This window comes from Canis lupus, chromosome 5, assembly GCF_003254725.2.
Source record: "Canis lupus dingo isolate Sandy chromosome 5, ASM325472v2, whole genome shotgun sequence".
In the NCBI taxonomy this organism is placed as follows: domain Eukaryota; kingdom Metazoa; phylum Chordata; class Mammalia; order Carnivora; family Canidae; genus Canis; species Canis lupus.
The window spans coordinates 84970299-85114477 of NC_064247.1; positions in this window are offsets into that span (position 1 = coordinate 84970299).

Here is a 144179-nt window from a genome sequence, read left to right on the forward strand (position 1 = left end):
GGAGAGGGGAGGAGATATTAGTCAAATAATATAATAAACTTATGCACAATCTCACTGGCAACAGAAACCACCACCACCATCCTGCCCCCCATCTATCTATATCTCTGTCTATTGATTAATTGATCTGTATGGCAAGTGCCCGGTAGTAGAAGAGTCTAACGTCTACAGCAGCTGGATGCAACTTGCCCAGGGTGGTGAGGGGAAATTTCTCCGAGGGTATGATATTTAAGACCAAGCGAGCTCTATGAAAGTAAAACGCATCAGTAGATGGCATTGTTCAGGCACCGTGTGAAGTTTACAAGACACGTGTTTCTAGAATAGAAAATGGAAGAGGGAGTTGGCATGGTTGAATTAGAAAATAGCGGGAAGGTTTAGCCCTTCTAGGGTCTTGGTCCTTTTGCTGTGTATCCTCTTGAATTTGAACTCTATCTACACTGTTTTTTTTTTTAGCTTTTTTTTTTTGGTGTTATTTTAATATCTGTTTGTTTTTTGGAATTTTTCTCCTTTTAGATCCTGTCATCTACCACTCTCTGCTGTTAGGCTGTTGCCCATTTTTGCATCTCCTTTTAAGTTCTATTATCAAAGACTTGATATTCTCTATAGTTTGTCAAAGTGTCAACAAGTGTTTTCTGAAATTTTCATTTCTGTACCGGTTTACTGTTTGAAATGTAAAGAATCCTGTCTCAATGATGGCATACGTTAGGTGTGAGGTACTTGTTGGAAGCCCAGGTGGGGATGGCTGAGAGGCAGTCTGAAGTAAAATTTGGGACTTGGAATTTGGTCAAGACTAAAGAACGTGGGTTTTAGGATCTACTGCATGCAAACCATAATGTAAACAGCAAAAATGAATAAATTTATGAGAGGTGTAATATTTATACTAATACAAAAAGAAAATAAGAGACAGTGAGGAAGCATCTAAATATAAATAATGAAAAGAAAAATAACACTATAGAATAAATGCATTTGGCTGCAGATTTGGAAATCACCTCAGAATGCACAAATTTAGGGTGGTAAAAAAGAATACTACAAAAAATGTAACTCGATGTAAAAATTATGGATAGGAGAATTGAGAGAATATGATTAAGAAAAAAATACTTACGTTCTCCTTAACATTTGAGTAAATGACCTCTATTTTAATGTGAGATGAGTTGATTGAGGTGTGAGAATTTGAAGGCAGCAGGTGTACTTGCAACAGATGTGATTTGATTTTTAAAAGTAACATTTCAGCACCCCAGTATGATCCCTTAACTACAAGATTAGAGAAAATTTCATTTTTTTTTGTTTTTTATATTTTCATGTAAATTCCTGTTAGTTAACAGACAGTGTAATGTTAGGTTCAGATGTGCAGTACACTGATTCCACGTGTCCATACAACACCTGGTGCTCATCACAATAAGTGCACTCCTTAGTCCCCATCATCTGTTCAATCCATCCACCCACCCACCTCCCCTCCGTGACCATTGGTTTGTTCTCTAGAGCTAAGGGCCCATTTCTTGGTCTCTCTCTCTTCTTTTTCCCCTTCCTCACTTGTGTCCTAAAGTCCACATGGGGTGAAATCATATGGTATTCATATTTCCCTGACTTATTTCCCTTAGCCTAATACTCTCTGACTCCATCCCTGTCATTTCAAATGGCAAGATTTCATTCTTTTTTATGACTAAATGCTACTTTGTTTTATTACATCACATCTTCTTTGTCCATTCATCAGCCAATGAACAGTTGCGCTATTTCCATAATTTGGCTATTGTGGATACTGCTGCTCTAAACATCAGGGTGCATGTATCCCTTTGAATTAGTATTTTTATTATCTTTTGGGTAAATAGCCAGAAGTGTTATTGCTGGATCATAGGGTACTTTGATTCTGAACCTTTTGAGGAACCTCAAAAGGTGGCTGCACCAATTTGCATTCCTAACAACAGTGCAAGAGGGTACCCTTTACTCTGCAATCTCACCAGTACCTGTTGGTTCTTGAGTTGTTGATTTTAGCCATTCAGACAAGTGTTAGGTAATATCTCATTGCTGGTTTTCTTTTTTAATAATAAATTTATTTTTATTGGTGTTCAATTTGCCAACATACAGAATAACACCCAGTGCTCATCCCGTCAAGTGCCCACCTCAGTGCCCGTCACCCTTTCACCCCCACCCCCCGCCCTCCTCCCCTTCCATCACCCCTTGTTCGTTTGCCAGAGTTAGGAGTCTTTATGTTCTGTCTCCATTTCTGATATTTCCCACACATTTCCTCTCCCTTCCCTTATATTCCCTTTCATTATTATTTATATTCCCCAAATGAATGAGAACATACACTGTCCTTCTCAGATTGACTTACTTCACTCAGCATAATACCCTCCAGTTCCATCCACATTGAAGCAAATGGTGGGTATTTGTCGTTTCTAATGGCTGAGGAACATTCCACTGTATACATAAACCACATCTTCTTTATCCATCATCTGTCGATGGACACCGAAGCTCCTTCCACAGTTTGGCTATTGTGGCCATTGCTGCTAGAAACATCGGGGTGCAGGTGTCCCAGCGTTTCATTGCATCTGAATCTTTGGGGTAAATCCCCAGCAGTGCAATTGCTGGGTCGTAGGGCAGGTCTATTTTTAACTCTTTGAGGAACCTCCACACAGTTTTCCAGAGTGGCTGCACCAGTTCACATTCCCACCAACAGTGTAAGAGGGTTCCCCTTTCTCCACATCCTCTCCAACATTTGTGGTTTCCTCCCTTGTTAATTTTCCCTATTCTCACTGGTGTGAGGTGGGATCTCATTGTGGTTTTGATTTGTATTTCCCTGATGGCAAGTGATGCAGAGCATTTTCTCATGTGCATGTTGGCCATGTCTATGTCTTCCTCTGTGAGATTTCTGTTCATGTCTTTTGCCCATTTCATGATGGGATTGTTTGTTTCTTTGGTGTTGAGTTTAATAAGTTCTTTATAGATCTTGGAAACTAGCCCTTGATCTGATAGGTCATTTGCAAATATCTTCTCCCATCCTGTAGATTGTCTTTGAGTTTTGTTGACTGTATCCTTTGCTGTGCAGAAGCTTCTTATCTTGATGAAGTCCCAATAGTTCATTTTTGCTTTTGTTTCTTTTGCCTTCGTGGATGTATCTTGCAAGAAGTTACTGTGGCCGAGTTCAAAAAGGGTGTTGCCTGTGTTTTCCTCTAGGATTTTGATGGAATCTTGTCTCACATTTGGATCTTTCATCTAATTTCTGTTGATCTTTGTATCTGGTGCAAGAGAGTGGTCCAGTTTCATTCTTCTGCATGTGGATGTCCAATTTTCCCAGCACCATTTATTGAACAGACTGTCTTTCTTCCAATATATAGTCTTTCCTCCTTTATCGAGTATTAGTTGACCATAAAGTTCAGGGTCCACTTCTGGGTTCTCTATTCTGTTCCATTGATCTATGTGTCTGTTTTTGTGCCAGGACCACACTGTCTTGATGACCACAGCTTTGTAGTACAACCTGAAATCCAGCATTGTGATGCTCCCAGATATGGTTTTCTTTTTTAAAATTCCCCTGGCTATTCGGGGTCTTTTCTGATTCCACACAAATCTTAAAATAATTTGTTCTAACTCTCTGAAGAAAGTCCATGGTATTTTGATAGGGATTGCATTAAACGTGTAAACTGCCCTGGGTAACTTTGACATTTTCACAATATTAATTCTTCCAATCCATGAGCATGGAATATTTTTCCATCTCTTTGTGTCTTCCTCAATTTCTTTCAGAAGTGTTCTATAGTTTTTAGGGTATAGGGATCCCTGGGTGGCGCAGTGGTTTGGCGCCTGCCTTTGGCCCAGGGCGCGATCCTGGAGACCCGGGATCGAATCCCACGTCGGGCTCCCGGTGCATGGAGCCTGCTTCTCCCTCTGCCTATGTCTCTGCCTCTCTCTCTCTCTCTCTCTGTGTGACTATCATAAATAAATAAAAAAAATTTAAAAAAAAATAAATAATATAGTTTTTAGGGTATAGATCCTTTACCTCCTTGGTTAGGTTTATTCCTAGGTATCTTATGCTTTTGGGTGCAACTGTAAATGGGATTGACTCCTTAATTTCTCTTTCTTCAGTCTCATTGTTAGTGTACAGAAATGCCACTGACTTCTGGGCATTGATTTTGTATCCTGCCACGCTGCCAAATTGCTGTATGAGTTCTAGCAATCTTGGGGTGGAGGCTTTTGGGTTTTCTATGTAGAGTATCATGTCATCGAGAGGGAGAGTTTGACTTCTTCTTTGCCAATTTGAATGCCTTTAATGTCTTTTTGTTGTCTGATTGCTGAGGCTAGGACTTCCAATACTATGTTGAATAGCAGTGGTGAGAGTGGACATCCCTGTCTTGTTCCTGATCTTAGGGGAAAGGCTCCCAGTGCTTCCCCATTGAGAATGATATTTGCTGTGGGCTTTTCGTAGATGGCTTTTAAGATGTTGAGGAATGTTCCCTCTATCCCTACACTCTGAAGAGTTTTGATCAGGAATGGATGCTCTATTTTGTCAAATGCTTTCTCTGCATCTAATGAGACGATCCTATGGTTCTTGGTTTTTCTCTTGCTGATATGATGAATCACATTGATTGTTTTACGAGTGTTGAACCAACCTTGTGTCCCGGGGATAAATCCTACTTAGTCATGGTGAATAATTTTCTTAATGTACTGTTGGATCCTATTGGCTCGTATCTTGTTGAGAATTTTTGCATTCATGTTCATCGGGGATATTGGTCTGTAATTCTCCTTTTTGGTGGGGTCTTTGTCTGGTTTTGGAATTAAGGTGATGCTGGCCTCATAGAACGAATTTGGAAGTACTCCATCTCTTTGTATCCTTCAAAACAGCTTTAGTAGGATAGGTATTGTTTCTTCTTTAAACCTTTGATAGAATTCCCCTGGGAAGCCATCTGACCCTGGACTTTTGTGCCTTGGGAGGTTTTTGATGACTGCTTCAATTTCCTCCCTGGTTATTGGCCTGTTCAGGTTTTCTGTTTCTTCCTGTTCCAGTTTTGGTAGTTTGTGGCTTTCCAGAAATGCGTCCATTTCTTCAAGATTGCCTAATTTATTGGCGTATGGCTGTTCATAATATGTTTTTAAAATCGTTTGTATTTCCTTGGTGTTGGTAGAGATCACTACCACTCATTCATGATTTTATTAATTTGAGTCTTCTCTCTCTTCCTTTTAATAAGGCTGGCTGGCTAATGGTTTATCTATCTTATTAATTCTTTCAAAGAACCAACTCCTGGTTCTGTTGATCTGTTCCACAGTTTTTCTGGTCTCGATTTCGTTGAATTCTGCTCGAATCTTTATTAACTCTCTTCTTCTGCTGGGTGTAGGATCTATTTGCTGTTTTTTCTCTAGCTCCTTTGGGTGTAAGGTTAGCTTTTGTATATGAGTTCTTTCCAGTTTTTGAATGGATGCTTGTATTGCGATGTATTTCCCCCTCAGGACTGCTTTTGCTGCATCCCAAAGATTTTGAATGGTTGTAGCTTCATTCTCATTAGTTTCCATGAGTCTTTTTAATTCTTCCTTAATTTCCTGGTTGACCCTTTCATCTTTTAGCAGGATGGTCCTTAACCTCCACATGTTTGAAGTCCCTCCAAACTTCTTGTTGTGATTTAGTTCTAATTTCAAGGCATTATAGTCTGAGAATATGCAGGGGACGATCCCAATCTTTTGGTATTGGTTCAGACCCGATTTGTGACCCAGTATGTGGTCTATTCTGGAGAAAGTTCCATGTGCACTTGAGAAGAATGTGTATTCAGTTGAGTTTGGATGTAAAGTTCTGTAGATATCTGTGAAATCCATCTGGTCCAGTGTATCATTTAAAGCTCTCGTTTCTGTGGAGATTTTGTGTTTAGAAGACCTATCGAGTATAGAAAGAGCTAGATTGAAGTCACCAAGTATTAGTGTATTATTATCTAAATATATCTTAACTTTGGTTATTAATTGATTGATATATTTGGCAGCTCCCACATTCGGGGCATATATATTGAGGATTGTTAAGTCCTCTTGTTGGATAGATCTTTTAAGTATGATATAGTGTCCCTCTTCATCTCTCACTACAGTCTTCAGGGTAAATTTTAGTTTATCTGATGTAAGGATGGCTACCCCTGCTTTCTTTTGAGGACCATTCGAATGGTAAATGGTTCTCCAACCTTTTATTTTCAGGCTGTAGGTGTCCTTCTGTCTAAAATGAGTCTTGGTAGAGATTGTATGAAATGTGTAGATTGCTTTGGGTAGTACAGGCATTTTAACAATAATTGTTCTCCCAACCCATGAGAATGGAATATTTTTCCATTTCTTTGTGTCATCTTCAGTTTCTCTCTTGAATGTTTAATAGTTTTCAGAGTATAGGTCTTTCATCTCTTCGGTTAGGTTTATTCCTAGGTATCTTATTGTTTTTGGTGCAATTGTAAATGGGACCTTAATTTCTTTCTTTTTTTTTTTTTAGCTGCTTCATTATTGGTGTATAGAAAAGCCTTGTATATCTCTTAGATATCTGTGCATTGACTTTATATCCTGTGACTTTACTGAATTTACTTCTCAGTTTAACAGTTTTCTGATGGAGTCTTTCAGGTTTTGTATATAGAGTCTCATGCCATCTGTAAATAGTGAAAGTCTGAATTCTTCCTTGCTAATTGGGTTGCCTTTTATTTCTTTTTGTTGTCGGATTTGTCCTGCGGCCAGGACTTCCAACCAGTAGTAAGAGTGGACATCCCTGTCTTGTTTCTGACCATAGAGGAAAAGCTCTCAGTTTTTCCCTATGGAGGATGATATTTTCTGGGATTTTTTTCATAGATGGACTTTATTAGGTTGAGTTATTTTCCCTCTAGCACTACTTTGCATAGGGTTTTTATCATGAATGGCTGTTGTGCTTTGTTAAATGCTTTTTCTGCATCTGTTGAAATGATCATATGGTTCTTATTCTTTCTTTTTATTAATGTGGTGTATCATAATGATTGATTTGTGAATATTGAACCACCCTTGCAACCCAGAGTTAAATCCCACTTGATTATCATGAATGATTGTTTTAATATATTGTTGGATTTGGTTTGTTAGTATTTTATTGGGAATTTATGCATCTGTGTTCATCAGGGATATTGGCCTGTAGTTTTCTTTCTTAATAGAGTCTTTATCTGGCTTTGGTATCAGGGTAATGCTGGCCTCGTAGAATACATTTGGAAGTTTTCCTTCTTTTTCTTTCCTTTCCTTTCCTTTCCTTTCCTTTCCTTTCCTTTCCTTTCCTTTCCTTTCCTTTCTTTCCTTTCCTTTCCTTTCCCTTCCCTTTCCTTTCCCTTTCCCTTTCCCTTTCCCTTTCTCCTTTCCTTTCCTTTCCTTTCCTTTCCTTTCCTTTCTTTCTTTCTTTCTTTCTTTCTTTCTTTCTTTCTTTCTTTCAATAGTTTGAGAAGAGATATTAACTCTTCTTAAATGTTCAGTAGAGTTTGCCTGTGAAGCCAGATGCCTTCCTTGCTCTTTTTTGGAAGCTTTTTGATTACTGATTCTTTTTTTTTTTCTAGTTATTGGTGTGTCAAGTTTTCTATTTCTTCCTGTTAGGTTTTGGTAATTTATATGTTTCTAGGAATTTCTCCATTTCTTCTAGGCTGTCCAATTTGTTGGCATATGGTTTTTCATAATATACTCTTAAAATTGTTTGTATTTCTGTGGTGTTGGTTGTTATTTCTCTTCTTTCATTGTGATTTTGTTTATTTGGGTCCTTTCTCTTTTCTTTTTGATAAGTCTGGCTAGAGGTTCAATTTTACTAATTTTTTCAAAGACTTAGCTCCTGGTTTCATAACAATGGTCAGGATGGATTACCTCATATCATTACAATTTATAGGATGTATCATTAGCTGCATACCATGTATCATAATGATTTCAGTATTTTTCCACTATGCTTTTAAAGTGAACTTATTTAATTTATAAAAAAAAAAAAAAAATTAGGGCAGCCCCTATGGCCCAGCGGTTTGGTGCCGCCTTCAGCCCAGGACATGATCCTGGAGACCCAGGATCGAGTCCCACGTCAAGCTCCCTGCCTGGAGCCTGCTTCTCCCTCTGCCTGTGTCTCTGCCTGTCTCTCTGTGTCTCTCATGAATAAATAAATAAAATCTTTAAAAAATAAATAAAGATAAAAATTAGGTTTATTGAAAAATTGCCAAGGCAGTACAGAGAGTTTTTACAACCCCACACCCAATGTCTCTTATTATTAGCACCTTACATAACTATGGCAAAATTAATGAGCCAATGTTGATCTTTTAAGCTAAAGTTTGTACTTCATTCAGATATTTTTATTTGTGTGTGTGTGTGTGTGTGTGTGTGTGTGTGTGTGTGTGCTGGGATCCTATCAGAATATCATACTGCATTTGCTCATAATGTCCTGAGGCTCCTCTTGGCTGTGACAATTTCTCAGACTTCCGTTGATTTTCATGATCTTGAGTTTTAGAGAGTACTGGTCAAGTATTTTATAGAATGTCCTTCAATTGAGAGTTGTCTGATGTTTTCTTCATGATTAGGCCTAGGACTGACCTCAGGTTTGTGGGATAAATATCACAAAGGTAAATACTATTTAATCACATATCAAGGGCACATGTAAACATGATTTATCACCATTGATGTTAATCATGATCACCTGGCCAAGCTAGTATGTCAGACTTGTCCACTGTAGTTTGTCTTTTTCTTGTTTTTTCATACTGTACTATTTGGAGAGAAGGAACTATGCATAGCCAACATTTAAAGTAGTGGGGAGTTATCTTCCACAACCTTGAGGGCAGAGTATCTATAAATTATTTAATATTCTTCTGTGTAGGATATTTGTCAGCTCTCTCCCAGTCATTGATTCATTCAGTAATTTATTTATATCAGTATGGATTCCTTGATTTTTATTTTATACTTTGGGTTATAATCTAGTCCTATTTTATTTATTTTATTTCTTAAATTATTCTGGCTTTGGCCATTAGAAACTCTTTCACTTGACTCCTGTTTCCCTTTGAAATACTATCATCGTTGAGGGCTTTTTTTTTTTTCCCCTCAGCACTTTCTCACTTTTTCTTACTAAAAGTTGTTTTAAGCCTGCCTTACATGACTCTTTTCATGTCTCAGAATCAGCAATTCCTCCAAGGAGCCCTTGGTTTCTTATATTGGGGAAAATAAGATTATGCCTTTGCTGTGGTGCACAAACTATTTGAAACCTAGTTCTGGGTGGTAGGACTGATCATTACTACCACAGTATTAATAATGCTACACACTCTCAGCCGATTAAGCTTGGAAATATATCTGTGTATAGTAGACTGGTACCAAAGCTAAATATGACTTCATACTGGTATTTCCAACCCAAATCCATTACCACAAGGAATATTCTATCCTCTTCTTGTCATTAATCTCCCTGTCCCACAGTGGGAAATCTGTCTCCCAACATTGGCCATTTATTTACATACTTGTTCTTTTTCAGTATATATTAAGGCAATATCATGATTATTAACCTATATCCTCATAGAAACTGTGAGGAAACATAGTGCCTTAGAAACATACTGCCTATGTGCAGTTTCTTTTGCCTTTAGACTGAAAACTTCACTCATTTCCAATGTTACTTAGGTCAGCATCCTTTTACTTCAAATTCTTCATTGAGGTTATTTCATGTATTTGTAATATAGTTAGTCTATTTTGCCGTATTCTCTATTTTTTTTCCAAGGATGCCATGATATTCTAAATTATTTTTTAAAAAATTTTTGTATACATAAAGATTAATTCTTTGTCCTAAATTCTATTGTCTTTAACAAAAGCATAGTGGCATGAATCAGCCATTAAGGTGTCATATAGAAGAGTTGTATATAAAAATTCTTTGTGCTTCAACTGTATTATCCCACCACCCTTCCAAAAACTATAGGAACCACTGATTGATGATGATGATGAAGATGATGATGATTATCATTATTATTATTACCTTTCGTATAGTTTTCTTTTTCCAGAATGGGATGCAATTGAGAGCGTAATGATGTAGTCTTTTTTAGACTGGCTTCATTCACATTGTTGTGCAGGATTTTGTTTGTACATAAGTTTTGAATAAATTGGATGAACTCCTAGGGTCATGACTGCTGGTTCATAAGTTAAGACTTGATTTTACTTTGTAAGAAAATAAACTATTTTTCAGATAGTTTTACTATTTTACAGTCTCACCAGCAAAGAATGCAAGTTACTGTTGCTCCTCATCCTCTGCAATAGTAGATATTATTAGTTTGGTGGAGGGATTTTAGACATTCTGATAGATGTGAGGTGATGTCTTGTTTGAATTGGCAGTTTCCTAATGAAAATTGATGCTTATTTTCAATCTGCTACTCTTCTTTTGTGAGGTATCTGTTCTGATCTTTTGTGCATTTTCTTTCCTTACTGTTAATTGTTATTTATATATTGTGGATATATGTCCTTTCTCAGATATGATTTTGCAAATAATTTGTTCCTCTCCATTGCTTTTCATTGTCTTAGCAGTGTCTTTCACTTTAATAAAGTCCATTTTACTGATTTCTGCTCTCATAGATTATGCCTTTGCTGTGGTGCACAAATACTCATCACAATCCTGAGATCCTCAAAATTCATCTCTATGTTTTCCTCCAAATGTTTTCTAGTTCTCCATTTTTTCACTTAGATCTCTGGTCCATTTTTATTTCACTTTTTTGTGAAAGGTGTGCAGTCTGTGCCTAAATTCTATTTTTTGCATATGAATATTTCCATCAGCATTTTTGGAAGTGACTATAATTTTCCTATTGAATGGACTTTGCTCCTTAGTCAGACATTAGTTGATTATCTACGTGTGGGTCTGTTTCTGAGGTCTCTATTCTGTGCCACTGAAATATGTGCCTATTGTCTCCCCAATGCTACAATTGTCTAGATTATTGTATTTTTATAGTAAATCTGGAAAGGGGGATAGTTTGAATTCTCTAGTTTTCTTACCCTCCTCCTCTTGATCCTACTTATTCTGTATTTTGTCAGTTATTCTACGTTTTTTGCCTTTTCTTATAATTGCTATAATTATTTTATAAATGTTTATAATACCATGATTAAATCTCAGTCTTTAGTGGACCTGTATCCCTCAGCTGTGACTTTCACAAGTAGTTCTATTTTCCAGCATTGTTTTTTTTTTTTTTTAATTTTTTTTTTATTTATTTATGATAGTCACAGAGAGAGAGAGAGAGGGGCAGAGACACAGGCAGAGGGAGAAGCAGGCTCCATGCACCGGGAGCCCGACGTGGGACTCGATCCCGGGTCTCCAAGATCGCGCCCTGGGCCAAAGACAGGCGCTAAACCGCTGCGCCACCCAGGGATCCCTCCAGCATTGTTAAGACAGGAAAGCTCCTATAGACTTTAATGGTAGACCTGCCTCTCCTAATCAGGATAAGGCTCTGGTGAACTCTTCTCCCCGGCGGGTAGCCCTTTCTTATAGAGTATGCTCCAGGGATATTTAACCATGTTTACTCTCCCTTCTCCTTGCCAGAAATCTTTCTTGATTCCTTGCCATGAGAACCTCATGGGGTCCCTGGGGTAAATCCCAGAAAATTTTGGGGGACTCCCTAAGTTTGTTTTGCCTAGAAGTTTCTCATTGTCACTCACATCTACAGTCAGCCTCTAACAATTAGTCAAAATTACCATTTAGATGTTCTTATAAGTTTATGGCCCCAGGGGCATTTGCTCTAAGTAGGCTGATCTCTATTGTAATTCCTTGAATTCACCTGTCTCTCAAGAATTCAGGATGTTCCTAACTCATTTCTATGGTCAGTCTAAAAAAGGGTCCTTGATTTCCAGTTTGTTCAGTGTTCTCTGGTTTTAAGGATGAGAGTGACGACTGTCAAGCTCTTTGCATGTTGAAGCTAAAACTGGAAGTATAAAGGTTACTGACTTTAAAACAATGATACTATTAGTCCACCACAGGTTTAATGAAGATGAACAAAACTTGGTTTGAAGGTAAAGGGACTCTGTTGTGTTCTCTTTATTGTATGCCTCAGGAATCTCTTAGCCACTTCCATACAATTTTTGGAACCTTAATTGATAACCTTGCTCCAAAGAACTAAAAACGATCTGACCCCAGGACGTCACAGTTGTAATTCAACTACTCAAAATAGAATTAGTGGAACAGAATCAAACTCCCTAATAGCCAAACATCTTATAGAGATGTGTTTAATAGGAATTATTTCTCAACAAGAATGGCATGTGGTAGGCATATTTTTGTTTTGTTTACTTTTGAATTGATAGCTTAGCATCCTTTTCTACTTCTTTGGTTATATAATGTTTCTTACATGTAGGCAAAGTATGAGTTCCTTTTTTTTCGTGTTAGAGCCTAATATGTTCTGACTGTGGCTCAAGGATGAAAAGATGGTCTAGGCCTGGCCAATGATAGTCTACCTCAGAACTTTCAATTATGCCCTTTGTAAAGTGTGTTCTTCTATTCAGCAATAGTAGATACGAAAAATAAAAACCTCTTCCTAGGAGACAGGAGATATTCTTGCTTCTTCAGAGAAAAACATTCCTTGTGAGTCAAGCAATAGCAGAGGAAAACAGAGCCAAGGGACGTAGCAAGACAAATCCTGATGCCTCAATGAGTAGGATCTGGCTTTGCTGAAGCTCCTAAAGATTTTAGTTATGTCAATTCAGTAAGTCTCTCTAGGGTTTAAGTAAACTTTAGTTAGATTTTGTGACTAATATATGGTCTTGATTTACACCAGTCTCTGGATTTGGAGACAGTGTTCTAAAATTAATTTTGTTTACAAAATTATCCTTGTAATAATAAAAACAAACAAACTTGTATACTGCATGGACTGAAGTTCTTTATATAGGTGAGCATTGTAAGACCTTCGCCTTCCAAAACTTTCTTAAAATAACAAAATGAGAACACAAACTCATAAAGGTATGTGCACCCCCATGTTCATTGCAGCCTTATTTATAATAGCCAAGACATAGAAACAATTTAAGTGCCCGTTGATGAGTAAATGGATAAATATGTAGTACACACACACATACATACAAACACACAATAGGATGGTGTATATAACATTCAGCCATAAAAAAAAAAAAAGTAAAATCTTGAATTCACATCAGCATGGATGGACCTTGAGGGCATTATGCTAAGTGAAATAAGTCAGACAGAAAAACACAACTACTATATGACCTCTCTTATATGTGGAACCTAACAATACAGAGCAAAATCACACTCATAGATATAGGGGACTGATGAGTGGTGCTAGAGACAGGGGATTAGGGTTGGAAGAAATGTATAAACTGTTATGGTGGTGGTTTAGATAAATTGAATTAAACAGCAATATATAAGAACTGAACTCTATACTGAAATTTTAGCTTAGGCCACTTAGACTTTATAATATTGCTCTAATGTGAAATGAATTGAGTATTGGTTATTGTGAAATTTGAAATAAGTTTGCTGGTAGAAAGTGGCAAATGAAAAATGCGTACCTACTATATGATTCTATTTATATAAAAATTTAGAAAATACGGAATAATTCATAGTGACAGAGAACAAATAAGTGAATGGTTGGGGATGGGGGGAGGGAGGGGTTACAAAGTGATTTAAGGAAAATCTTAGAGGTGATGAATATGTTCATAGTCTTGGTTGTGGTGACAGTTTCACAGGCATATCCATGTCTCAGAATTTACCAGATTATACATTCTAAATATGTACAGTGTATTGTAGGTCAATTATACTTCAATAAGCCTGCCAAAATAAAATAAAAATAAGGTAATAGTAAGGGCCATGTTGATAGAGGAGTAAGAACAATGTTCAATAAGAAATAATAATAAATATTTTTGTAAGGTCTTTGTCTACAAACAGAGAAATTAATGATCAAAGGAAGGAGAATATAATTATGTGCATTGGCACAATTGTTTATGTATATATATATAATTTTATATAATTATATATAAAATTGACTAAAACATTTTCTTTTTTTTTTTTCTATTTGGAACATGAAGGTATGCATATTAAATGAGGATGCACCATGTGCTAAGTATTATGATTTATTTGCATTGTGTCATATAATCCTTAAACCAATCCTACAAAATATGTTTTAATATCCCCCTTTGAAGATGATACCCTGAGACTCAGAGGAGCTAAGAAACTTACTAAAGGTGCTGAAAAGTGAGCAGAGACAATATTCAAAGTTTGTCTGTCTGACTCCTTGTTAGGGTAACATTTTTATTTTAATATTAAATATAGGGAATCAGTGGCCCAGAGCTATTTGAATAATTTTGACACTGATATTTTTGTAATATATGTATACACACACACACACGAACACTAAATGATGTTGCCCATTTACTGTGGGTTCCAGGTAACCAACAACTCCTTCCACTAATTCCACCCTCACAACCTACATCACTCAGGGTGGCAACAGGAAACAGACCACTCAAATTAGTATAAATGGAGGAATATTTAATAAAAGAATGACTTTTGGTTGAGGGACACAGCCTGGATAATCTGTACGTTCCCCCATCTTCCCCCCTCCACTCCTACCAGTGCTTTTGTTCATCCAAACCCAAATCAAAGCAACATATCAAGGGAGATTGTAAGTACATTCTATTTTCCAGCTTCCCATGGCAGAGAACAGTGAAGAAAAGGGAAGAAGTGAATATGGAAGAACAAATGGGAAGTACCTCTTTTTTTTTTTTAACCATACTCAAAGCAATGATATGTTGTTCAATCTATCATTTTGAAATGTAGAGCACACACATATACACGTTGGTGCACTCCAAAGTGACACCAACATTCCATGTTTAAAGCTGAACATTAGTATAAAGGATAAGTATATTCCCCAGAGAGAATGCACTTTTCACTTTTATTGAAATCATATTTAGTGTTAATTCATGTGTTTAAGAACTCATATAAAAACAAAACAAAACATTGTCAAAGATTTACATTGAGGAATGCATATATAAATATATACATATATAAATATATACACCTGTGTACAGATATATTCATATTATATATAGGTTGATATATACATATGTATGTGTGTGCATATGTATGTATATATTATATAGACATAATATAGATCTGAACAAATCTTTATAGTCTTCCTTTCACCTTTTTTTTTAAGTATCTATTGTCTTAAATGCATTATAAACATCAAACAATAGTTTAACAACCTGACCATTAAATTTTATTTGACATAGACAAGGTAATTTTCAGGTACAATTTAACATTTTGATTCACTCAAAAAACATGCATTAAAAGTCCAGTATGTTTCAGACATTATGCCAGGTATTAATTTATTTCATATAAAAAAAAAATTAGTTGGATATTCTGGAGTTTTTTCCTAAGTTTTGTAGCTAGCGATTGGAAGACAGTATTGGTTTAGAGCCCATAAAGGGGGATTTGGTTGCCAAACTTAGTGGTAATGTCAATTTGCGTAGGTGTCAGAAAATAATAATTTCTTCAAAATTTAAAATTAACAACTTTAGCTCACTTATGAATTGTCTATAGACTTTTTCTACAGCAACTCAATAGTTCTACTCCATATGTAATGTGCATCTCTTTAAGGGAACTATTTTTTGTCTGTAAATGAAAGAAGATATTGAAGTTAATGAGCTAACATTATATAAAATCATCATATATTTTTCCCTGAGTCAAGAAAACATGGAGTAGAAAATATATGCACAAGGATTTTAGTCTCTGGTAGTGGTAGTGATCGTGGCAGATTAAGTTGAGTCAGAACAACACTGTCCCTGGAAACAACAGCTATTAAGTACCGAGTTAAACAGATGCCCAAGGATCTGAAAAAGTATTGTAGAATTTCTAGGCTGATTTTGGAAGAAACTCAGTAATTAGAAAGTTATACAGAATATAAGAGCACCAAAGCCACATATAACCTAAAATATACATCACAAATAATTTGTTGTTGTTGCTGTTGTTTTGTTTGCTTTGTTTGGTTTGATTCTAATGCCCCTCTGAGTCAGAGTCAGAGGTTAGGATCCTCTGATCCTAGGGTTGGGGGTTCTGGGTGGCTCATTGGTTTTTCATCCGCCTTTGAGGGTTCTGGGGTTGACCCACATCAGGCTCCTTCCTGAGTGGAAAGTCTACTTCCCCTTCTCCCTTTGCTGCTCCCCCTGCTTGTACTCTGTCTCTCTATCATGCTCTGTCAAATAAATAAATAAAATCTTAAAAAAAAATGAAAGCAAAGAAACAAACAAAAAGATTCAGGGTTGGCACAAGGGTAAGGCGTATGGAAGACCCATTCCATAAGGATCTGGGGTCTTTGAGGCTATTTTCACAGTGAGAGGAAACCAGATCTATCATTGCCACCTCGCCTGCTTTGGACATAGTATTTTCCTCTATCCTGAGAATTCATGGCCTATATGATCTTGGGGCCTTCAAATTTGGAACACGATTGGAGGCAGTACCAAGTAGAAGGGACCCGAGGTTTCCCAAGTTGCTCATCAGAAGCAAATGGAACACCTCTGTAAAAAAAAGATATCAAAGTTTCAGCGAGAATGGGGCAAATTAACAAGGCAGGAAACCACAAATGTTGGAGAGGATGCAGAGAAAAGGGAACCCTCTTACACTGTTGGTGGGAATGGGAACTGGTGCAGCCACTCTGGAAAACTGTGTGGAGGTTCCTCAAACAGTTAAAAATATACCTGCCCTACGACCCAGCAATTGCACTGCTGGGGATTTACCCCAAAGATACAGATGCAATGAAACGCCGGGACACCTGCACCCCGATGTTTCTAGCAGCAATGGCCACGATAGCCAAACTGTGGAAGGAGCCTCGGTGTCCAACGAAAGATGATGGATAAAGAAGATGTGGTTTATGTATACAATGGAATATTCCTCAGCTATTAGAAATGACAAATACCCACCATTTGCTTCAACGTGGATGGAACTGGAGGGTATTATGCTGAGTGAAGTAAGTCAGTCGGAGAAGGACAAACATTATATGTTCTCATTCATTTGGGGAATATAAATAATAGTGAAAGGGAATAGAGGGGAAGGGAGAAGAAATGGGTAGAAAATATCAGAAAGGGAGACAGAACATAAAGACTCCTAACTCTGGGAAACGAACTAGGGGTGGTAGAAGGGGAGAAAGGCGGGGGGTGGGAGTGAATGGGTGACGGGCACTGGGGGTTATTCTGTATGTTAGTAAATTGAACACCAATAAAAGAAAAAAAAAGTTTCTAGTGGTTATATTAAACAGAATATTTGAAAAGTCAATAGAAAAACTTGACAAAATATTACAAATAATATAAAAAATCAAATAGCATGGTTTCAACATTTATTAAGATCTGCAAAACATTGCATTCAATACCAAAATCAATACTCTTTTAAAACATTCACAGAACTGCTTCAAAAAATTGACCATGTATTTGGTCATAAAGCAATTTCCAAAAGCTCAAAGTTTGTCTCCTGCCAATAGTGGAAGTCAGTGAAAATTCAGTTATAAAAATAAAGCTCACATTGCTTTGTATTGGTAATTTAGAAATTTCATTGCTTAATAGTCCATGGGTGAAAATAGCAAATGAGCAAAAATAGTTTATATTTTGACCTAAAAAAAGAGACTAAAAGATCACATAAACAAGTTTCACTGGAACCAGTAATTATTGGAAAATTTAAAGCTTTCCTTATTTGTTACAAAAGAAAAGAAAAAAATAAAACTATGAATGCAGAATCTGAAAAAAACAGGTGAAAGAATAGCAAAATAATTTCAAAGTATATATAAGAAAAAAATTCTAAAGGTGAGAGCAAAATTAAATGGAATAGAAAGCAAAATATAGAGAGGATATCTAACATTCAAAGTTGGTTAGTTGTTAGTTTTTGGGAAGACTAATAATATTGATTACTACTACTACTAAAACTTACCAAGATTTTTAAAATGGGAGAAGACCATGAATAGAACTCACCGCCCCATATTTGCAGTTAATGAATAGTGAGTTATTCAATAACGTTAATGATTTTATGTTTTTAAATTTGAAAATATAGACAAAATGGACATATTCTTATATAATCCTTGATAATTCATTGATATACATTTTGACTATGTTTTTTCTCAATAAATGGTTTTAGAGCAAGTATGCATATAACAATTCCATATGTACCTACTGTCTAAAAATTCACATATAGGTATATATATATCCATTATGTACATAAACATATAGCCTTTTTAATATATATATATTCTCATGTATATATAAGAAAAAATGAATCATGACTTTTACAATATATGAAACACAAGAACAATTCCAGATAAATTGTTAATATAAATTTGAAATGTTAGAAAAGAATAAATAAAGCTAAACAAAATGTAAGAGAGATCTTTGTATCTTGGGGTAAGAAAGGTAGACTTAAGTAAGAAGCTTTAACCAAAGGAAAAAATATTAATGCATTCAATTACGTTAGACCTCCGAATAATATGGGTTTAAACTGCATGGATCCACTTATATGCAGGTTTTGTGGTGGTTTGTTTTGTTTTTAGGATTGATATATTACAGACAAAGAGATAGCAGGAGGAAGGGCAGAGGGAGAGAGAGAGAGAAGCAGACTCCTTGCTGAGCATGGAGCCCAACACAGGGCTCGACCTCTCACACCCTGAAATCATGTCTGAGTCAAGACCAAGAGTCACACTCAACCCACTGAGCCACACAGGTGTTCCTATGTGCAGGGCTTTTTTTTTTTTTTTTTTTAATAAATATAGTACTTTAAATGTGATTTTCTTAATAATGTTTTATTCTCTTTACCTTATGTTAAGAATATAGTATATAATGCATATGACATATGAAATATGTTTTAAGGAACTATTATACCAATACCAGTTAAGGCTCTATTCAAAACGAGACTACTAGTAGTTAAGTTCTGGAGAAGTCAATAACCAGGCCATTTTCTTTTTTTCTTTTGTAATGAAGACAATAACAAGACAATTGGAAAAATTTGAATAAGGAATGTAAATTGGATGATATTGCTATATCACTATTAATTTTCTGAGTTTGATAATCCTGAGATCATATAACAGAATATCCTTATTATTAAGAAATGCATCCTAAGGGTGCCTAAGTGGTTCAGTTGGTTAAGTGTCCAACTCTTTCTTTGGGTCAGGTCATGATCTCAGGGTCATGAAATTGAGCCCCAGGTGAGGGGCTCTGTGCTGAATGTGAGCCTGCTTGAGATTCTCTCTCTTTCCCTCTCCAACTGTCCCACTGCCCCTACTCCCTGTGTTCTCTCTCTTAAAAAAAAAAAAAAAAAAAAGGAGAGAGAGAGATTCTAAATTTCTTAAGGATGAAGGGGAGCCATATATGTAATATATTTTTCAAGTGATTTGAAAAAAAATTGTGTATGCATATTGGCAGGGGTACAGTGAGAGGAAGAAGGAGAGAACAGGGGATGGAGGAGGGGAAGAGAGATGGGAAAAGTATACTCCAGGGCTTTGTAGTATTTTTGCAACATTTCTCTAAGTGTGAAATTATTTTAAAATATTTCCAAAAAATGTGAAAAATCAAGAAATACCAAAAGATACAATATTAACTTTTACTTTCAATCATGAGCAGAGCTAAGAACTATTTTATATGTTTCTAAAAAATATCTAGTATTACCTCATTAATTTTTATGTGTAGAAATAGAAAAATCTGCATTTGCAAAGAATTTTAGCCTTTGCTGCTTTTTAGAATATATTAGATAGATATCCATTTTAATCATAAACAGTGACAGTAATTAGGTCAAAAATAATTTGCATGCTGCATTTTGGCAATCAAAGAGTTTTTTGGAAATATTGTTTAAATGTTTAATAAATAGCCTTAGCTGGGAATTGTTTAACTGTAGTAATTATACTTGTCATAAATTCTTTGCTGTACAGTATACATATTCTTAACTATGTCTATCAGAATTCGGTAGTTTCTTGGTGGTTTTTTTGTTTTGATTTTGGCTTTGGTTTTATTTGAGGGGGGGTTGTTTGGTTTGGTTTTGCCTTACAGTTTGTAAACATGAATTCCTTGTCCACTGATAGCACAATAAAAACCTAAATTTCTGGCTTCTCTCAAAAAAGTGAACACCTGGCAACAGTGAACTCTCATTTCTCCATGGTAATAATTGGCTGGTACATGTATCCCCCAGTTAGCCAAGACCCCTGTCTCACTGGTTTGATGCATTTCACATGCCTTCCTGATCTTTGGAGGCATTTTAGTTTGTGATTTTGTCTTCAACCTTCCCATTGAGATTTCACTTATACAAGAAATCATTCCTCTAATTTGTTCCCCCATAGCTAGTGCAAAGAAAGAAAAGCCCCAAGCTAGCGCGTGAAATATCATCCCACCTTCTAAGTGAAGAGAATTTTGAGTCAGCCTGATGGGAGAGGAGGCAGCTTTGATTTTAAGTACTGACATATGTGAATTCTAGTTCCTAGGCTGAAGAACTATCATTTCTTTTTCTTATATCTCAGTTTTCTCATATCTAAAATGGAGGTAAAAAAACATGGTTATATTGAGGAATTTTTTAAAGATTTATTTATTTATTCATTTATTAAAGATTTATTTATTTATTCATGAGAGACACAGACTGAGAGAGAGGCAGAGATATAGGCAGAAGGAGAAGCAGGCCCCTCTCTGGGAGCCTGATGCAGGACTCAATCCCGGATCCTGGGACCTGAGCCGAAGGCAGGTGCTCAACCACTGAGCCACCCAGGCATCCCTATATTGAGGAGTTAAATAATAAGTTAATTGCCTGACATATGATAAGCACTCAAATAAAATTACTTTCCTTTCCCTTCTCCATACTATACTATTGCATTAAATTTCCTCATTTCCAGAGACATTTTTTTCTCATTCACATTTTTATATTTCAAGTAAAACAACTAAACAAAAAAAAAACATTTAATTTAGTTAATTCTAGATCTAATAAAAAGAAGTCCTAAAATATAAATATAAAGGATAATTAGAATTAGACAATCACTATTGCAGGTTTTTGTGAACTGAAAACAATATGCATTTACACGGTTTAAGAAATTTGACCCATCATAAAATGAGTACAGAATGTCCACCTTGTGATAACACAGTTCCGTGTCACATCTGGAGCCTCATCTTGCCCTATCACAATTGTTGTGATTTTCTATTCTCTGAGGAAATTTTGAGTGTAGTTATTGGTTGAACCATGGTCTTCTAGACAGTTGGAATAGAAAACATTCTCTTCCTGTACATCCTCATATCTGCTCTTGAACTAATCTTTTCTTGGGTTTAATAGTAGCAACTGTAAGTAACATTAGACTCAATTCTGCACTGGCCATGAGGGCAAGGACTTTGCATTTCTTGTCCTCATCTGAATTGCTAGACCCTAACCCTTGGGATATAGCTGAGAGTCAATCATTTTCTATTGGAAGGATGAATGAATGAAAGTACTGATTGTCTATTCTAGTGTGAAATACTGAAAAATACAAAACAAACTGTAACTTTTCATGTAAAGATGCAGAATATATTCCTTCTAAATACGATTTTGGAATATTTTATAAACCATTAAAATGGTTATTGACTCACATAATAATGACTCAAAAGTACATACGCCTGGCTCACAGGTGAGTTACATCAGATTGTCAAAAGCCCATGATTTTCTGTTCTCAATATCTGGACTTTCTTCTCTGGTTAGCTCTCTCTAGAAGAAATAAATGAAATTTTTTACTATAAACCCACACAAAGCCTTGTTTCTCATTGGCCAACAATGGGCCATATAATCAGTCTTACTACCAAAGAGAAGACAGTTTTCTACTTTTGGTTTAGAAGATTATAAATTCTAAAATAAGATGAGTTGATTCACCTTCTCTGGGAGAAGGGGAAGGTACAGGATGTCTGAATAATATTGAAATTTTATTGACAAGGAATAAAGGGAAATGGGTGTCATCACACTAAGAAATAAATTAATCAGAAAATAGATTAGTGTTTTCATAAAATATCATTTCTCAAAGAAGGCAATTATTTTGTTAACATATTTAAAAGTCGATTCCAAAGGCAGTGTTTTTAAAATACAATATAAGTTTCCCCCCCCTTTGCTGTTTTCCTAAGTTACAGTCTCTTCTACTAAGAACCAGAAAAAAAATGTTTTTGAGGAAAATGTACACGGTTAGCCTTACTCAATCACAAAAGTCACAGATATCTGTTGCATGTGTTTGCTAAAAACACAGGATTTACTCAAGGCCTCCTTACACTGCCATGTAAACAGAGTTTACTGGGAATATGCCATCGTAACTCCCTAATTTTTATAGATGAGGAAACTGAGTATTGAAAAGCTTAATTACCTTGGTCAAGGTTGTACAGCTGATAATGAAAGAGTTAGCCTCTAAGACCAGAATGGCTTGGCTCTGAAATCTAAGGTCAGCAGCCTCTAAAGGAAACATATGTATACAGAAGAATTCTTTGGGTCCACTGTGAAATGTTTTCAAAAGGAAATAGCAGTCAAAAAAATTGCAAATAAAGGACATTAACATTTCAACAATTCTCATGTATTCTATAAATGTTTTTTCAGCATCTATTCTGGTGTGAAATACTGAAAAATACAAAACTGTAACGTTTCTTTTCATGTAAAGATGCAGAATACATTCCTTTTAAAGCTAGAGAGATAATTTCCAGTATAGTAGATAAATCCGTGGGAAGTGTTGAAAGAAATATGTAGACGATCATGGGCAAAAGTTCAGCATAATGTCATGGAGTAAATTTTATCTGGTAAGCTTTATGAAAGTACAAAATTGAAATCTAAATTAAACTCTAGGACTCAATAGAATATCCATAGGATTTTAAAATTTAGACTTTTATTTTCTCTAGACTTTGTGCTTTGTTTATTCGTGTGTCATCCTAAAAAAAAAATCTCTATGAGAAAATAATATAAATTAGCTTCAATGATAGGTAACATACTAAATGGAGATATTAGCAGCCAATAACTATTTGCTTCCATAAAACGTAAGAACTATTTAAGAATTAGAATGGAGAAAAAAATAAATCAAAGGAAATTTGGATAAAGAAAGAAGTAATTAACAGAAGAGAAAAATTATGCTGGGAAAATCAGCATACGAACAAGTGCTTAATCAGGGGGAAGACAATGAAAGCAGTGATTTTGTTTGTGGAAAGCGAATTCTCTCATTCATTATCAGATGTATAACCTTGGCCAAGGTAATTAAGCTTTTCAATATACACAATATGCACCCATACACACACAGGCATGCATTTATGGGTGCACAGAAATATACAGACACCTACATACATACACACATCACATAGGTTTATGTACAGCTATTTATGCATATAACATAGTAACATATAATTGCATATGCCCTTAGATTGGCACCCAAAAAGACTAACAATATTAATTATTCGGACAAATATAAATTGAAATGAGCTTCCTCACAGTGCTGGAAGGAGTCTAAATATTGAATATTGGTTCTGACATGATGAATAGGAATTTGGCAGTTTCTAAGAATCTTAATATTTATATCCCCAATTTTGAGAAATTGTATCTCTGAGTATATATATGGGATATTTGCTGCAGCATTGCATATGGTAAAAAAAAATAAGATGGGCACAATATAAATACGTTTATATAGAATAGTAATTCGAGGAGATGTAGTATGTTGAAAAAAATAAAAATATCCATTGAAAAATGGACCTGATTAGCAGCTAGTTGCGGACAGCTAGGAGTTGATAGGTCAGCAGTATTCCCTACTGAACATTAAGAAATTTGATGGCATATGAACAATATCCATGATGGAACCAGAGAGAGGTAAGGTCACTCTGAAATACTCACTGAGAGAGAACGAGAATCCCATGCAACCACACAAGTAAGCAGTGGGACTTGTTTTTTGATCAACCAACTTGTTTCTTGAAATGAAACTCTATAAACTCGAGGAACATAATAAAAATGCTAGCTCCTCTTTAATTCTCCCACCTTCTGTATACAAAATAAAAGTTACCCAATCCCTGGACTCTTCTTGGTTTGTTTTGTGATGTTTTGTTCTGGACTGCTCTTGTTTTTTAAGCACACCCAACTCCAACTGGTCATTGTTTCCCTAATTTTTTTTTTCAATGACACTCTCAAAGAGACAAGCTGAATCCTTCCTCATCACCGTTATCGCCCCATGCATTTATGTTAGTCTGGCACCCCTCACACCATTTTTCTTGTGTTTTTGTATCGCAAGCCTGCTTCCTTGAAGACCATGAGCTCCTGGAAGAAATGGACCCTGCGTTGGTTTGATATTTTATCCCCAGCATAGTGACAAGCACATATATGCTCAAGTAACATTCTATTCACTAAGTAAACAAAAGAACAGACTCACCAATGCTCTAATAACCCAAACAAAATCACTTGGAAACAATTAGCATTTAATTCCATGCATAGAATATTGCATACAAAGATGGTAACATTAAAACTTAGTTAAAGGCTAAGGGGAAAGTAAACTTTTTTTTTTTTTCCTGACATTTCCTTACCATCATCTCCCATCTCACCCTTCTCTAATCCCACAAAAGGAAGTGAAAAAAATGAAAAGCGAAAGGAAGAAAAACACCTCAGTTTATTGATTTTCAAACATGCAACCTCTATTTTCAACTTCCAGAGTCCTATTTTAAAAGTTGTGTGCACGGTAGTGTATTAATTATGGGGATTGTGAAATCCTGAGGCTTGATGTATTGAAACAGAAGAGGGTTTTAATTCTAGGGAAACTGTCTCTAGATTTTGATGTGAAATAAAATTTCTTGCATCGACCCTGCGCTAATGAAGATCAGAATGTTCTCTTGGTGTGATCAGAGCTACTCCCACGTTGATTACCTCTTGGTGAGTTGAGAGGAAATAGAAAAGCAAAAGCATTGATTTTGGAGAAATTTCTTGTCTTGCAAACCACATATTACCCAAATAGATTTACTCTTAATCTTTTAATAAACTGAAAACTGTTAGAGAGTTCTGCAAATGGTACCTCGGTCTAATCTCACAGAAGACTCTGCAGTTCCGCAGTGGATTAGAAAAGTCTCCCATCTTTCAATATTTGTCTTTGCTCCTTTCAGTAGCTGAATTTAATTCTTATTATCCTCAACGACAAGGCAATTTCAGATCATGAAATTTCTCATATGAAACCTACACCTTTCAAATAATAATTCGCAGCTCCAGATTGGATCTGTTGTTTATGTGTGCGTGCTCACGTGTATGTGTGCACACACAGCTTACCTGAAGACAGTGTGATTTGTGAACGTAGAATTCATCTCATAGATTAAACTGTTTTTAGATATAAGAAATGAGGCATTATTGTTTGCAAGAAAAGATTAGATTCATGTTATCCTCAGGTTCGTCGTCAGGGATGAATAAATTGGCAAAAGTAGAAAACTAAAAATCGCTCAACAACAAAAACCAAACAAATGAAAAAAAAAATTATGTCACGTCCTAATCAATGCAATGAGTCGGTTGTGCCAGACAGGTTTGAAAACCCTCTCGCACCTCCCCGGGCTCAAATGTGCTTTATTTCTCACCGAGGTTATTATGTCACCTTCTTAATTCATTTCTCCCTGTGAAATGCACCAGCCCATCTATTCACTCCCCTCATTTGTTTCAGAGTGATTTTTCTAAAACAATATTTAAGATAAAACACAGCAAACATGTACTTTGCCTGCTTAAGTCTAAAGTGTTAAAGCTCTTCACTACATATCAGACACTGTGATGCGTGTTGCCATCCGTCTTACGTTTGATTGTCGTGACTCCCAGGTCGATATGACTCTCCTCTCTTAACAAACGAGAAATCTGAGATTCAGAAAAATTGATTTGATACATATAAGATTGACAACAAGTTATGTCCAACAAGGACGTGTTTTGAGACACTGTCCTGGGCACTGTAGTGTGTTTTGTACCTTCCTTGACCTCAGAAACACGCCCCTGACCCAGGGATACGGAAACCCAAGATGTAGCTAGACCTTGGGAAATGTTGCCTGGGAAAACTGACAAAATTGCCCCCAGTTGGGAACCATTTGCCTATACCGTGTCTCTTTCATGGTAACTTAATCCACATACTTTAGTTGCCTCACAGATGTGGGTTTTATCATTCCTAAATATTCAGTAATTAATTTATTCCTTAATTCCAGCTTTGGGGTATCTTTAAGAACTTCAACTCAGTGCCAGTCTGCTTATGTTTTTATCCTAGCTTTATGACTGATTTTATGACTTCAGGCAAATTTTCAACCCCTCTCTGCTTTACGTCCCTCATCTGTATTTGGGAACGATAATTATATTTAATGTATGTTATGAACACCAAGTAAGGTTTTCTAGGTAAAGATCTCAGAAACAGGGTTATTCTGGATTGATGGGTATGGTGACCGAAGTGAAACATTTCACAATTTTCCATCAAGACTCTTTTGTTTTGTTTTTTGCCCAATTCTAATACCTGGCTTACCATGTCAAAGGGCAGAGAACCCGTTCAGCAAAGCAATTCCATCGCAGACAGAGGATCAGGAAGCCCCTTGCTTTCCTATAGGCCCTTTACTAGAATTCTTCCTCTAAACATACCATCGCTACAATGCCTAAGTCACCGTATAATCTTCCGCAATTACTCTTTTTCTCTTACTGCTCATCACATTCTAATCAACAATAGGGTTGCCCAGTGTTGTCAAATCCCAAGAAACAGAGAACAAGAATCTGCTATCATGTTTTCTTTTCCCCCTCAGACTTCTCAATGAATGTCTTATTCTGTATTGCATTGTGAACCATTTTCTACAAGGTAATTTTTGTGTAAACACATGTGATTTCTTTATGCTCCTGGTAGGTTTTCTTCTTTTCCTGGAACTAATTATCTACTAATTATGCTTTCATCATCATCATCATCATCAAGAACACAGCATGAGATCTGTAAAACAAGGGATCCCTGGGTGGCGCAGCAGTTTAGCGCCTGCCTTTGGCCCAGGGCGCGATCCTGGAGACCCGGGATCGAATCCCACATCGGGCTCCCGGTGCATGGAGCCTGCTTCTCCCTCTGCCTGTGTCTCTGCCTCTCTCTCTCTCTCTCTCACTGTGTGCCTATCATTAATAAGTAAAATAAAATAAAAAAAATTAAAAAAAAGACATTAAAAAAAAAAAAAAAAAAAAAAAAAAACAAAAATGTTAAGTGTACAATACACTATTATTAACCATAGATATAATGTTGTAAAGTAGAGCTCCAGAACTTACTCATCTTGGTTAACTGAGACCTTATGCTCATTGATTAGTAACTCCACATTCTGCTTACCTTCAGACTCTGCCAACCAGCATTCCCCACTTTGATTCCACGATTATGGTTATTTTGGATATATCATATAAGTGGGATCGTGCAGCATTTGTCTTTCTGTGACTTGCTTATTTCACTTAGCTTGATGTCTTCAACACCTATCCCTGCTGTCTCATATTGTGGAATCTCCTTCTTCCTACAAGGCTGAATAATATTCCATTGCATATTTATATTATATTTTCTTTATCCGTTCATTTGTTGATAGACATGTAGGTTGTTTACACATGTTGGCAATTGTGAATAGTGCTGCAGTGAATGTGGGAATACGAATATTTCTTCCTTACATATTTGGAGTGCTGACACATATTTATCTATAGCTTAAATATGGGAATGAGGTCAATAGAAGAAAAAAAAGACTCGTATATCCTTATACTCAAGAGTCATAGAAATCTTCCAGAGTGCATGATATCTGAATTTATGCCTAAAAAATAGAGGTAGGTATTAGCCAAAAATAAAGGAGTGAGCAGGTAAGAAAATGTGTGAGCAAGAGAAAGCCAACAAAATACTACCTGCATGGTTCTAGAGGTAAGACAGTACGCATAATAAAGGAATTGAAGCAAATTCAATGCACATATGTTTGTGAAATACGTGAATGTTTTGTCATTTGACATATAAGAATTTCCTAATAAATAAATGTCTGCTTTAATATTGAACCCTCGGGAGTAGTTCACCCTCAGCCTCTCTACCTCCATTTTCTACTCTTGATATCGTCAGCTCTTATCTCATCTTTCGGTTGTTAGGTCAAAGCCCACCTTCCTGGGAAGTCGGCTCCAACTAGTCACCAATTTTGAATAAGTGTTACGGAGAAAAATTTATAAATAGAAAACCCAGGGCACCTGGCCGGCTCAGTTGGAAGAGCATGTAATTCTTGATTTTGGGATCGTGGGTTCAATCCTCACATTGAGTGTAGAGATTACCTGAATGAATGAATGAATGAATGAATAAATGAATGAAACCTAAGTTTAAAAGAACGGAAAGAAAATCTTCTGACATAGACTCTTAACTCTTCGCTGTTTATTTTCCAGACAGTAGATGCAAGTTTCCAGAGGACTTCTTTATTTGGTTCACCTTTGTACTAATCGGGCTTAGAATATTGCCTCACACAGAGTCGGCGCTCAAAAAAAATAGTTAATGAATGAATGGATAAAATCTGTCCTTATAATTAAATTTACCAATTGTATTCTAATACCCTGAGGCCTTACCAACAGCTCAGTACCCTGGATACTAAGTACTTGACCCTGCTCCGAAAGGGAATGAAGGAGAAGTCTTTCTTTCGTTAAGAGGTTTTGTTTTTATTTTTGTTTTTACTTACTTAGCCATTGATCTGGCTATATTCTATGCTTATCCAAGGCCAAGAATATGTGAGTATGAGGCCAAGACATTGTACAGAGGCTTACGTTGGAATTGTCTCCCTTCTCTGGTGGCTAAAATAGTAGAGCTAACCAGTTTCATAGCAGATTTCGGAACAAGAATAAATTTTTTTTTAACAAAAACAAAAATTGTTTATACACTTGATTTGCATTGAAATAAACACATGCCTGTTATAAATATCGGTTGCCTCATTTTTTGGCTGGAGGTGGGGGTTGTGTACTTTAATTTTTTAAGACAGCAGACATCAAGCAAAATATATCTGGAGAGAAGTGTTGGTTCTGTCTTAAGCATGGGTAGGAAGCAAGCTTTAATTTTTTACTATGAAGGACACTTTGGCTATACTAATTTGCTCAGTTTCATGGGTCTTGTTTCGTTCTAATTAGCATTAGGGGTGAGAAATAAGAGCATGTGGAGCACATCTCGCTATGCGTCCAGATTTCTAAGGGTCTAATATAGTAAAATACATCATTTAAAATGCTTTTTTCAGTTACAATAATTTGAAAGCTCCATGAATACTGTACAACAATGAATTTTTTTTCAGCTAAAAACCAGTTAAAGTCCAGTTCGTGCATTTACCATTTTAATTTCTGACCCTTTCTGCAGCTGTGGGTCCATGAAGTCGTGGTTTTGAATTCATTTTCTGTTATGCTTCCTAGTACAATGTTTTGACCACGTCTGATTATATAGCTCAATTGGAGTGGAGAAAATTACCCAGTAATTTAGAAAAGAATTCTCTTTCAAAGCCTGCAGGAATCTGCTCTTCAATTTAGAAAGAAATTTACAGAATCAGGTTGTTTGTATGAGTTGTAAGTATTGTTTAGTGTTTTGACCCGGGGTTGCTTGATACATCATTCAACCAACTATGATTTTATGTCTGTCTCTTTTTTCTTTCTGTGATACGAATTCAGATGAACTCAAAGTATCTTCCCTGCCATTGAGTCTCTTACATCCTCTTTCTCTAGTTTTGTTATACATTTCTAGGATGTATTTTCAAGCAATAACCGTAATGAATAAAGCTCTTACTATAACCCTGCTTAAAATAAGAGATGGGTGCATGTTCTTCTATTTTTTAAGACTGCTTTTTGGAAGCATTTCCACTTTTAGAAAAAAGAAATAAAAATTTAAAATGTATATGTTAATGACCTATGATGATTGGAAATGCCTAAAGGTGTTTGTGAAACTGAGGTTTCTGAGATCAATCTTTCTTCCTTTTATGTCTTAAACTTCATCTTTATTGCAAATTGCCTGACCCTTTACAGAAGATGCTGTTGGGCACATATGTGAAGAGGTTAATTACTACCTTAGACCCTATATATTACTTTATATAATAATATAAACCCTATATAGGGTCTCTATTTTAAAGCACCATTCTCCCCTCCTTTTTTTGGTTGTTTTTTGTTTTGTTTTGTTTGTTTTTGTGTTTTTTTTTTTTTTTTGTTCCTCGATGAGGAGGTCTTAGATTTCTTCCTTCAAATGCTGAGAATTTTTCATTAAATTAAATACTTATACTTAAATAAAAAGATACTTAAATAAAAGAACTTCTGCAAATCATATTCACATTTTGGGCTTTTGCCCTGCTTCCAAAGCCAAACTTTTAACATGAAATGCTAGGTACTATGTATTCACAGGTACCTAAAACATACCTTCTATTTAGTGAAGAGATAAGGTAGGTAGATAGACAAAATACAACATTAAAATCCTATAGTGTAGGGGACACCTGGGTGGCTCAGTGGTTGAGTATCTGCTTTTGGCTCAGGGCCTGATCCCGGGGTCCAGGGATCGAGTCCCACGTCGGGCTCCCTGCATGGAGCCTGCTTCTCCCTCTGCCTGTCTCTGTGTGTCTCTCATGAATAAATAAATAAAATCTTAACAAAAAATCCCAGATTTTTTACCTAGAAATAGGTATCTGGCACAGCAGACAGAGATAAATGGAGAAAGATAGTTATTAATTCTTCCTGAAGAACTCTTAAAGCCTATCGTCTAGAGAAAGATATCTTGAGATGGTACTAAATGATAGGCAAAGGGAGGAAGGACATTCTGGAGAAAGGACCTAACATATGTAAAATTATGAAAGCATGAAAGATAATAAGGTACATTTCTGGAACTACAAGTATTTTAGGATCTCAGGGCTTAAGGGGAAATGAGAGTATCCAAATGGAGAGCAAGGACCATATATATCATGGGTATGGGTCATACAATGTCCAGTTCTTATCAATCCATATCCAGAGTAGACCCCCCAAAAAATCATAATTTCTACTGCCTTGGTGTAATAAAAAGAACACAGGGCTTGGAATCAGATGTTTTGTGCTCCCACCTGCCTGCTGAATCACTTCGGACTCATTGTCATCTAAATTGAGCCTTCATTTCCTCAAATGAAATTAAGGATAATAAAGTATCAATCTCTTAAAGCTTTTTTTGATAATGTTGCATATGTTAAAAGAGCTTTGAAGTTTGAAAAAAATACCATGCAGATGAAGGACCTTCTTCACACAGTCATTAATCTATTTTTGAATAATTGAGGGCTTACAACATAGCAGGCACTGGGCTGGGCGAGCCACAGGGCAACTGATCAGGAAGCAAGACAAAGAAGACCTTTTGTGTTATGGAGCTCAGGGTTCCCTTTACTGTGACACCTAATCTGCGATCCATAAAGAGCACAGGGAGAATGGAATTCAGGCGGACGAAACAGCAAATCCAGCAATCCCAAAACATCATGATACGGGCTTAAAGCACACACATATGCACACTCCTTCACAGAGGGTGAGAGTTATTGGAATAAGCCTTTCACCTGTTGAATTCCTCGGGGAAGGGAAGAGGCAGTGGGATTTTACGCTCAGGATGGCCAGTTCTCATAGTTGTAGATACAGGGCACGTGGGCCAGGGGCAAGCAGCATGTATGCCGTGGCTTTAGCCTTTAACACTCTCTCACCCAAAAAAAAGAGAAATCCTTTTGTGTTGCTAGGATACCTCCGCAATTCTGATTCTGCAGTGCACTGGGCTATTGACCCTTGCCCTGTCATATCTTTTTTCATCTGTCAAGGTTCAAAGAAGAAAAAATGAGTGTCCTGAAACCATGCAGTGGTCTCTTGCCTTGCAAGCTACAGGTTGACTTTCTAACGGCTCCTACTACTTACACATTATGCTTTCCTGTCTTCTAAATCGTCCTAGATTGTTTATGGACCTGTCATATTGGGTCAAGAACCGCACGGGTGTGCTGACGTAAGCGCTGGCTCTGCTCCACTGATGGTAGCTGGCAATGAAGGAACATTCCAGTTGAGGCAGGGAGCTCAGCAGAGCAACACAACAAAATGGTCTACATCTTCCTTGGATTTGGTGAACAGCAAAGTGGCGGAATTGAGCTCCACTTTTCTTGAAGGCATTTCCCTTGTTATTCCTTTTAAGATTAAAGCCACAATTGGATAATTCTTTTCTTTAACAAATATTCATTTTCAATATCTTTTGCTAGGTGTCAGGTAAAAGAACATTTAGCATGGTTATCTGAAATAGCAAATATTAGTGCCGAGAGTGTGGCCTGAAAATTGTAGATAGTACCATCGGTGGCACTTTTATTCCCTCAGTAAGTCCACATACACCACCACTGATATTCTCAGCTGCTTGGTTTTTATAAAAATGACTTAACAGCCTGTTTTCTTATCTCTATGATGAGACTAATAGAAGAGCTTATTTCCTAGGATTGTTGTAAAAATTCAATGAGAAAATTCCTCTAACGTACTTTCACTTTGCCCAACACATAAAAATTACTTGATAATTCTTTAATAAGAATTAAATGATGGTGATGATGAAAAGCAAATCTCCTATTCTTGTGAAAACAACTGATTCTCAAATTCAACCCAGGAAGGGAAGGGAAGATCTAGGCATTTCTGAAGTCCAGTATCACACAATGAAATAATCCCATATCCTATTCACTTTGGTTATTTACTTTAAAGATACACTGAATGGCTCCATCTTGCTGTGTCATTGAAGACATGAACAAGATGTGTGTCACTTGTGCCACTCCTTGCCAATTTATATATATATATATATATATATATATATATATTTTTATATATATAACACACACACAAATTCAGCTTCCACTGCATCTCCTTCATATCTTTTAATGTCTTTTTTTCTCAGCTGTAACAGATGACACAAAGGGTTAAATAATCAGAATCAATATTTGAAAAAGGAAAAATAATAAAATAAAATATAATTTGCAATCTAGTAATATTAGTGCAAATACAGATAAATTCAATTGCAGTTGAAACTAATATTTATAGGGATGCCTGAGTGGCTTAGTGGTTGAACATCTGCCTTCAACTCAGGGCGTGGTCCGGGGGTCCTGGAATAGAGTCCTGCATCAAGCTCCTGGTAGCAAGCCTGCTTCTCCCTCTGCCTGTGTCTCTGCTTCTCTCTCTGTGTCTCTCATGAATAAATAAATCTTAAAAAAAGAAAATAATATTTATAAATGAACAATTTATTTAAATGTATAATTTGCCATTCTTAAAAAAAAGAAATGGATGGGACACCTGGGTGGCTCAGCAGTTGAGCGTCTACCTTCAACTCAAGGCCTGATCCCAGGGTCCCGGGATTGAGTCCCACATCAGGTTCCCTGCATGGAGCCTGCTTCTCCCTCTGCCTGTGCTTCTGTGTCTCTCTCTGTGTCTCTCATGAATAAATAACATCTTAAAAAAAACCCTTATATTTATAAATGAACAATTTATTTTAATGTATAATTTGCCAAATAATCATTTAGGAATGAATTGCCTTATTTCAGTCGGATGTTTTGATAGTGTCTACTTGAGGGCCAAGCAATAAAAATAATAATGCAAGATAAATATGTAATTTAAAAATTTTAGTAGTCACATTAAAGAAGTAGAAACAAATATAATGCAGTGAATTATAAGAAAATATTGCATTTAGCTTAATATATCTAATAATTATCATTTTAATATGCATTCAATGTGTGAAAGTATTAATGGAATACTTTATTTTTGTTTATATTCTTGAGTATGCAATATGTATTTTGTTTTATTTTTTAATTTTATTTTTTTTGCAGTATGTATTTTAAACTTGTGCAACTCTCAAGATGTTAAATTTTCTTCGAAAATACTTCATATATATTTAGATTTCATAAGATTTGCAGTTGACAAAGTAAATTCATACAATCCAGTGTTCCAATCATACTTAATAGTTTTCCAATATCTGAATATCGGAATTAATTTTATTTTAATACTCACATAAACATTGACAAAACTTGTTTACATTTTTAGAAGGATCAATTTGACTTCAAAGCAAAAGTATATTAATTTTAAGACTATAGCTGTCCAAGTTAATTAAATTGACTTAGCAGTTGAGTCAACTATTTTAAACATCAAATTCAACATGTTGTACAAAATGAAAACAATACTAAATTTATCAATATCAAAAAGGGTTTTTTTTTTTTGCATGTGTGTGTGTTTTGTGGCCAGTTTGCATAGTGCTATAGTTTATAATTAAAATTGTCTCCATATTGATCTCTTTTAGAAAATGTCGTAAATCATAATGAATGATGTTTTGTGAACAGTTACAATTTCCACATAGATTCCCTTTTCTGTCCAACTGTCACAAATTACTTTTTTTTTTCCTCTTGGAGCTTCAAATTCAGTTCTTCCATATTTAGTTAAATATTTATGACATATGCATAATCCACACTGCCATTTTTATATTTGATTATCGGGTATTTAGCAAACATTCTTTTATTTCAAGGAAATATTGAATTTGAATTAACAGCATAGTAAATCATTGTGAAACTCTTTAGCATTTGAACCAATGAGCATTGGTAAAGAACATGAGGCCATTAAATTCTTTGTTTTCTTTGGATATATATCCTGAAATAGTTTTGAACAACTATATCTGCAAAGCTTCTCAAAGTCTCTTTCAGGAAACTGGGCACATATATTTTCAACAAGTATCATGCAGTTGAATGAAACAATAAAGGGAACTTCAGGTTTCTAATTTAAATTAGAATAATTCTTGGCTATCTTTTCCAGATACAGCAGAAGTACAATTCATTTGCATAGGAACTTTTTTAAAAAGCTAAGATTTTAATTTTATTTTGCTCATTAGATTCTTAGTTTTCCTCATGTAGATGTTGTACATATATTGTTAGATTTATACCTCAGTATGTCTTATTTTGAGTGTTTATATCAATAGTGTTTTCTTTATAATTTCAAATTTTACTTGTCCATGGCTGATGTACAGGAAAATTATTGACATGTGTAATACTAACCTTGATATAATTGTTAGTTCCAGGAGTGTGTTTGTCAATTCTTTTTATTTTCCACATAAATTATTATGTGTTTTCTGTCCAATCTGTATGCATATTATTTCCTTTTCTTATTGCATTGGCCAGGATTTCAGATATAATATTGAAAAGCATTGACTAGAGAGGACCTTCTTACCTTGTATCTGATCTTCATGGGAAAGCTTCTAGTTTATCACCTTTAAGTGTAATGTTACTTTTAGATGTATTTGTAGATATTATTTATTAAGTGGAGAAAGCTCCCTCTATTTCCTTTATTTTTCTCTATTTCTATTACAGTGAAAGTTTTTATTGTGTGTAGATGTTGGATGTTGTCAAAACTTTTCTACTTCTATTGATAAGATCATGTGATTTTTCTTCTTTATCCTTTTGATGTAATGATTACATTAATTGATTTCTAAATGTTGACCCAGCCTTTCATACCTGGGATAAATTCCACTTGATCATGGTATATAATTATTTTTATACATTGTTAGAGTTAATTTGCTAATATTTTGTTGAGGCTTTTGTATTTATGTTCAATGAGTAATATTTATCTATAATTTTCTTGTAGTGTTTTCTGGTTTTGGTATTAGGATAATCTTGGCCTCATAAAATGTATCATGCTTCTATGATTCTGTCCTCTCAAAGAAATTATTGAGAATTGGTAAAATTTCTTCCTTAAAATTTTGTTGGAATTCGCCAGCGAATGCATCAGAGACTGGTGTTTCTGTTTTGGAAGATTATTCATAATTGATTTAATTTCTTTAATAGTTGTAGGCCTATCCAGATCATCTGTTTCTTATTGTGTGACTTTTGGAAAATTGCATCTTTTAAGAAATCGGTCCATTTCATCACCTAGGTTATCAAATTTGAGGGCATAGAGTTGTTCATGGTATTCCTTTGTTATCCTTTTCATTTCTATGGGATCTGTAGCGCTGACTTCTCATTTCTGATAGTAGTAATCTGTGTCTTCTCTCTTTTTTCTTAGCCTAGTTAAAGACTAATTAATTGTATTGATCTTTTTAGCACCAGCTTTTACTTTTGTTGATTATTGATTTCCTATTTTCCATTTCGTTAATGCCTGATCTAATTATTATAATTTCTTTTCTTGTGCTTATTTTTTTCTTCTTTTTCTAGATCTCTAAGGTGGAAACTTAGATAATTGTGTTTAGATCTTTCTTATATTCTACTGTATGTATTCAGTGCTATAAATTTCCTATAACCAATGCTTTTGCTGCCTCGCACAAATTTTGGTGTTTTTATTTTCATTTGGTCCGATTTTTTTTTAATATCTTGAGATTTCTTCTTTGAACCATGTGTTATTTAGAAGTGGATTGTTTAATCTCTATGTATTTTAGTACGTTTCAACTATCTCTTTGTTATCAACTTCTGGTTTATTTCCATTGGGGTCTAAGAGCAGTTATCATAGGACTTCTATTTTTAAACGTTTGCTAAGGTGTGATTTATAGCCCAGATTATATTCTATCTTGGTGGGTGTTTAATATAGTTTTATAAGAATGTATATTCTGCTGTTGGGTAAAGCAGTCTATAGATGTCTATTATATATCTGATTAATAGTGTTACTGAGTTCAACTCTATCTTACTGACTTTTTGCCTGCTTATCTGTCCATTTCTGATAAAGCAGTGTTGAAGTCTCCAAATATAATGATGGGCTAATCTCTTTCTGTTTGCCATTTTGTCAGTTTTTCCTTCATGAAATGTGACATTCTATTTTTAGCAATTTAAATATGAAGGATTCTTATGTTTTATTAGAAAATTGATCCCTTTGTCATGATGTAATACCCTTTTTAACCCTATTAAATTTCCTTGCTCTAAGTCTGCTAAGACTAATTTCTTTTGATTTATGTTAACATAGTATATTCTTAGCCCATTCATTTACTTTCAATTTATGTGTGTCTTTATATTTATATGTCTTTTAGACAATATATAATTGGGGCTTCTTTTTTGACCCAATTTGACAATCTCCATTTTTTAACATGTGTTTTATTTTATTGACATTCAAAGTACTCAGTATAGTTGGGTTGATCACTACTATATTTGTTACTGATTCTTTTTGTTGCCCTTTTTCTTTGTTATTCTCTATGTATTCAACTTTTTTTCTGCTTTGTGTGGTTTTAGTTGAGCATTTTCTATTTCATTTTTTATCTTTCCTTAGTGTATCAGTGATATTTATCTTTTATTTTTTAAATGGGTGCTGAAGAGTTTGCATTATATATTTTTTACTAATTTAAGTGCTTCATGGGTGGTATGAGTAATATACATGCATCTTTAAAAATATATATATAATCAAATACATTGTATCTCTTAGTATTTTGAACAAACTTTTATGTGCTGGAACAATTGATGATGATAAAAATAAAGTTTTTATTTTACCTTCACTTATTTCTTCTTTGAGTGTCTTTATGTAGATAGAAACTTCTGACATATATGAGTTTTCTTCTCCCTTAAGAAATTCTTTAGTATTTCTTGCAAGGTAGATCTTTTTTTTTTTTTTTTCTTAAAGTTTTATTTATTTATTCATGAGAGACACAGAGAGAGAGGCAGAGACACAGGCAGAGAGAGAAGCAGGCTCCTGAAGGGGAGCCTGCTGTGGGACTCGATCCCATGACCGTGGGATCAGGCCCTGAGCCAAAGGAGACACAACCACTGAGCCACCCTGGCATCCCAAGGCTGATCTACTCACAACAAATTCTTCAATTTTTATTTGTCTGAGAAAGTACTTTTTTTCCTACACTTCTGAAGTATAATTTTTCAGAGTACAGAATTTTAGGCTCATCATTTATTTTCTGTCAACACTTTGAATATCTCACTCCACATTCCTCTTTTTTGCATGGTGTGTGAGAAGTTATATGCAATTCTTATTTTTGTTCAACTGTAGATAAGTTTTTTTCCCCTCTCTCTTGCTTTCTTTAGGATTTTTTATTTATCGTTCATTTTCTGGATTTTGAAAATGATATGCCTAGGCATAGTTTTTTTTGGCATTTATCATGCTGGGTTTTCTCTGAAATTTCTGGATCTGTGGTTCAGTGTCTGACATTAATTTGGGAGAAATTCTCTGTCATTTTTGTTCCAAATATTTTTACTGTCCCTTTCTCTTTTTCTTCTCCTTCTGTATTGCCATAGTATGTATGCTATACTTTTTTTTTTTTTTAATGCTATACCTTTTGTAGTTTTTCACAGTCTTTGAATTCTCTGTTGCATTTTTTTTTCAATTTTTATTTTCTGTGCTTTTCAACTTTGGGAATTTCTGTTGTGGTTTTTCTGAAGCTCGGAGATTCATTCTTCTGCCACTTCCAGTCTACTAATAAGCCTATCAAACGCCTTATTTGTTTTTATTGCATTTTTACCCCCCTAGTATTTATTTTTGCTTCTTTCTTAAGATTTCCAACTCTACTTACATTGTTCAATCCGTTCTTATACTGTCTACTTTATCCATTAGAGCCCTTAGCATATTAATCATAGTTGTTTTAAATCCCTGTTTTGATAATTTCAACATCTTTTGCATGCTTGCCCTGTCCTTTCAAATTGTATTTTTTTACCTTTTGGTATGCCTTGTAACTATTTCTTCATATCTGTATATGAGGTAAAAGGAACTGACATTAATATGCCTTTAATACTGTAGTAGTCAGTTGTGGGGGAAGAGGAAGCATTCTGTAGTCTTAATGCTTAGGTCTTAGTTATTTTTTGTGCCACTGACTCGACTACCAAGTTTTCAAGCATTGCTTGTTTTTTTTTGTTTTGTTTTGTTTTGTTTTGGTTTGGTTTGGTTTTTGTTTTTCTTCCACAAGTGTGTCAGGATGGATAGCATGGGCTGGAGTGGGCTGGAGTTAGGTATTTCCCTTCTATGTGGGAGGCTAGAGGTGAGTGGAGTTGGCTATTTATCTTTGTCCACACAGTTAGGCTCTAATAGAACCCAACATGCTAGGCTCTGGTTAACTGGCTCCTGAGTGCAGCCTTTGTTAAGAAGAACAGAGTGTTCTGGCATATTTAAAAATTTCTTTTTTGCTTATCCTGCTGGAAGCCTGAGGAATTTTTTTCACTGATGCTTATTTGTGAGAACCTGGTTTATAAAACCAGATAGAGCTCACAAAAATATGGGAGTTCCCCTATGACCAGGTACCCCAGGAATATTTAACTCTCAGACTGTCTGTACTGAGCCTCCAGCAATTCATCAACTACAGTTCAAATTTTTCTACCCCAGCACTGATTCCTAGCGAGGTTTCTGCTATTGCGTCTCTGCTGGGGTAAGCCATGATTCCCTGTACTCCCCTGCTCATCTCTCCACTATAGGGAACAGTGATTTGCCCTCTGTCCTTATTTCTCTCATGGACCTAAGAACAGCTCTTGAATTTTTAGCCCTTTCAGCCATTTATTTTTTTTTCAGGACAGAGTGGCAATTTTTAAGCTCCGTAACATGAAGTACAGGAAACGAGAAGATCCTGTCAATTCTTTTCTTTTTCTTTTCTATTCTATTTTTTTTAACACTGAAAAGAAACATCTTGTAATATTTATTATTTCAAAAAATATTTAGGGGAACCTGGGTGGGTCAGTGGTTGAGCATCTGCCTTCAGCTCAGAGCATGATCCCGGGGTCCTGGGATCGAGTCCCACATCAGGCTCCCTGTGTGGAGCCTGCTTCTCCCTCTGCCTGTGTCTCTGCCTCTCTCTATGTCTCTCATGAATAAATAAATAAAATATTAAAAAATATTTTATACAATAAACAAATGGAATTTTCACTCTACCACACTAAATCACTTTTGTTTTGTGAAATTACTTTCTTCTCCCTTCTTTTCTTTCCCCCCTTTCACCATCCTTGGTGTATTATAGCTACTCTGCTACATTTACATCCAACTCTCCATCATTAGTTTGCTTTTGATTTTTGTGTAAAAATTTGTTTGTACTTATTTTATACCATGGAAATTGTATTTATAATAAGTTTTCCAATTTAATTACTGGTAACAATTGCACTGGCATCATTTTAACTCCTGTTGTCTGCATAAAGCATTCAGGTAAACATATTACATCACAGTAGATCAATACATAGAAAAAGCAATTTGAACTGAATCAATCTGTTGACACCACCGAGACCAGTGATGTGTTTTGTGCAATATTTGAAATGACATACATACTTAACATGCACACCCAAATGAAGGAATATATCTTATGTGTTGCTTTAGATAAGTGAAATGCAGTCCTGATAGACCAATACAGTAATGTTCAATGTTCCAATGAGTTTTAAGTGGAAAAAGAAATCATCCTGCTTCACTTTTAAATGCTAATTTAACATAATTAGAATAAAAATAAAGTGAGAAAGCAACTTTTCAGGCGGCACACTTCTTGCATTTCAAGTGCTATAGAGTTACATGTGAATAGTAGCTATCTTATTGGACATTGCAAGTTAATACATTATCATAGTCAAATTATGAGGCTTTCAAATATTTACAATTATAAGATATTTTACCTTAAATGTGTTTTACTCTGGAGAACGATTGTAACCACTTATACTGAAGGAGAATCTCCAACCTATATTTGAATATTCCTTTTTGTTATAAAGGGATGCTTTCTCCACTGGATTAGACACACATACAGACACACACATGTATACATATACACACAGTCATATCCCTTTGTATGTGTGTATATTTGTATGTATATACATACCAACTTTTCAGCATGCAGCACTTATTATTTTAAAAATGTTAATCCATTCAATGGGTAGTTGAATATGTATTAAGCACCCAACATAGCTCCACTGAGCTTTCATGAATAATGTGCAGTGCTCAACCCTTCAGTAATCAATTTAAATAACCACAACTCTTAGAGATATAGCACGTAGTTACTCTAATCACATATTTGTTTTGTTCTTAATTGGAAAGCCTGATGCCATACAAATTCTTTCAACCCCTTCTTTTATTTATTCCATTCTTAGTAATTTCACTTTTAAAAAAAAATGGTTCTATTTATTTATTTGAGAGAGAGAGAGAGAGAGAGAGAGAGAGCATGAGTGAGGAGGAGAGGGAGAAGCAGGCTGAACAGGGAGCCTGATGTGGGGCTCAATCCCAGGACCCTGAGATCAGGACCTGAACTGAAAGCAGTTATTTAACCGACTGAGCCAACCAGGTATACTGGTAATTTCATTTTTATAATAAGGTTTATCTTTGGACAAAAGTAGATACAGTGAAGAGACTGGTTTTAGTCATTTTGAAAATCCCAACAACAAAGTCATACCTACCTTCAGATGAATTTGCCTTCTTGAGTGCTTTCAGCCTATCATGCTAGTTACAGCACCTGGAAGTTAAGGTGAGAAAGAACATTACAGAATGCAGAGGTAGCTATGAGTGGAGTCTCTATAAGGCAGACTCTGCCACTTTATTTAGATCTATGCTCAAATGCTATCTGCTCAGAAGTATTACCTCTTTGCTCATTCCCTCACATGATAAGGTGTTCTTCATGTCAATGATCTACAGATTTTAATGTTATATGTATTTTTTTTTCATTTTCACTTTATATGCAAAGTAAGCTCAAGAAAATAGGGAGCTTGAAGGTCGATATGTATATGCATTTAACAATACAAATAAATGGTCATATATTTCTATAAACTCATAGTATGTATATTATATACATATGCACATACATATATGTATTCGATGTATAATATATTTAAGTAATTTTAATAATAATAATTTTATAAAAGAAAAATTAAAATTATACAATTTTAATGATAAATAAAATAAATAATTTTAATAGTAAATATATATTATGTATAAATTATATCTCATATATATGTATACATATCTATATATGTTCATTGAGTATCCATTTTTGAAAGGTTTATTTATTTATTAGATTTCATTTATTTATTCATGAGAGACACAGAGAGAAAAAGAGGCAGAGACACAGAGAGAGGGAGAAGCAGGCTCCATGCAGGGAGCCTTATGTGGGACTCGATCCCAGGACTCCACGGGATCATGCCCTGGGCCCAAGGCAGGCACTAAACCACTGAGCCACTCAGGGATCCCAGTTGGGCATCCATTATATGAAAACACAATAATGAGATTAGAATGTTGAGCAAACACAAATAATGCTCCTTTGCCTTCAGGGAACTTAGAGACTACTTGGGGAAGCATATTATTCAAATTATCACCCAAAACAAGAATTTCTAACTATGGTAACTGCTATGAAAGAAAGTGTCAACACTTAATGAGAACACATAGGACCCTAGCTTCATTTCATGTATCAAGGAAGCCTTCCCTCACTAATAATATTTGATCTGAAATATGAATAATGAAGATAAATAACTAGACAAAATGGAGAGAAGATTTTCCCACAGAGTGAACGTTAGAAGCAAATGTTTTGTGAAGGGAGATCACCTGGTGATAAAAACCTGAGAGAGCAGAGCAGTGGGTAAAGCCCAGAAGCCAAAAGAACATTAAAAATGAGGCTGAGGAGTTAGGTCGGTTATGTAGAGACTTGGAGGCCACACTAAATATGTTGATCTTTATTCTAAGAAAAATAGGAAGCTATGGAATGGTTTCATACAATGGGGGTATAGAGTTTGTAAAACATAGAATTGACACAGACACTTTGGATTAGAGCAGAGATGGCATAGGTCTTTATGCTTTAAAACCATGCGTGCATAAGATAGCATAGATTGACTCCATGTTTTCAATAGGATGTTTAGCAAATCAACCTGAAATTTTGCTTTCCTGACTTCATTTTCAACTTGAATCATTAAAACCAGACTCTCCTGTCCTCTCAACAACCATTCTGTAATGACCAGGTGACCCCAAATCTTACCTATTTCATTCTTTGTAGTTAATACTCATCTGGATTCAGTCATCGACTTTGATTTACTCTGAATTACAATTATGTTCAATATTTCCATAGTATTCACATAAAAGGCACTATCCTCAGTCCTTTACTTCATTAAGTAATTCAGTCTTCAACCACCCCATGAGGTAAGTTATATTATTCTCATTTTACATATGATGAACTGAGGATGTTAATGACTATGTCCATCCACGCATCCCAAATTGGAAGATGATTCCCACCCTTCAAAACTTCCATTTTCAGGGCAGCCCAGGTAGCTCAGTGGTTTAGCGCTGCCTTCAGCCCAGGGCCTGATCCTGGAGACCTGGGATCGAGTCCCACGTCAGGCTCCCTGTATGGGGCCTGCTTCTCCCTCTGCCTCTGTCTCTGCCTCTCTCTCTCTGTCCCTCTCTGTCTCTCATGAATAAATAAATAAAATCTTAAAAAAATTGCATTTTCAGCAGTAGAAATCCACAATATGCAACAATTCCTGAGTCTCATCTTTAAGGTGTAACATTTTTATCTTTCAATGGAAAATGTATAGAGTTGGTGGCATGATTATAAGTCTGTATTTCCTCAAATGCATGGAGAACTGAAGCAGTAGACAAAGCTATAAACTACCCTAGGGATGTACTTAACCAGGCCACGGCCTCAGAATATAGGCCAGCTGATAAAGCCAGCCATCAGATGAGAACAGGAACAAAACATTAAAAGTATCCACTTTGTTCTTCATCTTTTAAAATGACCATGATAAAGTCTAGGGCTTGAAGGAAAACTTAGATGTGATATTCCATCAAGAGCAGCTTAAAGTCCCCCAGCTATTTTAAGGAAATACCAAAGAGACTAAAATAAAAATAATCACAAGTAGAATGGTTTCAGGTTAGGCATTAACTATAGTTAAGTACAGAATAATTGTTTTAGAATTACTGAGGGAATCTGTGCGGGCTGAAAATTAGATGACAAAGTCACAAGGTTGTATTCGGCTCTCTTATGCTTTCTCTTCTCTGACTTTTTTGTTTTCACCTTTTTCTTTTCAAAGGAGGACTTATGGAAACTCATTAGCAGCTCTAGTGGAAATCTGAAGCCTCACAAAACTTTGTTAAATCCTTGCTATTCCACACAATACTGTGACCATGAACTAGTGCTTCAAACTCTTAATTCCTTCCATCTTCAAAAGAAATGGTTGATTAAAAGAAAAGAAACAAAACAAAACACTACCTTGAAAAATTGTGAAAGTTAAGTGAGATAATGTGTTATTAAATATCTAGAACACAATGAGAGCTCCTTAACAAATGAATAATTAAATGATTCCATGTATTTCTTCTTTCATGTCAACTCTGTTTTATACAGGTAGTGGTTGGGACACAATGTGGTGAAAAAATACAAATAATGCTTGGGAAACTCACCCTTTAGTTTCATTTTTCCTGGACATTGCTATCTTTAAGTTTTAAGTTATGGAACTTTAATAATAATAATAATAATAATAATTATTATTATTATTATTATTATTTAAGGAACAATATTATGCCTGAATACTGCCTGTCATATTCAGATACTTAATTCAGACAGGAAATATCTGACCCAAATCTTTTGCATGTAATTGGTAGGTTGAATAAAATGTCTTCCTAGGTGTAATTTTTCTTTAACAGCAGGTAGCTGGTTTTTGGATAATGTCCCATGTCTAGTTTCCAATTCTATGCTGAAATTTTGTGAGTACAAAACTACCTTCCATCAGGTAAAATTATAGTTATTATGTGGCATTAGAAAAAAAAATCCAAGTATTTTCAGCTAAAAATTTACATCAATTGCTAATAGCTCTTATATCCTTAATATATATATATATATATATATATACACCACCGCCCATTTTAGGATTTCTATTTCTAGTACATGAACCCACGTACCAGATTCATTTAAAGAGCGATAACCCCAGAAGGATCTGGCTTATATTAATGAGGAGGAACACATTCTGGTTAGTTTTGATTAAATTAGGAAGACTGTATTGCTTTCTTGAGACATAATAAAAGGGGACCTTTTATAGGTAGTAAGACACTTAACTTTGCCCTTAACCAGCTGCTTGGCACTACTGGTTCTAATGGAATTTAGCTGTCTTTGGAAATTAACAGGGCTGGCTGAAATTATAGACATTTTCTTAAGAGAAAAAGACCTTGGATTTTTTTTTGTTTAATTCTCAAAAATGACATTTTCATGATTCTTCCTTTATTATAGGATACTTAAGCAGGAATTATTATTTTCTTGACCCAGAAGCACACAGAATTCTAGCTATGTTTTCTTTTGTTCCTAATAAGTATGAAGATTCACATGCTATTAAAAAAAAGTATTAAAGTAAGGTCAACATTTTGATAAAGAAGTAGAAACTTAGAGGGCACTCTTTCTAATTGAGTAACTCCAAAACACCTAAAGAAGCTGGTATTAGAACATTTCCTTCTCCTAAAGTAATACTCCTTTCTTGTAAAACTACTAAGTCCTTTGAACACCTCCTGTGACTTTTCTGTGAGGACTTACAAATGTCCAATATGGCCACAGGTAACAATTTAATAGTTTTTCAAAGATGCCGCTGCATGCTTAATCCTACAGGATATCAACAGGTGGTATTTCCTCAGAATGAAAACTTTTACTTGTAGCTAATTATGAGCAATCATGGTTTAAGATGGTGCAGAGCATGACTAACTTTGGAGAACATTCACTCTGCTTACAGTAGATGTCTGAGTCTCATTTTCCTCTGATGCCCTTTTCTCTTCTTCTCTCTGCTTGCTCCCCTCCTTATTTTCCATTATTTCCTCAATTACCCGGGGTGTCTCTTTCTTGAGAGATTTCTCAAGGTGTGTGGCTCTGTCATGGAAGATAGATCATTCTCGTCATTTATTCCAGATTCACTAGAATTGGTTCTCCATAAACAGCAAATGTACCTCTTTCTGATACTGGCAAACTTTATGTTAGATTGTAATAAAAATTAATTAATTAAATCTCGTTCTATATATCCACCCACTGAAGTTTTGTGTTCTAAGTGGGTTTTCTCAGATCCTCTGTTGTCTATTTGGTACTTACTAATCACAGGGTCAATTATGTTGACTCTAGTCTTATTTTCTCTATTCGTGATGCTGAGGCATTTGTGGCCTCTCTGGGGAGAAATCGCCTTTTCTAGGACTAACTGATTCTTAGAGAATGCAAAGGTCTCGGGGGGCGTGCCTTTCCTGCGTAAATCGGCCAACCCAAAGTGTATACAACCTAACACCCTCTATCTTACTGTCATACACCAAACCAGTATTTCCCCTGCTCTAAATCAACCCAGAGTGAGGGACCAGATTTCTAGGAACCACCTGTGCAGCCCAGATCCCACAGACATTGTTCAAGTTCTCCAGTTCTAAGCTATTTATCCTGCCCCGTCCTGGTCTTTGCTGCAGAAACTTCAATGAAGGATTTAGCCTCAGCTTTCTGCTCACTCCTGCTTCTCCCTCCTGACTAGATCATGATACTTCTTCAATGGCCCTGCAACACATCACATGCCCATCTCTTCAGAAATACAATAATAAAAATCTTCTTTTAAAGGCATTATCCTCTCTGTGTTACCACTCAGTCACCTTTACAAATTAAGAGCTACATAGGACATGTGGCCATGGGAAAAGGGAAGGATGTCAGAAATAGAGAAAACCTAGTCCTGCTATGTTTCTGATATGACCTCATTTGACATAAGCTCTGCTTCCCAAAAGGATATATTAAGATACTCCCAGTCTCACAAAGTTGAGTGTCTATCACTTTATAATTTTTTTCAACAAATACATTCTAGAAAAATAATACCCTATTCATATATCCAACACCTTGACCCGGTGGCCGCTGTTTACTTATTCGGCTGAATCATTTTGTAAAACCTCATAACTTATAACTTATTCTTGATCAGTGATCTTCCTTCAAGCCATATGTGTTCCTACCCCCTTCCCTCAATGTAACCTATTTAAACATAATACAGAGAAATCTATAAGTGAAAAATATAATACATATGCATTATATAACCCATTATATAAATATATGATAATTCTCAAGTCTAAGCATTATATTCACTAAAGAATATAGAGACTGGAAATGTATTCTTTGATATTCTCTTTTACATATTTGTGAAGAGCCTAAAGTCATTTTTCAAAATATTTAGTGAGTGTAAAAAAATTAAAAAAAAACTTTATCCTAGAAGATTTGGATCCAGGAGGACCTTGGCTCAACTTCTCCGGACAAACACATCAATCCCAAAGCTACAGGGATTCCTGGTGACTAAGCTTCTACTTTGTACTAATTGCTCTACCCAGAAGGCAGAGTCAGCAGTAAAGGTGAGCCTGGGGGGGGGGGGGGGGTGGTGTTTAAATGTCATGCTGCAGACTATCGTCTTTTCTGTCATCAAAGAGTAACTTTGAAGGGAACAGTGTCCAAAGCTGTTAGATTATACCCCAAGAAAAGGCTCATTTAAGAATTAGTTATCCTGAAAAAATGTTTCTGAGGCACGGGGAAAGAGCAGATTGCTGACTTGAGGCTTGTTAACAGGAATCTTCTATAGAGACACAGAAGATCATGGCCCCCAGCTAATGAATATTGTAGCAGGGAAATGGCATGACAGGTTCCTTCTTGTTCCAATTGAGTCTGCTTCTGCAAGAACAAAAGGTCAGTTGTGCTAAAGATATTTAGAGAAGCACAGTTTGGACATGCCTTTCAGTGCACCAGAGTTCGATGGCTGCTGTGGAATTGATTTCTTAAACCAAGTCCAGATGGTGACAGAGAAAAAAAAAAAAAAAAAAAAAAAAACACCTCAGAATATACATTCTATTTACCAAAAAGGATTCAGAACAAAATCATTCGCAAGAGAAGACGTGGCTATTTGGTGGGTCACAGAGGAAGCTTCTTATTTAAGAATAAAATTGCTCAGCGAAATGATCATCAACCTACAATTGATAATTCATTGCACTATACAGGGCTTTTTAATGATAAATAAATCGTTACTTAAAGCAAGCATATTTGAAAAACAAAATGAATCATTTTTAATACCCAACTGCTCTGCGGCATTCTGAATAGACTGCCTTTCCTCTACTTTAAGTACTGTGGGTGCCTATGTATGTAAGTGTACATAGTCTATGTCATTGCTTCTTAAACATTGTTTCTTAAAAAGAACAAAAGAAAAAGGAAAAATAATTTCACCGCTCCCTACATCCAGAAGAAGCCAATGTAAATAGTCTTCCCCACAGAGATCCCTTTCGTTTTTATTTATATCAGTGTATGTATATTTTTCTTTTTTTTAAGTATTATGTTGGTGAGGGGAACTGAAGCTTTAATGTAGAAGATATTTAAAATTACTCTTGTTTTCTTTATAGAACTCAAGGAAAATAACATATTTTATGTATTCGTTTTTTTATGTATTCAATTTTAACAGATTATTTGTCTTCTAGAAGCTACTATGTGCCCCAATTGTGTGTGTTGACACATGCATGTATATATGTGTGTGGTGTGTGTGTATATACACACACATTGATACTCATATGCAGTATTTTAGTGCTCAGCTGGGTCATTAGAAATTGCTAAGTCATACACTCTCCTTTTATAGAAGAAAATAAACTAAGAGGCCTAAGTATGTTGAATAATTTGTTTACAATAATGTGACCTTGAGTCTAAGTAAGAAAAATTGTCGATTTTCAGTATGTTCGTCTTTTCCTTGCTGTGACAATAAGAGTGGTAACCTCTGAACTCATTACATCTTGGACCAGAAACCAGAAGTCAATCATTTTCTTTTTCTTTAAAGATTTTATTTACTTATTTTAGAGATAGAGAAAAAAAGGGGGGGGGGAGAGAGCACACGTGAGTTGGGGGAAGGGCAGAGAGAAATGGTCAAGCGGACTCCACAATGAGCAGGGAACCTGAGGCAGGGCTCAATCTCATGACCCTTTTCTGTCCTCAAAGAGAAACTTTGATGCGAAAGGTGTCCAAAACTCTTAGGAGATTATACCCCAAGAAAAGGCTCATTTAAGAATTAGTTATCCTGAAAAAATGTTTCTGAGGCACAGGGAAAGAACAGATTGCTGACTTGAGGCTTGTTAACAGGAATCTTCTATAGAGACACAGACGATCATGGCCCCCAGCTAATGAATATTTTATTTATTTATTCATGAGACAGAGAGAGAGAGAGAGAGAGAGAGAGAGAAGGGAGGAGCAGGCTCCATGCAGGAAGCCTGACGTGGGACTCGATCCCGGGACCTCGGGGATCACCACCTGAACCAAAGGCAGATGCTCAACCACTGAGCCACCCAGATGCCCCCAATCAATTTACTTTTAATCTTTCTCTATCATTATATTTAGGTTGTGACTTTTGGGAGGAGACAGCTTTTATTTTCTTAACTGAAGCATTTATTAATTTATATTTTATTGATATGTTTGATTTAAATTTATCATCTATTTTTTTCTTGGTTCCATCTTAACTTTGTTTCTTCCATTCTTTTTGATTAGTTAAGTCTGTGTTTCACTATTCAGTATTCCTATTAGCTTCTTAAATTTGCACGCTTTTACTCTAGTATTTGTTATATTTTCTGGAAATTACACTGTGGATGCTTGACTCTCTAAGGTCTAATATAAATTAGTATTTTTTATCATTAACCAGAAAATGTAAGGATTTTGAGCATTTAATCTCCTTTGAAACCTTTGAGTTAATTTGTTTCCTTTATTTCTACACTATTTTTGAACTCATGGGGCATTACGATGATCTTTTGTTAAAGTGAAAGAAAAATACAGGGATTTTCCATACACTCCCCCATACATGCACAGCCTCTCCTCTCTCATTATCAACATCAAATAGTACATTTGTTACCAGGGATGAACCTGCACTGACATATCGTAATCATCCAAAGTCCATAATTTACACTGGAGTTCAGCTTTGGTATTGTCCATTCTGTTGGTTTCATGTGTAATGGCATATCCATCATTATAATAACTTACAGAATATATTCACAGCCCTAAAAGTTGTCTGTGTTCTAATTATTTGTCCCTCCCTCTATCCCCCAAATCCTTGCAACCACTGACCCTTTTACTGTCTTCAAAATTTCGCCTTTTCCGGAATGTCATATCGTTGGGATCGTACGGCTTCTTTCACTTACTAATATGCATCTGTGATTCCTCCATCACTCCTCTTGGCTTGATAGCTCATCTCATTGTAGTGTTGAATGATATTTCCTTGTCTGAAGCTACCACAGTTTATTTATCCGTATACCTGCTGAAGGACATGTCGCTTGCTTCCACGTTTGGGCTATTATGAGTAAAGCTGCTGTATACCTACATGTGCTGGTTATGATGTGTGCATGTGCTTTAATTTCATTTGGATACCTAGTAAGGAGTGCGATTGCTCGATCACACTTGATCTTAGCCAAAAGGCCGAGAAGCGATCGATTGCTAGATCAAACCATAAGAATATATTTAGTTATATACTTGAGAATATGTAATATTTTTAGCATTTTTTAAAGGGTTGGCCAAACTGTCTTCCAAAGTATCTCTAAAATTTTGTATTCCCATCAGCAGTGTTGCTCCACATCTTCACTAGCATTTGATGTTGCTAATCTTTCAGATTTGGGCCATTGCAATGGATGTGCATGGGTGTTTCATTATTATTTGATTTGCATTTTCCTGATAACATTTGAGGTAAAACATTTGTTTGTTTGTTTTTAATATTTCTTAATTCATTTGAGAGAGAAAGGGTGAGTGACAGCACAAGCAGGAGGGAGGGTCAGAGAGAGAGGGAGATGTAGACTCCTCCCTGAGCAGGGAGCCCGATATGGGGCTCAACCCCAAGACCCCAAGATCTTGAGCCAAAGGCAGACGCCTAACTAACTGAGCCAGCCAGGCGCCCCTGTAGAACGTGTTTTTATCTGCATATTTGCCATCTGCATATCTTTTTTGGTAAGGTGTCTGCTAAGGTCTTTGGTCCACTTTTCTATTGGGTTGCTTATTTTCTTATTGAGTTTCAAGAGTTCTTTGTATATTTTGAATAACATTCCTTATCAGAATTATCTTTTGCAAGTGTTTTATCCAAGTCTATGGCTTCTTTTTTTTTAATTTATTTTTTATTGGTGTTCAATTTGCCAACATACAGAATAACCCCCAGTGCCCATCACCCATTCACTCCCACCCCCCGCCCTCTTCCCCTTCTACCACCCCTAGTTCGTTTCCCAGAGTTAGCAGTCTTTACGTTTTGTCTCCCTTTCTGATATTTCCCACACATTTCTTCTCCCTTCCCTTATATTATGCGCATTCTCTTGAGCAGAGCATTTGTAATTTACAGAGCAGAGTTTGTAGTTTAATGAAGTATAATTTATTAATTATTTTTTTCAGAGTTCACATGCTTGGTGTCATATCCAAAAGGATATAACCATACACATCATCAAAAGATGATATAACCAAAAAGGCATCACCGTAGGCAGAGTCATCTATGTTTTCTCCTATGTTATCTTCTAAGAATCTTTTTTTTTCATTTTAAATTCAGATGTATAATCTGTTTTGAATCAATATTTATAAGGGTGCCAGGTCCGTGTTTCGATTCATCTTGTGGCATGTGGATATCCAGTTGTTCCAGCATACTTTATTGAAGAGTCTGTCTTTGTTCCATGGTATTGTATTTGCTCCTTTGTCAAGATCAGTTGATTAAATTTATAGGGTTCTATATCTGGGCTTTCTGTTCTGTTCCATTGATCTATTTGTCTAGTCTTTCACCAAAATCACACTGCCTTGATTCCTATAGCTTAATAGTAAGTCTTGAAGTTAGGTTAGTGTCGATCCTCCAACTCTGTTCTTTTTCAATATTGCATTGGCTATTCTGGGTTTTTTTTGCCTCAGCATATAAACTTCAGAATCGGTTTATCAATATATACAAAATAGCGCATTCGGATTTTGTTTATGGTGCATCGAATCTATAAAGTTGGGAAGAAATGACATTTTTACGATAGAGTCTTGGTGTCTATGGATATGAAACCTCTCTCTAGTCCTTTAATTTCATTCGTTAGAATTTTGTAAGTTTTCCTCACATAGATCTCATACATATTTTGTTAGATTTATACTGAAGTATTTCATTTTGGGGGGTGCTAATATAAGTGTGTTTTAAATTTCAAATTCCCCTTCTTCATTGTTACTATATAAGTAAATTACTGGCATTTGTTTACTAACCTTGTATCTTGCAACTTTTCCCTAATTACTTCTTAGTTCCAGAGGATGTTGTTATTGTTTTATTTTTTAAAATTTTCTACATAGACTGTCGTGACATCTCCGCTAAAGTCTATGATGATAATGGTGAATTCATCTGTTTTTTTTCTCCTTGCAGTACTATCATTTTTTGCCTCTTCTATTTTGTTGTCAGGCACATACTTATTAAGCAGCGTTATATTGTCTTGGAGAATTGATCCCTTTATCATTATGTGATGCACTTCTTTCTCTCTAAAAAATTTCCTTACTTTGAAGTTTTCTGCATCTGAAATTAATATGACTATTCCTGCATTGTTTTGATTAGTGTTAGCATGGTATATTTTTCTTGTAGACAAAATATAGTTTGATCTTGTTTCTTCATCACTCTGACAATCTTTATCTTTAATTGGCACATTCATTTTACTGACATTCAATTTGATTATTTATATAGTTGGACTAATATCCACCACATTGTTACTGTTTTCTATTTGCTGTATTTGTTTTTTCCTATTTTTATCTTTGATATTCAGTAGAATTATATCCCCATGCTTTGCTTTGCTTTTTCCCTCTTTGGATTTCTGAAAATATGTTAAAACTGAGGGTTTGCAGGTTTACTGATGCTGCAAAAGTCTAATGTGTTATCTTTTCAAATCCTGCTTCTTCACAAATCTTTCTTCTTCCTCTTTTGTGGCCCTGTTTACATTTATATGTACCCGGACCAATTACCCTTTCATCTCTTTTACTCTATTTCGTGCTGTCATTTTTGCTCTTTAAAAAAAAAAAAAAAGATTTTATTTATTTATTCATGAGAGACAGAGAGAGAGGCAGGGACATAGGCAGAGGGAGAAGTAGGCTCCATGCAGGGAGCCCAATGTGGGACTTGATTCTGGGTCTCCAGGGTCACACCCTGAACTGAAAGCAGACGCTCAACCACTGAGCCACCCAGGGATCCTCATTTTTGCTCTTTATGATTTAATCTGAATATATTCTTTTGCCAGATTTTTAAGTTCACTATTTAAAAAAAAAATCTACTATGTCCTCTCTGTTGGGAAATCTATCAATTTGAATCTTATTTTTCAACTGTTATATTTGTTTTCGGTTTTCAAATTCCCCTTTTAATTAAACAAATTATAATTTCCTGGTTAAATTCTCCATTTTGTCATTTATTTAACACTTTCATATTAAAATTAAATCTGATTATTAAGATCATGTAGATCTACCTCTTGGCTTTTTCTGTGAAGTCTTTGCTAATTCATATTTATCCATGTACATCAAGAAGTTCAGAAGATGAAAAGAAAGTAATCACCTAGAGGTTGGAAACGAAGTTGTGATTTCAGCAATGACCTACTGCTAGAGAGAAATATAAGTGGAACTCAGAATCTACTCAGGGTGAGGAGTCCTGATAAATGCCCTAAATACATAGTAAGTAGTAAATATTTATTAAATCTTAGGGAAAAAATACCTTTCCTTTAAGACAACACAGGTCTTCAAAATGTTCATAAAGTTTTGTTTTTTTTTAATTCCAGTTGCTATTGTAAAATATTTTTATTTTGTTTTCAGTGTCTTTCTTCTATTGATCCTGAGCCTCAAGTCAGTAGAGCAATGACATATTAGTGATATATAGGCATTTCTTTGGACTTAGAAACTATATAGATTATCCATTAATGAGAAGCAGATAAATCAGTTTCATTAATAGATGGAGGAATCTATGTAGAGAGATTTAATCTACCAATAGTCCTTGGTTTATTTCCTCAAATAATAAAAATGAAAGACAAAATATTAAATTTTTGTCTTGAATTTGACACTGAAAGTACCATAACATTTATGACCAGTCACATAACTTGGAAATCTGATTTCTACCTTTAATACAATAATATAAGTAAAATAGTATTATGCTTTTAAATAACCATTTACCAAATAGAAATATGAAGTTAAACTTCTTTCAATGCCCATATTTGCATTCCATGTACAGGTTGAAAGAAGAAACAAAATCCTGCTACATCGGTTATGTGAACTCTTAGGCTATTATGACCTGAGAGATTCAGATCCTATGTGCGTAAATTCATCCAGAGACTGTTCAAAATCTAAGTAAATGAGGACTATCCTACCAGAGAATATATATGGTGTGTGTGTGTGTGTGTATATATATATATAAAATTTATGTATGTATAAAAGCTTTAAAATGCTTATCACTTTGTATTTAGTATTATCACTTTTAGAAATTAATCTGAAATACGAACAGAGATTTAGAGGCAAATGTTGTCTGCTGCTATGTTAAAAGGTGCTAGCATCTGTCTGAACCAACCTAAATAAGCAACAAGAAACTAGCTGCAGTGCATCCGTGTAATGTATCGTAGATCCAGTACTGTGTCTATACTAAAGAGTGATTTTTTTTAAAATAAATGCTTATGGGATAATATTTAGCAGATAAAGTAAAATAGCTTATTTACGTAATTACAAGCACTTCACATGAAATTTGCATGGAGTGGTTTATTATTTAGTTATCGTACCAGTCATTGCTCTGTGGCTTTGTACAGGAAAGGCCATGTAGCACTGAGAAAAAAGAGATATATACTTCTAGTTTGGAACCAAGAAGAAAGCAATTATTTCATCAAGGGAGATTTATAATGGTTCCCATTCTCACAGTGGACAAAATGTAGCTATTATAGTTGTATGACACTATAGTTTTTGGGTTTTATTCAGAGCCTAAGTATCAGAGACCTATTCTAGATCATTTAAACCAAAGCCATGTTCTATAGCCATACCATAAGACAGTGTGCCGAAACTAACTAAATTTTCTTGAAAACAATTAAGTGGTCAATGATCATGAGAACTACATTGTTTTAAGTTAACCTTGGGTCTTTTTTTTTATCTATTAAATGTATTGAAAACCAAAGACTTGCAAATTGTTCAAAGGCCAAAAGAAAACTGAAGGCACCAAATTTGGAAATATGACAACGTATAAAGTTTAAAATGTGTGATCAAGTATCTAAAATACATAATTTTATGACCATCAACTGAAACTCATCTCTTAGGTACATTTAGCATAGGATGTGAATATATTCAATATGGTTTTCACAACATAAGGTAGAACAAAGTGAAGTGATTACTAAAAGTAAATATATATTTGTGGATTCACACAGTGTAGGTTTGATTATTTTTAATGACTAAGGTACTTGACATGTTATAAAGAGTTGCTACTTTCAGGTTCCTGAATTGAGTAGATGCTTTTTAACTGTACGAGACGAAGTGTTTTGATGAGAGTAGCTTATTCAAGTTGAATAACTTCCTTGCAAATTTTGACTTAAGTTAGATTTCCTAGCAGCAATGATCCACAAATCTTACATGGGAAACAATTTAAAAATATATAAACAGTCACATATTAAAAACTAGTAAAGCAGCCCTCTCTGCATAGTAGTGCAGAGCCATAAACATATCCATGTAACTACATAGAAACTGAAAAATGATCTTAAAAAAATCCATTGGAAAAATTATGTAAACTTTACTTCTTTTGTCTAAACATTAAAAAACTCTCTTACTGTCAGCTATAGATGGATGGGGAAGTGAAATAATAAAAAAATGAGTATTTAGTATGCTTTAAAAATCAAAAATTTATTTAAATATTCGATTTCTCGGTAAAAAGTCATATCAGGAGTCGTGTTTCAAAGTGCAAAATTTCTTCTCATTGTACTACATAGTGAACAGAATGTCCCATAAACCTTAGTTTGGATCTTCTTCCAACACTTTGTCTTTTGTACTTCCAACACCATGAAATATCGTTGAGATTTCCTCTATGTGACACTTTTGCATCTTTCCTCTGGGTGATCTTCATCTTTTTTTTTTTTTTTTAATTTTTTTTTATTTATTTATGATAGTCACACACACACACAGAGAGAGAGAGAGAGAGGCAGAGACACAGGCAGAGGGAGAAGCAGGCTCCATGCACTGGGAGCCCGACATGGGATTCGATCCTGGGTCTCCAGGATTGCGCCCTGGGCCAAAGGCAGGCGCTAAACCGCTGCGCCACCCAGGGATCCCCATCTTTTTTTCACAATAGCTTTCTTCAATTGTGTCAGTAACTTCACGTTCGCTAAATTCTCAGGCTGTACACCCAGACTCTCTTGAACAGTGGCAATGCCGATTCCCGAGTTCAGCTATTTATTCTGAAACTCCATTTATGTTCAGTTCAAGCCCTGCAAGATATTTGTACGGTATATTAAATGTTTCTGTCCTGTTACATAAATACTACCTGTTACCTTCTTTACGCAGTGATCCTAACTTCTCTGTCACTCTTTTCACGTGTTCTAATCACATCCAGTTTCCCTTCCACTGTTATCATTTCTTGCTTCCTTTTGCACATCCATCTTCATTGGCCAATTCTCTCTTTCAGTTATCCAATTTTGTGAAATGTTAGATGGGTTCATCTTTGGGAGACAAGGAGGCAATACAGCTACATGCTTTGCTTTCTATGCATAAAGTGAAAATGCATATGTAGTATCCAGTCATTAACAGATTTTGAAAGAAGTATTGTGACTGGTCATTGATCATGATGCACATTTATTTATGTAGTGATTTGTGGACTCAAGAAATGAGAGGAAGCAATCTTTGTCATTGCTTATAGGAATACACCATGATAAGTGACACTTGAGCTATGTTACAGGGAACCTAGTAGGTAATTTAAGAAGCCATTGTAACTGAAATTTGTGACTGTTTTTTTTTAAGTTTTTATTTATTTATTCATGAGAGACACAAAGAGAGAGGCAGGGACACAGGCAGAGGGAGAAGCAGGCTCCACGCGGGGAGCCCGATGCAGGACTTGATCCCGGGTCTCCAGGATCAGGTCCTGGGCTGAAGGCGGCGCTAAACTGCTGAGCCACCTGGGTGTCCCAAAATTTGTGACTTTTGAAAACATACAAAGTAAGGACCACCTTTAGTTTGTTCTGCATGGTAGGGTTTGGCTGATTATCATTTTCATCTTTATGTATTAATGTATTTTACATATTCTTAAAATTGGGCACTTAAGAAGAATATAAGTACATTAGCATAAATAACACCCATTGCATGTATTTTTTTCCAGAAACTTTGACTAAATCTTACCATTTGTAATATTCAGAAACTTCTTTTTAGAAAATCTCACCTATAACTCAAAAGCATGGATTTTGTAATTTGACATGTTATTCTAATAATTTAATTGATTCACTTTATTCTTCTGTAAGACTGTAATAACATTATTTACTTTTTATGGTTGGTATGAGAATGAAATGAAATTACAACGGGATAGCACAGTACCTAGCTCATAGTAGGCACCTGGTAAACACCAATGAATATCCCAGCATGTTCTGCAAAAGAAGGAAAAGGATGTCAAAAGAAATTAGTCAACCTCCCATCCCCTCATATTGTTGTGCAGTGGCTTCTACAAAGCAAAAATTAAAGGTCTTCTCTCACAGGACCATGTGAGAAATTACCACTATAATAAAAAGCCTTGGCTCTCACACAAAAATCCCCTTGGCGAGTCTTCTAACTGTCTGAGAAATTCAATAAAAAGGCTTCCAAGCTATGTTAGTTTAGTCATCAAAAACAATCTAATGGAGCTCAAAGCACCAGACAGGAATTAATCTGTTAGTGTATAACAGCAACATGGAAGGGAGGCAGGACAGGGCTGCCACTAGGCAGGCACACAATTCTTAGGAGATTCCACGTAACAGTGATACTAACAGAGATAGCTCCTTTTTTTCCAGTGCTTAAAAGCTAATAAATGCCAACTGGTAAATGTCACAGTGGCCGCATTTCCTGACACATTCTGACACCTTTATGACCTGGGTATCCATTCAATTTATTGAGCAGTGTGGGTCACCCTCTATCTATCTATCTATCTATCTATCTATCTATCTATCTATCTATCATCTATCTATCTATATTATGTGCTGTGATATGGGAACCAAGGCCAGTAAGACACTGTTCCTTCCTTCCTATGAGTTCATGGTTAATAGGAGAGTACTGTTACGTAAATAATACCCTAATATAAGGCAAATGTGAAAGCATCCTGTATTAATAAGAAGCAAGAATTTAAGAATGCTCACTAGAAGGACTTTCTTCTTCTGAGAAAGAGAGGAGAACAGAGAGAGGGTAAGATTTAAATGAACTTCAATAAAGGAGAGGGAAAGAAGGACAGAAAAGACTAGGAGAACAGCGTAAGCAAAGATTTTGGAGGCATCAAGTTTTAGTGTTTGCTTCAGGACTGATATATTCTGGTATGTTTGGAGTTCGAATGATATAGTAGGAAGAGGATATAAGGATTGTGGGCCTAGAAGGAAAAGCTACTTTGGTCACTAAACATGTAACATTCATGTATTGGTGTCAGACAGTCCTAAGTCTCAGCATCAAAAACACCACTAAATAGCATTATGATCATCCCAAAATGTATTCTAAGATATGCTCCACGTATTTCATGGTGATTATTATGATCATCCCAGGTATCATGCACTGCCGCTTGATAATTACTGTGATCAAGTTAATATAAATGCCTAACATTCTTTGAATGGCTAGCAAGGTTAGCATGTACCAGGTACCTTTTAAAGCACTTTGTAGGTATAATTTCGTTTTATACTTAAAAATGGATTATGTAGAATTATAATCACTATTGTACAAATCAAAAAAACTGAGGCTTACGAAAAGCTAATTGCCCAAGATTCATGCAAGTAGTCAATCTTGGAGCCTAAATTCAAGCTCAAGTTACCATAAGTGTAAAAACAAAACAAGAAGCAAAATAAAGCTATCCCACATTTTGCAAGGATCCCATCCATAAACCAAGCATGGCTATATGCCATTTAGCAGATTGTAAATCTGGAGAAGCAACAGAGACTGAGAAAGATGAATAATATAAGAAAAATGTAAAGGAGATATCAAGTTCAAATGAGTCAGCGATTGCTTCTGATTGTGTGGTGAGAAAGAACTTGAGGCAGGGTCTAAACTGGAACTTGAAAAAGCAGTAGTTTTAATTTCAATTTCTTAAAGATGATTAATAAAATACCAGAACAAAATCATGCTAAGAGATCAATTTTGCTTACCTTTAGTTCTCTAACTCTAGAGCAAGTATTTTGAGTGATAAAGGGAGGAACGTTACCTATCTTCACATCACTTCTATTATCAAGAACAACGAGGGACACTTGGTAGGCTCTTTGTTTCTTTGTTTGAATGAGTCCGTATATTCAGTGAAGACTGACTTGTTCTTTCTGCAATACTAGTCATTTTCTTGACTTTAAAACAGCTTAACTGGTATACAAAGAACTGCACATATTTAATGGGTGCTATTTATGAGTCTGGACATATGTAGTCAGCTGTGACACCGCAATCAAGGGAATGGACATGACCAACACCTCCCACATATCCTTTGCACCCCTTTGTTTTTGTAGGAGAAAGGAAGAGTCGTTCCTTTGATACCAAGTTTCTATTATGCTGGATGGATAAATTCTAGAAGTCTTCTGTACAACATAGTGCCTATAGTCTTCTTGACTTTTGAAGATGTCACTTCTTCCCAGAGAAATTAGTATGTTTGTTGTCAACTACATGTTAAGTATCAAGTAGCTAATGTCACTATTGTCATTTGGTAACAAAATTTGAGACCCTAAAATCATCCAGAAGGGAATCCCTGATGAAGCAAAATGCAACTCTTCGGTTTTGCCTCTGACTTCTATTGCAATCTTTGAAAAATCTCCTTATCTGTAAAACAAGGCAAGTAAAAGCGATTTAAATTCTCTTTCTTACAGGTCCAGATGCTTAAGAATCCAGGTCCCAAATTGAATGCAACCTGCCTGGCCTCTTGCTTTAATAGAGCCATTTAGTTAGGTTGTTTCTTTAATAGTGAGAACAATTCTGTAAAACTTTGCATCCTGCTGCGTCCATTGCAATTGCTTCCTATTTTCCCTCTGAAGGAAAGATTTAGCAAATTGGACTTTAGGCTTAATACCCTTCAGAAGATAACTCCTCTATATTTTTTCTGTGATAACTATTTCAGAACTACTTAATACACCACAAACCAACAATCATTAGTGTCTGCTTTACTGTTATACGGTGCCAAGAGAATAAAATGGTCGCATGCATTTAGTTTGAAATGTTTTACTAGTTGCTTTAACAGCTTTTGAGTAGTTGGACAGTATCATTATCTTTAAGAGGATAGAAAATAATATTGACGAGAGATACATTCCCCTGAATATTAACTCAGGGGCAGTTAACATTTGCAATCAGGAAGTAACCTAGTGAAAGTAAATACTTAGTAATTATTTCCAAAGTTGAGAGGCATCCAACTTTCTTCTTTGGTTACCTGTGAGCCTCCTAAGAGGCCTGTTCAAGCTAAATTTCCTACTGGAGCGTCAAAGAATGAGGCTGCCCATTTCCTGCCTGTGTGAGAAAGAGCAAGAGAACCCAAGACTCCTGTGCCCTCAGAGCCATCCAGTGTTTAATCACAGCGCCATATGCCACTGTTTTCCTGAATCTCGAACAGCAAATTTTCGTCTTAAACTACTCCTAATGTATTTTTTTCTTTTGGTCCTTTATGTTTATTTTTGACCTCTACTAGTCCTCAAAGAGCTACATACTCAACCCAATGTATTGAATGGCTGAAGTTAATAGCAGAGTGATCAGTCCTGTGAATGACAAAGGCTTCTTACACTTTCCCTTGACCTGTTAGCATTTATTAACCTGGTACATTTATTAGCCACTCGTTGTGGCTAACGAGCAACAGGGGCTTCTTGTCTCAGGGCCTTCTGATCACGGCTACCAGATTCTTGAGCAATAAATGGTTATTGCTTTAAGCCACTAAACTGGGACACCCGGGTGGCTCAGCGGTGGAGCATCTGCCTTCAGCCCAGTCGTGACCCCGGGGTCCTGGGATCGAGTCCCAGTCGGGCTCCCTGCATGGAGCCTGCTTCTCCCTCTGCTTGTGTCTCTGCCTCTCTCTCTCTCTGTGTCTCTCATGAATAAATAAATTTAAAAAAAATTTAAAAAACCATTAAGTTTTGAGGTGCCTTGTTACTGATTCTCCCACCGATGCAGAAGTCTATGAACTTCTACCACGATTGAGTTTGTATTTCTGCCACTTGCAACCAGATAGTTCTAACTTGAATAAATTTATTTACCCATTTACTATCTTGACAGCTGACTATCTGTGTTTTCACCTGTGAGAGGGTAGCCATATTGTTGCATTGTGGGGGTGATATGAAGGTTGGAATAATGCATTTGAATGCCTCATACAAAAAACAAATTTGACAAAATATATTATAGTTGTTATTATAAATTATTTTTATCTTAATAGTTCTAAGAAAATGACAGGGTATTTAGTACAAAATAGGTACTGGAATGAATGAATAGTTTGTTTTTAGTTGACAGATTAATACTGACTCAGATTTGTTTTAGGAAGACAAGAGTCTGATCTGAAGAGAGAATTTACACACGCACAGATACACACATCTATGCATATCGAATCCAATGTTCTTGAAAAATATTTAAAATTAAATAATGCCTATAGTTTGATATAGTTAGTATTTGTCTACTTTAGGTATTCAAATTAATTAAGGCAACCATATTTAAGGTAAACATACTTAATGACAAACACTTATTTACATGATATAATAGAAATCTGATATATTTTACTGACTTTAGATAGTTCATTTTTGTTCTCATATTAATTCAAGCAATTTAAAATGTTATTAAGCAAAAAGAAATGGGCAAATGGAAATGCAAATGAACATAGATTATTTTTTCTCACAGACTACTTGTTACACACCCCATCTCTTTAGATTCATAAAGGGATGAGTACCTTTGAATTTAAGGATGTAGACAGGATAACCCTTGTAGTCCTAGTACAGATTAATGATTTAGAAGTGTTAAAAAATGCAAATCTAATTTGATCAGGTAAATTTCTGTAGCCTGAGTGGTAGATGGGTTGGGAAGTCCTGGAACCATAGAATTTAATCAATATGATTGAATATTAATTTTGTCGTATACATATGTCTTATGGCTTAGACCTTACATTTTAAGTATTAAAAAAAAAAAAAAAAAGTCCAGAGGTGCCTGGGTGGCTCAGTCAGCTCGGCTTCTGACTATTGATTTGGGTTCAGGTCATAATCTCAGGGATATGAGATCGAGCCCCACATCAGGCCCCACACTGAATATGGAGCCTGCTTAAGATTCTCTCTCTCCTTCATGCTCTGCCCTCCCTGCTCACTTTCTATCAGTCTCTCTCTTTCTCTTAAAAAATATGGAAGTCTAATACCTTTGACTCAGTCATTTCTTATCAAGAAAGCCCTCTGAAATAATCTAAAATGCAAACAAAGCTTTATATAAAAATATCATTATTATATCATTGTCCTTGATATCGAAACAAAAGGAAAACAAGCAAAATGGTCAAAATATAAATTAGGCAAATTAAAGTATATGCATTTGGGTTTTTAGTGTGTATTATTAATGACAAAGGTAGAGATAATATAATAACCTAGGTAATTAAATAGCAGATGATTAAGAAATTAAGAATGAAAGTCAATATGTAATGTCACAGGAAGTTTAAAATAAAACTGAACAAAACAAACATGCAAATGAAAAAAAATACATATTTAATGGGGAAAAGTGACTTAAAAGCCACTTCCTACAGTAAAAACCTAAGTAAAGTATTCTTGTTTTAAATCTTAGTTTTCTGCCCTTACTGGTGCTGTGATACATCTGACAAGTAATTGAATCCCTCTGAGCACTTTTCCTCATACATAAAAGGAGGATATTAGTTACAACATATATTAAGGTGAGTAAAAGGATTATAAATAGTTTATTTGAAACACCAGGTCCATATAGTACCCAGTGAATTCCAGTTATTATTATTGCTGCTGATGCTATTGCTGTTATTTCTCTTAGCTGTGATTACGTGGAGAGATCAAGGGTGATTTGTTCTCTCTCTTTTTTAGCAGTTCTATGGTTATTATCTTTATAGTGTAAAGCATTTATTTATAAAGTAAGAAAACAGAACTCAGGCCTTCATAGCCCATCTTGTTACAACTCCATCATGTTCCAGAGATTAAGGATGCCATTCTTTTTTCTATTTTTTTTTTTTAAGGATGCCATTCTTTTTTCTTTTTTTTTTTCTTTTTTAAGGATGCCATTCTTTGTACATCAGGTGACTAGTTACATCCCCAACTACACACATGTACTTTTTTCTCTCATATCAATAAAGGACAAATTCCTGCCAGGGAGCCAAACCTGAACTACAGAGAGTATTTAAGGAGAAAGTCTTTAAACATCCTTAATCCTATCAAACTGAAAAAAAAATTAACAGATTTTATTTATTTATTTGAGAGAGAGAGAGAGAGCATGAACAGGGGGCGGGAACAGAGGGAGAAGCAGACTCCCTGCTGAGCAGGGAGCTGGACCTGGGGACCTGAGCTAAAGGCATATACTTAACCAACTGAGCCACCCTGGAACCCCTCAAATTGAAATTTTAAAAGTTTTTTTTTTTAGATTTATTGATTGATTGATTGATTGATTGAGAGAGAGAGAGAGAGAGTGTGTGTGTGTGTGTGTGTGTGTGTGTGTGCAGTGGGGCAGAGGCAGAGGGAGGGAGAGAGAGAGAGAATCCCTAAGCAAATTCTGAGCTGAGTGTGGAGCCCTCTGGGGGGGGCTCAATCCCATAACCTCGAGATTGCAACCCGAGCCAAAACCATGAATCAGATGCTCAGCTGATTACATCACGATGGTGCACCAAACTTTTAAAGGTTTAATTCCAATTGCATTACTTTACATCTTAGATACGCCTATATCAATGTAAATATCACAACATAAAATATTAGAACTAGCCATATAAATAACACCCAGGAGAATAAAGAGGCTGGGGGATAGATTCACTAAGTTGAATCATAAGAGTTTTTGACCCTCCTGGTCAATTTTTCCTTATATTGTACTGATGAATTGCAATTCTTATTTGACATGTTTTTGGTGAATGGGAGCTTTATTTTCCCATCATCTGCCATTAGTTGTGTGTTCCTGACCAGTGAACAATCCAGCAAACACCCTTGGTAGACCATATAGAAGGAAATTTATTTTTACAGCTTTTCTTTCTTTCCTTCTCTTTCTAAGTCTCTCCTTTGGCTGGTCTGAGCTTTTCAAAAATATCTAATGTCACATAAATCCCAGGGCTTTTACTCGGAACAGCATATTATGAAGGGGTTTATGAACACCCACAATTTTATTACATTATTCCTAGGACTTCTTTCACTGCACAATTCGTTTGCTTATACACTGTGTGTTGAAATTAGTTTTCAGTTTTGTCCTGATACTTTTTTTAAAAAGTAAAATAGGAAAAAAGGTATCATTAAATGCCACTTCTCAATTTAAATGGTATTTCCACAAAGAACCCTCTTCTGATCCTAGAGAATAGACTTTTTCTTCCTGTTACACTGTGTCATGACAACCTATATTGTTTCTTCCATCCTCTCCCTATCATTTTGTTCAACTTGTTCCCTCTTATCCAGACTTCTTTCCCATTCTTCCCCCTCTATGAAAGTCCCCCCCCTCTATTCTTCAGTGAATTAACTTTGTTAATTCTTAATCTCAGTCCCATCACTGCTTCCTCAAGCAAACTCTCTCTGCTCTCTGATTAGGGAAAATCCTCTTTTAAAAGGCACTTAAACCAACATCTCCATTATCACAACACTTTTGTAGTTGAATTTTATACTTGTGTATAGTTACTTGATTAGTATCTTTATTACCATTAAGCTATAGTGAATGAAGGCCAAGCGAGGTCTATTTTTGCTAGTAATTGTATCCCTGTGATCTAGAACAGTGCCGGAAACAAGGAAGCTACTCTGAATATTTATCGAATGAGGAGATGAATATTTTAGAATTAAGTAAAACAATATATGTAGTGAGTCTTGTACATACTAAGTGGTCTTTTATAATTAGAACAGCTGCTGCTTTTTTGTGAGTAGCTCTGGAATTTGCAAAGTAACAAATGTCTCTCACTGTAATTAATTAAGATGAATAATTAAGGGTCAATCACTCTTTAATGTATTTTTTTTTTTAGAAAAGAGCTGATATCAGTGAGAGAAGCTATTGGTTCCTAATGCATAAGAAAGAAGTCTATGCAGCACATGGATACTGGCTACTTCACTGCAAGTATGTGACCTTTTCAATGGAATTTGTTGAAAAAAAAACCCTAATTTTTCAGTTTAAATAGTTCTAAAAGATTTATTAAACAGAAACATGCTGTTTTATTTTCCTGGCATTTAAAACACTTTGGCTATGCTTTCCGTAGAGAGTGATATTGTATATTGAATAAATGCTTTGGAGCAAGACAGATGTGCTTTTGAACCTGAGCTCCGACACTTCTCAACTGTGTGACAGTCTACTCCTCTGTAAAATGAGACTATGATACTTGTCATCAAGAATTACTTCCAAAATTAATGAATATTTTTAGCAAATATTCTATGCCATATAGTAACATAAATAGTGATACTCCGCACCCCTCTAAAACCAAACATACACACAAAAGCAGGCCTATCGATGATGATTAGCTATCTTACAAAGAAGGAAAAAGGGCAAAGTGATATTTCTTAAGTGACTCTGACATGCAAAGTACATTCATATGAATTACCTAATATCCTCCCAAATAGCCTAAGAGGTTGATACAAGAAAGGAAACGGAGGGCAAGATAATTAAGCGTATCACTGCAAAATCACAAAGCCACAACAGGCTTTCTTTTCAGAAGAAAGATGTGAAGGTATAATAACCTCTGAAGCATGTTCTAATTCTGTTGACACGAAGGTTTAAGTAGATGGACCCGAGCAGCCTATAGAGATGAAATGACTTTGAAACTCTGGAAGAGGAACACACAGCATTTTTTAAAATATTCTTGTGTCTTGAATTCTTCTAGCGGATCAGTCTGTTAATTACCTAGCAAACAAAAAAACAGAATATGAAAGAAAGATTCAACATCAAAGCTACGCAGGTTAAGGCATCATCTTAGTGAACTTTCCAACAAGGAAATTGCCAGTAATTCAAGAAAAGACTTTACCTGTTTGAAGGCATGAAAGCATCCCGTTGAGCAAATGCCAAAATGAGTTCATATGATGCAATGCAACTGGGTTTTGACAACAAAATGATGTATTTTCCAAGATGATTTTAGAAACTTCCAGCTGTATGATCTTAACATTATTGTAACCACTATTTTTTAAAATTTATTCATCAAAAGAGTAAGAATTAGGATGATTTGGGGTGAGGATTTCAGATCTTGTACATATGTACAAGGTGTCTTGTGTTGTCAGAGTGCTGAATAGTATAGCAATTATGCTTCATGTTAAAATCTCTCTAAGACGTTGCCGGGCATACTGTGAGTGCTCACAATGATAATTTTCTTTTTTTTTTTTTCCAATGATAATTTTCTTTGCAAGTGTCAGAATTTAGAGTTTATTTTTCTCTTACAAAATTACTACCTGTCTCCTAGCCCCTAAAATGGACTAAGGCACCTAAAATAAATGAAGACTAATAATATAATTATTAGTTAAGTCACCAAAAGCAATTTACTTGTTGCTGTTGCTATTTAGAAAGAAAAACACTTCAATAGAAAACAACCTGGGGGCGAGGGACAGGGAGCTCTGTATCTAAAATGAAGTGATTGGACTACAATATGCAGGCACAGAAAACATCTAGTAGAGCTGTTGGTTAAACCAGAAATGTAGCATAATGCAGGATATTATTTAAATTCCATTGAAAGGAATTACCTTATACAAATTGCTTTAGCAAACACTCTCAACCGTGTTTGTCTAATAACAGAGAGTTACATTCTCTATTTCTTCAACAAATATTTTCTCAATACATGCATGGCGTCTAATTCTTTGCAAAGGGCCAGAGATAACTATATAAATGAGAGAGAATGAGTCTCAAAAACAGTCCAGTCTCAAAAAAAGTCCTACTTTCTGAGCATCTGGACCCAGAAGGTATATCTTGGGATTCCACAGAGGAGACGGTCTATAAATAAGGAAACTTTAAACCCACATATACTCTCCCTCTAATCAGAGAGAGGTAACTAAATTTGTTAAACAAAGCTTGAAATGAACTTTAGGACTCTGGACTTCCTTGATTATTCTTTCACTTAAAATAGCAATTTTAATGTATTTCATTACTCATGTATTATTTGCACTGTTGGCCATTGTTAAACAATTGTAGTCCATGTCTGCTTATGAGAATACTTTGGGATTAGTCTGTAATAATTAGTATCATATGATCTGTTTTGCAAAGCATCTTGCAAATACCAAGAGATTTACTATAAGAAATTGGCTTACCTGATTATAGAGGCCGAGAAGTTTAAGATCTTAATTGGCAAACTGGAGACCCAAGAGAGCCAGTGGTATAAGTCCAGTCTGAGTCCAAATACTAAAATCCAGGACAGGTAATGGTCTAAACTCCAATGTGAGCTTGAGTCCACAGGTAGGAGAAGACTGATGTCCCAGTTCCACAATAGGCAGAAAAAATTTTTCCTTACTCAGTCTTTGACTCCTTTTAGGCCTTCAGTGGATTGGATGCAATCCATCCACATGGGGGAAGACAATTTGTTTTACATAGCTTGTCCATTCAAATGCTAATCTCATCATAAAATAACCAGAGAATTTTTAAAATGTTAATCTCATCAAAAACACCCTCACAGACACATCCAGAAATAATGTTTAGCCAAATATTTATGTGCCTCATGGCACTGACAAGATGACACATAAGATTAACCATTCATAGAACTGAGATCTCAATAGAAGTTTTAACACAATTACGGTGCCTCCAAAAAAAAAAAAGAAAAAAAGAAAAAAAAAAAGAAATTTTAACACAATTAATACTTTCAGATTAATATGTGATTTTGTTTTTGTTTTTTAATTGGGGGGGGATAGGAGAGTGAGATGAGAGAGAATCTTTTTTTCCTTTTTTTTTTTAGATGAGAGAGAATCTTAAGCATGCTCCATGCCCAGCACAGAGCCAGACACAAGACTCAATCTCATACCCTTAGATTGTGACCTGAGCCAAAATCAAAAGTCAGATGCTTAGCCAATTGAGCCACCCAGGAACCCCAATATGTGTGCATTTTGAAGACACAGATGCACAGAAAAACTTACTGACAATTTCATATTTACAAATTAATTCCTGCAGGGAAAGTCTCTCTTATTGGTTGCCTTAGTGATGGGAAGGCCACAGTCACTGAATTTCCACTACGTGCCTTTCCCTAATGCATTATATTCACCGCATTGTAGAGCTGAAGATTGCTTATTTAATCTTGGCCATATTTCTTCTATTATCATGCACTTGGCCATATGGGAAATACATAGCTTACTAGATAAATCATCCAAAAATCTCGGAAAAGATGTTTTAAAAATAGAGGTCTGTCAACATTATAGATTCGATGCCCCTTTAAATCTTTGAAGAAAATGCACATTTGTCTAATTGTCTCCCAATATTTGTTCATCAAACATTCATTCAAAAGATACTTAGTGAATATGCGCTTAGTGAATTTATAATGTGGCATGTTGTTGGTGTTGGAGGACAAAATAGGATTCACTGCCCCTGGGAAAGTTAAGTGTGTTAGGATGGTTCCCTTTAGGATTGCTCTGAATAGAGATATTGTCTGCCAGCTACCTGCTAGATTCCCTAAGAAACACTCAGCTTGCTCACTTACACTGTGGCATCTGGTGCCCATTAGATAATATCTGCTGATTGGATATTCTTGATCTTTTCTAAATTTAAACTTGCTGGCAGGTCCCTTTACTATCATATTAGCTTAGTTATATGTCAGAGGGCATTGTATTATATGATTATAAAATATATTTTCCATGTACACACATATCCCTGGTAGAAATCAATAAAAGTCCCCAGTTGAGGGGGAATCAGAGAAATCATAAAAAACCTTTTAGAAAAAGCTGTATTTTATAGACATTTTTGTGGTTGGAAAAATAATACCTATTCATTAGAAAGTGTTAGAAAACTCCGAAGGAAAAATATAGGTAAAGGGAAATAACAAAACCAACCACTTAAATATAACTATTGACAGCCATAGTCAATAAAATAATACTTTAGTCTTTATACTCAATTTTTTTTACTACATTCTCTTCTGGCTATGTTTCTGTTCATAATATTTTGCATGCACAATTTCTTTCCACTCTCAATAAAAAAAAAAATGAAGCAAAGAGAGATGCAGTGACTTTCTTTGATTAGTAGTATCTAGTTAGTAAATATATGTGGCCCTTGGCTTATAATGGTTCAACTTACATTTTTTTTTTTAACCTTACCAAGGTGTGAAAGTGATATACAATCAGAAGAAACTGTCCTTCAAAGTTTGAATTTTGGTCTTTCCATAGTAATAGCAGTATGCCACATGATATTGTCTTGTGATGCCACGTGATCATGAGGTTCAACGACCAATACATTTATAACCATTCTGTACTCATATAACCATTCTGTTTTTCACTTTCAGTACAGTATTCAATAAATTACATGAGATGGTCAGTACTTTATGGTAAAATAGGCTTTGTGTCAGATGATTCTGCTCAGCTGTAGGCTGCTGTAAGTGTTCTGAGCATGCTTAATGAGATGAGGTGAAACCATGATGTTTGGTCGGTTAGGTATGTTAAATGCATTTCCACTTAATGAAATTTTGATGTTAGGATGCGTTTATCAAGATATAACCTCATCGTAAGTCAGGGAACTTCTGTAACTTTCTCTGGTTACTATATATCTAATCCAAGTATGCCAATATGTGCTTTTATTACATTCTAGTGAATATTCATACTCACACATACTCAGAGTTGTCTTTTTTTTTTATCATGTGCCATTTCTGTTTAAAATATGCTTTTTAACTTCACAACATAGTACAAAAACATTATTTCATTAGTATGCTTCTGTATTCTTATATTTGAAGTTCACGTGGTATTCCATTGTTTTAAAGGATGAGCAAGAGCTTTTATAAAATATATGTAACTTCTGTCTTTGTTGTTGTTTTTATTTTTTTTACTGTGATTTTCAAGATTTATTTTTATCTTGAATAATATTTCTATTGCCACTGTTTTGGGTAGGCGGATAATCCTGGGGAATGCTTGCTAAATCCATGGTGAACCCAAAATACCTTTTGAGGAAGAAAATTCATGCTCTCCCAAACTAAGGATAACTTCTCAGGGCTAGTGTGGTCTAAATACAATTGGTCCTGATTCTGAGAATTGGCACATATAAAGGGAAATTACCTTTGTGTGCACAATATTGGTAGAGAGATAAAGGGAGCCTCAAATTATCTGTGTATCCATGCTGTTTATCCAATGTTCAGGATTCTCGAGCTACGCAGTTCTTAACTGCTGTAAGTTCTGGTAAGAGAGAGAAGATTGCCAACCAAGTAACTGTCTCCAAAGGTAAAAACCGCCTTATATAAAAGAGAGGGAGAAACACGCTGTGCGAGTTCAGAGGAGGGCAGCATGGCTTTCAGGTGAGCTGAAAAGCAGGGACAAGAGGCAGAGACATTTAAACTTGGCTTTAAGAATGGAAAGATGCTTCTCTTCAGTAGAGGTGTACTGGGGATATAGGTGACATAGAATCATTTCCATTATTACAAATGAATGTGCTTATTGAGCTAAGAAAATCTGTTATCATTGAGGCCCAGGAAAGTACAAAATGTTTATAGAAGCCCAGCTACATCAAGTTGAATTCCATTTGTCATTAACAACACTTGGAGATTTTACTCTAAAGTTTATACTTCACTTTAGACAGCACAATATTGAACTACCTCCCTCAACTAATTTTTAAAATGCAACATGAATCACTTCCGCATGCATTGTGTAACAGATTAACATATTGTTATATGCAATTTAAATAATGATGGAACAAGCCAAATGAAAATCCGACAGCCACAAATCCCATTTGATCTTATTTAATCTAAGAAGCTGCTTGCAGCCGATCAATTGATAAAAACTGACAGCGTTAAATATTTTCAAAGCACCACTATTTTGCCAGTAGTTTAGGGGGTGATGATAAAACCTAACTGTGCCTTCCTATTTAGCAAATAATTTAGCAGTATTTATAGAGAGCTATTAGTGCATACTGCAGATAAAATTGTGGACTGAGCAGTTACAGAACTATCTAGAAGCATTTTATTTTCAAAAAGCACTATGCCTTGTCAATTTCAGCTCTAAGATAGATTTAAGTAGATATGTCAACAGGCTGAAGGGGAGTTAGAGTAATTGACTGAACTGTAGAATTCTCTTCGCCCTCTTGGATTTTGCTATCTTTTCCTCTTCTCTCTCCCCCAAAAATACAGAAAGAGAGACTGTAATATTAAGATCATTTTTTTTCAGAGAGTATTTTTTTTATATAATTTAGTTTCTTGACACTTTAGGATTTAGATTCTAGATCCTGTATCTATTTATTTGCCCAGAACATTAGGTGGAGGCTATGTCTCAATTTGTTGATTTTCCTACTCCCACATCTATCTCTGTAGTAATGAGATTGACTTGGAGGTTTTCCCAGTAAATGATTATGAACATTCCACAAATATTGCAAGTCAGACATCAGAACCACACATACATCACAAATACCTCTAGTCTGTCAGCCTTTCAACAAACATTAGTTTCATGCGTAAGTCATATCCAGGCCTGACTTTTCTAAACTGTATCCAGGCAGGACTTTCCTTGCACTATGAAGCAGAAAAGAGGATAAAGGAGACCGCTCTTCTTCCAAAGCTGTAGAAGAAGATATTAATAATAAAGATATGAATAATAAACCATTTTCTGTGAAGTGTCAAGAGAAAGCCTACTTCGTTGGGGATACCGGGTGCAAATCTGAGTATTTCCTCTCTTTTGTCAGTAAGGACTTTACTGAGTGTATATTTGTTCCAGATATTATGATTAGTGCTTGGAGATACAAAAATGAGCATGTTTATTTGGGGACCCTTACAGACTCACGGGAGGATTTACTTTAGTATATATTCATCTTAATAGCTAAAGATTTATAATGTTGATCAGCACTTGAAGAAAACAAATGATGCTATGGAAGTATGCAGTGGATTATTATATATAATAATATTATTATTATTCTCATAAGAAGAGTCCATGAAACTTCTTGGAGGAAGTGATTTTTCTGGTGAGATCCACAAGGGGAGTAAAAATCGATTGAGTTAAGACTAGAGACCAGGAATGCACGTTAAACAGGATGAAAGATGTGCCAAGGCCCCGCAACAAAGCAAACAGGCCTCTTCAAGGAATTTGAATAAGTTTGAGTTGCTGGGAAGTTTAAAAGTTTCATTCAGCGTAGTGGGAGGTTTAGCTGGACAGGAGGTTGGTGGCAAGAAAACATAGGGTCCAGTGGTGAGCATTTGCTACCTCCTATGTGTGGACATGAGAGCTTCTGCTAGAACAATGCCCCCCCCCCCTTTTTTGTTGAGTCCTTCTTGTGGACTCACTGGAAGTATAATGCCTGTTCTGTGTCTTTGCGTACATTCTGTCTCACTGCAAAGCCACATCCTTTCTTCTCTGCTCCAACATTTCTTAGTTTCTGTGGATTTCGGTTTTTCATCTATCTTCAGAATCCCTGGTGACAACCAAATAGCTAATGTGCATTATGATCCAGACAGTTTCAAATACTTTTTCACATTTCAACTATACATCGCTCTTCCTCGGTGCAGGCATCATTGCTCCAATCTACAGAAGAGAGTTTTTCACATACATTAAGTGGGTAGACATATGACATCCATGCCCGTGAACTTTGTATTGTCTCACCTGCAAATTCAGTCATCCACAGAATGTGTTTTTGTGAGGAAGCACTCTGTAAATTACTGACCATCTAGTAGTGTTTATACAAGTGGTGCATATTAAATAATGTATAAAATAGATACACGTTGGGGCACCTGGTTGGCCCAGTGGTTGAGTGTCTGCCTTCGGCCCAGGGCCTGATCCTGGAGTCCTGGGATCAAGTCCTGTACTGGGCTCCCCGCGTGAAGTCTGCTTCCCCTTCAGCCTGTGTCTCAGCCTCTCTCTGTGTCTCTCATGAATAAATACATACAATATTTGTAAAAAATAGACACATCATATAGTATATCTAGTACAGATGAGGAATTTTACAATATTACCTTTATTTAGGTATTTATATTTCACACAGCAAAAAATTCACAATTCGAAAAAGGAATTTCAACCAGTAATCTCTTATTTGGTCTTAAACAACTAAGTATGTGTCTGTCTGTATTCTCTTCCTTTCGATGGGTGTGGAATCTAAATAATAGCCGTCATGAATTTATAGACAGGTATAAAATACACTATAACTGAATACATTATAAGCTATCCTAGTATGATATGTACCCCCAAGAAAGAAAGAAGGGAGAAAGAGAAAGAAAAAAGAAAAAAAAGAAAGAAGAAAGAGAAAGAAAGAAAGAAAGAAAGAAAGAAAGAAAGAAAGAAGAAAGAAAGAAAGAAAGAAAGAAAGAAAGAAAGAAAGAAAGAAAGAAAGAAAGAAGAAAGAAGAAGAAAGAAAGAAAGAAAGAAAGAAAGAAAGAAAGAAAGAAAGAAAGAAAGAAAGAAAGAAAGAAAGAAAGAAAGAGAAGGGACGGGACCCAGTGTTTTTCTCTCCTTGGAGAGTGTAGGCAGCAGAATCATACAGATCATACTCTGCCTCTGCCACTAATTACATGATGTTGGGTGAATAATTTCCCCACCTAAGAGTTAGTAATTTGTAAAATTTATAAATTTTTAAAATTAGGGCAATTGTTAGGCTGATCTGTGGTTTATGGTTGTTACCCAGTGCCTACCTCTAACACAGGCTCAAGAAAATAAAACTTCGGAAACATTATTACTGTACAATATTGAGTTGGATGTATTTTCAAGGTCACTTTTTTCTTCTTAGAAATTCTGTGTTGTAATTAAGTCCGATCTCCGATTTATCAGAATATCCCTTAGCTTAGAGAAGCTCCCTTGTTAACTCTTATATTAAAAAAGGTTGAGCCTGCTTCCCTCCAAGCCATATTGTAGCTAACCATTTTTTTTCTTTCCTACATGGTTTATTTACAGTATATACATTGGCTTTTGTTAATTCTTCATTCCGAGACTGGGACAGGCATTGCTATCTACACTACGCTAATACAGCAGCTGGCTAGGATTTTTTTTCTGATGCCCAAAGGAACTAATGTCTGAAGGTCACCACATGCACTTTTGTTCCTAACATTTGTTTTGGTTTTGTGATGTTGTTTTAAATCCTTCCACTCATAACTGGGAACCAGGAAGCCTATATTCTAACTCTGACTCTGCTTTTGTTTTGTGGTACTTTGCTGTTTGCCCCCAGGGAACAGATTATCCCTTTATTGGAATTTTCGACTATACCATGTGCAGGTTGGATCAGTTTGGTATATCAGGTTGGCATTATTTGTTCGGCTTTCTAAAGGAGGAGTGACAATGCCTGAAGTCCGCATGGAGGAGTAGAAACTAAGTATGGAGGAGAATATGTAAAGATGGATGAGCTGTCTGCCGTGAGAAGAAAAGAGAACAGCGAGATGTGTATTTTGCATTTTCCCCATCTTGCACTAGATGCTTCTAATGGCCCTTTGAGCACAGACATTTTGTGATTAGGTTAATCTGTGAGTATGATTAGCACTTTGTCACATCTCTAAGGGCTTTCAGTAGAAATCATACTAATGATGTTGAATATTTGCAATTTTGTGTGTCCCAGATGCATAAGAGTTACCCCCTTTGCATATTTTTGCCTCCTCTCCTTTTTTTCTCTAAGTACATTTCACTTATTTCGAGAAAGAGAAGCATGGTAAAGGACATTTGTAAATCTGCACCAGGCATGTCAAACTATTCAAGACATAAATAACATGTGAGGGAAAATGGGAATTAAAATTTTTACCCAGAATCTTGAGATTCATAAAAATACCCCTAATCTATGCATACAATATTATAATTCTCTTCTCTTTTTTATTAGTACGATCCCTTTCTGATAGCAATTCCATTAGGCAGTTTTACTGATGAAGAACTATGCCAGTAAGAGTTGAAATGACTTCTCATAGTAACATAACTGGTAAAAGGAAGAATTGAGACTAGGCTCTATTTTAATAACTGGCCCATGATTTTATAATCTCCAGTTCGCTTGCTTCCAAACCAAAACTTGACTATCTGGCCAATATATATTAAAGATATTTCAGTGTGAAATGATTGAATATAGTTCCTTAAGTAGCTTTCACTAACATCATTATCAGTCTTAAAAAATAAATGACATGCCCACATGATAATAGGCCCAAGTAGGTATGTTGAATATTGACCAAGGTGGCATATGTTTTTAAACTGAACAATCTCTCATTATAGGACATTTTCTCTCTGACATTTTGCAAAGCTCTGAATACGTACAGCAATTTACTCTGTGTTTATGAGTTCATCTGTGCATGTGTGTTTCCGCGTGGGGGTTGGGGATGCCCTCTATAAGAATTTGTGGGTTTGGGAAACTTTTGATTGGGACAAAAACATTTTTTTTGTCTTTAGACAAAAGAACCCACAACCCAACCTGGATAGATTCCTATCTCCAACTATCGTCCTTTTGAAATTACAACCATTCCAATCTCACTGTCCAGGTTGGGGCCAGCATGAACTGAAGATAAGATCCCAACTAGTTGATCACTGAGAGAGTGATAGTCTTGGCCTTATTTCCTCTTCTTCCCTTCCGCATTGTTGTAACACACATGTCAGGTGCTTTATCAATCACCAGAGATACCTGGTGAAACACTACCTTTCATCACTTCCAAAGATGAAACTCTTGTCATCTCAACCATCGTGACCTTAGAGGAACTGCCTTTTCTCCACTTCTTAAACATCAGGGATAGGTACATAATCTCGGATGGTTTCTGCAGTTAGGATAGCCCAAGCTGTGCCAACTGGATTTTTCCTGGGAAGGTAGCACCACGATTATAGGGAAAATGAATCTTTCTAAGAGAGTACAGGTTGGTTGAGGGATATCTTCTCATCCATGCAGAAAGATCCTGTCTAAGCAATAAAGTGAACCAAAGGTATGGGAGTTGAGATGGGAAAAAAAGCACCAGAGATTCTCCTTGTGGTGCCCAATACGGTAATGAATTTTTTTGTACCAACTCTAAATTTCCCAGATGAGCCAAGAACTTTGCTTGTATAAATTGACTATTGCTTGTGACCAAAAAATACCCTGAACAATGCAGGATGCAAAGGTATATAACATTACTTTCCTGCCTTTATCACTTTCAGTTTACTGGGGGGAAATAGGAGATTCTGAACCTGAATCTTCTATCACTGGACTCCAAAAGATGAGAAGCTATTAAGCAGAGTGAATTAGAGGAGGCAGAGGATTATTAAATTTATTCACAACCCCCACATTTCACAGTCACTTTCAGATGGCGCCTTTGGGTCCTCTAGAGAGCAATGGTGTGTCAACAGTATGTGTATTATCATTTTCATATTTTCACCAATCAGCACACTTAGTGAATGTTTCCTATATGCCAGATACTGTTCCAGTGATGAATTAATTAAACAAGAGTTCTGCTCTGGAAATAAATGCACCCTACTGAGGGGGACAATAATGTCCACAGAAATCAGAGTGATAAGCACTCTGGTAGAAATATACACGGAAATTGTGAGAACACAAAAGGCAGAAGCATTTCTGTGCCTCATTGATTTATCTTAGCTAGACAAAGCCAGAGAGGGGGTATAAAGGGTTTATGATTGGAAGCCAGAAGGAACATTAACATTTTGATATATATTTAGACATCAGTATATTTGGAGTTGAGAGATAGGGAGGTGGTGTTAGGAGGAGACACAAGAGAAGTAGGGAAGTACATGATATTGAAGAGCCACAGTAAGTACAAATAGAGCCATGGAAGTATTTAAACCACAGGACCAGCACTAGTACTTAGTACAATACGGAGAATGGATTGGAGAATAATGAACCTGAAATTGGTTTGAAGTTTTAGGAATCCTAATGCATTGTGGTAAAGCCTACCATCACATAGTAGGGTAAAATGTTGGGAAGGTCACTCTTTGCAAGAACCTCTGAAGACATCACATTTGTTATGTACCTGTGATAAAGTTATTTTCCATTTCTGAATCTCCATCTGCCCATGGACTATGGGATCAGCTGGGCTAAATAGGCCGTAAAGCTCCCTCCATCTCTAAACTGTAATGACTCTATGAACCCAGTCATCTGGAATGAGGGAAATCCCAAATATCTCACAGACAGACTTTAGCCTAAAAACCTAATTGAAGTGATCAGTCACTTCCAACAATGCAAGAGACAGTTTGAGCTATACATAAAGACATTCTCTGATCTGTCATTCCAAAGCCACCTTCTCTGTGCAAAGATCTCTGTCCATCAATGTTTAATATAAATAAAGTGCTTATTTTCATGAGGAAAAAATAGTTTGCAGGGTACAGTTAATCAATACTCTGATCTGAAAAAGACTGTGTCTAATATTGTATAATCTGATCCAAATGTTAAAACTTCTGATGTCAAAAACAAAAAAGGAAAAAGAAAAAGTCAACGTGCATTCAGAATCCACTACTCTCAGAATCAACTGCTCTCTTTGAATCAATGACCTTCTTTTGACATTCACTTTCCTTTTAGGCTGCCATTTTCCGCTGAAGTAAGAGAGTGGGAGTTAATCAGAAAATTGGGACGTGATTAACTCCTACTTGTACCATGTGGATATTACTGCCATTCAGGATTCTCAGTGGTATCTCTGAGAGCTACAAAACGATCTGTTAGATGTCAGGTATCATATATGGAGAGTAGCCCAGGGACCTGGGGGAAAGACTCCATGTTCTTAATTCAGTCTAGCAGGTTGGTCCTGACCTAGGTTGTGTAACTTAGGGAAATTGGCTACCTACTTTGAAGCTCAGGCCCCTTTCTGGAAAATATGGGTTATAACATAGTAACTACATAAAAGATTATAATATGGTACATCCCACCCCACCACCACCACTCAGTCACCTAGAAATCATTTTATTTTCTGAAAATTCAATATAGCTAATAGTGGAACTTGGCTGGTACCTCACTCAGATCCATGAGATCCATTTTTTCACTTCTGAACCCATGACTAGCTTCTCTGTGCTTTGCTGTTAACAGGCTTGCACCTGGAACCTCTGAGGCTGCCTCTTAGACACAGGAACCTACATAATCAAGAGAAGACCCAGAAATATCTGAGAGTTTTATTTACTATCCTCTCCGCAACTCAGGATATCCCATAACCAAGACTAGTGGGGGGAGTACAAAAGCCACCTCCTTTACCTTAAAGTGGGACAAAGTCAGGTGTCATTTCTTCTTCAGAGCTCCCTCCACTGGGGATCACGTTGCATCTGAGACTTCCCTGAATTCACGCCTTTGGCTTCTTCCCTTCCTATTCTGGTCCTCCATACCCCGTTCCTAGTTCCTCCTGGGAGCATTCCCTTAATACATGTCACTAGTACTTGAATCTTTCAATCAGGATCTGCTTCTGCTAGAGCCCAACCTACGATGCATAGAAACGTTCAGTGTTCGTCTCCTGAGTAGCTCTTGCTGACTACAGTATGGGAGGGCATGAGTGACTAAATTTCAAAGATGGTTTTCTGGTGTCTTAGAAGATGATGCTGAACCAGAAAGAGATTGAGGGTAAGAAAGCAGAAAAACACCCATTCTGTTTAGAAAGACTCCATTAACCATAGGAAAGAAGCCAAGTGGAAGTCAGAGAACAAGAACTTATCAATGTTTATTCAGGACGAAGCAGAGCACACTGGCCTTGGTGAAAAATAACGCTGCAGACACTTTTATTTGAATAGTCCTTATGCTGTTCTGGATGGGAGGAATATCACTCAAAACCAGTTGCTCTTGTTTACACTCTGTGATTCTCAAACAGATGACTGAGTGGTACAGCAAAAGGGGAGGATGGTGTCAGAAAAAAGTTGAGAGACTAATTTTTCTAGTTCTAAGACATTGTCTGGTTTCCTATTTCCCGCTTGGACATTATCTTTGGAAAACCCCTTACTTTTTATTGCAGTTATTTGGTTTTGTATTTTGGTCAGAGATCTTTGATTACCCTCTTCCCTCCAAATCTCTCTAATCCAGACGGATTCAGATGAACACTAGGATGTCACGTCTTAGCCCCGGCTCCTGGGATCTAGCCTTTGGCACTAGAGCACTTACCTGTGTCTGGAGAGGCCCATCCTAGGAAGACTCTGTCAGTCGTTCCCAGATGTGTTACCAGAACTACTTCATAGGACTTTATATACATGCTTTCTGGGGAAAAGGAGTTTCTTAGCGTATCTCTCGGTCCTGATACACCCCCCGTTTGTTGAAAGAGATGAAACAAAAATGAAAGCAAGACAACAACAACAACAACAACAACAACAACAACACATGACTTGCAGCAATGCTGCCAAAGCCGTAGTCTACTTTCTTTTTGGGCTTAGACAAGTCTATTCCACTGCAAGTTAAAGACCTAGAGCCCTACAGGGCTTTTTCAGTAAGTAAATGTATTCATGATTGAAGCAAGTAACGATGCACTGATCACAGGTTGGCAGCCAAGTTAATGGTAAATTCATGGCCAGTATTTTTTCTTTCTTTCTTTTTAAAAGAAGATTGAGCACATTCATTGGGTCATTTCGCAGAAATTAACTCATATATCTACCAGCATTCTAATCAGTGTACACATACTTTCTTAAACATTCAATTTGAGTATACATTTTTGGGCAAATGTCTACATTGACACAATACAATTCAGACTCTACTGCATCATCACAATCCATAGGAACTCATTAAATGTCTAATAATATTGTAATCCTGAAAGAAAATCACTTACAAATCTTAAATATATCCATTTGGAGTATCTGGATATTTTGAGTCAATACAAATGTGCTATTTTTGTAAAGGATTTTATGATCAAAGACTCACTATTTAGCCTCAGAGTCTGGGTATGTTATAGCTTACATTAACTATTTAAACATGACTTTTCTAAAACGTCTGTTCTCATATCAAGATGTCTTAACACTCTAAATGAATTTTGTTTGGGGCTGGATTAGGGCATTAATCTCTATGTAGTGTGAATTGTGGCAAGGACATACGTCTACAGAGAATGTTAGATAAGACCTATTAAGTAGCAGACTTTCAAAAGAAGCAAGATACTTATTAGATGTCATGTGTACACTTTTCAGTGATATATGAGTTTACACATAATGATAATATACATTTCAGAATGCTTTGCTCCTCATATAATATGTATGGTTAGAAATAGGGAATATAGAAAGACTGTAAATTCAAGAAAAATCACTTTGTAATCATTTAATACGCCACACCACCCCTATCTTAAAGTAATAGGCAGTTAAAAAGTGTGCAGAGTATTCCATTTCTCTCAGTGCTCAGCTATGAAAAAAAATTGGTTGCTTCCATTTTTCAACATTATGTTAATGGAATGCAAATAGAAATAGTAGAAAGGAAAACTGGATGGCGAGATGAGACTTTCTGCTGGGTTCAACATTTCGGAAAAAAGTCCACGGCACAAATCTCATTTTCTGTGTGAGGCAAGAAGGTTAAAATTTGTATTTAATCATGGATTGGACTTGCTACAGCTCTGAAAAGCCATCATAAAGCATTGCTAGCATGGGCACATTTGTTGACCGGATAGTAGCATATGAATCAATTTTCCACTTTTTGCAGTTCAACACAGATAAAAAAAAAAAAGGAGTGAAATGTATAAATTCTTTTCCACAAAATGATATTTCTAGTTGATGATATTCAGCTGTATTCGAATCTGCAAAATTTCTTGGCTTTCCAAACGCAATGACTAAAAAAATTTTTGAAAGTTGACAAGTTGACATTCTTAAATAAATACAGATAAAAACTAAAACTAAAAATAGATAAAGAGGGAAGGTGTGTAGCCAAAGTGTAAATTGTCCCACTTTTCAGTTGTGCAGCCCTTGACTCAGCAATGACCTGACCAGTGAAGGCTAGGTCATGGTCATGGCTTGGTGAGAAGTCCTGACTTAGCAGGTGTTCTTATCTGAAATAGCACAAAATGCCAATAATGCAAAGTGAATCCATGTCATTAGGAGAAGCCAAGTATCCTGGCCCCAAAATCATAGGCAGGATCAAATGCAGGACCCTCAGTGTGTTGACATCAGTGAAAAAAGTCCCAAAGCATAGACGGTAATAGCAGACTGGCATAAAGAACAAGCAGCGGGCAGGTGGTTAGTGATACCATCAAAGGGAGGCCTAATGGCTACTTGACATTGGACGAGCCGGTGACAATCTCCATAAGCAGGCTGATGGCAAGAGCCTGGGTTTTGAGCCACGCATTAATTTGAAATACAGTTCTTTTACTTTATGGGCTGGGTAACCTAAAGTTTATAATTTTCCAAGATCTGGGGATCCTTGGGTGGCTCAGCGGTTTAGCACCTGCCTTTGGCCCAGAGCGCAAACCTGGAGTCCTGGGATCAAGTCCTACGTCGGGCTCCTGGCATGGAGCCTGCTTCTCCCTCTGCCTGTGTCTCTGCCTCTCTCTCTCTCTCTCTCTCTCTCTGTCTATCATAAATTTTTAAAAAATCGTATAATTTTCCAAGATCTTAGTTTCATCACCTATAAAGCAGGTTTATAATTTACTTTATGTGAAGATTAGAGAAAGAATATTTATCATAGATTTGGCTGATCCTTATCACACAGGATATCTTAAATAAATATTTTTACTACAAAGGACAACACAAGTTTTGGTTAGAGGGAATCTCACAGATTTGCATTTTGACCTAGAACATCAATTTGGAAACTTCAAATTACAAAGTGCAATGTCTATTCATTACTGAAACAGTTGGGAATATTCAAAGCTTTCTCCTGATTTTATCCACAAGCAAAAAGCAACATCTTCGGAGAAAAAATAAAATAAAATCAAGGTTAAATATGTGTAATAATAGTCTTCAATTCAAACCTAGAAGCTGAAAGCAGAACTAAGTTGGGGCTCATGGGGATAGGAGATAAAAAATGATGCGAGGGGGCGGGTGAGTGTTACCATAGTTGCCAAGATCTCAGCTGAAAGCCTATGGTACGGTCGGTGCGTACACATGGTTTGAGAGTGTATCAAGCTTTATTGTGGGTGTATCGTCGAACTTCTATAAAATAGGAGGCACGATCTCCTTCATCTGCCTGCTGAACAAACAAACAGCAGACCCATTGGTGGAGACCTCTGCGTTTAATTTGTTCCTGTTTCCACCTGTGCTGTCTAGTTGAGCTTCCGATTTAGATATCAAGCTCGCAACGTTGTAAACATAGAAGACAACCTGCGTTGAAGAACATGAGTGCCTCCTTGGCCTCTTCTGAAATAAGCTCGAGTACTGTGAAACCCTATATCTGGAGTCAGCAGTGAGTTCCTTTTCCTAAGAATTTTAATTTGAAAGAGGTACAGATGAAAGTGTGACTACTAAGCCCCTGTGTATGTCTGTGCGTGTGCATATGTGTGTTTTGTAGCTGTTTAGTGTAGCATTTCCTTACTTAGTCAGTGTTGAATAACCTCAAGCCCTAGGGACTCAAATCCAAGTCAGTTTTCAACATGAGAAAACTCATTTTGATTCCCCCATTTGACAGAGGTGATGAACCTGCGTTGACCTTGGTGACAATTACAGGCAGGAGCTGGGCACACAGTGTAAAAACAGCAGGCTTCAGTGAGCAGGCTCTCAGAGGTAATGAGCCAAAGATGAGACTCTCGATTCTTCTGGGAAATTGCTAAAAATAGACCCTTCGCTGACACTAAGTATGAAGTGAGAGTAAAGACTGGGGAATATTGAGACCATGAGGTATAGACATGAATCTAAGACATCCCAAGTGAAACAAAGTTCCAAAAGTGAAGAGAGAGATTCTTGAAGAAAATTAAACTTGATTGAATGTGACAACAAAAATCCACGTATCCGTGTAGTGTCATAGCTGAGAGACCACAGAGGATCCTAACTCATCCCTTGATTTTACAGATGAGGAAACAGGCACCAGAGAGTTTGTCTAATTTGCCTGAGGGAGAGAATAAGTTGGAGGCAGAGGCAAGTCCAGAAGCCTGCAATTTGGAGTACCACTTGACAGTTGTGTCCCTCTGTCACAAATTACCCTCTGTGTAGGATCTATAAGCCTGTAGTTGTTCTCTTAGAGCTAGTAAAGTTTATTTCGAAGATTTTAAATGATACCGATTAACTCAAATACCCGGAAACCTTCTTCTTCTTGAATAACATTCAGTTCTATCCTTAGCAAATAAGGAATTGGGACATTCAAGGAATTAAACGTATGTGTGTGTCAGGGGTGGAGGGTTTCGGAGAATGTTGCTGCGTGCCCCGGATGCTGTGGAATGATAATGTAAGGAAATTACTGATTAATATTCAGTGTTAAGCCTTGTTGCCCAATCTATACATTTTTAACTAAATTAAGCATGCTCTACCTCTAGGCATAAAAAAAAAAAAAAAAAAGAAAAGAAAAACAAGAAAACAAATACTTGATTTATGGACAAAAAATAAAAGACACAATTTGCCCAGATTTACCAGCTGGCAATTCCCATCCTCGGCCCAAGGGAAGAGCACCACTTGACCTTAGGATGTGTTCATGTAGGATGGACGTGGCTAACAGAAGATTGTGATGCGGAGCTCCACGTCAACCACAGATCCCTGGCTCGCTCTTCATCCTCTGCATTGAAGGGAAGGCCAGAACTGTAGAATGGAAGGCCCAGGGTGCAGGACTGCTTTGCATTGCTATTTGTTGCCAACACATTTATTTGCCTCAAGATTTGTTTTACTCTTCTTTAATAGTAATAAAATGTTTGAAGGCCTACTAAGTTGTGGCTGCCCACAGGCCAATCATGAACAAAGACTGTATCTTCCATCTAGTTTTGTCTCAGTAATTGAGTTTTCCCTAATGAGATGAAAATGGAAGTGTCATTGGGTTTCTGATTCTTGGGTAGGGAAATCACTTGACCTCTTTTTGTCATATTTGCTTGTCTTTTCCTTCTTCCATTATGCTGCTGAAAACACGGACGCCATGGTTGGAGTTCTAACAGTCACCTTGAATGAGGAGTTTAAAATCCATAGTCAGGCTCTCGAAGCCTTCTTGGATCCACCGCATCAGACCTAACCTGCCTGGAGCTGGCTGGCCAGGGTTGAAAAGGAGAGTAACGCGCTGCCTATTTAACCCATTTTTACAAGTCATATATCACATGAAGTTGAAAGTTCTAACATATCTGCCATGATTCAGGAAGACAGAGGATCTTTCTTAGGAATTCAGGTTTTGGGGCACCTGGGTGGCTTGGTGGTAGAGGGTCTGCCTTTGGCTCAGGGTGTGATCCTGAGGCCGGGGATCCCGGGGTCCTCCATGGGGCTCCCTGCAGGGAGCCAGCTTCTCCCTCTGCCTGTGTCTCTGCCTCTCTGTGTCTCTAATGGATAAATAAAAATCTTTAAAAAAAAGAAATTCAGGTTTTTGTGCCTATTAATTTGTTTAAAGAAAATAAAAGGTAGCTTTGGTTCATGACACATTTTGTAATGTAGTATGTGAACAACACACTTAGTTCTGAACGAAAGGACAACTATTAGCAGACAAATATGACTATTTAAATTATTCTCTGCCTTTATATTTCAATTAAAATGGTAGATCAAAACTCATAGTACATAAAATAGTCAATCACAAGACTTTACCCTGAACTCCATCAATACTATATCATTATTTATTTTATTGAATATTCTGTGCTGTGCCAAGCATTGGACTCTGTCTTTAGAGATTTTTCCTTCTTCAATACCCCTGACAATCTAGTAGATAAGTATCTTTGCTAGCTTTTGATTTAGTCTACTTTTCAGTGGATCCTAATTAAGGTTTTTTTTTTTTTCTTCTTGAAACCATATCCTCATTTGTTTTCAGAAATTTTATGTGCTTAAGGCTGTGTGCTTTTCCATTTCACTTTGGCCCTTAAGAGATGCTGTAAGAGAGGGGAAGAGGAAAATGGAGGGAGAAAGAGTGGACACTGGCAGGTGTTTGTATGTGGTTGTATGGGGACATGTGTCCGTGTGTGAGGTAAACCTTACGCAGCGCTCTTTCAGACCATGATAAACAACATTTACAGAAATCCTGAAGGTACTGTTAGTGGGTCATAGACTACTTTAGATTTGTCAGACCAGTTACTTGCTTGCCCAGCCCCCAGGAGTGGTTTTCTTAATGGCCTGAAACTGTGTCTCCACCTCCCAGTCAAGTTTAACACTGTCAATAACTTCACCAAAGCCCCAAAGCATTCGTGAATTTTAGTTTTGCAAGGGATCAATGTCATTTTAAGACTTCTATGCTATCCTCCCCTCCTCTGCACCCAGTGGTTCCAATAAACGAATTTGCACAGCGTTAAAAAAAAAAAAAGAGAGAGAGAGACTTCTATGCTATCCGTGCTGGAAATATATTCTTGTTGTAGTCTTTGCATCTTCCACAAATAAGTATAGGATTTAAAGGGTATGTGAAGGACTGGGTGTCCTGGTGTTTCCCTTACACATGTTATCATTGGTGGGATTTGGTGGACTCAGCAAGGCCATGAAAGATTCTTGCTAACTAATCACAGAAACTTGAATAAACTCTGCTAATTTAGAATAATTATGTCTTAAGAGCTGGCTGTTGGAAGCAATAAAATAGCCAAATTATTAAATATCTTAACATATTTAAATATGGATTTTGCTTTGGAAAGAAGGTATGATGCTTTATTTCCCTCAACAGCACAGTAACTCCAGTGAATTGCTAGCATGATGTGGTGAGAATCAAATTTAATTTTTAGATGAGGACTGCGAGGCTGCCTTACAAAATAGATAAGACCAACCATGTATATTTATGTGGAGCAATAATGTGTTTCAACATTTAGTTCGCTTTTATCTAGGATCTACCATGCAGAGGGCCGTGTGATAAGTGCTTTAGTTGGATACAGAAATCAATTGCTTCATAGTTCCAGCCCACGGGCAGCATGATGGCAAAATTAAAATGAATAGCATTTGAAGTCTAATCTCAATCCCTGATTTTTTTTAAAAATGTGGATGATTGTGTTATCTCACTGAGTCTTTTTGAATATCAGATAATGTAATGGTCAAAAAGAACATTAAAGTCAATTCCAGGCTTGAGGTATTTGTTTAAACTGCTTTTATTCCCTTCTAGTTCATAGAAAGAGGAGAACATACTGATTTAGAAATTTGAAAGACAGTATGATTCCTTTTTGGGTGCATAAGGAAGGAAAGGCTGTTAGAGGCTCCAGTGTTGGGCTGGGTCTTGCGATACAGTCGGTGCTCAGAGTAGCAAAGGTGTAAATTGTGCTTGAAAAGACAAATTTTGTTTAGCAGTGGGGAACCATATGAGCAAAGTAGTCAAAGTAGGATGGCATGATACTTGTATAGAACGTATGGATTACTAATGTGGTTGAAGTATAATTTAATTTATAAAATATTTTTTCTGAAATCCTTGTTTATTATTAACTTTCTCTCCTCCTACCCTCTCTCTCTTTTTTCTGACATCATTAGAATAGGGCACTTAAAATCACCAGTATTTGAATGGTCACAATAATGAATTAATGGAATTCCAAAGAACACAAGATGAATACTGATCTTCTGACTCTACTGTGCAAACAAACGTATCACCTTCACTTTCTTCAGTGGGTATTTGACACACAGGATCCCACAGAGACATAACACAATGTCTATGTCACTGCTTCTGTTTTTGTTTGCTTTCTTGTTTTTAACTTGACCTTTCTTTCAGATACATAGGCAGAGAATTGTTTATAAGATAAGATAACCTTACTCTCTTTTAAGTGTTTTGAGCCAAGATTTCCCAAGCTGCTAAGGAAGGAAGATTACAAAGGCTTTTGAAGTCTGGTTAACAATCATCAATAATACCATGGCTTAGTTCATCTTGTGTTAATCTAAACAAAATTTCGAGATCCAAGGTCAGCCTTTCATCTTGGTTAGACCATCAAACTAGTAATAAAAATTCATTTCAGGAATTACTGAGTTACTTGGGCATTGGCGTCAGAAAGATCTTGATTTGAATCTTAGTTTCACCATTACTAGTAATATATATATTTTTTACAAGTTCTGTTTTCTTATCTATAAAATGAGAATCAGAACCGGAGTTCTCATAGCATAATTGTATGAACGGTGTCAAGATATATTTAATTTTCTTTCCAATTTGCTTAAGAGTAAGGTTTTATTTATTTTTTAAATTTTTAATCTTACCATATAAAGTATATTTAGTATACACAAATGTATGCCAGAACTATTCACTATCTTAATGGAACTTTATGGTAGGGTGAAGACTGATTTATTAGCAATAAATTATGGTAGAGTAAAATTAATCTTTAATCAATTCATAAGCATAATTTTGAGTGCAAATAAAAGAATGATTAATATGGGCTTGAGAGATTAGGGGATGCCTCTCAGCAGCATTGACATTTGAGTTTAGCCATGAAGGATGAATATTCTAATAATCTGAGAATGAAAGTGAAGATGCTGTGCATGAAAGCTGCATGGACCCCAGAGGCAATGATAGAAGTCCTCATGGAATTTGGAGTGAAGGAAGAACTATTAATTTTTCAGTCTTTGAGAGACTTTATCTTTATTTCCATCAAGAGTCCATTGCTACTACAGTACTTCATCATTTTCCTTTTCCTCCTCTTTCTCCAATCTATCCTTTCCTCTTTGTATTTCTGAAAGTCCTGCCAGAGCCCTATTTCCATAAGAAAGACCCTATGGGCAAAGGGGTCACTGATACACATCACTAGCGCCCATAAGGTCTTTTGGGAAAACAGACAAACATAAATGTAAAGAAGTAACAGAGTGTACACAGTCCACTCAAACTGATTAAACCACGACTTCACTGAACTGTAGATGTTCACACAAGGTTCTAGTGGAGAGTGACCCTGCATTCACGATGTTTATATAAAAGACAAGAGTCAGGGAACATTTATGTGTTGATATGATGATGAAAGCTCATTGTTCACAAAACCAAAACAGAAACAAAATAAAACAAAATGCTTGCTAAGAAAGGACACTCATGGGCTGCTGTTAGCCTGTTTGCTGGTTTAGATAAATTAGAACTGCCAAATCAATATTTGCCTAAGCAACAGGATCTTCAGATTTGTCTCACACACACCTTACAGCTCTAGTCTCAAACATGGATTAACTGAATCTCTGTGACCCAAATCTAGATCTTGTAAAGAAAGCCCCAATTGTCTCAGGCTGGATCAGGTGAATATTCAGCACTCACACTGTGGATTTGGCACTGCAAAGAACTTCAGTGCCATAAATATTTTGATATGACAAGAAATGTGAGCCAGTATGTAATTCAAGACTCTCTACAACAATGGAAAAATTGTCTAAAAGGAAAAGCTATCATGATAAATTCTAGGGTAATTCTAGATCAGTAGCAGAACTCACGGGCATAAAGGGATAGACCAGAAACTGACAGTAAAGGTCTGAGACTGCCAGATATCTGGCACAAACATGGCAAATATCATTAACTCTTCAAGATACTCTATTCTTGAATACTCTTGAGCCTTAGCACCTTTCTCAAGCTAGTGCAATATGCAGCCACTACAGACTTTTGCCTGATATATGAGGTAAAATCTATCTGACATTCTAGAATTCTGCATTCTAGCCACAGAGGAAGCTTACGTCTACCAATATTGCAGATATGAAAAGGTCTTTAGATGCTGGGCCCTTCCCCTAGTTCCTACATCCTCAATGCTTACACTGGCCAAAGATCTTCCTAGATGGATCATAATACATGCTGTGGCAAAGGGGGGCCTATACATGTTTTTATATCTATCAGCACATTGTCTTATCTCAATTTGTAACAATAGTGTGATGGATGGAAAATAAAGCAGAGATGCCTGAGGACATCCAGACTAAACAAACAAACCAACAAAACCCCAAAACAAACAAACAAACAAACAAACAACAATTAAAAGAGAGGATGGAATAATAATAAAATAACTTGAAGGCCTTGGAAAATGAATTTCCTACAAAGATGGTATAGATAAATACTTTAATCAAAAACTTTTAAGAACATACTTTGACTTAATTAATATGCTTTATTTTTTAGGCTTCTAAGCCATACTTATTGGGATGGCATAATGGGGTAATATATAAGCTCCTGTGAGCAAAATGGACTCCCTATCTCTGGAATAATCCATTCAATAAGGAGCCATGGGACATGGGACAGAATGCATGTGTTGATGTTATCTCCTTTCTTCTCCAAATACAGGTCATAAATAAAGATTTCAATCCCAGCATAGTGCAGTCTGTAGATGTGGAGTCTTTAGAATGTATGAATTTGTGAAGTCACTAATCAATGGAGGGTTTGGTGATGCAACATAGAATATGTGCCCATATTCAAGTCAAATAGAGGATTGTCTCATATATCTCCAGCATTCATTGATTAATTATATGTAATCATTCTCATTGATTAATAATTGTCAATCATAAATTAACCACTGAATCAGTCTTATTTGTTATGTTTGTTAAGAAAGAATTATTAATAGAAGTTTTCTTTCTGTTCCCACTGGATTGTTGTCTCTACATGGCTATGACTTGGTACAAATTTAAATATTCACACTTTCAGCTGCTATCTGCACCAATCATTCCAGGCCATCAAGATTTGAGTAGACTTTCATGGTCTCATGGAATACTTTATTAATCTACTTAACCATCCATTTCATCAACTTAAAAAAGAATAAATGAATGAGGTATAAGGAAAGATTAGATTGTCCTAACTATTATTTAAAGCTCCTTCTAGATTTAAAATCATTCAAAGTTGATACGTTATTTTCTTTTTATTTTCCAAGGTATGGAGAAGCCTAGGAGAAGTAATCTGTGTATATTCAAATTGCTTGTGAAGTTATTTTTGTATGTGAACAGCCAAAGAGTTGAAATTGGATTGCCATATTGATTGTTCCTGAATCCATTGGTTCCCTAAAAAGTGAGGCAGTAGGATTTGTTCTGCAGTTTCCTGGCTGCTCTGATCAGGCTTAGAAGATGGCCAAGACTGGGTAATTGGGGCTATGAATTAGCTGCCTTGCACAACTTATTGTTTCAGGACCTGAATTAGGCCAGAGTGTACACTGAATTCCTGGTCAAGTGAGGCCACTGGTTTTGCTCTGCAGATGGAGGAAACAATGGGCTGTGGTTTCTGTTCAAGTGGCACTGTATGCAGGCCTTTTGGGTGTGCTCTGTTTCGGCTCTCTGGTTGGGCTGGCTGGAGGCTGTATCCAGCAACGGACGGGGCTGTGAGCCTGACTCCCTGTCCTGGGGCAGCAGAAGCAGCAGCTCTCTGTTGTCCTACCTCAAACCAGCTCACACCCAAACAGGCTGACCGGCTTTGCTTGGCAAACTATCTGCTCGGCCTCCTGTAGTGTAGGCTAGAACAGTGCTGGGCTCACAGCTTCTGGGTTGTCACTAGCCCTTGTGGTTGGATGAAGCGAGAAGACTCTGCAGTGAGTGGAGCTGTGAGTCAACCTTGCCTGGGCAAACTAGGCTCTAGGGCCAGCAAAACTCCCCACTGGGGAGTCTGAATTAGGCAGATCTTCACCCTGCTGAGTTCCCTGGTTAAGGTGTCCCCCTGAACTTGGTTCTGTAGATGAGTAGAACTGCGGGTTCCAATTACTTCTGGGGTGCTACAGGTTAGAACTCAATCTGCCAAAATCTACATGCTGGTTGCTGCAAGCCACCCTCTTCCCTTCTCTATCATAGTCACATTCCCAGTGCCTGAGCCCCTCAGGTTCCCCTGCAGTCTCTGATGTGAGATCAAGAGTAGGGGATCCTAGGGGAGGTGGGCAGGGGGTGGGGGTGACTGGGTGACGGGCACTGAGGTGGGCACTGACGGGATGAGCACTGGGTGTTATTCTAGATGTTGGCAAATTGAACACCAATAAAAAATAAATTTATATATATATATATATATATATATATATATATATATATATATATATATATAAAAGAGTAGGGGATCCTGCAAATGTTGGGAGCCACAACGCTGGGTGAGAGAGAGCCAGTTTTGCCCCCTGGGTTGTCTTTTCCCATGGAGAACCGAGGCTAGGGAAGACCTTCCTACCTGGGGCTGTGCTGGCCTGGGGGGAAATGCTGCGGTCCACGTGTAGCTGTTTCCCTTGCCCTTCTAATGTGGACTGTCTGGGTCTCTGAGGCTCAGAGGGTGCTGCAGCCTTCCCCCTGTGTTCTAGGATTCTCTCGGTGGTGTCTCACTCTTGAACAGCTCTTAGTTGTTCTTCTAGTGGAGGAGAACGAAGTCGGCAACTATGTCGCCACTTGGTGATGTCACTCCTTGCTGAATCCATTAGGAAAGCACGACATGCACTTGCAATTTAAATAGCATTACTTCGTGGTGTTGATCTAATTCGTCCTATAAATAAGGTTTAACAGACTTCAAAGAGAAAGGGCATAAGTGGGTAATAACACATATGGAATTTAAAATTACTCGCATCCCACCCACAGATGGATTAGATCAAGGGAGCATGGGAAGGCTCCCTCAGAACTGCTCTCTGAAAATAGAAAACAGATATTATAATTGAGGAAATAGCTTTTTCTGGGGAGTTTTCTTGAAAATATCCAATACAATATGATGAATACAAAGAGGAGATCAAGAACTGCTACACTCTCTCTGATTGTTTGAGGTCGCTCAATTCTCATACTGACAAAAAATTGACAGTATGAAAGCAAAACCTGGAAGTGTGTTGTGTTTTTTTTTTTTTTTTTTATTTGCTTGCTCTCCTCATCCCAGTGTGTGCCAAGCATTGATCATACTGCTTGGCACAAAGTAGAAATAATTCATGAAATCTTAATAAGCTGGAGAATGATTTTTGAAGGGGGAAGAGGCATGGGAGAAAGAAATATATTTATTTACAGCTTTTAAAAAGCAATGTATAGCTTTTTTTGTATTTGTAATATATAAATATATATATTTATTTTGTATTTATAAAATTATATTTAGAATTTCTTAATCCTTTCTATAATGAAACTAACTATAGTAAGAGATCAAAGTCTTCTCCTTACAGATGTGTAAAATAAAGTTTAGAGATATTAGGTAATTTTTCCAATTACCTGGGAAACATAGGTGCAAACTTTTCCAATCATCTTAGGAGGCAGAGGTGAGAAAACCTACAGCTTAAGGGACCTAGAGCTCACCTCTCTGCCTTCTGAGGTCTTACCTGTCCACAGTGTAACTCTTTTTCCTGCTGGGTGTTAGAAAGCAGTAGAGTTTTAGACACCGGGGACTTTGGTCAGACTCTTTCAGCAATGTAGTAATACCCCATATTTGTTCAAAATACATCAAAACATAGCATTAATAATATAAAGACAAATATTCAACTACTAATTTGTAAACTCTGCAAGAGAAGTGGAAAATGGTTAAAAAATAAAAGACTGACACTATGTAAATACGTTAATAAATGAACTGAAGAAGTAACAGGCAATAAAGCAAAGTATATATTCTAATGAATATCCCTAATGATTGTACCCCTCTTTATTGAAATAATTGCATTATGCAAATGTTAAACATATTAACACACACACATGTGCATAAACACATGCCCCACATTCATGCTGAGTCCCTACATAAGCCCTGCTAAACCAGTTATGTCAACTGCATGTTTAATTTTTCTAAGCGCAGCATCTCATCCCTGTTCGCTAGTGTACCTTTCCCACGTAAGCTCCGTGAGTACCATTGTGACGTTCTTGTACTTGTTGTTGTTATGAATATATTGAAATATGTTATATTTCTAGTAACTAGAACAGTGTTGGACACATGTTAGGTACTTGATAAAATATTTATAGAATGGGTGAAGATGTCACTTTCACTTCAAACCCTTTAAGTTTCTATCAATATGAATAAGCATTATATCTTTTCTTTTAGAATTAGCCTCCAACCCAAGATTGCCTATGCTAATTATATATATTTTCCTAATTCTCCCATAATATTATCTGCAAATGCATTCCCACAGTCGCTCTGTGTTTTCCACACCCAGTACGCATCCTGGGGGAAGAGCATCCCATAGAGTAGCATAGAAATTGGCCTCTCGTCCTGAGGTTTCTGTCGTGGGAGGGTCCTGACCCTTCGTAAGTCTACCTACAAAGAGGGATTCCTTAAATGTGCAAAGGTGGTTGGAGGCCACACGTTCCCTCCAAACAAGAAAGAGTCACCATATAGCTCTCTCCCTTCAACTAGTAAATTTGCTTTTTTCTGAATTGGCAGTATCATCCCCTATATGGCAACTACTTTGGTTTGTCAGAAACAAAGACTGCCAACAAATTTCAAACATACACATTCCTCACCAAAGTGGAAAGATTTAATTTTCCTTTTTGGATTTTTATAAATTCTGAGAACCCCTTGGATAATCAGTATTTGGATTGCATGCCTATCTCTGATGCCAGGAGAATCCCATTTGACATCTCTCATTAAAACATGGTCGAATTGAGCATAGAATAATTTATTCTAAAGAAACTGTTTCCTGTAGCTACCCAACTTTACATTTTATTGAAGAAATGCCGGATTTAGCAGATATTAGGCGACTCCTCTACAGTCATAAGCATGCTAGGTACTGGGCTAGGTATTGGAATCCAGTGTGTGTGGCTATCCTTTAAACCAACTGTCCTGCCTCTCACCTTGTTTGTGCGTGGGAAGTATGGTTACACAAGCTACGTTGCTTTAAACATTTGGTGGAATAATGGACAGTTTAGATAGTTTCAAAAATGAAATGGCAGTATAGATTTTACCTATCTATTTAGAAATCAGCCACTCTGAGCACTACCAAAAATATTTGATTGAAAATTTCCACTCAACTTAATTAGCTCTATCTAGTGAAATATTTCAGGAGTAGAGGGGAAGCATCCCCTTGATTTTTCAATTAATGATTTAGATTTGCCATGACCTTTAGTTATTTGGGAGTAAATTATCAAAGACAAAATGTCATCCCCATGATTAGAGAATACTGTCTCATTAATAATGGTTTAGGCGGAAAAATTTATATCAAATTATACAATAGTGTTTTTGTATTAAATAATTATTTCCCAAATCTGGCTAATCATTAGAATATCCCTGGAGAATGTTCAATATTTTTATTATCACAAATATACAGGTCTAACCTAAGAGCTTTGAATTGTAACTTCTTAGGTTATTTATTATAGAGAAATCCTTATTTTTAAAATTCACCATACATGACTGTCATGATTAGATGGGATTAGACCTGTATGGACTTACGTGATATATTTAACAAAAAAGTTAAAATTAAACATTTGCTTGCTTTTTAAGTTAATATATTGTAAGATTTTAGAGTTATATGTCAAAGGACTTTTTGTGATTCCATTCATGTGCAAAATATAGAGCTATTCACTTACTTGTAGTAGTATTAAATATTTTCAGGCATTTTTTTAAAATGATGAAATATGAACACTAGGGGTAAACTTATATATAGAATTTTAGAGGTAACTGCATCTTCAGGAAGTAACATATGACCACTGTCTTGGTTACCATCAGCCTGAGTTAATTCCATTTATTTTATTTTTTCACACATTTATTGAGCAACTTCTATCTAAAAGGCAGTGTTAGGGTCTATAAAAGTAGAGGAGAAATAAAAGTTATAAATGGGATCAGTTAGATCAGCATGTGAGGCAAATATAGTTAAGAGTACAGGGGAGAAAGAAGTGATGGCGTACATCATAAGTAGATTTTCCTGTTTAAGTAACAAGTAAATTCTGAGTTTAGGTAGAATTAAATGCACCCGCAGAGAAACAAGCTAGAGAATAAAAGATATGAGAATAGAATGGTTAAAAGAACCAAGTCAGAGTTGCCATTACCATAACACTCTGAAAGCCAGTTGGAAGATGGATCAGAGTAGAGACAGTGAGAGTTTCCAAGACTGGGCTCATAGAGGCCTGTAGGATGTAGAAAACAGGGTAGGACAGGGTGAAGGATGATCAAGTTCTGTCAAATGCTTGGGATCTCTATCTCTAGACTTAGAGATATGCAAATCAATCAAATGCAAATGTGTTCTCTTTATACAATGGCATAGGTGGGGTTTAGCCTGCAAGCCCTACACTTCAATGAAAGCTCACATCCCTGGCTGCTATTTAATGGGATTATGCTGGTATCTACACACAATGCTTTACAGGACAGAGTGGTCCCCATTCTTAGGATTTGTCTCAAGCTAACACTACCTCACAGTCGGGGAAAGACAGAATGACAGTGGTGGTCGGTATACAGATATGCTAACGTCTAGGCCTACTGCTTCATGATGCAGCCAATATGGTTTGCTCCCTGAGGCTTAGTTACCTCTTGGCTTCACGAGAAGTGTTTTGTACACTGGCTAATCAGCCCTTCGCATGCACTGTCCACTTTCTGCGCTTGCACGCTTCCAGTTTTGCTCCCATCTCCACACGTAGCCGGGCTTCCCTGGCCATGTCTGTTGGTGGGATATAGCTTCCTAATGGAAGCCTTCCTCTTTCATGCTTGTCTACTTGTAGATTGTATTATGTCTGTGAACGTCAAACTGTGCTTGAGTTGCTGAAATCCACTTATTTCATGACAGAGGAGTCTCTCTCTCTCCAGAGACGAATGCTCATATAGAATTTTTTTTTTTTTCCCCCTCAAAGGAGTCAATTGTTGGGTCTGAGAATGTTTGTTTATTATGCCTTCCCCTTTTTATTTCCTTTTCTTCCTGGGCACATTAGCAAGATTATATCTCCAACTCCTCTTTTTTTTTTTTGACTGTTTGTTTCCCCCCCCCCCCCCGCCCTTTTTTTTTTTTTCCAACTCCTCTTTGCAGTGAACTGTGATCTTGGAACTGAATCCTGGCATGGAGAATATAAGCAAAAATAGCTAATAAACAGCAATATCACCAATGGTAATACACTTTCTAATCCTTCTTTCTTACTCTGCTGGACCTATTTGAGGAACCCGAATCCCTTGGGAACAGTGGACCTACCAGAAAGAATAAGTGGCCCCTGCTAACTTGAATTGTGTTGAAAAATTGAAAATTAAATAAACATCCCAATATTAGGCCACAAAGATTTTAGGCTTATTCAAACAATTATTTCTCTTTAAATAATATATCTGAGCACAATTTGGCCAGGAGCCTCCAGACATGTAGTTTCTGGTAGGCCTGTGCAACTTATTAAATTTCCCTGAACCTCAGTCTCCTTTTCTGCAAAAGTAAGAAGAAATAAAGCAATAACGATACTTACTCTTTCAGCTTATGATGATGCTATGGAATGAATTTCTGTGTCCCCTCAAAATTGATATGTTTAAGAGCTAACTGCCAACATACTGGAATTTAAAGATGAGGCCTTTGGAAAGAAATTAGTCATGAGGATGAGCCTCCCCATGGGTTTAATGGCCTTATAAGAAGAAAATATACCAAAGCTCCTTCTGTCTCTGCCGTGTAAGGACACAGAGAAGGCAGTCATCCAAAAGACAGGAAAACGATACTCACCAGGAAATAAATCAGCCAGCACCTTGATCTTGGACTTCCCAGCTTGCAGAACTGTGAAAATACCTGTTATTTAAACTACCCAGTCTATGTTACTTTGTTATGGTAGCTGGAGTTAAGACAGGTGATAATTAAATAATATGCCACTGCTACAAATGCCTAGCTAAGGCCTGGGACACAATAGGTTATCAAATAAATGTTAGGGTTTTTTTTGTTGTTGTTTTGTTTTGTTTTGTTTTGTTTTTTTATAAGTTCTGCCTTCCTGGATAAATATTCCAAACCAAATATTTAATGCACATTTCCCTGGAACAAGAGTCAAGAATATTCACACTTACTTTCTCTTTAAAAATTACTATTTACCTCAACAAATAATTCATACTCTAGTGATTATATTTCTATCTTATTCCTTCCCACTGCCCAATTACTTTTTAATTTTAAAATAGACTCAGTAGTAAAATTAACAGAAGAAATTGAAAATCTCTTTCAACAAACCACTCATGAATAATGAAAGTGTTTTATAGTCAGCATTGTAATTTTTATCAAGAAAAAGCCATTTTATTAACTACGCTACATTATCTCCCATTTTTTTTTCTTTATCTATTAGGATAAAATAGGATGGTAGCTGTTAGTACCTAGCCTGTCTTTGATCTACCTCAATTATTGAAAAGGGGTAGGTCTAGAGGGTAGATATGCAGATTATATACTTGGCTAAGTATAGTATTTGCACTGTAACAGTATTATTATTTTCCTTATATATATTTTTTATTCCACTGAACTGTGAGCAACTTGTAAATCAGCAGTATTCTATGAGCTTGTTAAAGAATGAATAGATGGACAGATGGATGGATGGATAGATATTACAAATTCATATTTTGTTCTTCTGACCCTCATGTAACTCCATTGAAAAATATGCTAATGGATTTTTTTTTTTGGACAAACTTACAGGAAAACTGTGAAAATAGTACACATAAGTCCCCAGACCCCACACCTGGCAAATTCTATTGATAGATATTAGATAATTATGGTATACTTGTCACTATTAATAAACTAGTAATGATACATTGAATAAGCCTCACTTTATTGAAAATTTCTTAGTTTTCCCACTGTATTTTTTCTGTTCAAGTCTCCCATCAGGGATGTCACATTACATTTAGTTATCAAGTCTCTTTAGATTTCTCTGCCCTGATAGTTTCTCAGACTTTCTTTGTTATTTATGATCTTGAGAGTTTTGGGTAGTGCTAATCAGATATTTTGTAAAATGTCCATCAGATAGGATTTGTCTTGATGCTCTTCCTATGATTAGACAGGCATCATGGATTATCAGGAGGAAGACAACAGAGATAAAGCATCCCTTCATCACATGATGGGGAGGGTACACACTAACGACATGAGCTGTTACAGTTAATGTTGAACTTGGTCACATGGCTGGGATAGTTTTTATCAGTTTCTCTACTTTCATCTCCCTTTCCATACTCTGCTCCTGGGAAGGAAGTCACTCTATATAGCACACATTTGAGGAGTGGGAAATTATCTTCCACCTCCTTCAGGACAGAGTAGTGGGTCTACACAAACTATATCTCTTTGTGGCAGATTTATCTTTTTTGCCTCATTTATTTATAATTAATTATTTTTCAATTATTTATTTAATAAGTATTGACTAACGGATATTTATTTTACACTTTAGGTTTAATCCAATTGTATTTTATTTGTTTTACTTTTCAAATTATAGCCTTGGTCATTGAGTCCGTTTTCAGTTGGATCCTGAGTTGTTTTATTAAACCCCTCATCATTGTTTTATTTTTGTTTTTAAGTATGCTCTTACTTCTGGTAATTCAAGATGCTACAAGTTCATTTTATGTTTCCTGCTCCAGACCTAGAATTAGCAGTTTCTCCAAGAAGAGCTTGTTCATTTTATTGGACAATGATATTTGAAACCAAGATCAGGGTACGTGGTATGCTCATTACTACTAGGGTGTTGTTGCTTCTAGCTTGCTTAGTTGAAAGAACAAGGCAAAACTAAAATATTTGTTTCTCTTGATAATCCTGAGATCTGAACAAGAATAATATTTTTCTTATTTTAAGTAGGAGGAAACTGAAGTTGTGGCATCAGAAGAATAAATCTATAGTCAAGCATTTTGTTTTGAAGAGAAACTGGAATTCAAAAATGCAGAGAATTTATTTTAAGACTTGGGACAAAACTCTTCCTTCTACACAATATGACCTCTTGCCAAATGTAAGTCATTTGATGCGCCATTGAATCCCAGAGGTTTTTGAATGTGTCAGTTTCTCATGCTCCAAAACAGATAAGAACTTATGTGGGAGCCTATGTGCTCCTGATACATTAAACATCCCTTAGTTTTGGTAACCTTTTGTCTTTCTAAGGGGAAAATAATGCAGAGAATTTAAGTTACTAGTTGTTAAGTTAACTAAGACTTTGGGTTCTTCTGTGAATGTTTATTGCACCATCTAAACCTTTGCAACCATTCTTATTAGTTGGGGGATGCCATTGCTTTAATCTGGTTTTAGAGATATAGTAAGGAAAGTGAAAGGACTAGTTGCCTAAAACCCAGAGGTGCTTGGTTTCTAAAGCTATTGTTAATGGCAGTGGTGATAATCTCTTAGACTCGCTTAGGTGAGATAGACAAAGCCTGGCTCAGTAGCATTATCAGAAGTGCTAAAGGGTATACAACATCTCTCCTGTGGCTGTGTGTGGTGGGAGTTCTTTATGTTAATAGTAAACAATTGTTCCACTACAGGTTATGGTTTTCTTTTAAAGGATCAGATTCTTTGCCAAATAGCAACCATTTTATGAGCTAGAAGGTACTGGAGGAACTTTTCCCGGTCCTGTAAAGGCCATCTGCTACTCTGAAAGAAAAAAACTGCAGTAATATTAACCTTATCCCCTGACACTCATTGTCTAACAGTGTGCCTATGCTTTCATCATTAGACTGATGAAATCTTGACTGTGTTTTGGGGGAAGAAGTGTGGCATGGTGCCGAAGAACCATTTGGCTTTTGTCTGAAAGAGACATGAGTTTTGTAGCCAAGTGCTTAGGCTCAAGGCACCAACCAGTCATAAGAAAGCATATTGCATCTTACAATTCTTGTGTATCACCTCGAAATTCTCTTGTCTATCCAGTCACTGTTACAATAGTTGGTTTCAAGTAGGCCTCCACTAACTTTCTGCTGGTACAACATAAACAAAACATTGTCTTAGTCCATGTTGTAAATATTTTTGTTTCAAGCCCTAAGTCTTCTTTGATGTGTATAGATGGGACTGCCATAGAAAACTGCTCTGTGGGGATCCCTGGGTGGCTCAGCGGTATGGAGTCTGCCTTTGGCCCAGGGCACGATCCTGGAGACCCGGGATCGAATCCCACGTTGGGCTCCCGGTGCATGGAGCCTGCTTCTCCCTCTGCCTGTGTCTCTGCCTGTCTCTCTCTCTCTCTCTCTCTCTGTTTATCATAATAAATAAATACATCTAAAAAAAAGAAAAGAAAAGAAAACTGCTCTGTTATCACTCGTGTGCAAGCTGGAAGGGCAGGTCCACAGAACCACCTTTGGTGGGAATAAATAAGTTGGATAGATAAATATTTTCTTTCTTTCTTTCTTTCTTTCTTTCTTTCTCTTTCTTTCTTTCTTTCTTTCTTTCTTTCTTTCTTTTTAGATTTTTTTTTTTAATTTGAGAAAGAAAGAGTGAGAGAGAGAGAGTGTGCAAGCAAGAGGAGAGACGGGGGAGAGAGACAGACAGACAGACAGAGAAAACCTCAAGCAGACTCCTCACTGAATGTGGAACCTGATGCAGGGGGGCAGTGTCATGACATTAAGATCTTGATCTGAGCCAAAAACAAGAGTTGGATGCTTAACCAACCGACCACTCAGGGGCCCAAATATTTCTTTCTTTTATCCCCTGGGCAGAAAATTTCCATAAATATTTCACAAAACTCTTTGAATGTTCCCACTGGAATGTATGCCCACCCTGATGACCTACTTGATAATCTATGCATGTATTGCTTTCCAGTCCTTCTCTTCCATTTATTGCTATGTACTCTCATTTTCTAGTGTCATATTACCACATATACCAGCTTTACAGAAACCCTTTTCTTGGGCTCCAGAGGAAGACACTTGCTTTAAGCTCTTGTTCCTTAAAGAATGGTATGCATACCATCAGCATTGCAATTACCTGGGAATGTGTTAGAATTGCCAAACCTACAGAATCTCAATCTGTATGTCAGTGAGGTCCTGAGGAATCCCAATCTGTATGTCAGTGAGGTCCCATTAAAGTTTGGGAAAAAATGGTCTTAAAATTCAAATATCATAACAGTTTATATCAGATGGATATGAGTCAACTCTGATCAAATATATCAGAGGCAAGACAAACTCTTTAAATTATTAAATGATATAATTAGTTAAATGAGTTGATGGCATGATTATAAGATAATACAGAATGCTACAGACTGAGTTGGAAAGCATGCATTCTCTGGTGTTTCAAGGGTAAAGTTACAGCATGAGTGTTGGAAATTGATGTCATAAAGTAACATAGTATAGGTCTTTCTCGTGAATTTTTCTAGAAATACATGGAAAATAAGCTATAAGTATTTTCATAATTGTTAAAACACTTTGGGGAGTCAGCTAAGTATCTAAAGACTGGATTATGTTTTATAGCCTCTTATTTGGCATACTCTACTCTAAACAGTTTAGGTATTGTAGTTAATGAAACACCAAAGAGTGACGAGAGACTAGCAATGAACAATCCACTGATTTGCACAGGTATCCTGCTAAATCCCAATCTTCTTCTACTCTAAGCTTAATCGCATCTTCATAAGTTCAGTTCTACTTGTATGTATTTTGAAATTTCCTTCTATGACCTTGAAGGTGCAATTTGGTCTCAGTCTGATCTTACTCTACTTTCTTTACTCTAAAAAGGATTCAAATGTCTTTTCCTCTTTCACCTTCTCCTGAGGGGATATACAATCATAAAACTCTTTGAAGCCAACTCTGGAAATCACACACTCAGACTTTCTTGGTTTCCTCAAAGGTCAGGAATAATTTGGACCTCAGAGAATTGTTCTGGTTGTTGTTGTTGCAGATGATCACAAGTTCCACACATTTTCCCATTTTTTAAATTGATCAAATCAGTATAACCATTATTTCTCAATAAATGTAATGTTACTGTATTGGAAAATCCTCCAAAACATGGAGCCCATGTGGAAAAACTGCAAACAAAATGCTCCTTCTCAAAAATCAATTTTTCTCCCTCGGGAATGTAAAAAAAATCACTGGACCAAGTTATCACTAAGGATCCTTTGATATTTTACTTCTTTTGATTTTCTCATTCACTACAATTTATTTTTATCAGCACTTTACAAGGTTCCCTTGGACAGAAAAATTACATGCACCATGGTGAGATTATTTCCCTTTTGATTATGAATTTTGTTACCAGAATATATGCAAATTCTACACTGAGCGCTGTGATTTGAAGATGGATAAGAATCAGGGAATCAATACTTAGTAAAATAATTTAGGAATAAAAACCAAACAATAAATTTTGCATTGAACATTAACTTGGTTGTTTGTCTCTCCTTATAAAATTAGTTTTGTTCAAGGCCTACTGTGTAGGGAAGCCCTTAGGGAAATAAAGCAGTGCATTTTTCATTGTCTTCAAATCTATTTTCTGCTTGAACAGAGTCAGCATTAAATTTAAAGCAAGAAAATCACTTGCTGATGGAAGTCTGAGCATAAGAAGCATAGTAGAAAGGTCCACTCTTTTCTGGGTGTTGAGTTTTAAGTCACTCACATACGCATATCTCTGACCACATGAACACCAGGAACTTGACTTAGCAGAGCTTGATCACCTAACATATTTTGCAACAAGATGAAATATTTTTTTAAAAACATGAATATTGCTATATATAAGTAATCCAATAGAACAAAGAGCTTCACCTATAGGTTCTTAGAGATCTGGATTTAAATCCTCACTCTTCTAGCTTATTGACCTTAGGTACAATACTTAAATTTACTGAGTTTTAGTTTCCTCATCTGACCAAATATGTATAATTCCTATAATCCACACTATTACTGTTACATCAGGATTTTCCTAACATGTCTGAAGCTATACAATCATTATTATTAAAAAATAAAATATATATATTTTTAAATTCCAATACACTGTTTTCTTCAGATCCCATTTTTTTATGTGCTCGGTCCTTAGAGGCTGTGGATATCTATTCTCATTCCATGATACTTTATCACATACAGATATCCATCACATGTTTGACCTTACTAAGTCTTTTTAATCCAATTAGAGTGTGATATTCATAAGTCTTTTCTACATATCTCTATTTCCTTAAATCAAAAGATCCACTGAAGCCCCTAGAAATTAGTAGGTGATTAGTAATTATTGCTTTTTCTCCCTCTATTTAAGCATAAATGTAAATAATGTAAATGTCACTAAATGTAGAAAGTTTGAATGAAGGGTTATCTCCAAATTAATTCTAGCTTTGGAGTTTTCTGCTTGAAAGAGATGCAAGAGAAATAATTCAAAGTGTCCAATAGCATTTCATGTTAGAGAAAGAGCTGTAGACAAGCTGGTTATGACTAAACAGTATCCCAATTGATGGCTCAATTTTTTTCCTCCTTTTTTTTTAAGAGTAATGTGTGTTTCTGGAAGGAGAGAAAGGTCACAGTAGCACAAGATGACATATGTCACCTCCTGTGTCATTACTAGGAGAGTCAGTCTACCTTGCCATATTCACATCTCAGCAATCTCCTGCTTATTTTCCATTTTGCACTAAAGCAAACTCATTTCAAGTATGCAACCCAGGGAGCGGTGCCACAGGAAGGTGCCAGCAAGGCACTGGTGCCCATACAATGTGGTCTTGGAAAGCTTTCCATGGACAAATATTCAGTTTTGTACCCTATATTTGAACACAGGTCAGCCAGCTGGGTGGCTCCTTGCAAACAGGCCTGGCAAAAGGCAGTTCACCTTTTGGCTTAACCCAATATTCTGCTTAACAAAGTTCCTCAATACACAATACGTGCACAGAATGTTAAATTTTATTTATTTATTTATTTATTTGAATATTAAATTTTAAATAATGAGACAGGCAAATACAAATAAGAGTGAGAACAACACGATTGAGATTTATTCATTTAGGCAACCAATATTTAATGAGCAATTGTTTTGTGTCATGCACATAATTTCTGGGATTCTAGAAGCCCATGCTGTGATGAATGAAATTGTTTAGTCAAAAGAGAAAAAGCATGCAAATGATTAAAACATGCTAATAGATTGGGAAAGTGGATATGAAGGAAATATGGAAGGTATGCATGGTAACATGAAGGGAAGGTAGGGGAGGAAAGTTCGTAGCAGGCTCTGGCTGAGGTCATAAAATTTGAGCTTGAAACTTGAGACAGTACTTCTTCTGACCAAGATGATATAGCAGAGACTGGACTTAACAGAAATAATCACAAAACAAATAAAATAGTTGAAACAAAGATTTTTTTTAAGGCATTGGACATCATACAACAAAGGCACCAGGCCTGAGTGTTGGCAAGCAAAGAAAGAAAACCCTATTATTGGCTTAGCTCATTGTCTAGAGAAAATTCCCAGGCTATAGTACAAGTAGTAAAACCCAGGCAGCATGCAGCTATCTCCCTGAATTGAAGAGGCAGGGTTGAAAATGAGGGATACACTGATGGATAAAATTCACAGGACAGAGGAACGGAGGAGAGAGCCATTAACAGAAAAAATCCTGCCTGCAAAAGGTCTTCATTGTGTATCAGGGCATTCATAAAAAATAAAAAAAATACAAACAAACAACAACAGTAAACACAAACAAACAAACAAACACCCTGAGGCCAGGGAAATGACCACCCAGGTTAAGGTCAAGAGTACCTGACACTTGCAGAGTTCCCAGCAGCCAGACTGAGAATCTTCATGGTTCATGGGGCAGTGGGCACAATACACAGGGAAATAGCGCCACACTGAACATTGAAATCGTAGAAGTGAAACCCTAAAACTTGTCCCCAAGTTTCCATAACTGCATCTAAGAATGAGGCTTCATCATATCTTTTGGGAACAGAGAAACATCCAGCACTGCACATGCTAAAATTCGTAATGTTTGGTACACAAAAGATTATCAGGCATGCCAAAAAAAAAAAAAAAAAAAAGGCAGGAAAATATGGTCTATAATGAGAAGATGAATAAATTAGCTGTTTAGCTGAAACGGATGTAGAATTAACACAGATATTAGCAGAAAAGAACATTAAGATGGTTATTATAACTGTATTTTATATGAACCAAAAGATAAGTGGAGACATTGAAGATATACAAAAAAAAAAAAAAAAAAGAAAGAACAACTTCTAGAGATGAAAATTGTAGTGTCTGAGTAGAAATATACAGGGGATGGAAATTATGAAAGATTAGATATTGCAGAAGAAAAAAATGAGTAGTGAATTTTAAGTCATAGCAATAGATACAAATAAAAAAGAAAAATAGAAACAGAATTAAAAATAAATTGCCAATGAGTTTCTAAGATAAGTTCATGTGACCTAATATATTTATAGTTATAATTCGAAGTAGAGTAGGATATAGAAAAATATATTTGAAAAAATGGTTGAATAATTTCAAAACTTGATTAAAATATAAACTCACAGATGTAGAAAGCTTAATAAACTGCAAGCACAACTCAAAAGCAGACCATCATCAAATTCTCAAAACTAGTGATAGAAAAAATTTAAAGTATGCATTATGCACACAGACACACACACACACGTACAGTGAAAATGGCAGCAGAAACCTCAGCAGAAATAATGGAACTAAGAGGATCATGGAATGATGTAAGGAGCTGGAACAAAACTAGTAACTTAGGATTCTTTACCCAGCAAAAACATCTATCAAAATAGAGACAAAAAGAATACTTTTTCCAAAATACAAAACCTGAAAGAATGAATCACCAACAGGCCCACATTATAAGAAGTCTATAAAGACGTCGTTTAGGCAGAAGGGAAAGTGTTCCATTTAGAAATCTACATCTGCACGAATGAACAAAGGTCACTGGAAATGATAACTACATGGGTAAAGGCATAAGGAATTTTTCCTTTCATTTAAGTTTATTTAAAGATAATTGCCTGTTTAAACAAAAATATTAACAATTTAGTGAGGAGTTTTATTACCATATGTGGAAACAAATTATATGAGGAACACACATTTTTAGAGGAGAAAAATGTGAGTATACGACTGCAAGTCTCTTATATTAGACATGAAAGATTTAACATTTGAAGGTAGATTTTGGAAGATTTTGATGGATACCGTAACACCTACAGAGACAACTAAAGTAGCAAAGTGAAGAATGACAGCTAATAATCCCCCCAAACAGAGGTAAAATAGAATCATGAACAAAAAAATACTGAATAAATCTAAAAGAAGGCAAAAAAAGAGAAGAAAAGGAACCATATGCAGATACAGAGCAAGTAATAAATTGGTAGGTGTAAAAACCAATTATGTGAAATTCAAATTAAATACAAATAGCAAATAGCCATGGGTTAAAGAAATGAGATCCAGCACTATACTGGCATCAGGGCGTACTCTTTATAAAGACACAGATAGGATAAACTTAAAATAATGGAAAAGATCTACCATGTTAACACTAATTTAAAAACGCTAGGCATTAGTAGTGGTATTACATAATATTAAAGCAGTAGATTTCAGAGAAAACATGTTACGGTAGACAAAGAAAGTCACTTCATGATTATAAAGGAGCCAATTCTTTCCTGAACTATTATGTACCTAGTAATAGAGCTTCCAAATACATCAAATCAAAAATTATATAACTACACAGAGAAAGAGACAAATTTACAATTATAGTCAGAGAGCTCTATACTATCTCAATAATTGATAGAACAAATAAAAAAACAGTAAAGATATACAACATTTCAACAATGGTATTGACCGCTTTGACCCAATTGACATTTATAGAACAGTCTTCCCTAAAATGTGAAGGAGTTGTACTCGTTAAACTCCAAGATGCAATACTGAATAATGTTTGATCGACAGACAAAAATTAAAGTTTTAGATTAAATTTCTCCCTATTTAATTTCTCCCTATATGCTGATCATACATTTATACTCCTGCAGTGAATCTCCTCATTGGCCTCCCTGGACTCTTCCCAGTTGAATACTTCTGTATCTCTCCAAGGGATATCTGCTAACCTCTTTGGTTTCTGAATTCTCTTTGGCCCATATTACCAAGTAGATTGCTTCTGGAGCAACCATGGAAGTCCCTCTTACCTATCCCACCCAAGAATCTGTATCTCCCATAGGCTTCCAATATTAACCTTACAATCATACCAGATCCTACTGTCTTCTTAGTAAATTTTTTCATACAACATCCCACAACCTTTCTGCTACTTCTCCATACTCCTCCAGCCTCTCTATAAAATCTTTACTTCTGGATTAGGGTTTGTATATATTTGTTGTCATCCAATGTGATTCATATTTAAACAAAGATAATCATATCCCATTCATTATGATCAAAGAAATAAGAAATCTAATTTTAAAAGAAAATGCGTGCTAAGTTCTAAGTAAGTAAGTTCTATAATGGCTTTACTGAGTAAAGAAGAAGAAAAATAAGATTTATTCTCCTTTGCTGGGATTTTGTAATGCTATGAAATAAACTTAATTATTCAAAAAATTTTTAATTATTCAAAATTAATATGAGTAATTGTCATGATACCCAGCCACACATACGTGTGTGTGTGTGTGTGTGTGTGTGTGTGTGTACAGGATCCATTAGATGGATCCCGTTTCTGTCACATACAAACTATAAGCCCTTATATAAGCCGTTCATCCCCCTGACATTCAGTTATTGCAGCTATAAAATGTGCATACCGACCTCTGCTAAGCTGCTCACAGGTTATGGTGAGGGGTCTGAGGGAAACCTGACGCGAAAGTACTTTAAGAATATGTCCAACTCTTTATGTGTATGAGACACTTTTGTGTTTAGAGTTGAAATGGAATGAAGGCAATAAATTAGTGGTTTTCACAGTTTTAGTTGTCAAACTTAGCTATCACATTAGATTATATTTAATCAAAATGTTCACAGTTTGTCAGTGGTTTATGGAAAGTACTGGAGTATTTTCCATGGCTCTACCTCGAATTGTTTATGGATTTTAAACAAGTTATTTAAACTTTTGATCCTTAGTTTCCACATGAGTTGAATGTGGGAAATCATACCCGCTTCAAGAATATCTGTGAGAGGCGAACCTGGGTGGTTCGGTTGATTAAGTGTTAGCCATTGGATTTCAGCTCAGGTCATGATCAAGGTCCTGGGATCGAGCCCCACGTAGGGGGAAGTCTGCTTCTGTCCCTCTCCCTCTGACCCTCCTCCTGCTCACTCTGTGTCTCTCAAATAAGTAAGTGTCTTGAAATACATATATATGTGTGTGTGTATGTATATATGTGTTTATATACATATATCTGTGAGGATTGAGGTGACGTGAGAATCCCAGCTACATGATACACATAATACAGGACCTCATGTGATTCATACATCGACGTATGGACAAAGGCATAGAAAATATAGGGAGTTGAATTATTTACTGCATTTCTTTGCCCACATTAGACCCTTAATTCATTTTGTATTGTTGTGGTTCTCCCTGATGCTCCCCGTGGGCAATGCATGGTGACATTTTTGCTTGCTACCACCAAGGGCAGAAAGGAGCTGGTGGTGTCTCCTGAGGAGAGGTTAGAGTTGCTGCTGTACCTACACTGGAGGCAACTCGACAAGCCAGCTGGCCCCAAACATCAGTAATGCCGAAATGTGAAACCACATTATAATGAATAAATAAAGCAAAGGCCATGCAGGATTCTATTCTTCATGTATGTGCAGCTTCTAACAAAGGAAAAACTTGTCTGTGCTTAGAGAGAGAAAAAGAAGTCAAAAGATGTATTCTGTGACTTTTCTTTCTTTTGCATCTTCCTTTTTCACTCATATTTTTCCATGGACATTTCTCTAGTTTTGTCAGTTACTGGTCAGCAGGGCCCAATAAAACAACCACATCTTGTGCAGAAGCTCTGACTATTGTCATAATAAAACTAGAACATTGGGCCCAGTATGGTGACATTATTCCTGATTCATTTCCATCTTTTCCTTTTCTTAGAAGACATTTAAATTATTTCTAAGAGGCTTTGTGTATGTCTGCCTGTAGAAACTGTATGCAGGACGTGGTTTTGGGCTCTGGATAGACTGTCTTCCAAATCTTGAGTCCTGTTCTTAAAGACACTAGCAGGATCATAACTGTCAGTTATGATTGGCAGGATCATCCATTTCCTGTGTAGACTTACTTTACCAAAACTAAGAAAAAACTCTTTTTGAGGGAAAACCTCTAAAATATACCACAAAGCCTTGTATCTCCCATCTAGACTAATAACAGTTTCTCAATGAGCAAGAGAGACTATCAGATTGCCACTGGTAGCCCCAGATCATAAGTCCTGCACACATGACCCTTCAAGAGAAGCCTGATCTCTTGTTGTAAGCCAGGGAATTGTTCTTCCCATCAAGAATTCATTCATGTGTGGCAGCACAAATGCACAGAGGTTCAAAGGCACAAAGACAAGTGATAACATTGCATTCTGGGGGCAATAAAAGTCACATGAATGACTTGGGCACAAGTCTATAGATGGGAGAAGCTGGAGAGTTACCCTACAAGGAATCCAACAGAGGAAGGCCATATATTTTAGAATGTTTTAAAACATGTCATGGTTGTAGCAGAGGGTGAGGACATTCAAGCTAAATAGCCTTAGAATAGACCTTCAAAATACTCACTGAGCTGAATTAATTAAAACTCCAGTAGTTACTGGAGGTGAAATGAGTGATTTCCCATCGTTCTTACAGTAAAAGCCAAGATCCTTTGCATGGCCTGAAAGCTAGCTTTCTATTAGTGTCTCAAATCTGTCCTCCACATCAAGCTTTTTACTTAAGCTATTTTTTCAACCCAGATTTTAGATAATCAGCTCCTGTTCTTTCTTCAGATTGTAGCTTAGAATCTACTTCTCCAGGGATATATTTCCTGATCCCTTAACTACAACACAGGTATCTCTCCTTTACAGTACTTACTGCGCTTCAATATTTCATCATCTGATGTAGTTAGCTGATGAATGAATCTCCTACAAGACTGTGAACTCTATGGTAAAGGTAGGGAATGTGGTAATCTTTGTTCACCAGATCATTGCCTGCTATGTATTAAGCCTCTTAATAAACAATTATGGAATAAAGAAAACCATAGATAAATGAGTAAACGGGTCTGTCCATCCTATGTGTTTTCTTAGGCCTTTTCTAGGCAGAGAGAAATATGATAAAGTATAAGATGTAGTCTTGTGGAAGTGCTTCATAATCTAGTGGGGGATTTAGATATTTGAGCATACAAAGCAAAACAAATATGAAAAATGGTTTAATAGTGTTATATAAAATAGTTATAAGACTACTGAGGGAGGAGGATATATAGATTTTTTTTAACTCCCTTAACAGCAAGGTTTCCAGTTTCCATTGCTTACCACAGTCCAGCCAAAACATTTTTCTTTCTGTTTTTAGGCACCTGTCATTCAAAAAGGACAGACTTGGTTCCACTTAGGCCCCTTGCATTTTATTTTATACACTTGAACCTCTGTTTCCCTCTACTCATTTCGCTCTTCTCTCAAGGATCATTTCCTAAGAGTCATCTCCCTAACAGTCAAGTTTATGGTATTCCTCACTCTTCCCGGCATTTTCCACCATTGCCCTGTACTTATTTTTCATTGCACATATTACTATTTTAAAACTTATTATCTGTTTATTATTACTGTTTAATCTTCTACTTTTTCTCTAAAGTGTAAGTGCCAAGAGGAGAGAAACGTGTCTTTTCAACATGGTCTCTCTGACATCTCAACAAGGATTTAGCACATAGACACACACAATAATATATTTTGAGTGAAGAGATGCCTAGAGAAAGGATGAATGCAAAGGCAAAGAAGACGTTGTAAGAATTCTAAAGTCTGAACTTGACCTTAAAGCGTGAAAAGAATTTCCTAGTCAAAAAAACAGGGGACAGAGTTGAGGCAGAAGGAAGTGTGTGCAGAACCGTTGGGACATCAAGGAATCATGGTATATTGGAAGATTTCTTTTTCTCCCCTGAAGCATCATATACGTGTTATGGTCAGGGGCCAGGCATGTGCTGCAAAAGTGGAAAAGTGAAAGACACAAGGCAGATTAGGGAAGGGCCTCAAAGTCAATAAATATGTTTTTTTCTTCTCTGAGCAATAGGAAGTCACAGAAGACATCGGGATTGGTAAATGAAATGATGCACTGCCTTTTAGGAATATCAGTTCAGCAGTTGAATGGGACTATAACGGAAGAGAAAGTGGATCCTGGCCAAGAGACCAACGAGAAGACTCTTGACAAATTCCAGGGAGTATTCCAGAAACATCTCCTATGTGACTCTCAGTTTTATTGTCTTTGATATGTAGGCCTCAGCATCTTAGTGTCACAGTAAGCCTTAAAACTATTGTCCTCCTATTTTGTTTCTTTTGAAAAAAAAATTTTGTAGTACCCTCGATAATTTTTATTCATGGTTTATGAATGTAGGGCTATGTAAAGAGAAAGAGGAATAAGAAGGATCAGAGACATTTTCTTAAGCCTGTTCTATTTAATATGCATGTTACCAAAGGTTAAACTATATAAATGCATTTTTAAATAGAGGATAAAAAGAGACCAAGATTATACACATAGAAAAACTAAGGCCAGAGGAAGCGGAGGGCAAGAGAAGGTCACTATTACCATATGAGACTCAAATAGAGATTATAGGAGTGCATAGATAGAAGAAAACCAGTGATATTAAAATCAGGAGTACTGGCAGGCATCAGGAGGACAAGGATGGGTATGAGAGCAAGGACGCTGGTACGAGCGCCGTGAGCCAAGGCTCGGGCCTGCCCAGGCTGTTGTTCTGACTCTGTTTTTGTTTTGTTTTGTTTTGTTTTTTAAATAAATTTATTTTTTATTGGTGTTCAACTCAACACCAAAGAAACAAACAATGCAATCATGAAATGGGCGAAAGACATGAAGAGAAATCTCACAGAGGAAGACATAGACATGGCCAACACGCACATGAGAAAATGCTCTGCATCACTGGCCATCAGGGAAATACAAATCAAAACCACAATGTTGTTCTGACTCTGATCCGCAGTAGAGAGATCCCATGATATGGAGTGAGTGTCCTTCCTTCCCTGAAGTTCGCTTGCTTTATCTCTAGAAAAGAAGGCGTTGGCCTCAATGTGTTATGAAAATCAGGGCCTGCTTCCTAAAATACTTTCAAGTAGTGACAAAGCCCTGAAAACTACATTCAATATTTTAAAACTCTCAAAGAAATTCTGTGTTTTCCCACGATGATGCTGCAGCAATTATCCACGACCTCAAGAGTTCTTTTTTAATGTCTGAAAAATGTAAACGCTTGGTCGTTTTGTGCTATTGATGGCTCTGATTAGTGATCATATGTTTGGGGTTCACAAAAGTGAAAGCATTATTGCTACGCTGAAATTATTTAATTTCCCAGACAGAAATTGACCAAACAGGGAGCAGAGGGAAATGCACAGAACCAAGGAGATGCCTGAGAGATGGGCTCGGAGTTTGGGGTCAAAATGACAGAAGAAGATGATTCCAGCTCTTACATTCGATTTCTTAGATCTTTTTAGGGAAGGCAAACAACACAGTTTTGGCTTGACAGCCTCAAAGAGGCACTTGCCAGAAGATTTCCTCAGCAGAATCATTCAGAGTTAATGTTATGAAGTGTTCATTTGTGAGAGGCAAAGACACAATGGGGAATCTGGGGGCCGCCTTGTCATTCTTTCCATTGAAGCGTCCTATGGAAGGGGAGGATCCGTCTCTGAGATTTTAGAAGCTCTGCATGGATTTTTCTTATGCCTTTAGAACTAATTTGTTGACTCTTTTTTTTTTTTTAATTTGTTGACTCTATGCATGAGATAAAATATTCTATTTCTGAAACTTGTCATTCTCCACCAGTGGTGGAGGGGGCTCATTGTCTCAAAGCAAGCTTGCTTTCCTTGTGATAGAAAATAATTTAGAGCATGAGGAAACGTTGACCTTTGGGTAAACAGGTTTTGTAAGTTTGTCTGGGGCACAGGTTTAGGAATAAAAATGACCTGGGAAACTGGCAAAATGGGATAGGTAATAACTGGCATCGGAACAAACTCTGAAGCCCTCTGAGGGATGGCATAGTATTGTATATGCATGCTCAACACACGCTGGACTTTGCTGGAACAGTCCTGGCTTACGCCTCTTCTCCAGATCTAAGTATTATATTAGGGTAATCTTTAACTCTCAGAAGTGGCCCCATTTTAAAGGGTATGTTATATACTCATCCTGTTTAAATGGGGCTAGATCCGGTTCCCAGAGTTCAGAAATTTCTTACAGGTTAGCTCCATGACTCAGGAACTATTCATAGCTAGGGCTGTCTCTCCTTGGTCTGTGGCTTGTGGCATGGTGCTTACTTCTTCCTTGCTAATTGACAAGGGAATTGGATTTGAGTTGCACAACCTGGAGGTGAAAATGCATTTCTTTGTGTGCGGGTGAGGGGGTGGTGGTGGCAGTTGCTCACTATAGTATATGACATATAGTAGATACTGATTCAATGTGAGTTCTTACTTTTCCTCCCCCGAAAATGCCAAATTAGGAAAATGATGCCAGAAAATCAACACATAAGACCTCAGAACTTAATATATTCTTGAATGAAAATATCAGTTTCCGTGACTTTGACTAGATATTTCATTTAAGTGGAATCATACAGTATTTGTCTCTTTGTGAACTGGTTTACTGTATTCAGCATAACATCCTCAAGAGTTGTCCATGTTGTGACATGTGACAGATTGTCCTTTTTATAAAGACTGATTAAAAAAAGACTGCTTAATATTCCACTGTATGCATATGCCATATTTTGTTTATCTAGTCATGCGTCTATGGGCACTTGGGTTGAGTTCTTCTTTCTCTTGGCTATTGTGAAAATTACAATGGACATAGGTGTGAGAATACCTTTTGGGCATCCTGATCTCATTTCTTGGATATATACCAGAACAAAATACCAGAAAGATATCCAACATATGGTTGGAATCTGAATTTCTCTATGAAGGCATGACCAAAATATTGTGTATTTGCAAACCTTAGATTATGTGTAAAACAACAGACTTGAGGGGCACCTGGTTGGCTCGATCAGTTAAGTGTCTGACTCTTGATTTCGGCTCTGGTCCTGATCTCAGTGTTGTGAAATTGAGCCCCATGTATGGGAAATTTGCGTGTTTTATAAGGCACATAACATTGGTATAAGATCCTTTTGTAGTCGGCTTCCCTGACTGCAGGAGACACATATGATTGGGAGTAACAAACATAGTAACTTGTAAAGCAGTAGCCTGGGAAATTATCAGTCCCTATATTTCATACACTCTGATTAAATAAGGTGTCCTCAGGTCCTCAGGAGCTTTTTAACTTTTGGTATCTTAAGAAAAGTATGTTGCCAATTACAATAGGGAATTGCCCACATGAAGCAGTTATGGTTTAACACTAAGTGCAAAACCTTTTGATGAAAAAGCAGGGAAATCAATGATGATGACTAACGGGAGGATACAATCATACCACATGAACCTCAGCATTTATAAACACAAGGCCTAAATAAATAAATACAATAAAAATAAGTAAAAGTAAAAAGGAGGGCACTGAGGGAGAAATAGCCTATCTCTTTTTTTTTTCTTTTTAAACATATTTATTTATTTTAGAGAGAGAGAGAGAGAAAGTGCATTTGTGTCCACAAGCCTGGTGGAGGGGGAGGGGTAGAGGGAGAAGGAGAGAGTGGAGCCAAACAGGGAGCTCAATCCCAGGACCCTGAGATCATGACCTGAGCCAAAATCAGTCGTCCGACGCTTAACCAACTGAGCCACCCGGGTGCCCCAACCTATCTTTAATCTGGAAATGAAATTGTCGTGTTCATCATCCCAAATGTTATGTGTGCTGTTTACCTATTTCAAGTATAAATCAGCTGTGCCCACTCTTTCTCCTCCCACATTTCAGTTTGTACCATATACTGATATGTGAAAAATCCACAATCTCTGAGGCCACTTATACCTCATGAAGACATGAGGTACAAGGTAGCAGAAAATTTATAAACTTCCAGATTTAAGCAAGGAAAATTTTTTTTGGAACTGGGCACTGTAAGTAAATACAACTGATTTAAAAAGCCATGTATTTACTGGGCAGGGTGGGGGGATTCATTCTTATTTTAGTGTCACACAGGCAATTTGTTCAATTGCAGTGGACCGGCATGTCCCCTTGCTAATTAACCAAACTGGTAGCAACAGGGCTGAGCTATCTCACTCCATCTCCAGGTTTCAGTGGCCACTCATAGTCTCAGCAAGTTTGTGTTCCTTCCCTTTCCAGCCCCCTTCTGAGTTTTTCTTCCATATGATGATGAAATAAGGCAATGTGGCTTTCATGAACATATGGCTTATTTAAGATGCTCATGACTATGCCAGGTGGAGCAATGATAAGCTGGTACTGCTTCCCAGATACTCCATGACATGTGGTATAAATACTCTCCCATGGGTAAGTAAGTCTGAGGGAAAGGCTGAAGTTAAAGCATTCCCAAGGAAGAGTTGTTTTATTCCCGGAGTTCCGAGTCAAATAAACACAAATACACACACGCTTAAATATTTTGATTTATCTTTCACTAAAGCTTTGACACTTGACCCTATCTGATTCATTGTTGTTGCTGTTGTTTTTTCCATTTCCCCCTGAGGCTCATTGGTTCAGAATTGACTGATGGCCCCAGGGTAGTTGAAGTGTCAATGCCGGTTTGCCATTCCGATTTTCAGCTTCTACTGAAAGTTTGGCCCTTGGGAATTGCCCTTAATTTCTTGTAAGTTCGACTAGGCAATGCAACAGATTTTTGCTGTTTATCCAGTATTTTAAAGATTCTGTAAGGCTGAGTTTTCAAGAATCTCATCTGCCATATTGCAAAAAATGAAGTCAAACTATTCTACTTCTCCTAACAAAGCCAATAATATATTTCTTGATCCTAAAAAAGACATTACCACATATAGAACTTTTTACAAAGTGATATTCCTGGAAAATTCACTGCTCTTTTTAATCAATGAAATTATCTCTGGTGAGTAGTACCCATCTCTAGGCGTGTGATTTTTTTTCACATCTTCATGACAAACTGCAAGGTCTTACCTGAGTACTGAAATGCTTCCCTATGCTCCTCTGCTTCCCATTCCCACCTTGATCTAAGCAGGACTTGCCTCATTCCCTGGCAACAGGCATGACCGGTATTTCCCACTGGATACGTGTGTGCCATATTTTCCCCTTTATCTCGAAACCCCTTCTTATGTTTTGTTGCCTTCCTGTTCTTCTTCATCCGGGACAATTGGTGTGAAATGCACACGTTCTACAAAGACTTCTTGGGTCCCCAAAACTTACCTAAATGTCCATCTTTCATCTTGGGCAAATAGTCCATTTTAATAGTCGGCATACAAGTCATACACAATAAAAAGTAAATCAATTGTCTTAAACTTTTTAATCTATATTCCGGATACAGTCTTTCAAAAGCTTCCTGTATACCCAAGAGAAATAACCTAAGTAAGTGCATTTAGGTCATTGTGCTTTAATTTGTTAATCCAACTAAATTGTATATGCTTTATTCCTGTTTTTATTTCCTAGTTGCTCATTTTGGAGGTTGTTCCATATCACACAGTACTTCATAACAACAAGGATCATAATTCTCACAATGCATTTATGTTAGCGGTTTATCCATTTGTTTTTCAAGTGAGCAATTTCCTCCTTTGAAGACAGGAGATAGCTTGCTCATCTGTGTAGCTGGAATGTTAACAGGGCAGTGGGCACAGGGACATTCAGGATATAGTGGTTGAACAAATGAAATTGGGTTTATTTTCTCCTCATTAATGTATTTTTATTTCAATGGGTAATGTTCACACTGTATCAACATTGCTCAGGAAATTCTAATAACTATTATAGTAAGGTTTCAGCTTTGTAGGGACAATACTATTCACCTTAAATTGTAAAACAAATTTTATTGAACTCAGTGTTGTTAAAGAAAGAGAGAAAGAGACAGATTAGAAATTTGAGGTACTTTGAACATTGGTTCATTTAAAGGAGGGAAACAATTCAGAAAGCCGTCGCCGACATCCTCCTGCACAGATACCACATGTGTAGAATCAGCTTTGCCCTTTTGAAAATTTCTAGCTGACCTTTAGAGAAAGCTGAGCTTTTGGGGCTCAGCAGTAATAACATAAAGTGTTGCTACTCCTATTACCAATTTTGAACAAAGGAAAACTCATGAAACATTTAAAACGGAGGCCTTGGTTACCTAATTTTTATTTTTTAAGCTCATGAATAGAAATAGACTCTTAAAAACAGCGAATATTTAAATGTAGGGTGTGTGTGTGTGTGTGTGTGTGTGTGTGGCTTTGGAAGCCTCCACAGTCACTTATTAGTTGTACAGTTTGATCAATTCCTGTAATTCTCTTCCCTATCATGTGTAAAATCGTCATAGTCACTGTGAGGCAAATACCACAGTATTATTGCAAAGAAACACAAAAGTTACCAAGCACACACAACGACATATATACAGCAGGGTAAAGCCTGGATGGTTAATTAGGAGATGGGAACTCCAGTTGTGGTTCTGCTGCTAAACTGGCTTTTGATCATTCCTCCTTGTGATCTAATGAGAAATGTGTGCTGGGTGCCAAGAGAGGCCCTTTGCGTTCTTCAAGTTCACGGAGCTTTCAGCTGTAGAAACTCATCATTTATACTTCATCGTGTCCTCCCAGAGGTATGGCTTCCCACCAAACTTCATTTTAACTCTTCACAACATGTTTCTTTCACATGTCTTATACAGCTTTCAAAAAACTTATTTTAGAATATGCTCTTCCAAAATCAAGAAATATACTGAGGAAAAATAAATACAAGGGAAATGTCTGACGAGAAGTCCATTGTTGAACAGAAGTGAGGAGGATTCCAAGTTCCATGGCCAGGCCTAGGAAGCAACTACCCTAGGCTGGAGCAGGAGACTGTGTGTCTAGAGGGAGGTCATGAGGGGAAAGAAGAAAAATATGACTCTTGGACAATCTAATGAGTTATATTTAAATATATTTTTATTGTTTTTATTTTTTAATAGGTTTAAAGGTTTTATTTATTTATGTGTGAGAGAGAGAGAACATGTGCGAGCACATGAGTAGAGGTGGGGCAGAGGGAGAAGGCAAAGCAGACTCCCCACTGAGCACGAAGTCAGATGCCACACTTGATCCCAGGACCCCGGGATCATGACCTGAGTTCAAGGCAGATGCTTAACCAACTGAGGCACCTAGGTGTCCTGAAAGATGTTTTTAAAGAGCCCTGGAAAGTGTAGAAATTCCTTAGATTTTCAAAGAAAATTGAGAAAAGAAAATATGAGACAGTTTTCATCAATAAGCAAAACAAATATAAAGAGAATTAAGTCATAGTACATTTCTTGGCTCAGTAATGAGCACTATTTATATAGATACAGCAACAACAACAAAAATATTTCTCTGAAAATTGAGGCAAAATTTATTTGGTAGGAGGAAGAAAGGACAGGAGTGGAAAGAGCTCAATTTTTATCTAAAAAAAGGAAATGAGGGGATCCCTGGGTGGCTCAGTGGTTTAGTGCCTGCCTTTGGCCCAGGGTGTGATCCTGGAGTCCCAGGATCGAGTCCCATGTCGGGCTCCATGGAGCCTGCTTCTTCCTCCTCCTGTGTCTCTGCCTCTCTCTCTCTCTCTCTCTCTCTCTCATAAATAAATAAATAAATAAATCTTTAAAGTAAAAAATAATAAAAAATAAAAAAGGAAATTAAATATGATTAGTCAGAAGACAACAGGATGCACATATTTTTCAAATGTACAGAGGTAAATACCAATACAAAAAGCTAAATGAAATTTAAAAAAAAATAATGGTTGGGGGAGTTGCCTGCTTCTGGTAGCAAGATAAGGAATGGGAAAAGTAAATTATTGGACTATGGTTTTATATTATAAAAATTTGATTAGTACTTTTAAACCAATTAGGTGTTTATTTTTTTAAGTGCCATCAATAAGATTGTAGAATAGCAAGTACAAGGGAAATTGTTAAGTGATAGCATATGGAGGATGAGATTTCAACCTCACTAAACATTGATGGTATGAAATCTATTCTTTCACCTGCTTCCTATAGACACATTGTGTGGCAAAGTTTGGTAGCAATCAGTATTATAGAGGAAGAGAGCAAGGTTTAAGGAAATAATGGTATCAATAGATGGTAGTGAAAAGAATCACATCTGACGTTGAATAGTATGCGACCGCCTCTGGGAAACACTACCACTTCCAAACTGACAAAACTTCTGGTCCTAGTTAACTGAGATACAAGACTTTGTTGTTGTTGTTGAGCCCTCCCACTCCTGCTGCTCCGTCTCCTACTTCCAGATAAATGGGCTCATTTCAGATGCAGTGGCCTGCACCAGTCCCTGGGATGGTCTGATCTCAGAGATGCAGTCCTAAGAGCCTTCTGCTCCCTTAGACATTATGGCAATAGCCTTGCAGGTCAACGGGTTGAGAAAAACTACAAGGAAAATACAAAAGGGCTTGCCTCTTACAGTGATTTCCATTGTAGCAGAATTTTATTCTCTGTCCCTAGGGGAAAAAAAATAATAATTTTTTAAATGTGCACAAAAATGACCAGACCAGTATGAGATAATAATTTTTCTAGTTGTGTGTTTGCACAATGAGTTTGCAATTTTATCCTCCAGTGCTTCTGAGTATTCTTTCATGTTTATTGATTGGTGATAACAGTTGCCACTAACAAAAAGATACTCCAGAGCCCAAAACCTCAGCATTTGTAGCAAAAGAGGGAATTTCAGCATTACAAAGAAACCCCTGTATTTCAACATCCTTAGTACTGTTTCTGTACAAATATTTTCAAATAGGTTGGAGTCATGGGGATACTTTCTGCCTTCATTATATACTATTTATTTTTTTTAAGTTTTTTTTTTTTTTTTTAAATTACTTATTCATGAAAGACACAGAGAGAGAGGCAAAGACACAGGCAGAGGGAGAAGCAGGCTCCATGCAGGGAGCCCGACGTGGGACTCGATCCTGGGATTCCAGGATCATGCCCTGGGCCAAAGGCAGGCGCCAAACCACTGAGCCACCCAGGGATCCCCATTATATACTATTTAATATCTGGTATCATTATGTTTTAAGGATAATTTATTACTATTATTACTAACAATAAAAACGCAAGAGGAAAATGGTGGAAAACTGCTACGGTTGCAATATGGTTTCTTTCCTGGAACACCTATTTGCATGCAAAGACCAACATTATTTTACTACGACCAATTCTTAGTAATATACGCCGTGTTATCTTCTAAACGGCACCACTCATTTATCCATGTATGCCTGGGTGGATGCATGCGTCTGTAAATATTTACCAGGTACCCACCTCATGCTTGACCTGGTTCTGTGCCCAAAGGATACAGAGATGGGAAGCACAGATCACAACCTTCACAGAAGAAAGAACACAAGGACAAGGTTTCAATAGGAAATGACAGATTGGGTACTTGAAGTGGAGCAAAGCTCCAGCCTGAGTCCCGGGTAAACTCCGCTCAGTCTGCTACATTCGGCTCTCCTGCACATTTGGTTCTGCTGAACATTTCGCACAGGAAGGGAGAGAGCTAAGACAGAGAAATAGACCTGGGTCCAAAGGAATGATTCTAAACATGTCTGTGTGTCACCTCTCCAACCTACATCCCTCCAATGCTTGCTGAGTACTAATGTGAGAAGTCGCTCTAGAACAATGAATAAAAGTGATAACATCTCTCTCTTCTCTTGTAAATCACCTTCAGGAAACCTATATTGAGACCATCAGGAGAGTCAAAAAGCAGAAGTTAGACAAAAAGCAAAGCCTGATTCACTCTATCCTCCCTGAGAAAGAAATTCCTAGAATTTTATCAAAACACACTCTCTTTATAATATACACTAATGTCATGCTCTGAAACAGACCTCAAATAAACATTACCTGCTCTCTGAGCTGTAAGTGAAAGGAAGTTGAAACAATGGAGAAGAATTGTTTTTTTTTTGTTGTTTTGTTTTGTTTTGTTGTTGTTGTTGTTGTGTTTCCCTTTGACCTTGAGGAGTTTTAAGTAAGAATAGGTAGGTGACCACCTAGAACAGATTTTGGCTCAGGTTGTAACAAAAATTTAGAATGACTTTTTCCTTAAATGTAGCACCAGTATCATTTCTTAAATGATATTTTCTTAAATATCATCTTACTGAACACTGTTAATTTGGGGACTGGAGGGAAACTATGAATATGTCACTTAAATATTCTTAAGTCAAAGCAAACCTTGTGTTCTTTGTTTCAACAGCTGTTAGGAAAGAAAGATTTTAAATAAGGGGAATTAGAAGTATAAATTGGAGAAGAATGTACTATGAAATGTGAGTGAATGAAATGAAATGTGTTTCTGATTTAAACACATTTCAAAGCATCTTCAAATATTGATGACATGAGCTACTATTTTTATTCTCCCAGGACAAAGAATAAAGATGTTTATCTTATACAGATTTTTACCTTACTGAACATTGTTTTTTTCTTAACAAGTGTCCCTTCATTGCTTTAATAGCTGAACAAATGGCATTTTCAATCTTCTATAATTTGATCTAAGTATCTGTCATTTCCTAGGATTAATGCCAGATGGACCTGAGAACATTTCTGAGAGTTTGCTGCTAAAATATGGAGAGGATCCAAATACACACCTGGTCACAGGTGATGGAAGTGTGATGGATAAGAGAGTCATTTACTCAATGGAGGATAGACCCAGGGCTTTGCAATAAATGTCCAAGATTGGTGATGACCTCTTAAGGCAAAATGCAATAAGACAAGGGCTAGGCTAGTTTAGATTTCTTTTTAAGGGACCGTAGAATCTCTTGCCTAAACATTTCTCATGTCCCAGACACTGGACCAGGCATAGTTCTTCACGACAAGATTCAGTGCTTATGCTCATTTTACAATTGAGGAACTAGACTCCAAGTGGTTAAAGAATTTACCTAATTTACATATTAAAAAGCAGCAGAGGTGGGATTTTAATCCAGAGCTCTAACTTTAAACCTATGCACACTCTATTGCATTTTGGAGGATTATAAAATCTTAAAATTCTTAAAATTCTAGGGCTGAGAAGGATAATACATTTTGTTAATCCACAGTTTCTATCTTACACCAGAGTTCTTTCTACACTATAAGGAAGAGGTCATCTCGCCTATCCAAACATCTCTATTGCTTATGGCTCAGAGAAGTTTCTCAGGCTTGTCTTCTCTCTCTAACCATCGTGTGTTACCACTGTCTCCTTCACTCCTTCATCCACAGCGCTGCCAGGCTGACCTTCCCGAATACAGAGTACAGAAAGGCCTTTCCCTTGTAACCCCCAGACGGCTCTCTGTTGCTCATAGGATAAATTGTAGACTATTTCACAATTTGACAAAAACCTCCCGTTTCTGTTTCATGTATATTGAGAACAATACTGAATACAGGTGCTGAATTCTAGGCAGCTGTGTGTCCCTATGCCACTGGGTATACAATTTCGTTGGCCTGAAATTGAGGACCTAGACTTTCTGTTGTATAGAAAGCCATGAAACGAAAACCCACGGCCTCACCCATTCATTTGAGAAATCTTATTAGACTCTTCAGTCAAAACGAGTCTCACCCACTGTGTGTTCAGTTATTTGCTTCTACATTTTGCAGTAAAACATGCACATCCTAATTTGTTTAAAAATGTTTTGTCTCACAGTGGATCATGAACATCTTGAGGACAGTGTGCATATTATCCTCTCTGTTTCCATTGTTGGCATATATGCCCAGAGCATAGTAAATGCTTAGTAATTTTTTGATGCATGAACTTAATTAATATCAACTATAATGTTCTAGACAAGGCCACACTTTTCTCTCACTTCACTGTCAATCTATCCCCTTCTACTTAGACTCTCATGTCATCATATTTCCACCTCCCTCTCTGACCTTAATTCTGTCTAAACCCTGCTTACGTATATTTGCCCAAGCCTTAGCCCATCTGCCCATGGCTGTCATATGATCACTCCTCTAAAGAACTTACATACACAGTGATGATATGGAAAATCTCACATAAATTCATGATAATTTCTGGGCAAAGAGAGCCAATGGATAGACAAGAAATGCTTAGTGGAAACTTCTGCAATGCTGTTCATTTAATTTAAAAAAATCCAAGAATTCCCATAATATGTAACTTTACAGAATTGCAGAGTACCAAACAGTTGTTTAGGAGAATTGCGTGCACTTCTAATTTTTAATTTAATTAATCAAATATTTAAAATGATTTAAGAAATTTGATTTTTCATAAAGGATTTAGATATTTGAAAAATATAAAATAGGTATCATGCTATATAACATATTTGAAGAAAGATCACATACACCATAGATTTAAATAAAAGTCTACGACAATTAAGATGAATAGAGAATATGACAAAGAGAGTAACTGTTGGAAATAAGAGTCAAATAGCTTCATAGTGATCAGCCTCCAGTCTAGGTGTGAACAGCCAATAGCTACAGTCAGCACGAGAGGTCCTGTGAGGGAAAGATATATTCCAAGTATGAATATTGCCATGAAAACCAGCAGGGATGAATGTTAAACACCTAGAATGAATACTCTGAGTTTCCCCACATTTGAACTATGAAATATATCACCAATCAAATGCAATTCATGCTTAAAATAAGAGCTGCTACAATGGCTTAATAAAGCCAGGTTCAGACAGTAGAGAGAATCTCTATTTTACCTTTTTTGTCTTCTATTTATCTCCTCTGTTTTCCACCTCTGTCTTCCATGTTTTCGTATTAAAAAATTTAAGACTCTTCTTCATAGTTCTTCTATATGACTTTTTAAAATCTTATGTCTTCACTCTGACAAATGCTGTTTTGTTGTTGTTTTTAAAAGTAATTAGTACCAGCAGCAACTTTGTAAGTTGTAGAGAGTAGCTCCTACACTCTAGGAGCTACACTCTACAACTTACTACACCTTGTGTCTACTACACCTCATGTCATGACATTTGGATTACAAAGGGGTGCTGAATTTAACAATTTACAGAAAAAAAAAAAATTCCAAGAGTTGGAAAAGTCCTTCAAGAGATTGTATAGTCCGGTGGATTTCATCAAGGCTGAACCTTAAGTTTACCTAGTATGATTTTGTAAACCACACCATTGCCCAGTTCCACCTATAGAGATTCTGATTTAATTGGTCCGGAGTTAATATGATCTGTTTGTCATTTTTTGTTTGTTTGTTTGTTTGTTTGTTTGAAAGAGTCACTATTTTATTTTAGAGGTAAAGAAACTGAGAGACAGAGTGGGAAAGAAACTTGCTAAAGTTACAAAGCAAATTAATGGCAGCAAGAGGACCCAGACCTATATACTAAAGAATAGTGCATCTCAAGCTCAATGTGCCTGTGGCTTGCCTGGACATCTTTCTAAAGTTCAGATTTTGATTCAGTAGCTCTGGAGTGGAGCCTGACATTCTGCATTTCTTTTCTCTTATTATTTCCCCTTCCTTCCTTCCTTCCTTCCTTCCTTCCTTCCTTCCTTCCTTCCTTCCTTCCTTCCTCCCTCCCTCCCTCCCTCCTCCCTCCTTTCCTTCCTTCCTTCCTTCCTCTTCCTCCTCCTCCTTCTCCTCTTTTTTTCTTCTTCTTTCCCTCCGGTTTTATTGAAATATAATTGACACATAATCTTGTGTATGTTTAGGGTACACAGACTATTGATTTGATATATTTGTGTAATGTGACTCTAACAAGCTCCCAAATTATGCTGATATTGCATTATTTATCTGCAGAGTCCTAAATCACACCTATACACTAAATGATTAGCTTTGATGCAGACACTGCAGAGAACAATTCCATTGTCACAATTAGTTGCAAGATAAAGCTCTAATTTAGCAAGTGTTATGGTCTCACATATTTCCCTAAACACAGTATACAAATGGCTTGCTTTGTTTTCTCCAGAAAGTTTTTTGAGTGTTTCAGTGAAATCTGTATTAATTTCATCTATGAAATACACGTCACTGTGAATATCTTACACGCTGCTGTAAAAGTGACATAAATGAAAATATGTGCATATGTTTCAAAATGAGAATTATGCAAGAGAGGGTAAACAATATAGACCATTTACATTTTCATATAATTTTGCTTTAGATAAAATTTAAATACTATGTTTTTATGGCTTCCAGATATTTCAATATGTTTGCGATATTTTGAAATCAGTTTTTTTTTTTCCTAATGAGATTTGGAAATAAAATCTAGATGAAGTCAAAGCAGTCAAGAGGGTATCTTTCATAAACTGTTTGAAACAGTTTAACCATCTTTTCTTGCTTTAACACAACATTTGCTCTCCCTCCTTTAAAATTTCTAAATACTCATCAGTGAACATTGTTTAGTCCCAAAGCTAAACAACAGAAGGTAAGATTTATATCCTACTGTATTTCAGTTCATTCATATAGTCTCTATATTCTGGCCAAGAAAGCTACATGCATTTTTTTTTCAATCATCAAAAATACCATGACAAAAATTATGGGCATGTTACTGTGCCAGATACTGAGTAGTTATTGATGAATAAGAAAATTCTGTATTCTCAATGGGATTATAGTATGGCTACAGCAATAGAGAGATAACTGAACATTAGGAATCCTGAGGCAAGTATTGGAACAAGAGAAATGTGCATTCAAATTAGACTAGAACAAGATGAATAAATGCTAGAGATCTGCTGTACAGTATAGTGCCTATAATTAGCAACATGGTATCATGCACTTAAAAAATTGTCAAAGGGTAGATCTCATGTTAAATGTTCTTAACACACATAGCAGCACACACACAATGCAAAGAGACACGAGGAAACTTATAAGGTAATAGATGTGTTTGTTACCTTGACCGTGGTGAAGGCATCATGTGTATATGGATATGTTCAAACTGGATCAAATTGTAGACATTAGAGATGTGCAGTTTTGTATATCAATTATAGGCAAATAAAACTGTAAAAATAAATTTGTCTAGAATATATGTTCAGAGAAGAAATTAAGTATGAAGAGGCATTTTGATTAGTCTGTTTGATATAAAGGAGAGGTCCCTCAATGCATCAGTTAAAAAAAAATCTAGACATGTGGAAGAGGATGGGAGTTTTCTACTATTGAAATATGCAACACCCCTTAATGCTTCCATAGATTTCAAATATTGATCATTTTGACTCTACATCCTTCCATCTCTTCTACAATCATCTGCTATTAATTTATCAAGATCAAGTGAAAATATAAATCCCTTTATGAGTTTTTTTAAACTATTTAATCAGGGGTATTGATGCCATCTTCTTTGACCTGGTGGTCAGTAATATGATGCATATTCTTTGTGGTGGATTCTGTAGTCACACCAAGATCCTCCCTTGAAGGCCAATGTCTCTGATCACAATCTGATGAAAAAGGATATAGGATGAGTGTGGTATTTATAAAGGTTGGCTCAGTATGTGTGTGTGAGAAAAATATTGACTGCTTTAGCACATCCCACTAGTATGTGGTCATGAAACACAGCAGAGGGGGAAAATAACCTACAGTGGGAAGATCTCTGGATGTTGCACATGGTCATTCGATATGTGTGAAACGTGTAATGGCCTGGGACAAAAATATACGTGGACTTCTAGCAAATGACTAACCTAAATGGTCAGGGGCCTAGAAAGAAAATGATTGGAAGATTATGTATAAGGAGATCAAGAGAGCAAGTATGCAATCACATATATTATTGAACACAGAAAATACTCTTTTTATTGGATGTAAACACCCAGGAGAGGGATGCTTGGGTGGCTCAGCCTGTTAAGTGTCCAACTTGCTTTCGGCTCAGGTCATGATCTCAGGGTCATGAGATTGAGCCTCTTGTTGGATTCTGTACTCCACTTAGAGTCCATTTAGGATTCTCTCCCTCTGCCCCACCTCCTGCTTGCATGCTCATGCTCTCTCTAAAATAAATAAATAAATCTTTAAAAAAAAAAAACCATAAAACCATCAGAGAGTATCCACTCTGGGAAAGACCCTAAAAATTAAGAAGATGGCATGAACAAGCCAACTGACCTCAGCTTCCTTTACTGGTCATTTTGAGATGCATCTTGGTATATGAATGTAGTAGGCAAAGTGCTAGAATAGAGACTGTAAGGGCCAGCAGCATGGGCTTCCATCTATTAAGATCGATCTAGGGGGATTGAACTGCTGAATGATCAGCATGCTGGACTACTGGAAATACAAACTGATGCTGAGATTCAAAGAGAAAGAAGACAAAAAAAAAAAAAAAACAAAGAGAAAGAAGACATTCTGTAGACAGAATTGAGACTTGAGGTTTCAACATCAGTTTTTCTATGGGTTTCCAGCTTGGAGAGCTGCCCTACAAATTTCAGCCTTGCTGGCTCCCTTAATTGTGTGAGCCAATTCCTTAAAGTCTCTCTCTCTCTCTCTCTCTCTCTCTCTCTTTCTCTCCCTCAATTTCTCTCTTTCTCCTTCATTCCCTTCCTCCTTCTTTTTCTCTCTTTCCCTCTCTCTCTCTCTCTCTCTCCATATTTCTGTACATATGCCCAATCTATTGTTTCTGTTTCCCTATGAAACCTGATTCAAATAATCCTATAAAAGAATAACTCTAGAAATAATTCTAGAGAAGCAAAATTCAAATTTCTATCATTGTAACACATGACTTTATACTTCGATAAAACATGATTTATCCAATTCGAATTTAGATTATTGTAGTTTAAGTAGATTGATGGGAGTTGTTTTGGTTTCAGAATTTTATTTATTTTTAAAAGCAGAGTAACAATTAAAAAAATAAAAACTCCAATATTTTCATAATGCACTGTCTTTGGCCATAAGAAATCAATCAGTTTTCAGATAATCTGCTTAAGGATTACAGGGATTAGTCATTGCTTCTTATTAATCAACCCTTCAGCTTTAATTTTATTTAAAACCGGCTTCACTAGAATAAAGGTAGGCTATTTTTAATTTTTTAAAAATAAGCAAGAAAGGCATTTGTGAAAATGAGACTGGATTTTGACTTGTGTTCACGGTCGTTACTATTTGTGATTGCATTTTTAAAATTGAAAGTGCTGTTTGGCACAAAACACTAATATAGAGTTGATCTGGTTTTTAAGGGTTGACATATTTTGATGCTGTATATCTTTTTCTTTTCTTTTAGTTTGTGACTTACATTACTTCAATAAATTATTTCTAAAGGAAGGTTAGTATCCTTTTACAATTCCACTATTTTCCTACAGTAGTAATATAAGTTTATTCATTTTCCAAAGAACATTCAAAGAAGTGATTTTCCTTTCAGGGAGGATGAATCACTATAGATATATATCATTGACAGTCAGTGGCAAATGGCCTAGTCCTTGATTCTTGATTCTAAGTCAATCCTTTGGAAATAGGAGCAAGACTTACTTTTGAGTATCTATGATAAGCTGAGACATATAATCACACATTAAATAAATCAAACCATGACCCAGATGTCTAAACATATTTCCTTCTCACTGGTCAAAGCAAGTGAGAGCATCTATATCAGACTCAAGCAACATCATTTGCCAACAACACTTCTTTGGTCATGAGAAATTGCTTGCCATTTTATTAACAGTCACTCCTGAGTTACTCTAGTGGAATAAATTAGATAAGAACTGAGCTATGGCATGTGATATAATTAATTTCCCTCAAAAAGCATAATCCATTTCACCACAGAACTGTGGATGTTGCCTCCGATGGTTTCATTCAGTAAGACACAAAACAACTGGGTTGCCTGATTATTGGCAATATGGTTGGCTAACACTTTGATGAAGGTATTGACTTTTAGTTATGGGTTCTGGGAAAATGGCAGTTAATTGAGAGCAACACACAAGCCATAATGACAAAAAGTATTTATTTTGTATCCCTTCCTACATGTAGAAGAGTCTGTGTGAGGTGTGTACAGTGATTGAGATTAGGGAGGGGATGGCGCTACTGTGAGCCCTGAGTCTGAATCCCTTCAGTTCCACAGAAGACACAGAGCAGTAAACTAGACAAAGCCTGTGGAAGTCCTTCTGAATCAGAAACTTGATATCCTGGAGATAACAACCTGTCCTTCTTACCTAGACAGTATATCACCAAGAGCTAGAGGAAGGTGGAACACGGATGACTAGTAGGACCATTTGTTCTGACATTCAAAGCATGTTTATTTAATGGTATTTTTAATCAGTTGTTCAAGGAAGCTGAAGTGAACCTATTCTGTAAGTAGAGACTAAAGATACAAAGTCATCTCTAAACTCAATGGCTCTGACTAGTTTTGGCAATTAAAAAAAATGAAGAAATTGCTTTACAAATTCTAAGATATGTGTTCAGTGATTTTATTTATCTCGTTTCATTTTCAGAAAAAAATTCTAATGGTTATATATTGCTTTTATTATGTAAATAAAAATGACAATAGTGGAGAGTTCCAGTATTTTGCCTGTAGTTGCAACACATATCCAGAACGCCACATCTCTTTTCCCAATACACATGCTCTTTTCACTGAACAATAGTGTCTCCTTATATAATAAATAAAATAATCATACACCATAAAGGAATGGCTATGCTTTCCTAACAAGTCTACGGATATTGACTTCTTAATGTTGTCAGATATTATAAGTGACAAAGTTGGGGACAAAAGAAAGTCTTGATCTGAGTGAGGCCAAAAGTGTGTATGTCTCTTGCTAAAAGGTATTCTTTAGAACTTGTATCCTATTCTCATTCTAGAGTCTTGTAATTATATGCTAATATTTTTAATTCTTATTCCTGTGAGGGAACATGGGAAAATCGGATTTCCCTAAACCTTTGAATGTGGGAACTGTTAAGTATCTAATTATGTAATAGGATATTTGAAAAGAAGTGGACTTCACTTCCAGGACAAAACATTTACTTGTCAGTATTTGATTTTTCAGCTTTCTCCTTTTATACCCCAAGGAACATGAAGGTTTTTGCATGTGAAAGCCTATCATAAGATGGTGTCACATCATAAGATGGCATGGGGTGATTGTGTGGACCCAAACTCAGCACCAGCTTGTGTTGGACATATAGCATGGATATGAGAAATATAATTTAGTTGTGCTAAACCATGACGACTTTGATATTTTGTTACTGTGACACAATTTAGCCTCTCTTGGCTAATGAAGATATGCTAGAATAATTATATTTCTGATATATTATTCTTTCTTCACAAAGTACAGTAAAATATACAATAGCTTCTTTGGGGGAAAATACTAGAAGTAAGAAGTTGTTTCCACACTTGTTGTAATTCATCTTCCAACAACCTTTTTTTTTATTGTCCCATTTGGTAAAGAGTGGTGTTCAGGCACATAGAGGTAGGGGAATTGGCTGTGTGTCCCTGGAGACTGGGTGTGAATGCAGATCATCGAGCTTTTAGGCCAAGATTTCTTTCTCTCACCCCGGGCCAGTGCTGGTCCTTGGTGCCAAATCCAATAAATGTGCTTCAGACCTAAATGGACTCTTTTACTAGGCTTTTCAGCTGCAGTTGACATTATTGATGCTGCCCTCCTCAAAATTCTCTATTCCTTTGACTTCTGTGACACCACTTTTCTTTATTCACTCTTTTATCTGTCTTTTTTCATTTACTTCACTTCCTCTGCCTGTCTCTTAAATATTCATATTTTTATGTATTCTCAGATAATCTCTTTTCTCTAACATTTCTAACTGAGTGATCTCAGCTACTCTTATGGTTGTAATTCTCATTTTTATGCTAATGATTCTAATTTATAGGTAAGTATGAGCTCATTCGGAAATTCAGAGCTCTGTATCTTGTAAGATAGATGTATCTCCTTTTGAAAGTCCACATGACAATTCAACCTATCATACCCGAAAGAAATACATCCTTCTTCCCAATCTGCATGTTACATGGTTCCCTGTTTTACAATAAATATCATCATTCACCTAGCAACTTAATCCAGAAACTTGGACATTACCCAAAACCTATCCATCTTTGTCATCACAACACAATCTATCAAACTTCAAAATGTGTTCATTTTAACTTTCGGATAATATGGCCATTTTTTAGCCCATTTTCCTCTGTCTCCCAAAAGCTCGGCTTAGGTTTCAGTCTTTTTTTTTTTTTTTTTTAATGTTTTGTTTGGTATTCCCAAGTTCCTTGGACTTGTGTACAGACAGTATGCATCCTGCCTTTTATTTGCATCCATCCGTCTTCCTCAGTCAACTACATTCCTCTCTGTGTGCTGCCTCAATAATATTTCTGATCAACTTTATGGAAATATAATTGATATATATAACAAATTCTACACATGTTTAAATATAGCAGTTACTAAGTGTTAATACATGTAAATACCAATTGTATTAGTCAACTTGAGTTGCTATAACAAAAGGACTATAGATTGGATGACTTAAAAAAATAGAAATTTCTTTTCTCACACTCTGGAGCTAGACGTTAAAGATTAAGGTTCTGGTCTGTCTGGTTTCCGGTGAGAGCCCTCTCCCTGGCTCGCTGCTGGTTGCCCTCCCGCTGTGATCTCATGTGGTGAAAAGGAAGAGTGAGCTCTCTGCTGTTTTCTTCACTCTTTCTACCAAGAAGTGCCACCCAGTGGACTTCTTGACCTTCACTTGCTTCTTGCGGCTCTACCACTAAATACAGGTGACATCAGGGGTTACGTTCAGCATATGAATTTTCTGTAGCACCCATGTTTTCACCACCTCAATCAAGATATTTAACACCTCTTCAACTATGGAAAATAATTTTGAGTCCGTGCATTCAATACACTCACACTCTAAAAAATAAATAAATCTAGTAAACCGATGATCTTCTTTTTGTCTCTGCATATTACTTGATCTTCTCTGAAGTTCCACGTAAGTGGATCAAATGGTGTTTACTCTTGTGTTTTGCTTGTTTTACTTTGCATAATGGTTTTGAGAATTTGTCCATTTTGTCTGGTTTAGTAGCTTTCTTTCCTTTCTTTCTTTCTTTCTTTCTTTCTTTCTTTCTTTCTTTCTCTTTCTTTCTTTCTTCTTCTTTCTTTCTTCTTTTTTTCTGAACAAGTACTATGTCATTGTATGAATATACCATAATTTATTTATCCATTCACCCGGTGATAGATGACTGGATTCTTTCCAGTTTGGAACCATTACTAATACAGCTTCTATAAACAATTGTATACAAATCTTTGAGTGGGTGTGCGTTTTTATTTCATTTAGGTAAATATCTAGGAGTGGAATGATACGTTCAGCTTTGATCTGATCATTTGGAACTTGTATGGGTTTCTCTTTCTGTGTGTGGTCTTTGCTCCTAAGACACAGCCTTTATTGTATACTAAGTGTATCCTAAATAGTTGAGAATAAGATAATGAAATTTCTCCATTCTGATGGGGCTGGAACTCTAAGTCCTCAGACACTACCCCTCCCTATGCACTGTCTCTTCCATCCCTTCCTGCTTTCGGCCTCATCGCAGATGCTTTCTGATTAACCTAAGGTGGTCCTACCTGCAAATATTCAATCAAGCCCTCAGCCACAAATGAGCAAGACATCCCACATGGACTTCTGAGGCCTTTCTCTGATGCTTCACCTTGCAGGCTCAGCTGCCCTTATCTGAAATTTCCACTTCCTCAGTTCAGGAGACAGCTGTGCTCTGCTCAGATTTCTGATGAGAAATTTTCTCTAGACATATATCTGAGCAATGGGACTCACCTTGTGAGCTCTCCTTTTCTCAGACGCAACATGGTTGCCCTGCCAACCGCCTGAGCCTGAGAAAGGTCACCTCGTAGATCTTGTTCAGTTCTACAGGTCTCACAATAGAAGGGCTAGCCTGGGATCTGGAACTACCTGGCACATATATTTTATAGTATAATTTTAGCTGTGTTGTCCCCATGTGAAAGTCTTTTAAATTGTATGCATCACAATCTGTTTACATATTTTTCAAGGCACTTTATGCTTGACTCTGTGAGTTTACTCTTTATCTTTTTAAAATCTCATTTGTGAAATTCTAAATTCCTTAAAAATACCAGGCTGTTTCTAGCCTCCACTGATGCCAACACAAATGTTTTGTTGACACCCCAATTTATACATTTGAAATGGCTGGTTCACATCCCCCAGATGCTATGATACCATTTAAATTTGTTTGCCCCATGTAGCAATGGTAGGCTTACTGAAGTATGCATTAACTAAGTGAACACAAGTTCTGTGAATCCTAAAGAAGGGGAGAAATAATCTTTTAAATATTCTAAGTAGTAAATGACCAAATGTCAATCAACAGTATCTGTTAGATAAACAAATGATGCCAAGCTTTCCTGTGTTCCAGGGAAGGAATATATATATATATATATATATATATATATATATATATATAGTTTCATATGTTTTGTTTTTGGGAGAGAGAGAGAGAGACAGTGCAAGTGGGGTAAAGAGGGAGAGGGAGAGGGAGAGAGAGAATCTTAAGCAGCCTCCACACCCAGCACAGAGCTTGACCTGGGGCTCAATCTCACAACCATGAGATCATGACCTGAGCTGAAATCAAGAGTTGGATACTTAACCAACAGAGCCACCCAGGTTCCCTGAAACAGTTATTCTTCTGAAGTAATGAATTAAATAAAAAAAAAATGTTTAAAGGATATTCTTCTAGAAAATCCCAAATAAGAGAACAGAATGAAAAAATATAATAAAAAAAATTTAAAAAGAGTAAGTTGAGAAAACTGTGCTTCTTTATTTTATTTTTTAAATTTAAGTTCAATTTTCCGATATCTAGTCTAACACCCAGTGCTCATCACATCATGTGCCCTGCTTGATCCCTGTCACCTAGCTACCTCATTCCCCCCCTCCCCTTGAGCAACCCTCAGCTTGTTTCCCAGAGTTAAGAGCCTCTCATGGTTTGTCTTCCTGTCTAATTTTTCCCCATTCAGCTTCCTCTCCTTCTCTTTTGGTCCCTTGCACTATTTCTTATATTCCACATATGCATGAAACATATAATAATTGTCTTTCTTTAATTCACTTATTTCACTTAGCATTATACTCTCCAGTTCCATCCACATCAAGGTAAATGGTAGATACTCATCCTTTCTGATGGCTCAGTAATATTCCATTATATTATATTACATATTATATAATATATATAACATTCCATTATATATTAATATATTATATGTAATATTCCATTCTATATCTATATCTATCTCACATCTTCTTTATCCATTCATCTGTTGAAGGATTTCTCAGCTCCTTCCACATTTTGGCTATTGTGGACATTGCTGCTATGAACATTGGGGTGCAGGTGCCCCTGCATTTCACTAATATATATTTTTGGGGTAAATACCCAGTAGTGCAATTGCTGGGTTCTAGGGTAGCTCTATTTTTAAGTTCTTGAGGAACCTTCATACTGTTTTCCAGAGTGGCTGTACCAACTTACAACATTCCCAAATCAATCAACGTGATAGATCACATTAATAAAAGACAAGAATTTATGACCTTCTTAATTGATGCAGAAAAATCATTGGACAAAAGTACAGCATCCTTTCTTGATTAAAACTCTTCAAATTGTAGGAACAGAGGGAACATACCTCAATATCATAAAAATAAATCTATGAAAAGCCATAATGAATATCACTCTCAAAGGGGAAAAACTAAGAGCTTTTTCCCTAAAGTCAGGAACACAACAGGGATGCCCACTCTCACCACTGCTGTTCAACATAGTACTAGACATCCTAGCCTCACCAATCAGACACCCTAAAGAAATAAAAAGCATTCAAATTGGCAAAGAAGTCGAACTCACTCTTAGCAGATGACATGATACATTATGTGGATAACCCACAACCACCCCAAAATTGCCAGACAGCAATTCGACAGTGTGGCAGGATACTAAATCAATGCCCAGAAATCAGTTGCATTTCTATACACTAACAATGAGACTGAAGAAAGAGAACTTAAGGAATCAGTCTCATTTACAATTGCACCCTAAGCATAAGATACCTAGGAAGAAACCTAACCAAAGAGGTAAAGGATCTATATACCCTAAAAACTACAGAACACTTATGAGAGAAATTGAGGAAGACACAAAGAGATGGAAAAACATTCCATGCTCATGAATTGGAAGAATTAATATTGTAAAAATGTCTATGCTGCCCAGAACAATCTACACATTCAATGCAATACCTATCAAAATACCATGGAAATTTTTCACAGAGTTGGAACAAATAATCCTAAGATTAGTATGGAACCAGAAAAAAACTCTGAATAGCCAGGGAAGTGTTGAAAGAGAAAAAAACAAAGCTGGGGGCGTCACAATGCCTGGCTTCAAGCTATATTACAAAGCTGTGATCATCAAGACAGTGTGGTACAGACACATAGATCACAGCTAAGAATTGATAAATGTGGGTCAGTGATACCTGGATTACACCAAACACAACCCTAATTTTCAGCCTCAAGAATTGTACTTATCCTGTGGACTTTTGCTCCTGCCACCCTCTGATCACATGTCCTTTCACTGTACAATTAAAGTAAGACCACTTAGCTCACATAGTTCAATGCCCAGTCTAGCTCTTTCCTGCTAACTTGTGACAATTAATTACTTAATATTTTTGAAAGTGTGATTCAAGGAAAGAACAAGATCTTGGAGCTGGAAAATCTGAGCTTAAATCTCCTTTCTACCCTTTATTTGCTGTGAATATTAATCTACTATTCCAAATTTAGGAATCCTCTTCTATAAAATGATGCCAACGATAATAGAATCTAAGTCATAAGGTCTTTGCATGGATTAAATAAAATGCTTAACGTGGCTTTGTTGGCACCACTGCACATGTAACATCTGTTACGATGATGATTTCTTCTTTGAGAGTAAAACTTTTGATTTTATGTTAGTGGCAAATGAGTACTTAGAATAAAATCAGAAACTGGGATTTACTGATCTCTTGGAGCAAATGGACAAATTTAAGACTTCTCATATAAAGAAGCTACTCTGGCTGTTTTAGTGTACAGGTAAAAGACTCCAGCAGAGCAGTAATCCTCTCATGGGCTTTGGGAAATCTGCCTGTAGAACTATCATTTCACAGGCCCAGAGACACTTAAAAAGCAAATAGCCCTATCTATTTCTACCAGTTGCTTTCCCACTGATATTTTCCCTGGCCTCAGGTAACAATATATGAAAGTTGAGCTTATCTGCAAGGCACTAAATTACTTCACTACTTTTGTTTAAAAAACAGAATAATAATGTAGCTCTGTCTAGGCAAGATTGTTTATTCCGAAGAATCCATAATGTGCCCTATGAGTAGCCAAGCCTATAACCTTTGGCAATGCCAATACAATAGCTGTTAGCTATTAGGTATCTCGAAGGTGGTGGGTCCTTTATACATTTTATATGAATTTTCATGTCAATGCAATGTAGGTAGATAAGAGACTCCAGTTGGTTAAGTTACTTTTTGAAGGTCAAACGGCAAGTTCTTGGTGCCAAAGATTGTTTTAATCCTGCTCTGTATGATTTCAGCTACTCCGTTTTTTCAACTAATGCTTTCTGCCCTTATATTAACTTTTATAATGAAATATATATATTTATATATATAATATATATATCTATGTAGATTATATATTATATATGTGTATCCACATATTTTTTTCACATATTTATATATAGAGAGAAGGGGGAGTTTTTGTTGAAAAAATGAAAAAATCCCCACATAATCAGCTCAAATTCATTGATGGATGTATTAAATAATTTATTCATTCACTTGGATTCTGTTTTGTGAGCACCAAATCTGTTTCCCGAATTTGCGAGCCACCAAGAATATAGCAATAATGAAGTGAGTCTTCATTTCAAGGATTTAGTCTCTAGCCAGAGAGACAATAATATCGCAAAATGACCGATGTTTCAAAATGTGCTATGGTAAAAGATATGATGAGGGAATGAAGCTGACTTGAGGGTTCTAAGAAATCCTCAAAGAAGCATTGGAGTTGCGTCTGATGGTCTTGAGTATGTGTTGAGTTCATACTACATGCCTGGTACTCTTCTAATTGCTTCACGTACATGAACTGCCTAATTCCTTATAATAACCGTGAATCCTAAATAATCAATGCAATTTTTAACGCTTTAAGTAATAAACAGAGACCAAGAGAGGTTAAGTGACTTTGTCAGTGTCTCACTGCCACTAAGAGCCAGGAGCAGGATTTGGATCCAGGCAAAATGAGCTCATGATCCAGCGCTCCATGCTAAACTAACTCTTACTGACAGCATATGAGTTCATTGTAAGGAAGAAAAGGTACAGGTAACGAAGGATTCTAATGCAAAGGACAAGCATGTGCTGTAGTTGAGAGTCTTGGGGGTAGTTAGTGGTGGTGTTTCCAAACCATGTTCTATAATGTCCTGTGAGATAAGTTAGCATTGACGTTAGAAAACAGTTAAATACACAAAAGTCATTTACCTGAAAGCATCTGTGCAGTCCTTGAGAGGCACCACACTTTCTATAAAGTTTTAATGACATCCTGTACATCTTGATGATTTAAAAGTCTGCTAGAAGACAGATTCCAAGAACTGACCCTTTCAGCCAGTAGAAAACTGATTATTTAGATCATAGTTCATTTGGCCTACCTCCTTATTTGTTTCTCAACCTAAGCATCTATCTGACTTTCCTTCCATCCTTTCCTGCCCCTGCCCTTTCTTCCTTGCTTGCTTGCTTCCTTCCTTCCCTCCTTTCAGGCTACTATCCTCCTAGCTAATATGTAAACAAAGCTCACATAGCACATATATGTCCTTGCTATGTTGAAATCTCAAAGAGCCAGAATTTCTTAAAACTAAATATAAAACTTAGGACTCAATATTTCCATTAAAAAAAATGATTTTATTTATTTATTCATGAGAGACACAGAGAGAGGCAGAGGCACAGGCAGAGGAAGGAGAAGCAGGCTCCACGCAGGGAGCCCGATGTGGGATTTGATCCTGGGACCCGGGATCACGCCCTGGGCTGAATGTGGTGCTAAACCACTGAGCCACCCAGACATCCCTCAATCTTCCCTTTTGAGAATGTATGATCTTGTTACTCCCAATTTCCATCTAACTTGAATCATAGCCTGAAATCCTGCCTTATACTCCATCACTTTCCATGAATTGCTTAGGAGTTCAAGATCATCCTTGCCTTCAATCTTACATAACTATCAATTGCATGAAATAAATTACGTTCAAACTTAATAGCTTAAAATCCCCATTTTACTATGTCTTGTGATTCGGGTGTTTGACTGAACAAAAGCCATGACATATTCAGTGACAAAAGTACCTAAACAAAGCAGGTGTGTAAACTCATAGGTAATAGGCAGATATTAATTATGTATGTGTGCATTTAACTTTACCCATGTCTTCTTATTGAATCAATCTTGTAGTTCTATGATACAAGTACTATTTTACTTTATTTTATGCATGAAATAACTAAATCAGCCTTTATTACTGGCATTGTGTTTCAACAAGGGATGACTTACTATAGAGCACGTGGTTGGTTTTTAGTTTTTCATGCATTATGTCTTCCATCCTTTCTTTCATTCTTTTTTTCCTATTTATTTATTTTTATCATTATAAATTTACTCCTTAATCCATATTCCCTACTTCCCCCATCCCCTCATCCACTTCCTCTCTGGTAACCATCAGTATGTTCTTCTTAGTTTAAAGTCACTTTCTTGATTTCTCACTCCCTTTTTCTCTCTGTCTTATTTTCCTTTGGTCTTTTGTTTTGTTTGTTTACTTTTTTTAAGACTTTATTATTTATTTATTTATTTATTTATTTATTTATTTATTTATCCATGAGAGACACAGAGAGGCAGAGACACAGGGAGAGGGAGAAGCAGGCTCCCATGGGGAGCCCAATGTGGAACTCAATCCCGGGACTCCAGGATCACGACCTGAGCCAAAAGCAGCGCTCAACCACTGAGTCACCCAGCTGCCCCCTTTGTTTTGTTTCTTAAATTCCACATATGCATGAGATCATATGGTATTTGTATTTTTCTACTTATTTTGCTTAGCATTATAATTTCAAGCTCCAAGCTCCATCCATGTTGTTGCAAATGGCAAGATATCTTTGTTTTACAGCTGCAAAATAATCTGATAATTGTGTGTGTGTGGGGGGGTGTGGGTGTGGGTGTGTGGGTGTGGGTGGGTGTATATGCCATATTTTTATCCATTCGCCAACCAATGGATACTTGGCCTGCTTCCATAGTTTGGCCATAAATTATGCTTCTATGAACATAAGGGTGCATGTATCCTTTGAATTAGTGTTCTTATACTCTTTGGGAAACACCCAGTAGTACAATTACTAGATCGTAGAGTAGTTCTCTTTTTTTAAATTTTTTTGACAAACCTCTGTAATGTTTTACAGAGTGGCTGCACCTATTTGCATTCCCACCAACACTGTATGAGGTTCCCTTCTCTCCAGTCCTTGCCAGTACCTATTTGTGTTTTTGATTTTAGCCATTCTGACCAGTGCAAGGTGATATCTCTCGTAGTTTTGATTCGCATTTCCCTGATGATGAGTGATATTGAGCATCTTTGCATGTGTCTGTCAGCCATCTGCATGTCTTCTCTGAGGAAATGTTTGTTCATGTCTTCTGCCCATTTTTTATTTTTTAATTGAGTAATTTGTTTTTGAGGTGTGCAGTTGTATAAGTTCTTTATATACTTTGCATACTAACCCTTTCTTAATATGTCATTTACAAATATCTTCTCCCGTTCAGTAGGTTGCCTTTTTGTTTTGTAGATTGTTTTCTTCACTGTGCAGAAGCTTTTCATTTTGATATAGTCCCAGTAGTTTCTTTTTTTTTTTTAATTTTATTTATTTATTCATGAGACACAGAGAGAGAAAAGCAGAGACACAGGCAGAGGGAGAAGCAGGTCCATGCAGGGAGCCCGATGTAGGACTCCAGGATCATGCCCTGAGCTGAAGTCAGACGCTCAACCACTGAGCCACCCAGGCCCAGTAGTTTGCTTTTATGTCCCTTGCCAGGAGACATTTAAAAATATTGCTACAGCAGACGTCAGAGAGATTGTTGCCTGCTTTGGGTGGTATAGACACTTCTTTCATGAGTGTTTTATGGTTTTCAGAGTACAGGTCTTTCACCATTTTGATTAATCCCTTAGATATTTTATTGTTTTTGGTGCAATTGTAAAGGAGATTGTTTTCTTAATTTAATTTTCTGCTAATTCATTATTAGTGTATAAAATGCAACTGATTTCTGTACATTGATTTTATATCCTGTGACTTTACTGGATTCTTTTGCCAGTTTTAGCAGTTTTTTGTGGAATCTTCAGACTTTCCTATACATAGTATCATGTCATATAATATAGTGAGAGTTTCATTTTTTCCTTACCATTTGGACTCCTTTTACTTCTTTTTCTTGTCTGATTGGTATGGTTAGGACTTCCAGGACTTTGTTGAGTAAAAGTGGTGAGAGTGGTCACTCTTGTCATTTTTTCTGACCTTACAGGAACAGCTTTCAGTTATTCACCACTGAGTGTGATATTGGCTTTGGGTTTTTCATATAAGGCTTTAATATGTCAAGATATATCCCCTCTAGACCAATCTTGCATAGGGTTTTTATCATGAATGGATGTGGTACTTTGTCACATGCTTTTCCTGCATCTTTTGGAATGAACATATGGTTTTAATCCTTTTTCTAATTGATGTGATGTGTTACCTTGATTGATTGTTTTGTGAATATTGAACCACCCTTGTAGCCCAGGAATAAATCTGACTTGAACGTAGTGTATGATTTAATATGTTTTTGGATTTGGTTTGCTAATGTTTTGTTGAGGATCTTTGCATCTATATTCATGAGAGATGTTGGCCTTTACTTCACCTTTTTTTGTGTGTGATATCTTTATCTGGTTTTGTTATCCAGGTAATACTGGCCTTAGAGAATGAAATTGAAGTTTCCCTTCCTCTTATAATTTTTGGAATAGATACAGAAGAATAGATATTGACTCTTCTTTAAATTTTTGGTAGAATTCCCTGTGAGGCCATCTGATCCTGGAGTTTTGTTCTTTGGGAGTTTTTGGATTACTGATTCCATTTCATTGCTGGCAATCAGTCTGTTCAAATTTACTATTCCTTCCTGCTTTAGTTTTAGTAGGTTATACATTTCTAGGAATTTATCTATTTCTTCTAGGTTGTCTGAGGTTGTTACGTGTAGGTTTTCATAATAATCTGTTATGATTGTCTTTCTGTGATGTTGGTTGTTATTTTTCCTCTTTCATCAGTTATTTCACTTATTTGGATTCCTCTTTGTCTCCATTTCTGTGTGTGTCTATTTCTTTTTTTTTTTCAATGTTTTATTTATTTATTCATGAGAGTCACACAGACAGAGTCAGAGACACAGGCAGAAGGAGAAGCAGGCTCCCCACAAGGAGCCTGATCCGGGACTCCCGGACCCCGGGAGCACACCCTGAGCCAAAGACAGATGCTCAACTGCTGAGCCACCCAGGCGTCCCTGTCTCTCTTTCTAAATGAGTCTTCCTAGAGGTTTAACAATTTTGTTGATCTTTTCAAAGAACCAGGTCTTGGTTTCATTGATATACTGTTTTTGTTTTTAATGTCTATATATTTATTTCTGCTCTATTCTTTATGATTTCCTTCCTTTTGCTGCGTTTGGGGTTTTGGTGGTTTTGTTTGTTTGTTTTTTCTAGCTCCTTTAGGTGTGAAGTTAGGTTATTTACTTGAGATTTCTCTTGCTTCTTGAAATAGGCCTATATTGCTAAAAACTTCCCTCTTAGAACCACATTTGCTGCATCTCATATATTTTGGACAGTTGTGTTTTTATTTTTATTTGTTTGCATGTAATTTTTCATTTTTTCTTTAATTTCTTGGTTGAGCTATTCATTGTTTTATAGCATGTTATTTAATCTCCATGTATTTGTGCCTTTTTTTTCCTTGTAGTTCATTTGTAGTTTCATAACATTGTGGTCAGAAAAGATGCCTGCTATGATTCAGTTTTTTGGAATTTGTTGAGGCTTGTTTTGTAGCCTAGTAGGTAATCTAGAGAATGTTCCATGTGCACTTGTAAGGGATCTGTATTATGCTGTTTTAGGATGGAATGTTCTGAATATATCTGTTAAATCTCTTACATGATAATTTTTTCTCCATCCCCACACTTTCATTTTACAGATGTCTTTTGGCCTGAAATGAATATCTTGTTGGCAGCATATAGATGGGTGTGGTGTTTTTATCCACTCTGTCACCCTTTGTCTTTTTTTTGAAACATTTACTACAATTACATTCTTTTTTTTTTTTTTTTTTTATTTATTTTTATTTTTTTTGTTTTTTTTTTTACAATTACATTCTTAGTAATTACTGATAGATATGTACTTATTACCATTTTTCTATTTGTTTTGTGGACATTTCTAAAGATTTACTCTGATTTGTTCTTGTACTCTTATGATTTGCTAGCTTCCTTTAGTGATATACTTGGATTCCTGTCTCATTATTCTTTGCGTATCTATTACTGGCTTTGATTTGTGGATACTATCAGATTTTTTTTTTAAGATTTTATTTATTTATTCATGAAAGACCAGAAAGACACAGAGAGAGAGAGAGAGAGGCAGAGACACAGGCAGAGGGAGAAGCAGGCTCCATGCAGGTAGCCTGACGTGGGACTCGATCCGGGGTCTCCAGGATCACGCCCTGGGCCCAAGGCGGCTCTAAACCGCTGAGCCACCCAGGGATTCCCAACTATCAGATTTGTATACAACATTTTCTGCATATAGCAGTCTATTTTGAGTTGATGGTCTCTTAAGTTTGAGCCCATTCTTTCCTCCTCTCCCTTCACTACCTTTTATATATGTGGTATCATATTTTACATCCTTTCATTTGTTTGAATCCCTTGACTGATTTTTACTGAAATATTTATTTTTACTGTTTTTGTGTTTGTGTGTGTGTTTTCTTGTTTTTTTTTCTTTTTCTTCTCTTTTGCCTTTTACTCTTCATCCTCATAGTTTTTCCTTTCCACTCAATTAACCTTCCTTTGATATCTCTTGTGCTGGTTTAGTGGTTATGAACTCCTTTAGTTTTTGTTTATATGAGAAACTCTTTATCTCTCCTTCTATTCTGAATGATACCCTGGCTGGATAGAATATCCTTAGCTACAAACTTTTCCATTTCAGCATTTGGAATATGTCATGACACACTCACTTCTGGTCTGCAAAGTTTCTTCTTTTTCCCTTTTCCTTTTTTTTTTTTTTTTAAAGATTTTATTTATTTATTCATGAGAGACACACAGGGAGAGGCAGAGACACAGGCAGAGGGAGAAGCAGGCTCCCTGTAGGGAGTCCAATCTAGGACTCGATCCCGGGACAGGATCACACTCTGGGCTGAAGGCAGATGCTCAACCACTGAGCTATCCAGGCATTCCTGGTCTGCAAAGTTTTGGATGAAAAATCCACAGATAGACTTATGCGGTTTCTTTTCTATGTAGCTGTCTTTATTTCTCTTAATGCTTTCATATAAATGAGTATTTCATTCACTATCACTGTATTTTGCCATTTTAATTACTGTATATCTTGGTGTGGACCTTGTTTTTTTTTGTTTGTTTGTTTTTGTTTTGTTTTGTTTTGTTTTGTTTGAGGGGGAGGCATATTTGTGCCTCCTAGATCAGGATATCTGTTTTCTTCTCCAGATTAGGGAAATCTTCAGCTATTATTTCTTCAAATAGATTTTCTGTCCCTTATTTCTGTCTTCTTCTGAGATCCCTATATTGTACAACTTATGCTTGATGGAGTCACTGAGTTCCTAAGACGGTTCTCAATTTGCATAATTTTCTTTCAGCTATTTGCTCAGCTTGGTTACTTTCCATTACTATGTCTTTTAGATCATTAATTTGTACCTCTGCTTCAGCTTAGCTGCTATTTATTCCATCAAGTTTATTTTTAATTTCATTTATTATGTTCTTGATCTCTGATTGGTCCTTTCCATTTTTGTGTTAAAGGTTTCACTTATGTCATCTAATCTTTCTCCAGTCCAGCGAGTATCTTCATGAACATTACTTTATTTATTTATTTCTAAAGATTTTATTTATTTATTCATGAGAAACACAGAGAGAGGCAGAGACACAGGCAGAGGGAGAAGCAGGCTCCATGCAGGGAGCCCAATGTGGGACTTGATCCCGGGACTCCAGGATCACGACCTGAGCCAAAAGCAGATGCTCAACCACTGAGCCACCAGGCGTCCCATGAACATTACTTTAAATTCTTTATCAGGCATATTCATTTGTTTCACCTTGTCTCTTGCTGTGATTCAGTCCTGTTCTTTCATCTGGGAGATATTTCTCTATCTCTTCATTTTGTCTGTTTCTTTGTGTTAGGAAAGTCAGCTCTTTCTCTTGCTCTTAATAGTAGCAGCCTAATGAAGAAGAGGTTCTTTAGTGCCCTGCAATGCAGTGTCCCTTGTTCCCCATAGCCTGGTGCTTCAGGGAGTGTCTCATATGTGTTGCATATACTCTGCTGTTGAGTCTTGGCCTCTTTTTCCTTCGGTCCAGTTCTCTGCAGAGGCTCTCCTTTCCTATTATGGGCAGTGATGTGTGCAGTGATCTGCTTGCAAAACAAGAACTGCACCTGCTGCCACCAGAACTGAGGTCTGGCAAAATGCACAAGTAAGGAGATGTGGTGTT